This window comes from Patagioenas fasciata, chromosome Z (assembly GCF_037038585.1).
Source record: "Patagioenas fasciata isolate bPatFas1 chromosome Z, bPatFas1.hap1, whole genome shotgun sequence".
Classification (NCBI taxonomy): Eukaryota; Metazoa; Chordata; class Aves; order Columbiformes; family Columbidae; genus Patagioenas; species Patagioenas fasciata.
In genome coordinates, this window is record NC_092560.1 from 34,517,420 (window position 1) to 34,661,598 (window position 144,179).

A 144,179-nucleotide genomic window follows, 5' to 3' on the forward strand; every position below is an offset into this window, starting at 1 on the left:
TCATTCAGCAAATTCTATGCGGAACAAACCCTATGCCACTCATAAAGTTTAGGATTCTCTAAAAGCTACAAGTACAGTAAAAGTGGTGGTGGTAGTTTTGCTAATATGCGCTGCTTCATGCATCTTGGAAAACTGAAATCAGACTTGCATGCTCTGCTTCCTCAGACTCTAGTATCACCTTCTCCCTGTAAAATAGCACTGTAAAGGAATATAAAGGGAAATAACAAAAACTTTATTGTATTAAAGTACTTTTGTCATTAAACCTTTGTAGTAGGTTAAGTTTTAAGAAATCCGTCACTTCTTTTTGTCATTGTTTTCTTTTTCTCTCTGTTCATTCCTTGGGTTGCTTAAGGGCTGTGGAGATTCTCCGTATACTCTCTGCCTGGGGTGGACTTTTATCTACACACTTTTTTTAAGGCAGGGATATTTGTGTTCTGACATTTCTTGGAAACCACTCAAATACAACCATGAGACTGTTGATTTCCAGAGTTACAGTTGTGTGAGGTGAAGAAAAACCCCTGTCATTTTCAATATTACAGCTGTGCCAACTTACTACTATTTTGTTTCACACAAGGAGAATATCAATCTCTCAGGTCTTCTTTGTAACAAACGTCTACGTGAAATGGCAATAAAATTTCAGCTGTCCCTAATCAGACAGGACTTCCTTCATTCTTGAACCAAATTTCCTAGACCCACAAAACTACTATTTTCCTCTGTTGTTGCAAGTAAAAAGAAAAAAAAAAAAAAAAACCAAAAAAAAAAACAAAACAAAACAAAAAAAAACCCAAACATTTGAGTGTCAATTTTGAATCCCTAAAAAGTAATGTCTGCATTGTGAATCATGGAAGAACATCTCTTACTGCATAGAATAAAACCTTTTCATTGAAGACTTACCCCTCACAGAATGACTGCCTGAACTCTCGACTGGAGACCTAGCTAATATTAGACAAAAGCAGAAAAAGGCACCAATTAGTGTGGGTGGGGGCAATCAGTGCCTGAGCTTGCTTTCAGGAAAACTGTCCAAAGACAAGTTTCTTGGATCAAGCAAATAATACTGGTTCACATAAAATTACAGCCCCTAATCCTGCAAATGCCATATCATCAATAGTCCTGTTGATAGCAGAATATACACATAAAATTACTTATAAGTCTATTTTCAGAATAGAGGTAATTTGGCCAGCTGGGTTGAAATGGCTGGTAGAGTAACAGTGCAAAAGAAAGATGCATCCTCATGTTTCACAACTCACACATACCATGCTGAGGCAAGTTCTCAGCTTCTCAGACGACAGCAGGTTTGCAAGGCAGGGATACATCCCTCCACTGTTACTCAGGAAGCATGCTGTACAAGCCATACTGTCTGAAGAAATGTAAATATTCAGTTAGTGAGATTAAACTGAAGTAAAAGAATATCTCTGTTGAAATATTAGCTGTCAAAATAGGAAAATCATGCTATATACTCCTGCCATGCTAGGCAGTTCTTATCTTTCCAGGGCTCTCTCTTACCTTTGACATTTCTAGGTTCTATTTTAATAGTCATGTGTAAAACACATTACTATGTATCATCTTTAGAAATATATAGTAGCTTATATTCTTAGTGCCACTTTTAACCGTGATATCACTTAAATAGATTGATCATATGTGTCATTCCATCTGTGACTCAAAAGAAGACTGAAGATTTCAATAGGTACTCAGATGTCCATCATTTTCTTTACTGTTCATTCCAGGCCTCCACCATCATTTTTTTTGCCTTCCTCCTTCCTCTAACACCATCATATCTACTTTGTAATATTCAGTGATTCTGAACTGTTTTTCTTGCACTGTCACAAACTTGCTTTCTACAACACTTTAACTACTTAATAGTGTGATCTTAGTTTAACTATGTCAGCTGTATTACATATTTTAACTCCTGGATACCCTGGATGTATAAACAAAAAGGTGAAACATGCAGACTTTCAGGCTCTTTGCTTAATAAGACTTTTCAAACATGGTGATGAGTAGACTGGAAGTCTATTGCACCCACTTTTTGTTTCCAATCAATAAATTCCCTGTTAAAACTCGTCATGCATCTCCTAACACACTTTACATTGGCTGGTTCTTGGTTTTATATTAATCTTCTTATTGTAATAATACTGCAAACAAAATAGCTCTTTTTTTGCTTTACCTTCTGAATCACTTTCAGTAGTATTCCTGGTTATCAAGGTAGCAAACCCATGTGAATACCCATTTATTAATGAAAATGGTCTGCTAATTACTATTCTTCCAAAGGTGCTTCTATTATTGTGATCTTCAACTCACCTTCTTTATACAGAAAAGTCTATAATTTTCAAGGTAGACATAAATATAAATAGCTTCTGTTTATTAACACCTGGCCTAATTTCCTCATAACACTATCCAAGTTACACGAAACAGCATATGGGGGTGGAGTGGGTGTACAATAAAATAGTAGAGCCATAGTAATTTTGTATTATATCTATCAACAATATCTTATTTAAGCACACAAGTCATTTGCTGAGTTGTTTCCACCTCTTTTTTGTTGTTGTTGGGTTTTTTGTTTGTTTGTTTTGTTTGTTTGTTTTTGTTTGGTTTTTTTTTTTTTTCACTCATCCCATTTAATCAGCAATACAGTTACAGATTCAAGCAGGTCAGATCCTTGATTACTGTTGATAGAAAGCTCTAAAAAAATCACATAATCATGTAAAACAAGGGCATGTCTTACCCTGCAAATATCAAAGTCATGGTAATGTAGATGCAAAATTCAGCCAAGAAAGACTGTATAAACAAAGAGTTTTCATCTGGTTTCATCTATACTGAAAACCTTCAAGCCGTGCTATATTTAAACCAATAGTCAGTCAACTCAGTAATTTGAAACCCGAACTTTTTAAATATCCAATAATACCTAATTATAAAGGTGAGGTCCTTTGCTGTTTTTGCTGTTGATAAGAGAGGAAAAGAGAGAGACCCACAGCTCTCCATCTAAGAACCATTAGGGACACAGTGAGTTACCACTCCTACTAATGCAGACTCATGAAATTGGTTCTCTGTACACAGAACATGAGAAGGTAGATGAGAAGTGGCTGTAGCCTCTTTTGGCCCTGCCTTCAGGCTGCCAGGCATTTCACAGACAAAATCAGCAATTCTGAACACCAAGATATGGAAGAATGCAGTGACAACCACTTCTCTGAAGTTGTTTTTTCATTAAAGATCCCTGGAGCAGGGCATGAGTACTTACTTCCTAGGCAAGTCACTTGAGAAGATTGAAAAGGCATTGCGCATGGCCTCCGTAAATTTGTTCCCAGTGATTAAATACACAGCAGACGCACTTTGTAGGCCATTCTACAGTTCTGGTTCACTTGCTGTCCAGACCACTGGAGATAGAAAAACGTAGCCGGCTTCCTCCTGCCCAACTACACAGATTTCACACTGCAAAAGAATCCAGGGTACACAGCAGGTCTCATTTAGTTGTGATGTAGTCTGGACCCAATGACATGCTGTTAAGGTTTACCCATCCTGATGTACTCAGTGGCCTTCAAATCTAGTAAGTCAAGTCACTTAAGCAGTACCCTTACCCAAAATCAGTCACACCTTTTTATGCATTAACCCTGCATGTGTGTGTGTTGTGTATGTATTTTTGTATGTATCTTTTCAGGTTGATATTCAAGAGATGTTACAATTGTTTTACTACCAGCATATGTCCTTCTCTTTTTTGTAAGATAATAGCTATATCATGTTATATTGAGCATAACAAAGAAGTTTTAAAATGAGACAAGTGGTCTCCATTCTGTCCTTTAAATAACGTTTCATCCCTTTCTTCCATCCCATGCTCACTATTGAGCCACATTAATCAAACAATTAAAAATTACTGAAATACAGAACTAAGCACCAATTAACCAGCTGTTTTATGCTCCTGTCAGTTTAGAGATGTGTGGCCAATTCACGATTCTTTCACTGAATCTTAAGCAACACAGCAGCACCATATTTCATGTACTACTGGGAACATATATTTAATGAAAATCTGAACTGATTCAGGCCTGTGTGAGCATTGTTTGAATGTATTTACTAAACCTTGTTTATCACAGGATTATGATGATTTTGAAGTCAATGATTTAGGGAGAATGTAATTCCTCATATGTCATTGTTAATAACCGATTCTGGATGAAATTCACAACTAATTGCAAACTCTTACTATTTAGATACTGCATCTTCAAAAGCTTGTACTGTGCCTTTGAAATGATATGCTACCAGTAACAAAATAATTACTAACAAATGCATATTAACTGTATTAACACTGTATCTTTTAAAATGCCTGTATAATTAATTGCACTGGTTCTTATTTTTCTCTGTATCTCATGCTACGTTACCAGTTGAGGTGAATCCAAGCCCTTACTTTTATGCAGCTCAGTGCAGAGGAAGGTGCTGGTTCCCACAGTCATGTTGAAAAGGGGTAGTACATAAGGGAAGACTTACCTTTTCTCATCAACTAACATTGTTGCCTATAGTGGGATGCTTACTTCTGCTTGCTCCTAGAGCCTGCTGGAGCAAACACATTCCTAGAAAGATGAAGAAAGGAATAGCTGTCCACAGAAACAAATGCATGTTACATCTTGATTGTATTCATGGGAGAGTCCAGTTTAATCCTCTAAAATATTCCTAGACAAGATATTTGGTACACCTAAACTAACTACAGTGTAGATAAGAGCTTTCCTGTCTTTTTACACTTTTTATTTTTTTAAATATTAGCAGTGTTTTGACTTTACTAGAAAATTGTAGGGTGACCTTTCTCTTACAACTCTTGATTTATAAGGAAATTATGTTTCTGTATCATATGCTTATATGAGCAGTTTTCAAAAGTTGTTTGGGAAAGCTCAGAATTGCCTCCACAGAGAAAGATCCTCAGCCCTGAGGGAGAATGAAGACACTAACAAACTAGAATTTTCTTTACAAGATCATAGAAAAAAATAGGTTGGAAGGAACCTCTGAAGGTCACATAGACCAATTATCAGCTCAAAGCAGAGCTAACTTCAGAGTTAGATGGGGTTGCTCAGGGACTTGTCCAGCTGAGTTTCAAGAACACTGAAGATGGAAATTCCACACTGTCTCCGGGCAGCTCACTCCAGGACCTGACTCCTTGCAACACAGGATGTGTTCTTTATAACCAGCCAGAATTTTCACTGATGTAATTTATGACTGCTGTCTCCTGTCCTTTTGCTATGCACCTCTGAGAAGTGTTTGGCTTGTTAGAGCTAGAGCATGCCCATCCACCTTGAAGAAACCTGCTTACTGGGGTGTAAATCACAAGCTTAGATATCACTAATTAAAACAATGCATATATACATGGCAAAAAGATACCACACTTGTGAAGGAAAAGAGTAAGTGCCCTGTAAATTATGTTGAATTTACCTCACCTTCCAAAAGTTACTCTTCATAATATAGTTGTTCTCACACATTTTGCATTTCCATTATGATCAGCTAAAGTGAAATTTCAAGAAACTGGTTACACTGCAATAGGCATACACTGGTATAAAGAATCTGACAATTTATCACAGGTCTTGTCTAAAGTACATAGATATCTTGTGGCTAGATTATGTGACCTGCCATCCCCTCTGTGCTCAGTCAGCACCCCCTTTTTAACACTGTTGCTAGTTAGAAAAGTTGCATTAATTATCATGCTAGAACATGCATTTGTGTTTCAACAGCACTTTCACAGCAATTCTGACTTAATAGAGGACCCTTAAGAGAGCTGTGTTCCATCGAGCAAAGTTAACAGACATCCTTATAAAAGAAGGCTTGCTGTCTCTTACGTTCTTTCAAATTCCCTTTGCAACATACATCTTTATATAGGAAGTAATATTGCAACAACAGCAGCAAAGCTCAAAATGACACCTTGTAAGAAGGACAGGTGGTTTAATTTTACAGTAAAATTTATTTCACTCACACAGTCATATCCACATACATGCACCAACGAGTGCGTGTCCAAGAGGTTTGTCAAGCATCAGGTGACACTGAGTGTGCAGGCAGCTGTCTATCCAGCATTCAGGCTTCCTTGATGCAGATGACCGGGCATGCAGACTATCAATCTTCAACACTTCTCCTAGGTCCCTTTTTAGGTTACTGGTGGAATGGTGATTTTGGATGTGCCTCTTTTTCCCTCTCAGGAGGCGTAAGTCCCTTCATCCTGTCCCAGCTATCTCAGTCACCAAGATTTATCAATTTCCTTTGACTCCCAATCTGGGTGTTGTGCACATAGACTTCATGCACATATTCATTCACCTGAATACTCAAGCTTGATGATTTCCTAATCTAGCTGTCATCAACACATTTCATGTCTGCATCTCCTCTGCTACTGTTTGTTGCCCTGGTGCTTCCACACCCAGACACTCCCACAAATAACAACCTAAACTTTTCTATTACATTTCTAGCTAAACAAAGATTCATTTGTCAAGGCTTTTCAGCAGTGGTGCAAGTTCACACAGCTGCTGGCATTAAACTTTTCCAGTATGTATGTAGGTATGCATGCATGTCTGTGTGTCACCTGCAGTGGTCTGGATGCTATTCACAAACCACTGTGCAAGTACTGTGAGAACAACTTGCAAAGAGGGAGGTAGAAACACCTTAAGCCCCATTACTGACAAACATGTAGCTGCAACCTAAATCCTCACTTGGCATTCCCTCCTCCCACTCAGGGTGCATGCTGATGTTGCCGCTTGGCCAGTCCACGTTACTTGTCTCCTCTGATTCATTAGCTGTTCACAAGAAAGAGGATTTATTTTCTACCTACCTGATGGAAAAGATACCTTTGGATTCTCTGGAATCACAGGCAGAAAACTTCAAGGATCATCTTCCTCACTCCTGCTACGGCATACAACAACTACGTCTTAAAACCCAAGATACTCAGACACGTTGCAAAGACTGATGATTTCAGCAAGCAGCTAAGAGTTCATTGCACGGTAAGCTTTTTTGCATGTTAATTCTAAACATCTAACAGCAAGAACTTATAATTTATTTTGCTTTCCTAATGAAAACAAATCCACTCCATATCAAAAATTAATAGGAACAATTTGCCTCCATACTTTTCACAGAATTTTCTTTCTACAGTATCTTTGGTGGGAAGATGGTTAGCTTATTTGATTAATTTGATTTATTAAGAAGCAAAGCCAGAACTGTTTGAGGCAACTTCCATATGTTTTTCAATATGGTTTTAGTTTCCATGGGATATTATTTATTTTTCCTAATGATCACCTTATTTCAGATTATATAATTTTTTAATCACTGTAGAGGAGAGTAAAAATAAAACTTTCACAAAAAAATTCAAGTGAAATTCCAGTTCTGCTTAGACAGGAATATGTTTTCCTCAATTAAACATCTGAATGAAAATATTTCAGTTTTTTTAAAACACTAGATTGTTTCATAACCATCTGTATTATGGGGTCTGCAGTATGTATAAAATAGTATAAAAGAGTAAACTAATCAACTGTGTGATGTATGCCCAAATTACAAATTCATATGTTAGATCTGAAACGGCACACTGAAGTCTCATCAATCATTGCTAAGTACAGGCCAAAAAAAAAACATGTTCATTGCGGACTGTGAGAAAACGTATTTCAGAGCCATCCAATTGCCTGTGAGCTGTTAATGTGAATTTTAAAGTATACAGTATATGGAAACATTCAAGATGATTAAAAGGCAAAGGTAACTCACATAAAAGAGAAGAAGAAATCATCAATCTGCAATGATAATGACCGCTAAATACTATCACTTGGAGGTTGGGATGAACATTAATAATCTGCTTCCTTGAACTGAAACCTGAATACTCGATATGTTCCTCCTTCAAGTTAGGAAATAAGGAGAAGGTTTAACATACAGATGCTGAGAATTTCTGTAAGTTAATGAGCTCTCTTAATTTGGATCAAGATTTACAATGTGATCTCTTTACTGCATGTTAACTGTATGTATATTAGAAATACATGTTGTCTGGCTGCTATGTGTTGGCTCCAGACTATGAAAGAGTACTCAGGCTGACTACTCCAGTAGTGTTACTAAATATAAACAGACCAAAAAGACTTATTTTTAGACTGTAGATTACAGAATGTCATCATATGTGACATTATGTGTAGTAGTCTAGTTAAGTCTCGCACAAGAAGCATGGGAAAGCTTTAACAGACTTCATCTAGGCACTCAAGCCCACAAGAATGTTCAGTCACAGTACTGCAAACAGGTATTTATATAAGAAGTAACTTCTCTGATTCCATCTACCAGCATACCAGTGAATGGGAGGAGAAAACAAACCAGATGAACTTCAAGTTATTCTAAGAAATCGAACAGAAATTGTACATGCCAAGCTAAGAACATTTACTCTAAATTTAACTGAATTGTATTGACCAGCATAAAAAGCTAGAGAAAAAACAGTGCTCTGCATGAAGGGTCTGGCAAACACTTGCAAGGGATAGAGTGGAAGCGAATGGCAGTGAATATCAGTAGAGAAATTTTAGATCATATGTATAGACAGAAACATGTCAAAATCCAGTGGTTTTATTAAATCTAGTTTGGGATTTTTAGTTCTGTTGTGTGAATGTTTGCTCCCGTGTTTGTTTTTGAAGATATTTTTTTAATCTCCCCAGATGAAAAAGACAGAGGCACAAAGGATAGTGATTTTGTGAAAAATATACTATTAAATAGGTGTACTATTAAATAGGTGTCTCCATCCTTCATTGACCGGTTCCATACTGATGAGCAGTTTGTTCAGTTCAATCCACACTGTTTCAATGAAGACATACGATGGACAAAATGGAGTATATCGCATTCTGCTAAGTGCCTATATAGAATTCCTATATTTTGATGGTTCATGTGTGGAAGGCACCTGTTGAAATGCTTATGAAGATCTGCAGGTAAGTCTTTTATCCATTGTTCTGGTGCAATCCATTGATGGGCTTCAGGAAGCCTGGCCATGATGACCCTCATTGGGCTCTGGGGAAACCGAGTTTATGCAACATGTAAACCTTCTTTAAATATATTTAAAGATTCTCACAGAATTTTGAAAACAGAGTAATATAAAATAATTGTATGAGTTATCACTTCATATTGTATTAATTCTATATAGTTGTTTTTGTGGGTTTGTTTGGGGTTTTTTTCCCTTTTTCTTACAGCGCTGAGCCTCTTGAACAATATTTTCCTTGTGTTGTCCTAACTTTGAATTCCTTTTAAGGTTGTGCTGCAAGAGTAGGTGCGTATAAAGTAATTGAGGCTTCTACGCAAGCATCTGTTTTAGATGGTTGCTGGTTTATGAAGGTGGATATGTTAATGTGTGAGTTTAAGAGCACCTAGTAGCCTGCAGGTTGCTACTTCTTTTTATGTTAATCATTCCACTAGAAGTTGTTTACTGGATAAATATCACTATCAAAGCAGCCTAATTTGTATCATTAGACCATCACAGCCAAGGCCACTATAATACAGTAACTCATTCTACCACATGACGTACGTATTCCATCTTCAGTACCAACACAGAACATGGTAAAACTTAATTCTTTTTACATAACCGATGCATTAAGAACTAGCAAATGCATCTTAACTGGAAGTGATATGACTGTAATTTAAAAAAGAAAGTAATGAAGATACACATAAAAAGTGAATGAACAATAAATAATAAAGCAAAAGTTATACAAATAGTACTGAAAATTGAAACAGAATGAGGCATTATGCTCATTATGTAACTTTCAAATAGTATGTAATGTTTGCTAATTAATCCAATATTACCGGAAGCAACATCATACAATATTACCTACATCGTATTTTCCATCTTGTATGAAAATAAACTTGGCTTCTTTAAAAAAATCACTATTCCATATTTCTTTTTTTCTTCTTTTCTCAGTACTAAATCTTTGCAAGAAGAGAGCTTTCCTATCTTCTTCAAAAGCTGTCCATAAATTAGGATGCCACACCTTTTTTTCCCAAAATTTCTCACAGTGTGGGGTTTTTTTCCTCGTGTGTAGTTTTTTTATATTATTCTTTTGTTCCCCTGGAAAGTTTTCAAGCACATTACACAGACAGCACGTGTCTCATATGCTTCTGTACCTCCTTTAAAGCAGAATTCTCAGGATGGACATTAATGTCACATATTTGCAAATTATCTGTTCATCAAGCTTCTCATGCTTTCAAGTCCATATTAAGGAAATAATAAAGAAAAGGTGTATTTTGGAGTATAGGAAGCTTCCTTATCTCTCATAGAGGCAAAAAAATCAAGGCAAAAAAATGCTATTCTTAGTCTACCTAAAGGCTGAGGACTACTGCTTTTGCATGTGTGTGTGTGAAAAAGAGGAGGGAAGATAGACGAGCGGGATGAGAAGGGTTTAAATTTCTGCAATACTAGCACGATTCATTTGGTATTCTCTCTTGCTGTGACCAAAGCAAGTCTGTAAAGAAGGGTTTCATCTTACATGACAGAATGTTGTATCTGTTTTAAAGGAATGTTGGGTTAATATCTGTGACTCTTCTCTCCAAACACACTTGTTAGACTGTTTTTGTCCTTATTAGTAGAAGAAAAATCTAATCATGAATTGAGACTGAGCTATGAAAAAAAGATAATTAATATTGCCACAAAAACTTCCCGATTGAATCTGCAAAACCTCGGGTTTTGGGTCTTCCCCTAACTGAAGTACAGATTTTATTTATTTTAAATGCAGGATTTTTTAAATTTACTTTTTACATACGTTTCCATTCTAAGCAGATTCATTGTAAGCCTGCTCCTAGAAGTTAAATACATTGATCAGAAGTCTCTCTGTGAGCAATATCTGATAGATCTTGAGTTTTAGTTCAGTTGTAGTTGGAGCATTTCCCTTAAAAGCTGAGCTTTCTCCATCACTTCCTGATATAAGAAAGGATTAACTTTTAAAAAGGGCAAATTTTAATGTACATCACCTAAATTTGACCCTTATTGCTCTTTTACTGAAATTCTTAAGAAAACAGATGTTTGGTTCCTGTAGGCATGACATTTCCTAAATGTTACAACCATACCATTCAGCAAACACATTGGAAGAGACCTCTATTTCTCTTAATTTTAAAGAATTTCTGTATCAGCTTTATAGCAACTTGCCTGGAAAAGACAAACTGGCCAGGGAGCCAATTAAAGTTACTCTTTCAATAAAGCAGTAAAGTCCTCTTAATTATTTCCTTGAAGTAAAGTCAGAGTAGAACTGGTTGCTTGATCCCAACATTTAAAGAAGTTGGTTGAAAATCAGGCTCAGAGACAAGATGACATTCCTTCTTCAAATTAAGATCAAGCAAATATCTTCCCACTTGGATTCTGAGGGCTCTTGATTCTCCCATCAAGTCAAGAGGGCTCTGATTCTTCAGTAGTTAAGACTAATTGTTCTTAGGTTGGGAAGATGTCAGAAAAGTTTTTTTTAACTGGATGCAACATGGTTCCCAGCCAAAGCATCCCAATAGCCTTCAAAGATTCTTAAGAGTCCTGCCGCTCTGCTCCTAGATAAACTAGATAGCATTTGAAACATTCCAGAATTCTAGGATGTACAGCACTCCATTTTTTGGTAAAAAATTGGTAAGTTAAAAGACAGCTTGCAGGATCTTATAAATTAGGTCAAGTTGCATTTTTATTTCCGAATATGATGGTGTCCCATCAACCTCTTATTGAATCTTAAAGAACAGGAAGCCCACTGAAGAGCATTTCATGGCTGTCTTCATGTATTAAAGTTTGTCTTAGGATGCCATAGCAGAAAAAGCCCATTTCATGTCATGTTATACTTGCAAAGCTCTAATGGAAGGCTTGCCAGTCTAATGGAAGCTAAAAACTAGAAGCACTGAAAACAGTCCACCAAGTTAATCAAGACTGTGTAAAGAACTTGCAACCAATGCTTTTGTTCAGCTGGGATTTTTGAAATGTTCCCCAACCCTCTTTTTAGTTTTCCTGTTCCATAGATGACAAGGACACAATTTCATACGAATTCTTTTGAAGGAACTACTCCTCCTCCACCCCAAGAAATAGTGCAGGCTCTCTTCCATAAAGACAATTTAGCACAGAATGCAGTCTTTTGTTTTGCTTTTGTCAACATCTGATGGCCTTTATTACGTACAAACACTTTGCCTAGTCACGTGAATTGCTAGGTGGCTGTCAGGTAGCTGCACACCCTTGGGCTCCCCTGTACAAACAACCACCTACATTTCCTCAGATAATCTGAATGACCATCATTTGGGGGCAGTGTAATGCAGAACTCCAAGCTTGTGCTCAGGCAATGCACTGACTCACATAGGGTGGCTGAAGCAGAAGGTCAGATCCAAAGCTGCAAGGCTTCAACAGTTGTGTTTGCCCTGCCATGCCCAACGGCAAGTCAGGCAGGAACTGTTAGCCATTCAGAAGAAAAAACAAATGGACTTGCCAGGCAGCCAATCTCAAAGGCTTCTCTAATCACGTGGGCACTTTCCCATGCCAGCTCAGGGATCACCACACCTGTGATGGGCATGGGATGTGAATTCATCATCATGCAATTCTCCTTCCAGGCATGAAAATGCAGTATCCTGCTGTGGACAATTCCTAGTAACCACAGAGAACTATGAAGAGTAGGTAGCTCTTTCAAGAGTTGTTAACACTTGATGATCTTGTTCTGGGAGAGTTTTCCAAAGTAATGGCTCTCTAGAACTTCCCTTTTGCTCTTTAGAGAAGATGACATCTACAACTCCTCTAATTCAGCCCAGGATTAACAGTAGTCTTTTATTCTCTGCTGGTACTGCCACAAACAGAGCTTTTAAGGGCCCATTTTTGTTAATATATGTAAATCTTAAAGGACTTCATAAGAGTCAATGCAAGTTTTTAAAATAATGATGGAGTCTGCATATAACAGGAGAAAGAAAAAAAATATGAACGTGAGAAGGGTCAACTAACTACAAAATATAAAAGGCAGGTACAATGCTCCTCACCTTATCCCTTTGATAAATCAAAACTTCCATTTTCAAGCTTTCTCACTCTCTTTCCCTCTCTTTTCCTAATGCTCTGAAGCTTCTCTCTTTAGTTAGCCACCTCTGTTTTAAATTTATTTAAACTGTAAATGCATAATCTCTCAGATTCTGGAGGATTCCTTTGTCAGTGGAATTACTGGGGATATAGTAATGAAATCTGATGAAATTTAGAGTTGTGAAATTCACTAAGTGCTAACTAAAGATACAATCCTGTATTCTCCTGTTCTGCCAGTAACAGTTTTAGGCAAAATATCTATGTCTGTACATTTATGCTCCTGTATTGCATCTTCTCTCTAAGACTCTGAATTTAAGAACTATATGATCCATGAGGGTGAACTGGGAATTTGGATCCTAACCTGTGTATTTGATACTGTCAAACTAAGAAATCCCAGATGTGTACTTAACCTTTAAATCCTATTATCCTTTCCCCAAATCAGTTTCAATTCTTGCACTTCAAGTGTACATGAGGCTCTTAGCCACACGCAAAAGCCCTGGACATAGCAATCCTTTAGGGCTCCCTTGATGAATGAAGTTAGTCTTACAATGTTCCAACAGAAAAAGTCATATCATGTCATAACACACTTCCCAAGCTCTACTTCAAAAAAAGCATCCATTTGATTTGTGAAGGCAAACTGGGCCCCAAGCTCTTCACCTCTTTTCATTGATGAATGAATGACTTGTCAGAGAAGAACATCATCTTACTTACTGATGCTTCCCATTTTGTTGTCAGTCTGAAGCTACAAATGGCTCTTGAAAGTCTATTCTTGAACGATGTACCAAACTGATAGACTAGGCTTTGATGACACTATATCATGTTTTCATCAGAACGTCTACTGATGATCTTACTTTTTTTCTCTCCTATGATTAAGGATTTACACAGAGCTTCATCTGAAAATTTGTTACATCTTACTGAATTTCCTCGTGTTCAAATCCATCTAATCATCCACATTTCATTAATTAGAAAATGCTCTCCATGAGCTAAGCAGCTTGCTGCTTCTCTTCTAGATGCCTCAGTACTGAACACTAATTATTCAGTAGATGACACTGTGGTCTAGCTATTGCTGAACAACAGTCTTAACTACTTGAAGGCTCTCCATCAAGGGCCCTCTCAAGCATTCAGTCCACTGACAAAACCCGGGAACACCCAGGACAGTCCATCAAGATGATGTAAAGAACTTGTAACCATTGTAACTTGTAACTTATATTCAGCTGGGACTTCCGGACTGTTCCCCCATGCCCTTTCTTGTTTCATAGATGACATGTTTTTAAAGGAATTCTCCAAGTTTTGAAGGAGCTACTCCTTCTCCACCCCAGTAACAGTGCCTCTCTTGAGCCAAGAAGACAACTGAGTGCAAAATGCAGTCTTCTGTTTTTCTTTCAGAGATCATGCTATACACAGCACACCTAAGAGCCTCTATTACTTATGAACACTTTGCCTAGCCAATCAGCCTTTAGGTACCTGAACACTTTCGGGCTGCTCTGTGCAAACACAATCACCAGCACTTCCTCAGACCACACGAGCACTGAGGGCTGGAAAATGACCAGGGATACGGCAAAAACACGCTGGAAAACGCTGGGGATCCTGAAACCCGTGGGACTGTCAGCCATAGCCCTGGGCGCCAGGTAGGCCGCGGCCTCCAGGGCTGCCTGGGGAGGAGCCGCTGCTGGTGAGCGGTTCCGCCGCCACGGGCCGCTGCGGCCCGCCCGTGAGGCGGCGCTGGGCGCTGCGGAGAGCGGGCGGGCGGGGGGGGCGTGGCGAGGGCCGCCCGCCACCCCGGGGCCGGGTAGGCCGTGTTCGGAGACAGCCCGACAGCCGGCCGCCCGCCGGAGGGCTCCGGGCACGGCCCGCAGCTCCGCCGTTACGGTGGGTAGCGGGCAGGGCGAAACCGCTGCGGGGCGACGGCGGGTAGCGGCCTCAGGCGCGCAGGCGCGCTGGGGTCGGTGACGGCGGGCGGGGCGGGGGAGCGCGTCCTCCGCTCCTGTCGCAGTTTGGGAGCTGCAGTGCGCCTGCGCGGCGGGAGGCGGGGGGGGGGGGGGGGGGTAGGTAGGACGGGGGAGGAGGGCGGGGCCCGACCCTGTGTTTTGAACGGCTCGATGCGGGTGGTTCACTATTTGGCAGGAAGGTGAGGAGGCCTCTATCCTGGCGGCGAAGCTCGCGTAGGGAGAGGGGGCTCCAAATGTGGCAGAGGCGAGCAGGAGGCAGTGGTGGCGGCGGCGGCGGCGGAGGGGGGCAAACGAGACAAGGGGAGCGGCCGTCCCCGCTGCCGCCGCGGAGGAGCTGAGCGGCCTGGCAAGGCAGGGGGCTGCGGCAGTGGCTGCAGCGCTGGCACCCCCGGGCCGCCCGCCTGGCACCCCCGGGCACCCGTCCCGCCGGCAGGTGAGCGAGCGGGGAAGGCGGGGGAGGGGAAGCGGAGGGGGGGCTGGGGAGGGAGAGCGCAGCCTGTCGCGCCGCCCTTGGCCTGGCCCGGCCCAGTACCGGGCAGAGCCGAAGGGAGTCGCTGTGGGGGGAGCCGGAGCCACCACTCCCTGCCCAGCCTTGCCTTCCTTCCCCTCCCCCGGGCCTGACATTATGTAGTCACCCGTGGCGTCCAGATCCTGCGCCCCCTCCTCCGCCGTGGTCCGCGCCCGTCCCGCCCCCGCCTCAGCGGCGCGCCCGGAAGCTGCGGGAGGCGGGCGGCAGCGGGGCCCCCCGGGCTCGTGTTGCCGTCTGTGCTCTCCCCCGCAACGCCCCGGCTGCTTGGCAACCCCACCCCGTCTGGGCTCCGCGGGGGCTGCCGCCCTCTCCTGGCACAGGCCCCGCTCAGCAACCACCCTCCGTTCCCTGCCGGAGGGGAGGCGTTGGGGCCACGGCGATCCCCCCCACTTCCCCTCTGCGGAGCTATTGTACATGGACTGGGGCCCGGCGAGGGGCTGCCGGCAGATAAACCTCCCTCTCGGCAGCGTACGGGGGAGGCGGGGGAAGCGTGCCCCGGCCCTCCCTCCCTCCCTCCCCACCCCGCTGCCGCCGCGAGAAAGCGGGCCGAAGGGGGCGTGAGTGCGGCGGCGGGTCCGGGCCGCGCCGCGGCAGCCGGAGCGGGAGCCGCCGCCCCGGGCTGGCGTAGCGGGGCTGCGGGCAGCGCTGCCGCGGTGTGAGGCGCCGCGCGTGTGCGTGTGTGCGCGCTGCGCTCGGGCTGCGCTGGATCCTTTGTCTGCCGCTTGCCGCTCCTCCCTCCCTTCCCTCTGTGTGCCTGCCTCTCCTCCCTCCTCGCCTTTCTCTCTCCCTCCCTTCCTTCCCCTCTCTCCCAGACTCCAAGCGCTGCTGCAGTTGCAGGTTTGTAAATACTGGACCAACACACACACAACATGGCTGACGCTCGCCCTGCTCCTTCACCAGGGTCTCCGCCTTCTCCCTCAGTCTCCGCCGCTTAGCCTCTCTTCCTTTTAGGCTTTTGTCTCTTCCTCCTCCCCCCTCATCTCCCATCCAAAAAAAAGAGGAAAAATAATTCACCCTCCTTATTGCGCGCATGGCGGGATTTCAAGGGTAAGGATCCTCGCTTTGGAAGCTTTCTCCTTTCGTTTTGCTGTTAACAACAAAATGAAACCTAAAATCAAAGGGGACTTGGGAACGTGACAAGGCCTGGGGCGAGGGAGGAAGAAAGGGAAGGAGGGGGGAACTGGGTGAGACCAGCCGAGAGAGGCTTGATTGGAATGTGCGTATCTTTTTCCCTTTTTGGGTGGGGGGAGGTTGATGCACCAAAGTGCTGGCAGAGACGAAATACTGTATTACACTTGCGGAATGATCTAGGTCCATTTCATTTCAGGATGTAGTTTGGTGTAAGGTATTAACTCAGCACAGTCACATTAAAAATACCTGAAGTAGTTATGTCAGAATAGGCGTTTTGTAGATAAAAACTGTAGTATAGGCTTTTGTGATTTCTCTGCATTCCATGTGTCTCCTTCTCAGTATCCTAAACCAGCTCACAAATCATGGGATACAAAACTAGAATTCACACTTGCCAGGTCTTTGTGTTGCTAGTTTTCTCTTGCAGATTAATTTGCCCTTGTGATGGCAATAGCACAAACCAAAGCATTTCCTTTTTGCTGCAAGGAACGCTCCTGCTTTTCAGATTTTTTTTTTTTTTTTTTGTGATAAAGGCATGGCATTGTGAACTTAAGTGAGCTCCCAAACTGAAACAAGACAGCATGCTTCTGACCTCTCCTAACACAAGGCAAATGCTCAGTTCAGTGCCCCCCACCTGAGTTATTCAGAGCACCCCCTTCTGGCTTCCATGGATATGGTTTGGTTTTTTTGCTTCCTTATGACATAAAACCAAAATAATGTTTGAAGGTAGTTTGTGTAGCATATCTAAAGCAAACTGCCATGGGACGGATTTATATTTATCTTGTAACTTAGGGTTGAATGCTGAACGTGCTAAGACATGATGCTTTACATTGCTTTCTAGGCATGTTACTGTAATTCATAGTAAATGTTTCATTTTTCAAATATTTAAAGACATGGTTTTTATTCAGTCTTATACCCATGGATAGCTATGGCTTCTGTTAATATCTGAGCACTGCCCTAAAATAACGGATGTTCTAGCTCTGTCGTCTTTGTCTGCTTTGCTTTGGAAGCTTCTAGTGGAGAAGCACTGGTATGGCATAATGTAACAGCTTTTACTGAGCTAGAAATAAGTATGCCACTTCAATGCTACAATTAAGTATTGTATATTAATACTTATGATCTGCTGTTTCTTCCATCCCCACTAGCAACTGTTGAATAGCTGGTGAGGAGAAAATAATTTGTAATAATGAGTTTACAACAACATAAAACTTGAGTGGAGTCATCCAGGTTACAAGATGGTTTTGGAATGTGTATGTGCGTCATGGCTCCTGAACCAACTGTACTACTTCTAGATGGAAAAGTCCAAGCTAAAGTCTGTAACTTGATCTATCAGTACATTCCTGAAGCAGTGACTTTTTTTTTTTTAACATTTAACAACCTGAAGGCAATGGTGGTAAAGCCACTAGAATAGTTTACCAGTTGTAGCTAATTAGTCATTCATTATGATAGCCATTGAATTGGAATTGTTGCTTTCTTACTAGAAGTTTGAAATGTGCTGAGCTGTGCAGCTCCTCCCTCGGAATAGGCTTTTGGATACTTAAGCTGATTCTTAGACTGAAGAGCTAAATTAGAAGAAAAAAGGCTATCCACAACACGCCTATTTAAATAATGGGTCACTTTAAAAATGGTCATGTTTCCTAACTCTTTTACTCTGTACTTTCATTGCTATAAGTGAATATTATTCTGTAAAATTCAGCTCTGCTTTCTTAGCTTTGTGAAGCTTCTTGTTTATAGTATCTTTGCTATAGCTTGCAATTTTGTTCTTTTCTCTGACACCTAGCAGATTTTTCTTTCTGTCTTGGTTGTGTTGATGAGTTGGTCAAAAATCAATGTTGTATCTCTTAATATATCGTAAGGGGTTGATCTAGTTGAAGAACTTGCCAAATCTGTTTGTATTTGGTACCACTAAGTGAAGACCCACCAGTATTTTTGTCATTGTGGGCAATGCTAGGCTGTGTTTAACCAAATTAAAACCCAAATACCAGCAATATCTTGTTTTCCAAAACTTTTTATTTTTTCATATTGTGAAGTGAGGCTGAGGAAAAAGACTGCAACAAAGGCAGTCTCAGTGAGCAGCTTGCTGCAAGGTGTTACAAATTAACCAATTTCTTTTAAGAAGCAATACTTTTCAATGAACTTTGAAGTAAATCATGACTCAGGATAGTTCTAGGTATTTATGAAATTGCCAATTAAAATATAAAGTTCTAAATGTAGTAAATACTACTAATTCGCTTTATGCTTAAATACTTTTTGTATGTCTTTTCTCTATCCATCGGCTTCTTAGCTTTTATCTTTCCTTGCTATCTGTTGCCAAGCTGCACTCTTTGACATGTTCTGATCTGTAAACATCTATCTGATGCAATACCTGTTTTAAAGTGGTGTGGGATCTTTTTTTAATGTAACGCATGGTTTGCTTAATGTTTGACAAATGAAAGATTTTTCAGTAAGATTCTGTTTTCTTTTTAGAATTAAGCCTGTAGCTGTAGACTTTTCATGTTTTTCTTTGGTTTTCCTTGCCTTTCCCTAAGTATTAGAAAGATCAAACTTGACTTGGTGAAATGCCATGAGAATGTTGAATCAGTTTTCATCATCTACAGAAGCAAAGTGTTTTAAAAACTATCTTTCGAAAGTTATTCACTGAAGCTGAGCCAAGAGAGAATCGCCATTATGAAAAGTTGTTTCCTGTTGTGTGATTAAATAGCTGGTTTCTCATACGAGGTGAGAGAGAGTCTTTTCGTTTGTTGTTTTTCTCGTTTTCCGTCTCTTACTTTTCAGAGTTCTGTGGTTTTGTGATTGGAAGGCAAATGCTGATCTTTCTTTACACTGGTTTTCTTAGTGACTAGTTTCTGCATATCAAGATGCATCTCACTTGCTCTCTAGATAATACTAAGATGTCAGCATACCAGGTGCCTCAACGAAATGGAGAATGTGACCTTCCTTGTATAAATATGCAGAGTGCTTCCCTCTGCATCTGTGATGTGGATAAGTGTAGTTCCTTGAAACAGTGTAGTTAATTCATTTTTATTTACAAACAGTTGATTCTAGTGACAAAGAGGCCTAATCACCAATACATTTCAAACAATGGTGAAATAATTCAAACTTGTGCTTTCACTATGTGGTGGTTGCAGTTAACTTTCTGTTGTAGTGGAAAATGTGAAGTTGCTGATGGCATGAGGAATTCAGGAGGTAAATTAATTTTACTACCAGATTATGGAGAATGGTTCTAAAAATCCAGACTACCTTTTTGTGTTTTTTTCCTCTAATGTTTCTTGTGTGTTACATGAGGTCTTGTTTGACTTGCTTACTTGGAAACTTTATTGAAATGGTTCCACAAAGTGCTGAAATGTATAGAAATTTTTCTGAAATACATACAAATTGTTATTGCCTGTGTTAACTACTAGCTGTAACTATTACCTACTCATATTCTAATCTTTGCTGCTATTGCATGGTGGTTGAGATGTTGAAATATTTTCTGGTTTTTTTTTTTTTTTGAGATCTGCTTGCAATATATTGTACGCTGTAAGTGCTTACAAGTAGGTTTTCGTAGTCTTTTTGATAAGACTTTAAAGCTTACAGACTTTGAAGAGCTGATTAGCTCTTGGTTTGTTTTGTTTGCTTGATTTTATTTTTTTTAAATCTTGTGAAATTTTCAAATGGTATTTGAGGTCTGCACCTACAAGTACTGGTACCGTGGATACTTACTTTGAGAGTAGTACTGTGGTTTTCAGTGTTTTATTGAATAATTATACAGAATGACTGATGAACTTTAGACCTTCAGTTCCATATAGTAGTTTGAACAAAATGAAATTGTGTCAGTTTCTTCTTTGTGTTTTCCAGTTTTTCTCACATTGCTGAGTTATGGTGGCCTTGCGCAGGGAGAACGCTTTATCATGGTGACCAGCTGTTGAGTCCACTTGCCGTCTTTGAAGTGATCTCTTCAATTCTCTTCTGGCCCAGCTGTAGGCAGATCAAATTCTTTGTGTCGTAGCTGCTGGTCCCCTTCTAACAGTGCCAGCTGCCTCAGCTGAAGGGTCCTGGCTTCGGTCACTACAGCTGTCTGTCTTGAGTGGTGTGTGGTAACCTAACTATTTATTCTTAATGCTGGTTTCCATGGTGGTTGGGTTTACTGTCAGTGTTGGAGAGCCTGTCTGAAGTTGAAGACTTTTATCTGCAAGTTTGCAAGTGCTCTAGAATTGAAGTGCTCTAATAAAATGTGTTGCTTTCTTTAAGGTTACTGGTGGATCTTCATCCTTTTGTTGGACAGCTTCATGATGGTTCAGAGGTAGTCTTCAATCCTGAGATCCCAATCTTGGCAAAGTAACTGTGACTTTGGGAGTAGCCAATGAAGATGATGGTTCCCTCTGAATGTGTACCTCAGAGGCTTTTCTTGTACCCTGTCCATTGTTGCTTTGTTTTTTCTTCTAGATTCCTGTTAGAGCAGAACAGTTAATTAATACAGGTAGTGTTTGTAAGTCTATTCTGTTTTAAAGATTACTGTGCTAACTAGATTGCCAAGCAATGTTATACTTAATGTCTACCACTGATACTACTTCTTAGAACTCTACCCAGATGTGGCTAGTCATGTATATCTGGAAACAGTCAAGTCTATTACTTTTTCATTTTATGTTTGCGTAGTAAGTTGTTCTAGCTGGTCTATGCCATCATGCTGAGGTCTGTAAGATTTCACCTGTGTAGGCTTTAATTTTTTTTTTCTTCTTAACTTGTATTAATCCAATTTAAATGTAAAAATGAACTTTACTAGATTGTAATCTCTACCCTAAGTGGGTAAGAACTGTAAGATTTATTAGATGTCAGACTTCTGGTCTGGTACTTATTAAAATAAAATATTTCGGTTGCAAAACTCATTTTCCTAATGTAGTATTTATGTTCCTTGCATAGAGTTCTTCCCTAGTATGCTGAGCAAAGGTAGCTGCAGTCCAATGTATAATCTTACGTTTGCTGTTGAGATTTTTAAATATGGAAGTACCCAGCTTTCTGGATTTAGTGTCAGTTTTGTGAGCTGAATAGCACAGGAGAAGGCATGCTCTAGAATAGTTCCCTGGTGACATTTCTGTTAAGTTTTCTTAGTAACCTTCTCCAAATGCTTGACAAACAATGTCTGCTAAAATTCAGTACAGTGCTTGGGCTGCTAGTATGCAAAGGTAAGTACCTGTTGTATACTAGCAAGTGTTGTGTCTGTTCTTCTGCATGTCTGGAACTTACCTCTCATCTTCAACTTGAACTGTGAATGTTTGCAAGTTAGACTGTCTTTATTCAATTTTCTAGGAATGATAAAAATAAAAGTGATGCTTGGAGATTGTAGGTTAACTTGTGTAATTATACTTGGAAGACAGTTGGCTGTGTCTGTATGATTCTGGTCAGTTGCTTGCCTGTTCTGTTATGTAACTGTGTGTGTTTTCCATAATGATCTGAACACCTAAAGTGACATCAGAATGGGAGCAAATATGTTTAATTTATTACTTCCTTCTGAAAACTTCGCAGTTGCAGAGAGCTTTATTAAATGGACAATGACTTTTTTGTTCATTAATCCCCTTCAGAAGATATTTTTCTTAATGGTGGAAGACGACACACAAATTCATTAATGATGGTTTTGCCATTGGTGGAACTACAGTTTTGTGAGATATGGTTGGTCAAAATCCATGCTCTGACAAAGAGTATATTAAAAAAGAAAGCGCTTAACAGTAAATTCTGCCTTTCATGTGACTTCACAGAAATGTGACTTTTAAGTGCTTTTGGAGTTACGGAATATTCAAGTGTTTGATATACTTGGAAACAAGATTGTTGGAGACTTGTTGACACAATGTTGGTAGGCAGGGATAGTGTTCACAGTGATGGTCCTCAGGGTCGTCTCTACTTCTAAAGGGTGGAAGAAAAGGCTTCTCTAGGAGTGAATAGGGATAGAACTACTTTGTAATCTTGATAGTGCAGGAGTGCACCTTGGGTGAATTACATCTCTTCATCTTCTGCACCTCTATTTTGTCGATAAAAGCATACTTTATTGTTAGGTGCCAGCTGTAAGGCAGAGAGGGCAAGCAGACTGTCTTCTGGTTCACATGTTTTCCCTAAGTGTTCAAACTGGGCGGGGGAAGGTTTTCTCCCACCCTCAATTACACCTGTATGTATCCCTGTGGCTTGTATGGAAGCACATGAGAGAAATTTGTTATTTCATGTCATGAGGAACATGTGGCTCTATTAATAATGGATGAAAAGTACATTTTTAGAAGGTTATATATTGCTGTGACCTTGGTGGGGAGCCACGGTGAAGGAAGCATTGCATTACAGATAGTTTTAGGCTAGATATTTCAATAATGGAATTTATATGGATTCATTTGAGATGGATTTTTTGTTTTGTTTTTCCCCGTATGTATAATATTAATTGAAGGAGGAAAAGTGTGGAAGGGTGAAGTATTGCTGTGAATAAACATCATCATTTTTCAGTCATACTTAGCCCTCTAACCATGTGTCTAGGAGACTGTGTTTGGGCAAGGGTGGCATAAGGTTAAATATAAAGCAAAGAACAGCCTGAAAGGCACGGGCGTGGTTGTTTGTTCTTGTGCGTGTGATCTGTAGGACAGACTTCTAGAAAGCCTCACCTGCTTTTATGAGGAAGGATATCTTACCTCTTGAGAACCTGTTTTCACTGGAAGATACCTTTTTGCCTTTTTGAATTTCTTTCTCCCCTTCTCTGTTCCTCAGTTGGGTAGACTCAATGTTTTTTAAAGAACTATGGGACAATTTAGTCCTCTCTGCAAATAAGTATATGCATTTCAAAACGGAAAAAGGAATGTGTTGCGGGGGGGGTGGGGTGGTGGTGGTTATCACCAATACCTAGATTGATGTAAAATCTCAGGAAATAAAGTCAAACATTTACATTGGTGAATCTAGTTCAGGTCAGATAAAAAGCTGCTACGTTAGTTGATGGGGTCAACAGAAAAGACACAGATGCCAACAAAAGGGTGCAATTTACTGTCTATTTCAAGGCATTACAGGGAAAAAAATTGCATTTAGTTAAAACAATAAGCTTATTACACTCTACTTTTGAGCAGTGAAGACAATAAGCATGGTAATGCACGTAATAATTACTATGTAAGGTTAACTAAGAAGATACCTCACCAGTTGCTCTAATAGTTTACCATCATCCAGATCCACAGCTGCAGCCCTGGCTGCAGCAAGGGTTTGGAGGACCTGACCTAGCTATTGGGAGGTCCTGTGTGGTGTGTCCACTCGTAGGTGAGGTCTCCAAAATTGCTGCAAGAGGGTCCAGCTTCTATACAGTTCAATAAACATATTTCAAAACTTGAAGTGCAGAAACATGTGGTGCCACCTGCCCACCCCCCCCCCCGTTGGATTCTATCCAAAGCCTGGCCAGGGCTCAAGGAGCAATACATGGGAGTTTCTCTCTTTTGGTTTTAACCACATATTTCTTAAAAAGGCCAGACATCTAGTTTTGCAGCCTTACAACATGCCTCTAAATGAAGAAGGGTTGATCTGCTGGTTATCATTACACAATAAGTGTTACAGCAGAGGTTTTATAGATTGGCATCAATATATATATTCATACTAAATTAGATCTGTAATATGTGGCATATGCAATTCTGTGTATACTATATATATTGTTGGATTGTGGGGTTCTTCTAGAGGTCTACTTTAGTTCAAGGCCTGCTGTTCAGGCCTCAGTACTTAAAAAGCTTTCTGGAGAGAAAATTAGATTATGAAGCTAAAAAGAGAAAAGTCTACCTGTTGCTGCTGCAAGTTCTCACTCTGAAGTTCTGTCTTGATTAATTAACTTACTTTATTCACTTCCATTCCTGATCCATACACAGTAAACTAATTTCAAAGCAGGGTTTTGATCAGAACTTATGAAAGGCTAAGGAAAGCATGTTTGCTGTGGGACAAGCAAGGTATGGTAGGGAACAAGTGTCTTCAAGGTGGTTATAATTCTTAAAGTCTTGGCTTCCTCCTTGCCATCATTTTGTCACCTTTCTGCTACTTCAGAGCAAAAGGAATTTGATGTTTATGCAGATTTTTTTGAGCAAAAATTTTCATAAATTCCTGCAGGTGTTCCCTTAAAGTACATTTTTTTCATGGTCCAGTAAATTAACTTTTCAGAGTATTTGAAATATGTGCCAAGATCTTCTGATTAGTTGCATGAGTATGCAGATACCATACCAGTTTCATAAGTAATACTTTGTGCATTTTTCTTCCATGTTTGAAAAGCACCAACAGTATGAGGATTGTTTTGTTCTGATGTCTCTACCACTTTTAAGGCAAGTTATTGGTTTCACAGCTTGATTTTTCTCTCCCTGTTGTCCCACCCCTTCTGCCTCCTCTAGACTTTACATATGCAGGAAGTGTGGTGTTTTCCACCAAAAATCTGAGAAACCTGGCTGTAAGCAGAGAGAATACCATGTAATGTTACAATGCTGATGATTCTTATCATTTGTAGAAAGAGTATGATCAGCAGTTTAATAAGTTACCATTGTCCTTGCTGATGAATCCAGTATTGACTACAGTATTTAAATTATTACTATTACAAATCTAATACATTTTATTTACAGCTATACTACTCTTCTATAAGTAGCAATTTTTGTTTTGAAGTACTGTTCTTCCACTAACCCTCCAAATTTATCAAAACCCACATATTTAGCTGTAGCTAGAGTTCATAACAAAATGCTGAATTTTGTTTTCCATGTCTTGATGTTACTACATATTACAACTTTGACATCCGTTGCAGCTCTTCACCAGTTAAAGCTGATAATCTGTTTAGGTTGAGATTTCTCTTAACATTGTAGACAGTGAATATTCTGCAGTTGGTCTGTAAAACTGAAGATCACATCATTGGGTAGTAGTCATAGCAAGAGACCTGCCATTCCAAAAGCTTTCACTTAAGTGACTCATGTTTCCAGTATAAACAGGTATTTAAATGTGTTTGTATGAGAACTGCTTTAATCTAGGCTATAATGGCTGAAAGTAAAGAAAATAGGTAAGACAAATGCAGTTCGTCGCTGGTTGCTCAGCTTTTTCAAGATGCAGATTGAAGACAAGGAATCGTTTTTCCTGAGTCACCTTTTTATGTGTGTGTTTTGTGTGGTTTGTTGGGGTTTTTTTTGTTGTTTTGGTTATTTTTCCTCTGATCATTGCAAAGATAGGATGAAAATTACTAGTGATTTACTTTGTCTATTGTGTGCTGGTTTGACTGAAAGTGAGTTTATTTTCTTCATGCAGTTAGAAACTATTATTTTTCATAGGTAGCACTTTTTCATGTTTGCCTTTAGTTTGAGAACAAGAAGGTAACACCCTGGCACAGAGTTAATGTTTTTCTTCAAGTAGTTTTGAGTTGGAACAGGGAGAGTGTAAGAACTTGAATGTCGTCTCAGTTGTTGGCTGGGAACCAAGGACTTTCGTGAGTGCTCTGCCCACAGGTATGAGGCAGCTAGGAAGGGCAGCATGGATGGGATAGACTTTGACTGACATACAGGCTGATCCATAAGAATATTCCATACCATTAGCATCATGCTTGCTATTTAAAAAAGGTTAGGTTTTCCAGTTGAGGAGGTGGAGACCCATCTAGTTCTGCTCTATTTCGTTGGAGTTCCATTTGGGAATTTGTTTAGTTTGGCCTTTTGGATTCTACCATTTTTGCAGTAGTCTCTGGGCCTTGCTGCCTTGTTCTGTCTCTCTGGGATCAGCTGTTCAGGGGCACAGTGCTCTTTTTCTTCCTGGCACTGGCTACTCGGTACAGATGGAATTCATGGGAATTGCACTGAGTATTTTTATATTCTATTTTCCATTATGTGTATATATATATGTGTGTGTATATATATAGTAGTAGTAGTAGTATATTAGTAGTATTTTGTGATTTTTTTGTTAAACTGTGTTTGTCTCAATCCTTTTTTATTCTTTCTCTCCCATTTTTATTCTTTCACCTGTTTGATGGTGGAAGGTGAGGGAGTAAGCAAGCAAGTATTGTGGTTAGATTGCTAGCTCAGGTTAAACCACAGGATCATGCCTATAAACTTTTCTTAAAATCAGATCTATAGGGAGAAATCTTTCTATGCTTTGAGTATGGTCTTAGGGTTTTTATATCAGTGTGATGGTATGTTTTTGTTTGCAAGATGTTACTGTTTACTCTTTCATTGCAGTAATTCCTAGGAAAGCTATTTGTCCATTTTCTTGTGACAAGAGAAGGCCTTGATTTAGCCAGTAACTTCAATATAATTCCTCCCTGTACTCCCAGCTGATTTAAGAAAGAGAACTATGTTTTTATTAGAGACAGGCAGCATTTGTGTCTAACAGTTAATGCCTCTGATTTATTCAACACTGTCTTGTTATGATTGTAGTTACTGTGGTGTTGATAATGGGAGAAGTTTAGATGCATTTGTCTCAAATCCATGAATGAACTGGCTTGTATTACAGCTTGTCATAGATTTGGTTGTATACAGAGCTAATGTGGGTAACTGCATTTTCTAACTTGGTCCCTCTAAGTGTTTTGTAGCCCTGCTTTTTCATCATGTTTGTTTGTTTGCTTTTCTTTTAAGTGCTGAATTACTACTTATTTGTCAATATCCTTAGTGTTTACTTGAGATTAATAACAGTTATGTTTTGACTTTGTAATAATTGCTGTGAATAATAGCTTATCTGACTAAGAATTTTAAATGCTTCTGTGTTTTGTCTGTCTTTAAAACTGGTAGATACTTGCTATAGAACAAGTCTTAAGAATTGATGTATCATTTTCTTACTTTCCCCTGCACTGTTTTTGGTGTTTTCTGGCCATTTCCCCCAAATTGGTGGCCTGCCATTGCTCATCTTGAAGACAAATAGTGACTATATCATCAATAAGTTATAAAAGAGTTGCAGAAATTTGATGTAAACTGTTATCTCTGAATACAGGAAACAAAATACATTCTTTACTGTGGGCCTTTGTGAATAAAGTTGTAGAAGCCTGCTGCATTAGAAGAAAAATGTTTCAAATATGTCCACAAAAATATTTGCTCTTGTATAATTGTTATCATAAATTCTTAAGCTGGTCTTAGGAAAATATTTTCATTATCCTTATTGTCAATTTATTGTTACCGTGGTGTCTTCTCAGTGTACTAGGCTCTAAGGTCTCAGAAGACATGTCCATGATCTACATGCAACTGGTGAGCTAAAAAGCTTGAAAGGTCTGTCAAATGGTAGATTGCACTCTCCTCCTTCCCCCCACCCCGCCCCTCTTTAAAATGTGATGTGAAACTTACATTCCCTCAATGTTGGCAGGTGTGTGTAGCAGTGTTAGTAGCCTGTATTGCTGGGAACTGGCTGTTGTCACTAAAAGATTAGCCAGCCTCCTAAAGAGTTGTGAACCCAAGAGTTTAATTTGCCATGATGAATCAAGCTAACAGACTTGGGTAAGTGCAGTAACTTTGTGCTCCACTACCTTCTAACAGCAGCATTAGGTATGTTAGCCCTGGGCTTGCTCTTCCAGAATGTTCAGGTGATCTGTTTGACTTTGGAACAATGTTTCTCAGACTAATACAACAGCAATTAAACCTTGTCTTCAGACAAAGGCTGGTGGCCCAAGTAGCCCCTGTGAGGAGACATAAGCAGAGAACAGAGAAATGTCTTTTTCAAATAAACATCCCCCTGTCTAGTTTCTAGAGACCTGTCTTTCTAACTTTTACAAAACCAAACTGAGTAAACTTGCTACCGTTGTAATAAACTGTTTGGGTCAACTCCATCCGTAAAACCATAAGGACAAAATACTTGCATTACAACATTTAAAAGTTCACTTGCAGTTATCATAAAATGGTAGTAAGTATATGACTTGTGTAAGATGCTGCTGTTGTATCATGGGCAGAGTTAATTTTTGTGCATATGTTTGTGTGTGTTTGCTTGTTTTTTTTTTTTTACTCAGGGAAAGAGGAGGATATGAATAAGGAGAAGCTAAGCTGCCTTATATTTACTATGATGTGAAAGTGTACAACTTAAAGAAATTACACTGGCTTGTGACAACTTGTTACCCTTATGTCTGTGCATTTTTTTGCCATATGGTTAACTGCAAGGTACTTTGCAGTGGACTGAACAATTAGGAGCGAGTTAAAATTTACCTGTGGATAAAGAGATGCAGGGAAGGTTCTTCTGGCTTTAAATTTAGTACTAGATCAGTTCTTCAAATTTTTTATGAAAGCATTATATTGTAAGATTTCTTGAAGCCTGGATGGCTGTGTGTTTATTAAATGATCAGTCAACAAGTTGGAACATACAAGGTTTAGTCAGTAAGTAGTTTAGTATTGCCTGTAAAAAGAATTATGTAGATGCTTGAAACAGTCATTGTGCTTCAGAGTCCTGGTATATTGTGTGAAGTCACATGAAGAATTGTAGCAATGGGGTGAAAAGAAGTGAAATCATATCTTAATGTTATTAAGTAAGATAAACTTTACTGTTGTTTTTAAAGCTGTTTGGCTAAACTCTCGTGATGGTTCCACAGTAGGAGGACGGAAGAATACTGGAATTGAACGAGGGGGTTTTTGCATAACATATTTAATGGTGTGGCGTTGTATGGGGCATGTTTTCTGCCATTGAGGGGAAACTGTTGTTCTTCTAATATTTAAAAAAAAAAACCAGAATGATGCTTTACTTAAATCATATGAAGAGAATTGTATGGTGTGATAAGTTCATTTTTCTTTTAGGGCCAGGATTATCATTCTTGTAGATGACTGGACTATCTACATGTAATAGAATTAAGTGTTAAGGCTTGTAATAAAAGAAATAAAATTCACCAACTTAACAGAGAAGTTCCAATGTATTTGCCGGTATCTCGGGAATTAAGGGAAGAGAAAGCAGAGGGGCTTCTTTTCAAACAAATGTGACTCATAGAGCAGAGACATCAGTTCAGTCTCCAACTCTACCAATACAGAGAAACATCCTTTCGTAATACTTTTTATATGAACAAGATCTCATTAGATCACACTCTTGCCTTTTCCTGTTTTAAGTATTACACTGGATTAGTAGGAGACCTCAACATAGGAATTTTATTGTAGCCAGCTTCACAGGCAGACAGATGCTAAATGTAATGTAAATTGATAGTTTTAAAGTATATAATTGTGCAAGCTGGGTGCTAAAACAGGTGGTCTGGAGAAACTCTCATTGACATCTAAACCTGGGAAAGTTAGCTTTTGTTTTAGAGGACTATCAAGACCCAGTCTCATGTATTACTGTTTTGTAAGGAGGTGAAACTCACATGCCTAAGGCTGAATTACAGTAATTTTTCATTTAAAAAATGCAATACATTGCTAGTGGAACTAGCTACCATGAGCAATATTTGTGCTTCCAGTGTATGGAACATGCCCACCTAATGTGTTATTCTATTTCCCTAGAGACCCATTATAACATTTGTGAAATGAATATTCTCCCCAGGTTTTTATCATCTTCTGTAAATTTGTCCAGGTGAATTCCTAATGAAGATTTTTAAGGTCAATAAGTGGTTTTCTTGGCATGTACAAGAAAGCTAAGACACCAAAAGTATCCCTGTCAGAGTTGTAGATCTGCACCTTCTCAAATCAGCAACCCACTAGACTGATAAAAGATTTCTGAACTGTTCAGAGGCTGATGATTATCTTAAAGTGACTGCCTGAGCTACTTCCTTGTTTCTGATTTTAATTTAGCAGAAACATAAAATTCTGTACACTGAGAGAGCATGTCTGAGGCTCTTGACATAGACATCTTTATCTCCCTCAGTTTTGGAGTTACTCATTTCCTACTCAGAATTAAAAGCCCACCTTCCACAAGGGCTTCTGATGGCCCTCTAGAAAGAGTTGGATTTGTGGAGAAGCTCAAGATGGATTTTGCAGTACTTAGATCCTACAATAGCATGAGAGGGAGATGCTGAGTTGCGGAAAAATTAATCCAAGTGGTCAGTGCATTGTTCACAGCTGGAATATTTGGCCTCTAAAAGGATATTGACAATTCCTGAAGCATTTCTAATGCCAGTAGGTTTTGTTGTCACAGGTTGCATGCTATGTAGGGTAGATGAAGTCATGTCGTAATTGTGATCAAAGATACTATTGAAATAAGCAAACTATAAATGACAAGTGTTCCTGCTCTGAAAACTTCTTTAGCTGCAGAAAACAAGGAAGAAGCTCCTGTGTAGTTAGCAGTCATATACTTACATATCGCCAGAGCAATGAATAATAGCACAATATTATGTGATTGTCTCCTTTAGAAGGGAAACTGTGTCCCCTGTGTGCATAGAACAGTTGTAGGTCTACAACTGATAGTCTTAGTTATTTTGCAATAACTTTAACAATAAAATGGGAAATTTTTTTCTGTTTCTTTAGGAATGTTGCTGTATACCTCAAGACTGTCATTTATTTAATGTATGCAAAGTGCTTATCTGTCATACGTTATAGTAGTGTTTTGTGTTCAGCTGTATGTTGTGGGTGGATGTTTTACACAGGTTTGATGTAACAGCAATTTGAAATTTATTGAGGTACATCACAAGTTTAATAGATGATTTGTAACAAAACTTAGTGTTGACAATTAGTAGTGATTTAAAACAGTTCAGTGGGATTTGCTATAACCAATACAGCTACTTGATTACAGATTCAAGAATGACAAGGGTCACACTAAATTTACAGAGATAAATCAGGTCACATACACATGAACACAGATATATGGGTAAAAACACGTACATGCAGATCTGTAACATACACACAGGTGTGTGCATTAATCCATTGATACTTCAACATATGTGGAGGTATAAGTGATGCCCAAAATTTCCCTTTTGAGATTAGTGAAGTACTCGCTTATAATGTGTCAGCATTTTCAACGTGTGACCATTGAGTCTCAAGAAACCGATCTTTGCCCAGGGCTTCGTGGTGTCGACTCCTGAGGTGACTGGGGCAGTCTCACCTCAGGGGATGTGGAGCAGCAGCCACTGCCCCCCACAGAGCTCAACAGGCCCCTCACAGGGTTGCGAGATCACTGACTTTGGTAGGTATTTTACCACTCCAGACACACTTAATATGAGGTAATACTCTGGTGCTTTCCACCATGTCTATGTCATAAACTTTCAGATTGTACAGGTATCAAGGGAGGTGCAGGTACGTGGGGCTGTCAGGAGTGATGGGTGGAATGGGGGTCTCTCCCCACATGGCAGGAGCTCCAGGAGCACAGAGGGGGGTGCCTCAGGGTTCCCACTTGCTGCACTTGCACAATGGGATTTCTTCTCCCCAACATGCCTGACTGGCCCTGGTAGCCAGATGGCCATGGGACAACTGCAACCACCACACTGGTAATGTTCTTTCTGGGTTTAGAGCTGTTCCACCTTTTAAGCCCAGAAGGCGAAGATGTCACTTGAATTAACTAGTGTAGTTCTTTCTCTTGCTGTACGTAGTTGTGTATGCACGAATACACATGCTTGAAATCCAGTGCTTGTTTTCATTAGCTGTCTTCCTAAGTGTTTGCTGCTGAACAGTGAGGGAAATTAACTATTTTGCATTGCATATTCGCTAATCAAGGGAGAAAGGCTGGTGAAGTTAGAGCTAGTAAGGTGTTTGACAGGCAGGACTTCGCTTCTTATTGTTATTAACTAATTTAGGTTGATTTGCAGAATTTGATAAAATTAACTTACTTTGAATTGGGAGGAAATTTGAAGAACACTTCAAAATCCTGTGCCACCTCTTTTGTTCATAAAGTTGTGGCTAGTAATATAAGATGAACTGTATGAGCTGTTGAGTTTTATGTGTCGTAATGAAAAATACTGCTCTCATTTGAAGTACAAAGGCAGTAGTTTGAATAGTTTAACTGATATTTTAAATAATATTTTAAAAATGTTTTATCTTTTAAACTGAGAAACTGCAGTCTTCTTGCTTTCATGTGCCCTGTGTTTTAGTGTTGGCTGGTTAAAGCTATTGAATACTTAACTGAAAATTAATTATGACTTGTCAAATATCCATTAAAATACATTGGTGTAAGATTAGGGATTTGTTAGGGAATCTGTTCCCTAAGAAATTAAAAATGGGTTCATTTTTTGCATTTGGGACTGTGGAATGATAGTGTGGTTGGGGAATGCTTCTGAAGAAGGCATGTAAGGATCCTGTGGTATGGGGGGGACTGTGGTGCTGTGAGTCTGCCCATGGTTCTGTTTGTGCTGATATCTACTTAATGTTCCAATTTGGAAAGCCTTGTTTGCAATTGCTTTTGGCTGCCCAAGACTGGCGGTTAACACTTGCACCTCTTATTCTGGATGTGTGATTTAAGTTCTTTAAAGTGAACTTTTATTGAAACTTCAATCAAAATTCCTTAATTGTCTTCATGATGATGTACCTAGGAAAAAAGCTTTTTTTTTCCACAGAAAGAAACTGTAACCTTCTTGATGCAATACTTTAACCTTCAGATCAGAGAGGTGAAACTAAGGAGGAAGGACATAGTGTCTTTTTACTAATAGTAGCTAGTGAACTGCTAATGAAAAACTTCAACTCTGAAGAAATAAGCACTGGGCAATTCCTGTTCATGCATACTTAGCAGAGGCCCAATGGCATTTGGCAGCAGAGCTCTTTAAGTTCCCGAATAAGTTTTCTTACTGCCCAGCATTGTGTGGGCTGGATAGGATTGCAACCATAATTCAGTAGTGTGCAATTTGTTGTCCTGCTGAAGGCAACCAGTGAGACTTATGTTTTATTGTGTTGTCCTCTGTGTTTTTTGTAATGGTTTTGTTACTGACTGAAATGCAGAATTTTTCAGAGGTGATGGCTAAAAGTTATTTGTGACAAGTAGCCCTCAATGAAAAAACAGAAACCACATAGAAGCAGGTACTGCAGCTTGTCTTGCAAACAGACTAAGACAGAAAAAATGCTGCAGCGATCCCAAGAGAGTATTGGTATGAGGAGCTACGTATAAAAAGTTGGGCAGCTGATTGAAGTGGTCCGTGTCAGATGACTGTAGGATATTTTTTTCTAAAGCCAGGGTAAAATTTAAAATTACTTATGTAAATGTGAGGAAGACTGGAAGCTGAAGTCAGGAAAGGATGATGCAGTTTAGAAAGAAGTGAAAGACTTCTTGGTTGGATTGAATTCAATATTCCGGAGTGGCATATAGCTTTAGAAACTATCAATGACAGGTGGATTTCACAGGTAAAGTCAACTAACCAGTCTGGAGAGGTAACTGATGTGCAGTGTGTGTGGGCAGAGCCAGAGGTGCTGACCCTGGCGCAGACTTCTTAACCTGATACCCTCAATAGAGGTGCTTGAACATAGACAGCATCAATAGTCACTTGTGTTGTGTACTCCCTAAGGCTCAACTCTAAACCAGTTATTATTCATGTACTTAAAATGTTGAGAAATGTGAGAAGAGCAGAGCTCTTAAGAACGTGGAAAGAATTAATTGTATTTTTATGAAGAAAGTCGTATGTGGTTAGAGTGAATCGAATGTAATGGGTGCATGAGTTTAATATTTGCGTAGCTCTTATCAAATAGGAATGTGTTGTGGCAAGTTGCAAGGGTCCTACTAGAAAAAAAATATGAATAATGGCTTACATGCTTTAAAGAGCAAATTTTCTTAGAGTTGTGTAGAATAAAAGTGTTTTTTAAAAAAAAAGGTTAAAATTATTTAGGACTTTTTTTTTTTTTTTTTTGAACTTACCAAGCAGTGTCTACATGCAAAAAAAAAAAAAAAACTTTAACGTTTTTATTTCCAGGGTTTGATTTCTGAATTTGAGTTCTCTTAAACGTAATTTTTAGATAAGGTTCAAATGTTTTAGGTAGTTTTAAGAATGCACTGTATTGAATGCTGCTTCTTAACTTTGTGGTTAGTTTGCAGATTTTTAAAGTTTTTTTAACTACTCAAATATGAAATCTAATAAAAATATTACATTGTTATCTTGGAGCTTCAACAGCTTGGCTTACAACAGTTCATATTGCAGTCTGTAGTTTGATCACGGGCTGTGTTTTACAGTGATCTTAGTAGCCCAGAACCTGGTGAAGTAAGATCAAAGGAAAACTGTCTTATAGTTTCAACATGTTGTGAAGCAAGCTTCTCCATCAGATTTTATTGATGAAAAATATATGTATTTGGATTCTTGCGGCCGCTTTCCCTTTTGCTTAACAGCTCTTAGTCTCTTAAAAGAATTGGACGTCATAGTTTTTGGCAATTTTGAATGTATAAAGTGATTCCAGTATGACACAAGTGATGAAGTTTAGTTACAAAACATACGGAATTACACAGAATCACAGAATGTTAGGGATTGGAAGGGACCTCATAAGATTCTCTAATTCAATCCCCTTGCCGGAGCAGGAACACCTAGATGTGTCCAGGCGGGTTTTGAATGTCTCCAGAGTAGGAGACTCCACAACCTCCCTGGGCAGCCTGTTCCAGTGTTCTGGCACCCTCACTGAGAAGACGTTTCTTCTCATATTTAAACATAACATCCTGTGTTGCAGTTTATACCCATTACCCCTTGTCTTACCATTGGGTTTCACCGAGAAGAGCCTGGCTCCATCCTTGTGACACTCACTCTTTACATATTTATGAATATTAATGAGGTGGCCACTCAGTCTCCAAGCTAAAGAGATCCAGCTCCCTCAACCTTTCCTCATAAGAGACATACTTCACTCCCTTAATGGTCTTCATTGCTCTGCACTCTCTCCGGCAGTTCCCTGTCCTCCTTGAACTGAGGGGCCCAGAACTGGAAACAATATTCCAGGTGTGGTCTCACCAGGGCAGAGTAGAGGGGAAGGAGAACCTCTCTCGACCTACTAACCACCCCCCCTCTAATACACCCCAGGATGCCATTGGCCTTCCTGGCCACAAGGGCACAGTGCTGGCTCATGGTCATCCTGCTGTCCCTTTTCCCTACACTGCTGCCCAACAGGTCATTCCCCAACTTATACTGGAACCTGGGGTTGTTCCTGCCCAGATACAAGACTCTACACTTTCCCTTGTTATATTTCATTAAATTTTTCCCCGCCCAACCCTCCAGCCTGTCCAGGTCCCACTGGATGGCAGCACAGCCTTCTGGTGTGTCAGCCACTCCTTCCAGCTTGGTGTTGTCAGCAAACTTGCTGACAGTGCACTCTATTCCCTCATCCAAGTCAGTGATGAATATATTGAATAGTACTGGTCCCAGTACTAACCCTTGAGGGACTCCACTAGATACAGGCCTCCAACTGCACTCTGCCACGCTGACCACAACTCTCTGGCTTCTTCCCTTCAGCCCGTTCACAGAGTCCGCCTCACTATCCAGTCTTCCAGACCGCACTCCCTCAGTTTAATAGCAAGGATGCTGTGGGAGACTGTGTCAGATGCTTTACTGAAGTCAAGGTAGACCACATCCACTGCTGTGCCATCATCTATCCACCTGGTTATGTCCTCATAAAAGTCTATGAGGTTGGTAAAGCATGACTTCCCCTCGGTGAAGCCATGCTGGCTGCCCCTAATGACCCTCTTATCCTTGATATGCTTTGAGATGGCACCAAGGATAAATTGTTCCATCACTTTCCCAGGGATGGAGGTGATGCTGACTGGTCTATAGTTACCCTTCTTGCCCTTTTTGAAGACTGGAGAGACATTTGCTTTTCTCCAATCCTCGGGCACCTCTGTTGTTTCCCAAGACGTACCAACAGTGATGGAGAGTGGCCTATCAATGACCTCAACCAGCTCCCTCAGCACCTGTGGGTGCATCCCATCTGGACCCATGGCTTTATATATGTCCAGATTGCCTGATTGCTCCTTAACCCAGTCCTCATCAACTGAGGCAAACTCCTCCATTTTCTTGACTTCCTCTGGGACCTCAGGAGTATGGGGCTCCCCAGGACAGCCTCCAGCAGTGTAGACAGAAACAAAAGGCGGCATTCAGTAACTTTGCCTTCTCTGTATCTTCTGTCACCATGGCACCCACCTCCTTCATCTGTGGGCCTCCATTGCCTCTAGTGTTAGTTTTATCTGCCATGTATTTGAAGAAGCTCTTTCGCTTGTCCTTGACCTGTCTTGCAAGGTATAATTCTAAGAAGACCTTAGCTTTTTTAGTTGCTTCCATACATCCTCTGACAACAATTAATTACAAACCAGTTTTGATCTGTGTTAAAATTGTCACTCTTAATTATTTGGCAATTATATTTTGCTGCTGCATGAAGTGTTGATAACACAGGCATGATATCCAGCCTCTGAAAAGGTTTATGGATTTTACTGTGTTAAGTGGCAGAGATGTTCAATTTCATAACTGCTGGGTGTCATCCTGCTAATTCTATGTAGGACTTCCTTCTTAACATCTAGTTATGGTGCTTTCTAGAAGTAGTCCTCTGACCACTTGTGAAGTCAACAAGAACATAGATGTGGCTTGCTTTAGCTGTTAATGAGTTAAGTATTTTTAAACTTCAGATCAATTCTATCTTTAGTCCTTTATTGTATGATCTTAATTTCATGCTTGAAAAGAAAACTCTGCTTGGGAAGACTTATTATGCATTGGTCCCAGCTCAGTAGACTTCTAGAGTAGGGTTTCATTACCATTAAAGCTTTCTACACAGTGACTTCTTGCACTACTTGGACATGTATAGGAGACTGCATGAGGTTCAACAAGGCCAAGTGCCAGATTTTGCACCTGGGACATGGCAACTCTAACTGTACATACATACTGGGGGATGAGATGCTGGAGAGCAGCTCCATGGAGAGGGATCTGAGGGTTCTGGTAGAGGGCAAGTTGCACATAAAGCAACAGTGTGCCCTGGCAGCCAAGAGGACAACCATGTCCTGGGTGCATCAAGCACAGCATTGCCAGCCGGGCAAGGGGAGTGATTGTCCCACTCTGCTCTGCACTGCTGTGGCCTCACCTGGAGCACTGTGTGCAGTTCTGGACAACACAGTATAAAAAGGACATAAAGCTACTGGAGAGTGTCCAGAAGAGGGCTACAAAGTTGGTGAAGGGCTTAAAGGGAAAGCCATATGAGGAGTGACTAAAGTCATGTGGTTTGTTCAGCCTGGAGGAGACTGAGGGGAAACCTCGTGGTGGCTACGGCTTCCTCACAATGGGAGGAGAAGGAGCAGGCCCTGATCTCTTCTCTTTAGTGACCAGTGACAGAACCCAAGGCAATGTCAGGAAGATGTGCCAGGGGAAGTTTAGGTTGGACATTAGGAAAAGGTTCTTCACCCAGAGGGTGGTGGAGCACTGGAACAGGCTCCCAGGGAGGTGTCACGGCCCCAAGCCTGATAGTGTTCAAGAAGAGAGTGGACAACACCCTCAGACACATGGTGTGAACTGTGGGGTTGTCATGTGCAGGGACAGGAGTTGAACTCGATGATCCTTGTGGATCCCTCCCAACTCAGGACATTTCTATGATTCTATGAGTTAATAATGGGACTTCTTACAGGTTATGTTGAGATTCCTACTGAACTTTTATAAGAGACTGTAGAAGATTCTTTCAGGTCTCTGATGGATCACCTCCCTTATGAAGAAAGGCTGAGGGAGCTGGGGCTCTTTAGTTTGGAGAAGAGGAGACTGAGGGGTGACCTTATTAATGTTTATAAATATATAAAGGGTGAGTGCCACGAGGACAGAGTCAGGCTCTTCTCAGTGGCAAACAATGATAGGACAAGGGGCAATGAGATCAAGGTGGAACATAAGAGGTTCCACTTAAATTTGAGAAAGAACTTCTTCTCAGTGAGGGTGACAGAGCACTGGAACAGGCTGCCCAGGGAGGTTGTGGAGTCTCCTTCCCTGGAGACATTCAAAGCCCGCCTGGACACATTCCTGTGTGACCTCACCTAGGCGTTCCTGCTCCAGCAGGGGGATTGGACTAGATGATCTTTTGAGGTCCCTTCCAATCCCAAACATACTGTGATACTGTGATCAGGTTTCAACTTCTGCTTTCATTTGCTAAGAGTCTTTGGACAGCTTACTCTAAGAGCTTTTTTCCTGCCCCACTGAAGCATAAATAGAAAAACTAGACTACTGCAACCTGAGGCTTCATAACCCAGAAGGTAAATAACATTTCTACTGTGGTGTGTATTAGTTCACACTTACAATATTGAGTCTTGTGTTCAAATGCACTGAAAATACTATTATCCACATGAAAGGTTCAACAAATAAGAAAGCTGTCCAGGATGGTAGTGTCAAATGTGATTCCTCTGTGTTGTGTTGTGTTGTGTTTTGTTTTGTTTTGTTTGTTTGTTTGTTTGTTTGTGTGGTGGTTTTGGTTTTGGTTTCGTTTTTTTTTTTTTGTGTGTGTGTGTGTATGTTGTTGGTTTGGTTTTGCTGGGTTTTTTGTTTGGTGTTTTTCTGTAGAAAGCGTGTGTGTGTGTGTGTATTCATGTTCCAGGCTGTTGATGGACGGGTCCTGTAATGCAGACAAGAACACAATTGTATACCTTACATCTTCCACAGTAACTGTTTATGTAAGCTTAAGGGTAATGCAAACAAGACTAAAAATTATGAAGTTTTGAAGGAAGTAACATTTTTAGCATTTAACCTGTGAAGTTTTTTTAAAATCAGAAATAGGTGCATCCTGACATGGGGACTGAGAATCCTGCGCTCTCCTGCTGCCTTTGCTGTTGCATTTACTACAATTTAGAACTGCGGAGTGGGAGTTCTGAAAATTAGTCAGGCAAGATGGTGTTCTGATGCTGGGAGGGTGGTCATTAAGTCCCTGAGAGTAAAAAAAGATAAGTTTGTTTAAAATACTGTTTTACAGTAGTGATGAATTCTTAGTGCTGCCTTTAGAAAGTGACTGAATTTCACACTACCAGAGTTTATTTGCAAAATAATGAGTTCTTAAGTGCTAAATCAAATTAAGTGAGATAGACTGCCTTAATGATGTATGTCATGAGAAAAATACAGTGGAAATAGAGAACAAACTGCATTGTTGTCTCAGTGACAGCTACATTTTGTCAATTCAAGAGAGAAAAAAACGAGCACGGATAGAAAACATTGGAAGCTAATACTTTCAGGGTTTCTCTCTTGCTGTTGTTCCTTCTTTTTAGTGTGTAAAAATTTTGAATGGAGTCTTTGAGAGATACCATTTGCAGTTTTTTTTGTAAAACTATACTAATGCTTCAAGTTAAAAAAGTTAATTAACCCCCCACCTATTTCATCTGAAATACTGTTTCTAAATTTAGCAGTGCTGTGGTAGAGCATGTGCTCAAAGATGGTTTAGATAAAACATGTTCAAACTATTGCCTGAGATAAGACATCTGAAAGATGAGTCTACGTTGTAAAGCTACCTAATTCTGAACGATTGAGATAATTCTTCAAAGTAATATTACTATTGATAGTTGTTCTTCTAGTATAGTGTTCTCAGGTTTTTTTAGGATTCGTAAGTTATGTTAGCCTCCCTGGCATTATGTTATAATATGAAGTTCTTATCAGCAAACCTTTTTTGTTTCTCTATGTTAATGGTAAATAGTCTTTCTATTTGTTTATGCTAAAATGTTTTAATAAATAATTATAAATGAAAGCTGCAGTGTGCTGTCTCTTGCATTATATGTTGTTAACACAGTTAAAATAAAGGAGTATCCTGAAAGGCTAAAATATTTATTTTTATCTGGTTCCAGAATAATCGTAAGTATCATAGTCTGATCCCTGGAATTCGTTGTGTACACATACGCTGTGTCCTCTTTAGCAGAAACTTTAGAGTATTTGTTGTCTCATTTTCAATGAAAGACACTTGAGTAGACACTTTTAAGAAGAGGTGGTTTGTACAAATTTCAGATTCTTTTAATCTTCTGCTGAATAGTCTGCATTTGTATCACTATAGCATTATAGTGTGAAGGTAGCTTAATTTTATTTGTGATTTTTGTTTGGTTTTATATATATATTGTAGAATCAGAGTGGTTTTGTTGAAAGGGACCTTTAAAGATAATCTACTCCAACCCACCACCCCGTCACAGGTAGGGACATCTTTCACTACATCAGGTAGCTTGAAGCCTCACCAAACCAAATAGATGTGTATTTGTGTGTGTTTGCATGTATGTATATGTGTATATATCTATATATACACACACAGTTTTATGCCAGTGCTGATTGTTTCTGTACGATTGCAGACAAATAACACATCTATAGGTAGTAGAAAAACTGCAGAGGTTGTCATAGGGAAGGAATAGTAATACTTGATCTGGTGTCTTTCAGCTCATAAATCCATAGTTGAAATGAATTGCTCTTCATGGTTGTTAGCTGTAAATAATTTGTGTTCAGAGTTTATGTAACGATATTTCTTCTCAGACATCAGATGTTACTACCCACACAAAATCCTAGGGATAAGTTCTCCGTAACCAGTATGCTGGGTGAACCTGTAGGATACTTCAGAACCAATTTGGAACTTGAATGGCTGAGTTCTAACACCACAGAAAAGTTTTTTCTTATGGAAGAATAAAAAAAAGTAACACAAACTAAAAGCAGCTGTGTATTTTTATTCACCCTGTTCTGTGGGAGGTATTTTAACATTGAGACTTTCCTTTTGGGGAGGAAGGTTCAGAGGACTTGTGTAAGATGATCCTTTCTATTTGTATGGTAAGACTTAGAGACACACATTTCATCCAGCTTAGTACTGAAACCATGGTACTACTTCAACTCATACATGTACCAGCAGTTATGTACTGTGTTATAGAAGTCAGAATAACACTTGCAAAGGAGTCTCTTCAGCTGATGCATTTAATTTCTAAGTGATTCCTTCCACAAAACAGTCTTGCAGCTTGCGACAGTCTGGTCCTCCACTGAACCAGCGAAGACTTAGAGTGGAGGAGTTTCGCACAACAGAAATGTTTTGGCTATTGAAGTGGAAATGTTGGAGTCCGGCAGGTGGTGCCAGAAGGCTGTCTGATGGGTAGCTCTGGCAACACAAAAACGACTCCTGAGAAGGCACGAGCCTGTCGTTAACATCAGGAGGCGTATGATCTGAAATTGTGGTCTGCTATTTAAGAGCAACATATGCTATTACCTTCCCTCTCCTTCCAGGCTTTTACTCCAGAAACAGTGCATCAGCAAGTGTTCTGATTTCTCTCTGTTCATGATGGTAAAATGTAGACATGCTATTTAGGAGTGAAGCACTTAACTTTGTGGGTTTGGTGCCATTAGCTTTAATTATCACTTCTGTGTTTTTGCACTACTAACATCCCTCTTCCATGGATAGTAAAGTGGTGAAACTTTAACTAGGGTGCAGCAAACAGGGTGCTGTGTGTTGCAGTGAAATCCATATGATTTGGTGGAAAAACAAGAATAATAGTTAACTGAAAGTCAAGCTACAGATTTGTTTGAGATGGTTGTGTTTATTTTCATGAATTTAAAAGCTCGTCTGAAAGCATTTTAATGTTTCTAAACATCCAAGTTTATAGAGGGGGTTAAGCTCATTTACAGAGAAAACTAGTCTGTATGCATGCTGTTTTTTCCTCCTTTTGCCTTTATACTGTAAAAAACTTTTAACACTGCCTTGTCTTCCTCTTTACTCTGATAGTATGATCATATTATTGTTGTTGAACCTGATATTATTGGCTTGCATTTTTAGTCTAACGCTTGACCTTCTGTGAAACACTCCACAATAATTAGAACACTGTCAGACAAAGTAATCATGCAGTTTCAAGTTTGGTTTGGTTAGGGATTTTTTTGTTGTTTTTGTTTTGGTAAGTGTGCCTTGATCTAGTAAGGTTTGGGGAAAAAAAATTAGCTGATAAGTCAGAACGCCTGTCTTTTAAGTGAAACCTGCAACTGCACTGCTGGGACCTGTGCTGTCATGTGTTGGAGGCATTGGTGCCTGACTGGTGGGCAGTGGTGCTTCTGTTCTGAAAGTTAGTGGTAGTCTTTGAAGACTAGGATAAGTTGTTTTGGATGTGTCAGTTTGGATCCAAAAAAGCTGCTTGTGTTGTTTTTACCGTATCTGCTGCTGTCAACAGAATTACCCTGAAGATTTGGTTGGTTTGTATGTCATCTTACATGCACGCAAACAAGGAGTTTCTGCTCTTCCTTAGCAGTAAAGCTTGTTGCTACTGAGTACATCAAGCATGCTGAAAACTTCTTTTCTGCTTTTGTGTGGAACATGACATTCTTCAAGACTTGTAACAAAATTTTGTAACAGAAGTTTTTGCATTTTGTGAGTTAGCTTTTTTCTTGATGATTTTCCATATTAAGAATTTAAGATGGTTCCATGATGGCATTAGACATGGTGTTTTGACATTCATCGTATTTAAGAATCCTAAATTTTATGGGCTTTTGTTTATTTGTAATCAAGTAAGTGAGGTTTAGTTACATATACTTTAGAAATCAAGATGTTCTTGGAGCATCAGTTTATTTTCAAAAAATCAGGTTGCGTACCTCATTAGTATCTCCAGAACTGTCAGTGTGAAACTGAAATGTAAACTAAGTTCAGAATACTAGTTTTAGGAAAACAATTTTCATTTGCTTTCAGTGAATATCTTCAGTGAGGGTTTGAATTAGTGGCAGTAACTACTTTAGTTGCTATAAAATTACTTTGAACTGCTGAGTCAGGTTTTGACTTCAATAGACTTGTGTCCTTAGGTTCAGAGAGCACAGTGAAACACTTCATTAAGTACTAGCAAATGAATTGTGACTTTAAAAGGATTAGGAAGCGATTTTCATTTTTGGAGGTATGACTTCAGATTCATGGCACAGTAATAACTGGGGACATACCATAAAGAAAATAACATTTTGCTGGTAGAAAAACTCAACTTTTGTCGTGTTCTAGTTATTGTTATGAAAATAACTACTTAACCAGTGAAATTAAAATATCTGTATAGTACTTTGTTTTCATCATGGGCCAGGGGGAAACTGTATAATACATACAGGTGTTAAGAAATATTTACAGTTTCTTGAATTACAGGTCAATGGCTGACTACAAAGTATATGTTAGTTTCTAAATCTGGAGGTTTTTCAAAGTTTGTGGTTTTGTGACAGTGGGGTTGTCTGGTTTATGGGATTTGGGGAGGGTTGTTGGTAGTGGCTTTTTCAGTAGAAAAATATAATACTGTACTGCAGTTGATTCACTACTAATATCTCCCATGGAGGAAAAAAATTGATCTCTTGTAAGCTAATGGAATGCCTGTGAGACCCAATACAGTCACAGGAGTGCTTTGAATTCAGAGTTTGGTTTTGCAATCAGTGGTCCTTCTGTGCTAATGTATGTTAATCTGTAGTAAAATATTTTTTAGTTTAGTAGAAAAAACAATCCTTATGCTGTGTTCTCTAGTAAGGTAGTTAAAAAAGCTAATTGTTTCCTATTGCATTGTAAAGTGCTTTTGAAAATTTGACTGTTGTTGCCCTGGTATCATTCAGTATAGATTTCTGGTAGAGATTGAAGAGATGAAATGTAGAAAAACTAAGTTCCTGTAAACAAATTTTTAACTAATTTCACACATTCTTACAAATTCCTAACTGTGGTTATCAAAGTTGACTCTTCCAAACATAGTATGGATCTTTCTAAAAACTGCAAATTACTGAATATCTCCCTATTACTGTTTTTTCCTAGAAGTATTCATTTGTGTTGCTCTAATGTTCCTAGAAGTCAATGGCTGTAATTGCATAGAATTGGCAAGTGTTAGATGTAAATGCATTTTTCTGTGTAACAGTTTTACCAAACATCAAGGCATGTATATTCCCTTATTCAGTGAGCCAGAAACATAAGGGATGCTCTTTTTTTCCTCAGCTGGGTCACTAGTTAGGGGCATTTCTGTTTTTAACCCTGTAAGAAAATTGGCAGCAGGTTCCAAAACTGAAGTAAAAGAGGATAGACCAGCACTTATTAACAGATTACAGAAAACATTATTACAGCAATGACATTTCTTTATGGAAATGATATTAAATGGTTCATCTGACCTCACTTATTTTAGCTGTGTGCAGTGCTAATTAATGGGTTAATCCAGATGTTTCCTGCCCGAAAATGTTAGTCAGAAATAAATTCACCTGTAATTCTTCAAATTTTTGGGTGATCACAAGTTTCTGTAATTAAATCCTAAAAAGAACTTCAAGAAGTTGTTGTCACTTACCTCCCTCATCTAGGGGAATGTGATGACTGAATGTTTTAGGAATCTGATGAGTTTAGCTATAGGGAATCACCAAAAACTTCTGCAGATCTTCTATGAACCATTGACTTACTGAGCAAATCGGTGGCTTGAGTAGTCATTGCAGGAGAATCAGTGTTTTGCTACATTTTACTTGTTGGATTTATTCAACAAACTTCTTTTTTTAAACCTCCATGAAGCAAAGTTATTTTACTATCATTCTTCCCTGTGCTATTCAATGGTTTTTAAGAAGCTTTCTTTTCTCTGTTTTGTTGTATTTGATGTGATACAGAACATGTCTCTGAATATGAGGGAGAAGTAGCAGCTCTAGTATTTGTTTTGCTGTACTCTTATATGCCCTCTGTGCACTGTGTGTTTTCAAAGTAATGGAATACAAAGCAACTTCTTGTTGAGTATGAAAACAAGCATTAAAATGAAACAAAATATTTTTATCTTAACCAAGTCTCAAATCAAACTATTTATACTTGACGTATTTTGTTTTTCAGAGTACTGTAATTGAAAGTGCATCTTGTACATTTGAGGAAGGACAAATTCATGATTGAATGGTGGATTAATAAGTGGCTGTCTTATTCCAAGAGTAAGAAGATATCCTGGGAGTTGGGAAGAACTGGATTTTCACCCTAGTCCAGCAGCTTTGCTGCTCACTTAAACACAGATGAATGAAGACCCCATTTGGAAAATCACCAGGTCAACGGTCCAGAGCTGATGCAGGTGAAGTGGGTTTTTTTGGGTGATTTTGTTTGGTTTTAGTGGGTAAACAGTGTTCTGACTGTAGATTTTATCTATTTTTTCTATGTATGTTAATGTTTTTATAACGATGTTACCATTTCTTTCTTAAAAGAACATTTACTTATGGTATAGGAGCTAATAAACTGAAAGGACCAGCATTTTGGGGGTGAAAAGGTAACAGATGTATGTTTTTCATTCTTCTGTTCAATTATTTGCTTCTTAGTTAAACTTAATTAAATGTAAATTGTTTTGTATATTTAGTCTTTTTTTCTGTTATGAATTTAGTTCATGTTTTTCAGTGGAGGGTAAGTGCCCTTCTATTTCATGATGCAGCAAAGCTCATTAGTCAGTGACCTCTGGGAGGAAGGACTTTGTAGACACGTGATGCAGCATATTTTCTGTCACTGACCTTTGCAGATTGATGCTTTTCTGAAAAAATCTTAAAACTGTCATGTGTATGTGAGTAAGCTCAGTTAACTTTTAAAATAACCAAGCAATAGTCCATTATGGTCCTTTCAAATACTCATCCAATTCACTGAGATCTGAAGCAACTGATACTGGAAAATTTCTCTAAAACCCTTTGGAAACTTTTGAAACTCTGTTTGCCTGTTATTAGGTTACATTAATGTTAATTTACTCTCTCTCATTTGAAATGTCTCCTGATTTCTGAGGTAACTTAGGTAAATATTTTTCATAAATGGTTTCCAAGGAGAGACCTGGTACAAAGTCTTAAACACTTGCTTCAGTGAGTTTTATTCTGTCAACTGAATCATCCTTCCTCTTGGGTCTAGCAGAATGTGTGTGGGAGTAAAATTTTAAGAGGAGATCAGGCTTTGACCTGGTACTTAACTTCAGCCTTGCTGACTTCTAAGCATTAGCTGGGCACTGTGCCCAGGTTCAAAGAATTCAGATGCTAGGTTTTTAAGGCAACTCTTAGAATAATATTACCAAATGACTTCAATGTGACATGTGCTGACAGTGAAAGTACAGCACTTATTTGAAGTGTCATGGTGTGAAGCTTAAAAGGGTGATTGTGTGGATGAATTCTTGTTTGTTTGGGTGTTTTTTTTTTAATGAAAACCAGAAAAGTTAAGCTAGGACACCTTACTTAAATACATTGAAAAGAAAATTTTGCTTCCTATTTGTTCTTTTGACTCTTTTTTTAAAAAAAAGAGAATTCATAGACTTTTCTTGAAGAATCACATTTTCAATTATTTATAGTTTGTCCTATAACTGACACCATTCAAAATAATTGTTAAAATTGACATAGTTTAGATGCCATTTTTGCTTTTTTAGTATCCCTCTACAACAGTTACAATTTTGTCTTTTTTTTCTCTGAGGTTTCTTAATCTTAGCAGAGAACTCCTTAACTTGTATTCATTTGGTTAATGTACTATCACTGTCATTTAAATACAACCCATAATTCATACATTTGGTCTTCCTCAGCTCTTGCCATAATTGTAGCCTTGGCTTGGGTGTTGCTGGCTTTCATCCTCCAGCTATGATATTCTTGAGGAAAGCAGCTGCTGACCTCCTTGCTGTCATTGTTCTTCCTCCTAATGATATTTGATGGGCTGAGGCTAGATAACTTTCACTAGTTTGGGGAGGGAGTGGGGGGAAGGGGAGGATATGGAATTACATGCTGCTGGCTTCTTGATTATGCATACACACTAGGAAAGAGTGCAGCAAGCAGCTGCCATTAGAAGACTGCATAGCCCACTCTACAATGAAGATTGGAAGATCAGACGTAGGACTTTTAAATGCAACTACTGAGCAAGAAAGACAGAAGGTTTATCACAGCAGTAGTTTCACTGATAGTGGTCAAATTCTTCCTTTGAAGAAAACAGCAAGTGCAGTAATTGAGTTCATCAGAGTTTATAAAATGAATGGTTGGAAGAGAGGCCTTGAAGAATATAGCAAGTTAGTTGTTTGGTTGTTTTTGTTTAAGTATCTCTAGGAGAGAAAGCTATCAAAAGTTCAGCCAGGTAAAGTGACAGTGTGGTTTAGGTGACAACTCTACCCCTTCTCTTTAGAAGGTGAAGAGATATTCTTCCTTAGTTATATGTTAAAAGTTAATTTCCTAGAGGGTGGAATTACTTAGTCCTGCAGTTGTGGCAATCTTCTGTGTGTTTGGATTAATTATATGTCATCAGTCCTTGTGACCATTTATAGACTTTTTAAAGTGGCCATGGTGATCTTACGAGTTAGGTTTGTGGTTGTTGGGGTTTTTTTCCCCTATTTGGGAATGTTAAGGATTTACCCTAGTTAAGTGATGACTGAACTTGGCAATTACTTTATTTGAAATATTTAGTAATGAAAATAACAAGGTGAGTATGACATTTGTTACCTACCGAACTGTAGAGATATGGGTTTGATAGATTGACTGTTACATGGATAAGAATTGGCTGGATGGCTTCATCTGAAGAGTTAGTCAATAGTTGAGTCTCCAACTGAAAAACAGTGACAAATGGTGTCCCTCAGCAATCTGTACTGGAGCCAGTACTATTTAGTATCTTCCTCAGTAACATAAATAGTGGGATTGAGTGCACCTTCAACAGGTTTGCTGATGATACCAAGCTGAAAGGTGCAGTTGATTCACAGGAGGGAAGGGATACCATCCAGAGAGACCTTGGCAGGCTTAAAGGGTGGACCTGCATGGAAATTTAACAAGACCAAGTGCAAGGTCCTTCACCTGTGTTAGGGCAGTCCCCAATATCAATACAGACTGGGGAGTACTGGTGAATGAAAAATCAGACAAGAGCCAGCAATGTGCTCTTGCAGTCCGGAAAGCCAACTGTATCCTGGGCTGCATCAAAAGTGGCATGACCAGCTGGTCAAGGGAGGTGATTCTCCCGTTCTACTTTGCTCTCACCTGGAGTACTGCATTCAGCTTTGGGGTCCCCACCATACGAGGGACATGGACATGTTGGAGCGAGCCCAGAGGAAGGCCACAAAAATGGTCAGAGGGCTGGAACACCTCTCCTATGAAGAAAGGCCAAGAGAGTTGTGATGTTCAGCCCAGAGAAGGCTCTGGGGGCACCTTATTACGGTCTTCAATTTATAAGGGGGGGGTTATAAGAAAGATGGATAGACACTTTTTACCAAAATCCGTAGTGACAAGGCAAGGGGTTTCAAGCAGAACGAGGGCAGATTTAGATCACATATAAATGTAAAAAAAAATATTGTGATGAGGCATTGGAAGAGGTTACCCAAAGAAGCTGTGGCTGCCCCGTCACTGAAGTGTTCAAGGTCAGGCTTGATGGGACTTCACGCAACCTAATCCAGTGAAAAGTGCCTCGCCATAGCAATGAGGTTGAGTTAGGTGATCTTTAGAGATCCATTCTGTGATTCACTAGAACAGCTGTAAAAGAAAGTCTTGTACACTAACAAGTAACTTTTAAACAGGATTTACTGTGCTTTACAGCATCACTGATCAGCTGGGAGTAGATAATACAGCATTGGTATGTTCTGTTCTTTTTCCTCCTTATTAAAAGATGGTAAAAGCACAGAAATAATTTGTGAACTTTATATTTGATCTGTTAATTGTAAAATCGTGAGATTCTAGGAGACTCTTGAATCATGTGCAGGTTACAAAAAACAATCTGGAAATATAGATAAATCTTGAGAAATAAGGGGAGATGGAGAAAAGAAGGAAAGCTAGACTTATTTCTTCACAACAGTAGAGTACGTGGCTACAGCCTCTGTGAGTTTGTGCAAAGTATAGAGTTGCTTTCTAGGATACAGTTTCAGTAGATCAGCCAGCTATTCCTGTGCATGGCAGTGTGCCTATCTTTTTAATTGATGTAGACCTGTCTCTGATATAAGGGAATGTGGCTTTTTTTTTTTTTTTTAATTAACGTTGTGCAGTATTATTGATTGTGAAATAAATTGTGATTACCTGTGTGTTTACACTTATATTTGACCTTTTTGAGTTTAGTGATCACCTGTTTAATGCTGTAATTATAGACCAGTCAGCCTCACCTCAATCCCTGGGAAAGTAATGGAACGACGTATCCTTGGTGCCATCTCAAGGCATATCAAGGATAAGAGGGTCATTAGGGGCAATCAGCATGGCTTCACCAAGGGGAAATCGTGCTTGACCAACCTCATAGCCTTTTATGAAGATGTAACGAGGTGGATGGATGATGGCAGGGCGGTGGATGTGGTCTACCTTGACTTCAGTAAAGCATTTGACACAGTCTCTCACAGCATTCTCATAGCTAAACTGAGGAAGTGTGGTCTGGACGATTGGGTAGTGAGGTGGACTGCGAACTGGCTGAAGGGAAGAAGCCAGAGAATTGTGGTCGACATGGCAGAGTCCAGTTGGAGGCCTGTATCTAGTGGAGTCCCTCAGGGGTCAGTACTGGGGCCGGTATTATTCGATGTACTATCAGCAAATTTGATCCTGACACCAAGCTGGGAGGAGTGGCTGACACGCCAGAAGGCTGTGCTGCCATCCAGCAAGACCTGGACAGGCTGGAGAGCTGGGCGGGGAAGAATTTAATGAAATATAACAAGGGCAAATGTAGACTCTTGCATCTGGGTAGGTACAACCCCAGGTTCCAGTATAAGTTGGGCAACGATCCGTTAGAGAGCAGTGTACGGGAGAGGGACCTGGGAGTCCTGGTGGACAGCAGGGTGACCATGAGCCAGCACCGTGCCCTTGTGGCCAAGAGGGCCAGTGGCATCCTGGGGTGTATTAGAAGGTTAGTAGGTCGAGAGAGGTTCTCCTTCCTCTCTACTCTGCCCTGGTGAGACCACACCTGGAATATTGTGTCCTGTTCTGGGCCCCTCAGTTCAAGAAGGACAGGGAACTGCTGGAGAGAGTCCAGCATAGGGCAACCAAGATAATGAAGGGAGTGGAGCATCTCCCTTATGAGGAAAGACTGAGGGAGCTGGGTCTCTTTAGTTTGGAGGAGACTGAGGGGTGACCTTATTAATGTTTACAAATATATGAAGGGTGAGTGTCATGAGGATGGAGCCAGGCTTTTCTTGGTGACAGACAATGATAGGACAAGGGCTAATGGGTTTAAGCTGGAACACAAGAGGTTCCACTTAAACTTAAGAAGAAACTTCTTCTCAGTGAGGGTGCTAGAACACTGGAACAGGCTGCCCAGGGAGGTTGTGGAGTCTCCTACTCTGGAGACATTCAAAACCTGCCTGGACACATTCCTGTGTAACCTCATCTGGGTGTTCCTACTCCGGCAGGTGGATTGGACTAGGTGATCTTTTGAAGTCCCTTCCAATCCCTAGCATTCTATGATTCTATGAATTTACATTGGGTAATACTAGGTGTGAATAAGCATGTTGACATATTTCTTACATTGCTGAAAGTAAATCTGAAATAGCCACCAGACATAGCAAAGTTCCTGTGGGATTACTGCTGTTCCCTCAGAAGATTCTGAAATATAGCTTAAAAGAATCCAGCTTTTGCGTATTGTTGTAAACACAGGAGATATTCAGAGAAATAAGATATCATGGTGTGTTTTGAAGAGTCTAATTTTCCTGGGGTGAATGGAAGGCACTGTCTGATGTGACAATAATAAACACATTGCCAGTGGCTTTCTCACATCCTTCTTTGTATTTTTTTCTCCTAAACCTCCCAGCTGAAATGGCATGCATGCTTCCCTTGGAGTCAACATCCTGAAAAAGTGTTTGTTTTAGTGTGTTTTGTCTAATCCTTTTTCTGTCTTTGTCGTAAAGTATAAGTATTCAGAAACATGGTTTCTAGTTTTGCTGTTGAATCTTAAGGATCTCTTATCAGCGGAATTAATCAAGCCTCAAAAAACATGTAGACCGTGTGATAATTAAATGCTTAATTGTCTTGCTTTTAACTGGGAGCTGAAGTTTGTGTTCACATTCTGTTACAAAAAATGTGTTTCTGTGCTCCTTTGTAAGTGACTGGAACACAAATATTTTCTCCTTCCTTAGACCCATCAAAATCTGAGTCTTCACTGCTTATTACAAAGAAGATTAATACTGATCTGTTTCTTTTTATTTTTGTTCAGTATTTTTTTCTGGTTTTTTGTTCAGAGCAATTTAGTTCTACAGAGCATACTGAATGTTATCTAAAGTACAGAATTTAATGGAGTGTTCTAGTTAGAACTTGTTTTTCCATAGTTAAAAGTAGGTAAAGAACATTAATTTAAACCCGTTCAGTCAATGGCATTCATGCTGTATAAAATGAAATAACTCTTCTTTATGGTTCTCTGATTAGGGTCACATTGCTGCTTGTGACCAAACTGTGCTTGACCCCAAAAGGCTTTGTACACAGATGTTTTTTTCTCTTTAAAGATTTGCATGAGGATAAGTGCCCTTAAATTGCTTGGGATTTTTTAAATGCCTTTCTACTTTGAACTAAGCACTTGACAGAGAATCACTAGTGTTAATTAGACTGTTTAGATAGTACTGAAGATTTCAGGAGAATTTAAGCCACATTACTGGTGTTAGATTCCATAATGATTATGTGAAGTTCAGCAATATATATGTATGTTTAAAAAGTGAATAAAAATGTTATTTTTCTCTCAAAAATGTTTTAATTAATTAAGAGTCTTCTCCAGAGCTGATTTCTTGCCACATAAACAACTTTTATGTCTGTTTTATTTTGTGGTAGGTTTAATTCTTTTAATCTCTCAAAAAAAAGCAAAATACACAGGACTTAAGAGATCCTCACACATGAGAAGAATTTTAGTATTTCCAATTAATTTCTTAATTCCTGTAGGGAAAATGAAAACAAAAACACTTCTAAATATTTTTATTGTGAATTGGTTGTGATTGGCTTCACCACTTCAAAGGAATAATGTTGGAGCCGTTCAAAGACTGTCTTGCATTAGCTGCTTGAAATAAATGTTTTATTTTGGCATGGGTCAGATGGTATTTTGCAAGCAAGAGATAATTAAAGAGGTGCTTTGGAGTCAATAGCTATTCATCTGTGTGACAGGGTCTGTTCAGCATACATTTTATAGTTTTATTACTGGTGCTTTTTTCTTATTGGAACGTACTATCTTCTTGTGCCATCACTGGACTTTAGTGTAAGCTCCTATTAGGGAGATGGTGTTTCACGTGTTGCTGTGAATAGATAGAAGTGTGTGCATCATATTGATGTGATTTGGAGGGTTGCAGCGTTATGTAATAGATGGGAAACTGGTTCCACGCTTGAATACCAGTGTATAAAACATGTATTTGCTTGATTTTTTTTTTTAATTGTTTTTTATAAATAGTATCTGTAATTGTTTTAGCAGTTACTTCTAAAGTGTTTGTTTTACATGTTATTGGTAACAAGTGGGAGAAGAAGCAATTAGAAGCAGTTCTGGTGTGTTACTGCCGTTTGACTGGACATAATTCTTGTTTTTCGGTGACTGAAGGGCATCAGGCATTGAAATTTGGGAGTATGTTTGGGAGGGTGCATGTGTTTAACAATGCAGCTACTACATCAAACTGTCTTACTGTTAAATGTGCCTGAACTGCTTAAGTTGGCTTCTTTAATTCTTCTGATTTCAAAATCTTCACTGAAGATTGTGAGGATTATAGGTGTACTGTTTGAGTGTATCTTGTTAGCAATAAGGAACATGCTGTCCTGAGTGATAAATAATAAAGTGGTACTGTTGATGTCTTGAACACTTCCCTTTCTCTGTGCCATTCTTCTCCTCCCTGAAGTTTAGTGTGCTGGTTTGACTGAAAGCAAGTTAATTTTCTTCATGCAGCTAGAAACCTTCCTTCTTCATAGCTAGAACGGTTGTTGATTTGGTTTAGTTTGAGAACAAGAAGATACCCTGGGATAGAGTTAATGTTTTTCTACAAGTAACTTTCCAATATTTTTGAGTTGGAACAAAGAAAATGTAAGAGCTTATTACTGTTATCTTAGTTGCTATCTGGGAGCCAAGGTCTTTCTGGCCTCTCTGTCTGCGGGTGCGAGGTAGATAAGAAGGAAGGCGTGGATGGGGTAGAGCTTGGCTGACATCCAGGCTGATCAGTAAGAGTATTCCACACCATTAGTGTCACCTTTCATGTTAAAGGAGAGCTGGGTTTTCCAGTTTGGGAGATGGAGACCTGTTCCAGTTCTACTTCATTTCATTTGAGTTCCATTCAGGGGTTCCTTTAGTTTGACCCTTTGCCATTTTGCAGTGGCCTCTGGGCCTTTCTACCCTTTTACCTCCTCCCAAGGATCAGTTGTTTGGGACTGATATGTTCTCTCTCATCCTGGGACTGGCTGCTTGATGCAGGTGGAGTTTGTGAGGAATTGATTTAAGTATCTTTTGGTTTATATTCTATTTCTATGTTGTGCATAGTAATAGTGGTGGTATATTAGTATTTTGTTAAACTGTGTTTTTCCCTTCTCATTCTCTCACCTATTTGGAGGTGGAGGATTGGAGTGAGTAAGCAGCTGTCGTGGTTAGATCACTAGCTTTGGTTAAACTGTGACATTTAGATACAGCTCAAGACTCTGGATGTTATTGAACTTTGTGCCTGTGAGTAGCTTATGGAGCTCTTGCAGCTTTCCAGTAGCAGTGGAAAAACTTGCTGAAGGAGTTCTCCTGGTTGAAGAAGGATTCAGGCAGGCAGATTTTCAGATCATTCTGATTTTGACTTTGTTATTAGAATATGCTAAATGTAAGGATTCTGTGCTGTTCCATCACCCTATTCGGAGCTGCTTTAGGGGCCAGAAATGTTAATAATTCAGTGAACTGTTGCCACAATTTCTGCAACTGTCTAGCCAAGTGAAGTGCTACATGATTCAATAATGTCGCCTGAGATGTCTTTAAAACGAGTTTGCATCTCCTTGACTTACCTCCTGCTACCCTTTCTCCTTTAGATTGGAAGGATGATAGGGAAGATAAGAGAAGGAGGAGAGACTTAGACGTCAAGTTGGAAGGTTTTAAAGAGTTTCACTAATGCTACTAATAAATAGAGAATATATACAACATATACAAAACCAATCTTGATGTGGAGTTGGTGTCACTTCAGCAGTGGTGGAGCTGGGTGTGTGGAGCTGGCGTGGTCCTCTAGATCCTGGTCACGGTTGGAGAGTGACCCTCGTGATCACCCTCTTACATAGAGGGTATGACAATTATGGGTTGAAGTACTTAATTGATCCTCAATTCTAGTCACCTGTTCCATCCACCCCTCCTCAAACATGCCCCTCTCATGACAGAACGTGAGAAAAAAAAATGCAGGCAAAAACTCAAAAGTACAGCCACCTAGAAGAACTTGGCTGAAAGAAAAATCACAAAAATGTCTTGTTTTTTAATGAAACGAGGACATTCCACCCCTTATTCCCTACCATTTGAGTCATACCCAAATCACTACTGCTTTCTGCCTGTCTTCAAATGTACATACACACACCAAAAAAAATACATATCTCACTAGTTCACGAGTGCAAGTCTCTCTAGGCAGGAGAGATGATGTGCAATCTGGTGCAGTTTGTGCCTGTGGATTGTCAGAGATGTCAGTCTCAGGAGAGTTACTGGGCACCACTTGATGAAGTCAGCTCATGGTTCATCACCACCACTGCATCAACCTGAAAGACACTTATGGAACACTGTTAGTGTCATGCAGCAATTACCCTCATACAGTCTGAAATTGAGTGTTCTCACCCAGAATCAAATCTCCTTGAGGTACACATCGGACTTCACCATCCTTCAGCATCACCCGCCAAGTACATCCAGGCCCTTGGGCAAAAACAATCCCATGAATGGGTTTGCCTTTGCCCAAAGCAGGAACAATCCAGGCAGCTTTTCCTAACATGTTCCTTCCATGCACCACAGGGACTTTATCCCCTTCTACTGTATGTAAAAACTCTGACTGAGCAGGGTCAGCTTGATTGATTGATCCCCTGGTGTTAACTAACCAGGTGGCTTGTGCCAAATTCTTATCCCAATTTTAAAAGTTCTGCCTCCTGTTGCCTTCAGAGCAGTTTTAACAAACCATTATATCACTCAGTCTTCCCAGAGGCTGGTGCATGATAGGGGATATGATATATCCATTCAATACCATGTTCTTTGACCCAGTTGGTTATGAGACCATTTTTAAAATGAGTCCCATTGTCTGACTCATTTCTTTCTGGAGTACCATGTAGCTACAGGACTTGCTTTTCAAGGCCCAGAATAGTGTTCCAGGCAGTGGCATGAGACACAGGATACGGTTCCAGCCATCCCATGGTTGCTTCCACCATTGTAAGCACATAGCACTTGCCTTGACGTGTTCTAGGGAGTATAATATAGTCAATCTGCCAAGCCTCCACATGTTTATATTTCAACCACCACCCCCCATACCACACAGGCTATAACCTTTTGGCCTGTTTGATTGCAGCACGTGTTTCACAATTATGGATAACCTGCAAAATAATGTCCATGGTTAAGTCCACCCCTCAGTCCTGAGCTCATTTATATGTTGCATCCCATCCTTGAGGCCCTGAAGCATCACGGGCCCACTGAGCCAGAAGAAGTTCACCTTTATGTTGCTAGTCCAAATCCACCTCAGCTACTTTAATCTTAGCAGCCTGATCTGCTTGCTGGTTGTTTTGATGTTTCCCAGTGGCTCAACTTTTAGGCAGATGGGCATCCACATGCGGTACTTTTACAGTCAGATTCTCTAGTAGAACAGCAATGTCCTGCCACAATGGGGCAGCCCAAATAGGCTTGCCTCTGCGCTGCCAGTTATTTTACTTCCACTGCTTTAGCCACCCCAACAAGGCATTTGCCACCATCCATGAGTCAATATAGAGATAAAGTACTGGCCACTTTTCTCTCTCAGCAATGTTCAATGCCAACTGTATGGCTTTTACCTCTGCAAACTGGCTTGATTCACCTCGTCCCTCATCAGTCGCTGTGATTTGTCGTGTAGGACTCCACACAGCAGATTTCCACTTTCGATGTTTTCCTAGAAGACAACAGGATCCATCAGTGAACAAGGCATACTGCTTTTCAGTCTGTGGCAGGGCGGGGCTTCCTCAGCATACATCACCTCCTCTTCTTCAGGGGATACTCCAGAATCTTTGCCTTCTGACCAGTCTGTGATCCTTTCTAAGATCCCTGGGAGATGAGGTTTCCCTGTTCGAGCCCGCTGTGTGATTAATGCAATCCACTTACTCAATGTAGCTTCAGTTGCATGCTGCGTGGAAGAAACCTTACTCTTGGACATCTAGTCTAGTACTGGTAATAGGGATGCCAGGAGGACCTGCGCTTCAGTACTAATCACTTCTGAAGCAGGTCAGACTTTTTCATATGCTGCCAGTATCTCTTTCTCTGTTGGAGTATAACTGGCCTCTGAGCCTTTATATCCTCTATTCCAAAATCCTAGAGGTCGACCTTGAGTCTTACCTGCTGCCTTTTGCCAAAGGCTCTAGGTAGGACTATTGTCCCCAGCTGCAGTATAGAGCACATTCTTAATACCTCATCCTGTCCAGACCGGTCCAAGAGCTACTGCATGTACAATCTCTTGTTTAGTTTGTTCAAAGGCTTGTTGTTGCTCAGGGCCCCATTGAAAATCACATTTCTTTTGAGTCACTTGGTAAAAGGGGGTGCACAATCTGACTGTAATCTGGAATATGCATTTTCCAGAAGACCCCAACACCTAAAAAGGCTTGTGTTTCCTTTTGGCTAGTTGACAGGGACATAGCTGTTGTTTTGTTAATCACTTCTGCTGGTATCTGGTGATGCCCATCTTGCCATTTAATTCCCAGAAACTGAATCTCTTGGACAGGTCCCTTGACCTTACCTCTCTCTATGGCAAAACCAGCTTTCAAAAGAATTTGAATTATTCTCTCACCTTTCTTGAAGACTTCTGGTGCTGTATCACCCCACATGATGATGTCATCAATGTATTGCAGGTGTTGTGGAGCTTTACCTTGCTCCAGTACAGTCTTAATCAGTCCATGGCAGATAGTAGGGCTGTGTTTGCACCCCTGGGACAGTCAATTCTAGGTGTACTGGATACCCCTCCAGGTAAAGGCACACTGTGACCTGCATTCTGCTGCTAAAGTAAGAGAGGAAAATGCATTAGCAATGTCATTTGTGGCATACCATTTAGCTGGCTTTGACTCCAGTTCATATTGCAGTTCTAACATGTCCCGCACAGCAACACTTAATGGTGGCATAACTTCATTTAGGCCACGATAATCTACAGTCTCCATTCTCCATTAGGCTTTGGCACAGGCCATATAGGACTATTGAAAGGTGAGTGAGTCTTACTGACCACTCCTTGACTCTCTAGCTGTTGGATCAGTTTATGAATGGGAATCAGGGAATCTCGGTTGGTGCGATATTGTCATCTGTGCACTGTTGTGGTAGCACTTGGCCCCTGTTGCTCTTTGACCTTACACAGTCCTACAATGGAAGGATCATCAGAAAGACCAGGCAAAATAGGCAGCTGTTTAATGTTCTCACTCTCTACAGCTGCTATACCAAAGGCCCATCAATACCCTTTTGGGTCTTTAAAATACCCACTCCTTAGGTAGTCTATACTAAGGATGCACGGAGCATCTGGACCAGTCAAAACAGGGTGCTTTTCCCACTCCTTTCCAATTAGGCTCACTTCAGCCTCTAATACAGTCAGTTCCCTAGATCCCCCAGTCACTCCTTCAATGCTGGCAGATACTGACCCTTTATGATTTGATGGCATCATTGTACGCTGTACACCTGTGTCTGCAAGGGCTTTATACTCATGTGGTTCTGACGTACCAGGCCGCCAAATCCACACAGTCCAATAAACTCTGTTGTCATTGTCCCTCTCCTCCACCTGGTTGGAGGCAGGGCACCACTAATTTGTGCTTTGCACAGTTTCTGGTAGGGAGACACAAGAATGCCTTCTCCTCTGGCTGGAAAGCCTCCCACCAGAAACGGAAGCAGCTTTTCTCTTGTGAGCTTTCTTTTTCAACTCACATGCCCGTTCTTCTCCCTGCTCCTCTTCTTCATCTTCCTTCACAGTGGATTCCAATTGTGCTTTCTTTGGCTTCTTCTTTGTTGGGGCAACTAATACTGCTGAAGTCTGAATGGCCGCATTACATATTGTGTGGGTTTGAGTGGATGCAGAAACTGATGTTGCAGTTGTAGTGGCTGCTGTATCCAGGTCAGGAACTGGACCTGCTCCAGAATCTGTTGAGGGGGGTGCAGTAGCAGTCACAGGTGTTTCAGTGACTGCAGTACAATCCTCCTAAACAGTTCTATCACCAACAAAGACTGACACACACTTCAGAGACCCAATAATACCAACAAGCTTCACTCACAAGTCCAGAGATATTCAGAATTCCCAAAAGCATATGTAATTTGCTGTAATGACACAGACAGAGAATAGTTAAATAGCTCTCCTAAAATCTCTCTCCTGAAACTGAGAAAACGAAAGGCACAGGTCTTTAATTTCTTTTGCTTCTACCGGAGAATTCCAGAAATGCATACTCCTGAAGTATGATAACAATGAGTAGAAATACATCATTGACTTAACTGAAATCACATAAATCAGTGAAACACAACCCAGAATCAAAGCTATTGTAACAAGATTATTTCTACTTCCAAAAGTAATGTGCTACACAAAAACAATAACAAGAAGAATTAACCCCACAAAAGGCATTATTAAATCCAAATAGATTTGCAACAGCATCCTCTAAAATTAAAAACAAACTCAAACCACAGTATGCTTTGTGACCCGTAAAGCACACAGATCTATCATTTCCCAAAATTTCCTCCCACCAGAGGATTCAAACACAGACTGTGCACATCAAAGTCTCTCTCACACTACCCAGTAAGCTGTTTACAGTAATTGTCAGATACTGCTCTCAGCCCGTCTCAGTCAAAATGCCAACCCTGCTCTGGCGCAATAAAATCTGTCATGATTTCTCATGCAAATCCGAGTCACAACACCAGTAGAACCTGTCACGATTTCTCTTATCTCACCCCTGTAGGCGCGCTCTCTCTGTACGGTCCTGTTTCCTGTACCGTCGTGTTTCCCTGTACGGGCCACCAATTAAATCTGTTACGATTTAAGGCAAGGTGGCAATAAACTGTGGCAGATGATCCCTGTTACCCTCTTACTTCCCGCCACCCCTTTTCCTTTAGATCAGAAAGATGATAGGGAAGATAGAAGGAAGAGAGACTTAGACTTCAAGTTGTTTTTAAAGAGTTTTACTAATGCTACTAAAAAGTAGAGAACACATACAAAATATACAAAACCAATCTTGAATGCTCGATGTGGAGTTGGTGTCACTCCAGCAGTGGTGGAGCTGGGTGTGTAGAGCTGGCGTGTCTCCAGCAGCAGGAGCTGGGTTGGCGGAGCTGGTGGCTCCAGCAGCTGCAGCTCAGGCCCCGAGAAGTCATGGGCAGGACTTCACAGCAAACTGGAACCTGGTTGCAGGGATGCAGGGCCTGAGGCCTGTAGATCACAGGCAGACAGACAGGGTCCTCTCTAGATGCCGGCCGTGGTCAAAGAGAGAGTGACCCTCGTGATTACCCTCTTATATAGGGGGTATGACGGTTATGGGGTGGAATACTTAATTGATCCTCAGTTGGTCAGTTCTAGTCACCTGTTCCATCCACCCCTCCTCAAACACGCCCCTCTCACAATGGAACATGGGAAAACTTATCAGTCTTTCTTGGCTACCATAATAATAAGTCTAAACACGAACATTCCGTTGGTCTCTTATCAGCACCAAGTACAGCATCTGAGGAAAAAAATATGCAGGCAAAAACTCAAAAGTACAGCTACCTAGAAGAACTTAGCTGAAAGAAAAATCACTAAAAGAGAGCTGGTCTTATTTTTAACAGAACTAGGACACTACTTTATATGGACAGATTGAAGTGTTTTATGCTTAATAAAACACCACCACATTTTTAATAAAACATGTTTTATTGTATTACAGATCAGTAAAACACAACCATCTGATGACAATATGATCAGAAAGCTTGTTTAATAGTTGTAATCTAGTCCCAGAGTCTTCTGGGTTTCTAATCAAGTTTTTTCTGATATTGTTTTTTAATTTTCAGTTAATTGTTCTTATAAACATGCAGTTTATAACAGTCAAAAATTGCAAATAATATCTTCACAGTAGTAATTGGTGTGTAAGGCTTGATTTTTGAAACCCAAGCATTTAACTTATCATTACATCTGGAAATATAGGGTCCTGCGGATTTGATACAAGCTTGAGTGTTGTAACATAAGATGTAGTATTATTTTAATTGTCATTTCTGTAACTTTGTACACATTCTCTTTAATTTTTCACATGAAAATGTAAATAATAAAATACTTATTAACACTTTGAAGGTTAATGGTGCTTGCCTGTCTTTTATGATGCCACTATTGTCATTAAAGGTTTTGACATGTATATTCCAAAGCTATGCTTGGAACCTGCACACAGTGTTAAGTTTTGAGGAGCTGGTTTGTTAGACCTATGGAGAAACTCAGGTATTCCTTTGTAGGTGTTAATTTAAGCATCCATAGTTGAAATTCTGGGCATGTTCCTACATACATAAGACACTAGAGTTACATGTGTTAGTCTAGCACTCTGATCAGGTTCTTTCAGATATTGCAGACAAGGAAGGTTTAAGATCTTAATACTAGCTGAAGTGATTTGAGACTACATAGCATTCTGATTTAGCAGAGCAATATACAGAAATCGCAACACAATTGCAATACAGCAGTTGGTATTGGGACAGTGGCCTCTTGGTGGTGTGAATCACCTCACAACCTTTTGTCCTGAGCCCTCTGAAAACCTGCATGGCTGGCCCATGGCTGACCAAGCTTTTCTGCACAGTAGCTCCGTGGCGGTGGCAGATTTCAGCATGGCAATCTGCAGCTCTTGAGTATATCCCATCTCCATTGCCCCATCCCTCCCTGGTGGCTGTCAGGGAGCTGCCTGGCCGTGGAGACAGCACAGCCCCGCAGCAAGTCTGCCTGTTGCAGTGCAGGGCTTGTAGAATAATCCTGAGGCCTTAGTACTAAACCTTGAGTCTCCTCCATGGTGAGAGTAACCTGATTTGCTCCTTTTCCCCATAAACAGGTCCTTTGTTCTAGGTCCCTATCTCCTGGTTTAGCTAAAATTTTAGTTTGGAGATAAATTAACTAATTCTGAGAAGGTAAAACCTCCCACAAAAGGATTCCTATGGTATTCATGCTAATTTTTATAATGGAGAAACTGCTCTAAAGTTACATTGTTTAACACTAGCTGGCCACTAAGTACCACACAGCCACTTGCTCACTGCCTCCCTTGCCTCCACCCCCCTGAGGTAGGAATGGGATCAGAATCGAAAGACAAACCTAAGGAAACCTTATTCGTTCAGATAAAACCAGTTTAATAATTAAAAAGGTGTAATAATAAATTGCAAAGAAAAGAGGGAAGAAAAGAAGAAAAGAAAAATAAACCCCAGAAAGATAAGTGATACAAGTGAGAAGAATTGCTCACCACTACCTGACTGATGCCCAGCCAGTCCCCCAGCACCAGCCCCCTTGCCAGCCTCTCCCCAGTTTTGTTGCTGTGCCTGACATCATATGGTATGGAATACCCCTTTGGTCAGTTGGGGTCAGCTGTCCCGGCTTTGTCCCTTTCATACTTGCACACCCTTGGGCTCCTTGCTGGTAGGGCAGTCTGAGGAGCAGAAGAGACCTTGATACTCTGTAAGCCGTGCTCAGCAGTACACGAAAACGTTGCTTTGTTATGCCGTTTTCAGCACAAATCCAAAATATAGCCACATACAAACTACTGTGAAGGAATTAAACTTTATACTAGCCAAAACCAGTACCGTTTGAGGAGTAGGAGAATTAGGATCAAGGCAGACGTGCTCTGACCATTGACCATCCCCAGCACACATAGCAGCCATCACTTTAACAGGATCTGTTTGAGTCGACCTTGATAAATGACCGCTGCACATGTGGACATTGGATATGATCTGGGGCTGCAGTTTACATTCTGAGAAGTTATTTAGATTATTCTAGCTGTGTACATCATATGACCTTTGTAAGTTTTTTCTGTGACCTTGTTCTTGCGTATCTCCTCTGTTGACTTCTTCACTACTGTTCACGACTAGCTTTTTAACAACCAGCACAAACCTGCTTTCCCCTTTCCTCTCTCCAACTTACTAGAAGTTTTCCGTTTTTCATATTCATGCCAAAATATCACTGGGATCAGTGCAATGTTCTTCCCTCTATTAAAAATCTCACTTAGGATGTTCCCATTCCTCTTTTTCAAATTTATCACCTATTTTTTTTCCACCCTTTATTTGTGCTCACAACAGTGACTCTGAACAGTCTTTTCACTACCCTTCCTTACAGTGCAAGTCACCTCAAGCTATTATTTTTGGCTAAAGTGCTAAATCAGAATTCCTGGTATGATTGAATTATTAGTAAATAACACTCACTCTGTCATGTCACAGATTATCATGGCCATGATGCCAGTTAGTGTTAAGAGTCCACCGCTTTTGTGGCCAGGTTCTCTTACGTGTTGCCTTTAGGGAGGGTTTAATGTTTTAATACCTTTTTTTAAAAGTTTTTTTGACATTTTACTAGTTTTTGATTTAGCAGAATTTTGCGAGCGTAAAAGCATCAGTACTTAACAGAATACAATAATTGCAATATGTAATTGCATCTCCATACAAATGTGATTCTTTTTACTGGTCTTTATAATGTGCTTGCCATCACAAAGTGTCCCCGGTTACTGGGAGGGAATACATGCGTTGAAGCCAGCTCAAACCTGTTGCTCTTCTGTTCATTGTTTGGTTTTTATGTGCTCTGTTTGGCTGAGATATGTGTATACTTCCCCAGTGATGGTCTGGCTAACTCAGGAAGACATGTATTTTCAACCTTCTGATTAATTCAAGGATGAATAGTACACAGCCAGTTGATTCAGTTAGCTTTTGCAGCTGATTGATCATCTCAACTGTTATGCCGTTTTCCTAGAACAGAGACCACACAGGTCCCTGTTAAGTTCAACTTTCTTTTTAATAGTTAAGGTTGGTTGCTCCTTCTGTTTATCCCCGAGCTTCTGGAGCCTGTAGCCTGTGCCAGTCTCTGCAGAGCCTTCTGCCACTGTAGCAGTTCATTGATCAGACATAACACAAAGTTTTTGGATTCTTTAGATTTTAACATTCAGAAGGAAGACTTGTATAAGATGGCTTTTTGGCATTGTATACATGCTTTATTTTTCAATAATGTCATATATCATTTCTGTTGTAGGTCATGCAGGAGTGTCTGCCAGCATGATGAAGAAAAGAACTTCCCACAAGTAAGTCATGAATATTTTTACTAAAGCATAGGTCTCTGTAAATGGAAGTACTGTTATAGAAGCTTATTTGTATTATTCCACTCACTTTGTTCTTGGAAATTATGTGGAATAATATTCAGTCTGTATATGTGTGTAGAGTCAGGCATTTATTTCTTTCAGGAGGGTGGTAGGAAAGAGTCCCCCACAAACAGAGTTTTAAACATTGTTTTGACTGTTAATGTGAAATTATCCTTGAATACAATTTTGAAATTCTTTTTGAAATTCAAACAGAAACAGTTGAGAGCCAGAAATTAGCTGTGTGTACTGTAAGACCTCTGTTCTCTGGCACAGAGTTCATGCGTTGTCACCAGGCCAACAAAAAGATGGAAAGCATGCTTACTGATCAGTTAGCCTGGAAATATTATTTTATATAGTATCTTATATGCCTGATCTTGCATTCCTTGCAACTGTAGTTTTGAAAAGGATTTTTTACCTTTCTAAAACAAAGAATATTCTGAAATACTTGTGTAAGAAGGCTGCTATTTGTTTGTGAAGGATACCTGCTTATCCTACAAATTCATGGCATGTATTTTTCCCTCTACAACATTTTTAAATAGTAGCAGCTGAGCATTGGTGAGTAGTTGTGTGAAAATAGAGGTAATGTTCCAGGCAAAAGTGGGCTTAGTGTCAAACAGTGAGATCTCATATCTGGCTACATCTCTGATGGGAGAAATCTAAGCTGGGTAAGTGGGCAACTCACTAAAATGTTCCGGTTGTATTTTAAGTGTAAAGTCATATGAAGGTGCATCAATTGAAAGCAATTTGTTTGGCAGGCTTATTTTCTACAATTAACATAGTTAACCATTGCTAACCGTGTTAACTGTTTCCCAGAGACAACACCTGATGTAAAACTGCTCTAATTCCTTCCACCAGCTCATCATTATCCATTCTTGTCTATCTTCATAGAGGGCAAAGAAAAACATTTTTTTGTCTAGGGACAGGTAGAGTTGGTTAAAACTTAATTTCTCTTGTTCTCTTTCAACCGCTCAGAGAAAGGAGTGTATGATGGGAAGACTATCAGAGGTGGGTTGCCTTTTGTACTTGAGGGTGGCTAGATTTGTCTTTATTGTTGTGGTGATATACACTTATTTAAATATCTAAATAGGCTGTAAATTTGCTAGCATAAAGGCTTTTATGGCTCATAAGAAGTTTTGATCCTAAGTGACGTGATTTTGAGGCATTTAACTCAAGCATCCAGCTTAGTTTTGTGTTCATTTAGCCCACGTCAATTATTTATTTAGCAGAGGGGTTTTTTGTACCAAACCAAGATTATTTTTGTCCTGTTTACTGACTTGTGTGAGAATGAGACAGAGAAGTAGAGCATAGTAGTTTACCAGAAACAAGCAGGTTATGAATGACAATGTAAAATACACGCTGATACTATTCTGAGATGTTGCCATAGACTATCAGTTACTAATGCATACTTTGTCACTGATTTAGTTATTTAGTTACTCATTTAAAGAAAAGGAGAAATCAGCCTGCTGGCACTCAGAGGCGGTCCAGGAGATTTTGAACTGTTACATCTTCAGAGGGTGTATGGCAGAGTAAGGAGCCAAGAGGATGGAACAGGACAGTTCTTCAGTAGTTGAGGGTGTGATAGAATTAGCAGTACGGATGAGTTTTCTGAGCTCTTCTTTACTAACTAGCAGTGAACTGCTGAGACTTTTGGAAATGGTTCTCATGGTTACAAGGCAATTCTTCTAAGTGCTCTGTCAGTGAGTTCTGGTGATCTCTGCCAATATGAAGCTGACCTCACTGGCATCAGATCAGACAGTAATCTCCCAAATCTCATTCTTTCCACCCATGGTGCATAAAAAAAGAGTACAAGAAAATAGTGTAAGCATAAAACAATGCTTTCTTCACATGCCCTCTAGATTTGTTTTAGCTGGCAATTCAAGGACTTTTAGGTGCAGGTTATACCTACAGTTCAGTTACAAGTGAACTTAACCATTTTGAATTTCTGATCCAACCTTAAGCTAACGTGGAATCTTGGTTCCTGCAGCATCTGAAGATGAAATTCACAACTGATGTTTTGAGGGACTGCAGAAAGTATTTTTAAAAACTTTTAGTTCAACTAGTGTGCATCATAACCTGAATGTTGTGAAAAATAGTTAATAACAATTCTTTCATCACTATTCTGCTAATAATGATAATCTATAATAAGATCAGAATTGTAATAGGTTTTGAGTCCTATTTTCAATAACTTTTATTTTTGGCACCGTGAAAGACTTGAAATTGTCCTGATCATTGCTGCTGTACTGCATTTATACTCTTCTATAGTTTTTCTTCCTATTTTCACAGTTAGGCCTTTTTTGCACGTGTGAGGGGTATGGTTTTCTTTTACCCTTCTGGTTTTTTTTGGTTTGGTTTGGGTTGGGTTTTGTTTTATTTTGGTTTGGTTTGATTTTTCATAGTTCTACCCTGTGGTGTTTTTCTGAGATCGGTAGGGGGGATAAAAAAAAAATTAAGTGAACCACACACTTTATTCAATAGGCTATTTTTTTTTTTTTAGTAAGTGATAGTTTGTCTTTTAAGCACAGCCATGAAGTAGCGGTTGATTTTTCCGCTACCAGTCTGGTGCAGTTCTACACTAGATTGGTTTCCATGGTAGCAGCTGCCAAACAAAGGTTTGTGTGAGGACTATATAAATACAACTTTAAAATCTAGGAAGTTTTCCTTCTGCCTGTATAATTTCTAGAAAGTTTCTGAAGTATCTTGTTGTGATAGTGCAACCTTTTCACATAACCAGGTTTTAGTTACCAGCCTCTGCCTTCAAGACGAGGAAGGAAATCTGAAACTTTGGGGGACTGAAAGGCATTTATTAACTATGAGGATGTGTCTGATGTGTCAAGCTATTTCCAGCACTTGCCATTTTCTGGTGTTCCTGGCTCCAGGTTTTACATGTCTAGGAAAATTATTATCCAGTTTTCAAGAGCAAATCTTTGTGGAGTTTTAAAAATAGTTCTAATGAAACAGAAGGAAGAAATTGTGTTGGGCCATCTGAATACAGGATTGTAGAAGCTAATGTGCATTACTTGATCTGTCGTGGAAATGGCACACTGTTGAGGAGACAAGGGGTTTGATTTGTTTACTTGGTTGTCTTACATGAAAGTATATTCATAACTATTATTTACTGATCTGTGAGGTGTGTGCTTGCTTTCTTACTGTATGTTCAGATGCAAGAAGAATTAGGTTTCCCTTGGTAATTTACTGGTTTTAAAATCTCATTTTTTACAGTGTGAATCACTGCAAATGAGAGTGAAAGGCTGTTCAGTAGTACAACCTTCAAACAAAAATTTGAACTGCAAGTACACCTGGCTGGTACTTGACTTGTAATGAAATTTGTAATGCTTTTTACTCTCTGAGTCATTTTAGGGGTAGTTACCAGTTTGAACTGAGTTTTTTAGTCTTTTTCCGTCACAGTTTTTGAAATGTGTGAAACTTTTCACTTAATTATTCCTATTTAAACACTAAAGTAGATTATGCTTCATAGGCAGAAAGTAGAATTAACTGTGAGGTTGAACGTGAACAGTGTTATTTTTACTTTTTTCAATGATGAGATCATCAGAAGCATAGACAAACTGTTTAAAACTGACACTGTTTTATCTGTTTTAACTTTTTTATCTTCAGTTTGCTTTATTCTACTTTAGAATGGAACTATGATCCATTAGAACTGAATAAACTAATTGCATGCAAAATAAACTTATTGTGCCAAGAACCAGATCTCTGATGTCATTTTTTAGTAGTAACCTATTACTGAGACTATTGTAATTAAATATATATAAATATATACACTTCAGCAAGAACTAGAATTTGGAAGGGTGTTCTAGTTGCTGCATAAAATTATGCAAAACCAACTTTGTAGCAGAATGGCTCTTAACCAGAAGAGATTGGAGTTCCTTCAATAACCTGTGCTATCAAAGTTAGGAATATAATAATTGTAGTTTGATCTTGCTGAAAAGGTCAAATGATAACAGAAGTGAAATTTAACCAAACCCCCTGCTGAGATCTTTATGGTGAATGAAAGTCTGTGGGTGGGACAGGCTGCTGAAGGAATCATACATCTTGTTTTTAATAGTTATTAAAACATCTCCAGCATTACACATTCCACTGTCATGTAGTTAGTACATTATCTGCAAGACTGCTTCCAGGATTTCAGTGTGATGATTGTTATTAGTCTATTTTGGATCATATAGAGACTTGTCTCAGAGCATTCATCATTCTTAGAGGTATTTCTCTAAGGTCACTGTCTCTAAGGAAGAAATTATTTTCTACCACTGATTTTCTCTTTTCGATGTTACTTTTAAGTATCCTAGTGGTGTGCATATTTTATTGCCATTTAAATGAAGTGTGCTACAAGTAGTAACCCAAAAATTTCTTTTACAACTAGTTGACATTCATGAGAATTTTAATCAGATGCCCCTCTCAATAATCTTTTCAGGAATGAGTAAGTGCATTGTAACATGCTACAATAGATACAATATGCATTTCTTATCACCAGTACACTGTTATGATATTGTTGATTTCTTCCATTTGTACTCAAAATTGTCAATTAGCGTTTTTATGAACTGGTTAGAACAAACTTGTTTCAGTGATTTGAAACCGTCAAATAGCTTACATGGCGGTTGATCCAAACAACTGTTATTCGCCAGAGGGAATTTCCATACAACATCCATGAAAATAGAGGAGGGACAAGAAAGTGTATGTAGTTTATTTTCCCCGTTAAGGAGTATGCCTTCTAGTACCATTACATATAATTTTTCTTTTACTATATTAAAAAAGAATGCTAGAGAAGTGTTGTTGCCACCATGTGTCTTCAAAAATACTTGGAGTCAAAAATATATTTAAATGCAGAAGGAAGCTAAATTTTCTTCAGGTGAAAAACATAGGTTAGGGAAAACAAATACCTTGGAAGATTTTTAATCAGGCACTGTTTCCACTGACTTCCTCCTCCGGGACAGGATTTTACTTATTCTGCAGAGAGCAACAAGGTAGTAAAGTTAATACTGCTAGGTAACCTTGTGCTCTGGGACCTGATCAGGTGAGTTTTACTTTTGGCATTCAGGGTAGCAAGGGCTAAAATAGTTCTTTTGGCTTAAACAAGCTAGTTTTAGAAATGACTACTAAGAAAACTAACCTTACAAAGCAAATGAAAAATGTTCACCACTCTTCAGTGTGTTTTTCGTTTTTCCAGTACAGTGTAATGTGCTTTATACCCTGATTTGAATAAGGTGCACTAAGCTATAAAATGTTGCCATCCTGAAACATTCAGTTCTTGTCTCGAGTAGAGTTTTGAATATATATATATATATATATATACTTGTTTAATATTATGTTTGTATCTGTGTGCAGAAAGCATAGAAACAATGTGGGACCAAGCAAACCTATTTCTCAGCCACGAAGAAATATTGTAGGCTGCAGAATACAGCATGGATGGAAAGAAGGGAGTGGACCTGTAACACAATGGAAGGGCACAGTTCTTGATCAAGTTCCTGTAAATCCCTCTCTCTATCTTATAAAGTATGATGGATTTGACTGTGTGTATGGACTAGAACTACACAAAGATGAAAGAGTTTCAGCACTTGAAGTTCTTCCAGACAGAGTTGGTAAGTGTTTGGGGCTTTTTCTGCTAACTTCACATACATATAAGTTGGCATATACTATTAAATGTTCTCCAGTAATCTCTCCAGACTTCCCCCAAGATTACATCTAAACACTTAAATGTTATTAGCCATATTCATTTTTGTCACATGGCAGGTAATCAAAATGCTCTATTTAAGTTTTCTTGATTCCACAAAGATTAGATGATACCAGCACATGCAATGCTGTCTTCTGTCTTTAAGTAGTATGCAGTAAGTTTGGTAGTTCTTGTTTATAGTCTTGTCCCAGAGAACGCGTGTGATGTTAACATTGATACTTCTGTCAAAATTTAAACTGTAAGCCATCTTGGCTGTGTTGTTCTGCTGTGTGTGTCTGTTAGTAATAATGGTACATTTTTCCTCATGTACTTCGCCTAAGTGCTGTTAATAATGGGGGCAAAGTACATCTTCTAAGTGAAATACCTTGTTTAGTAACAAGGATTTTTGATTTTTCAGAATTAGCACTGGGTTGTTAAGCTGCGGGTTTTTCAAACCCTAAAGTTCAATATTTACCCAAGTAATTACTTGTTTATCAACAGAATAAGCTGTTGCTTCTTCAAAGTTCTGCCATTTTTCAGTAGTGGACTCTGGAATGGAGAGTGTTTGTTTCGTATATGAATTCACAAACATCCAATCAAATTTGTCTATGAATTGGGGTATAGATTACTTTTCACTGAGACATGTGTCTGTGCTTTTGAATTAACCTATGAAATGCTGTCATTTCAGCTTCATCTCGGATTAGTGATGCCCACCTGGCAGACACAATGATTGGTAAAGCTGTGGAACACATGTTTGAGACAGAAGATGGCTCAAAAGATGAGTGGAGGGGGATGGTTTTGGCTCGAGCTCCTATTATGAACACATGGTTTTATATTACCTATGAGAAAGACCCCGTCTTGTACATGTACCAACTCTTAGACGATTATAAAGAAGGTGACCTTCGCATTATGCCTGATTCGAGTAAGTAGGCAAAGATCTTGTTTGTTACTTCCTTGGGGTTTTTTTTATGTATCACAACTAACAAAGGTTATAGCACAACAAAAAACATCTGTGTGAAGTGCTGAAGTATTTTGCAGTAAAACTGTTTTCCATAATTATTCGCAACTCTGCTGAAAAATATGTATGTACTACTGTGTAAGAGTTTATGCTTGGATTTTTTTAATGGAAGCTGACAATCCAGAAGTTTTCCAGTGTTGTTTTCGTATAGAAGTAGTACAGCTCATTGAGATGGCTCATAATTTGTGTTTCTGAAGCAGTATTGTGGGAATAATATTTTGGGGCTTACTAATCTAGTCAGATTAATTTTGTTGGGGTACATGTCTTCAGTGTGAAAAATTGTTGAGTAGATTCTTGCAGGAAAGAAATCCTAATCTTTTGAAAATCCATTTTCTCTCATATATTTCAACACACTAGCCAAGAAAATGTTTTAGTAGATTAGGAGGGATAATTTTTTCCTCCCTTCTGGAAGTAAAAGTCATTGGGGCTTCTCCTATTAATGTAGAAGGATTTTCACTGAATCAATATTGGTCAAGAGATTTGGATAGCCAGTACAAAAGAAGGAAAAAAAGCCTGTAAAGAATACTTTGTTTTTATTTCTCCTGTGTACCGTAAACACATTTCTCTGACAGAGGCAATCAGGACTTTAAAGAAAATGAGTCATTAGGTAACTGTAGTGGTTGGCTACATCATGCCTTACATAAGTATTAGTTACAACTAATTTGTTGAGTTTGAGACTGTGTTCCTTCAGATATAGCACTGGTAACAGGCTGCTGGCTAAATAAACAAGTGGAACTTATTTGCATAATGTCTTTAGTAATAATCTGTGATTTATTTCCCCCTTCCTCACAAGTGTAACAAAAAGCTGCTGCTTGTAAAGAGTGAGCCACAAATGTTAATGGAAAAAAGTGACCTTCCTCTTCCTGAGGAAATAAAGCAAGCTCTTTCAGATTTGAACCTTCAGATAATGTGTTCATTGTCCTAACTATTGGAATGTATTATAAGTCTGCTTTGCTTTCTTCCACCTTGGGAGTGGGAATAGGGAAAGAGCTTATATCCTTTCCATTTAAGAATTAATTTGTTTTAATGCACTTTTTTTCCTCAGTGCTCACCATGAGACTATCTTACTGCTTACGTCTTTTCAAAGCACTTTGATTTGCTACTTTCCCTGAATCTGAATGCTTTCCAGACCTTTTAAATTATGTCCTTAAGTCAATTATTGAATGTTAGAAGTAGTATTTTACGAAACAGATTTTGGGATACCTGGAAGTATGTCTGCAAATTTGGTGGAACTTGCCATGGCATTATAAGTAAAATTTCTAGGGAACTCCCTTTTTTCAAAGACAGGTTTCACATATGTGAGGAAACCCAATTTAGATCATTTCTTTTTGGTGAGGGGAACGTGTATTGCTGGATCTGATACTAAAACTTTGTTAACACTACGTAATTTGCATATTTGCCAAGGAAGACTCTTCAGATAGCTGATATTAGAGGATAATAGCTATGCATGACAAGGTGTTTATAGAGGAACTGAAACAAAAATTGAAAGCGAAATGTTTTAGGCTTGTGGAAAAAATGTTAAGTGAAAGTATAAGCCAATCTATTAATTCCCTGTTGGATTTTTTTCTCCTTTGGCAGTTTTTTCACAACTTCCAGAACTGAAAATGGATGAAATGTGTAAGGGATTCTTAACGCAAACTTGAAACAAAGACATGAATTTGAAAGCTTAGCCTCTCTAGAATAAAAGCCACATCAGATGTGACCATTACAAAGGAAATTCCGTGCTAGAATATGAAACAAAATTTATCTAAAACTAGCTTAAAAGCAGACAAGCTGAGAAAGGTGTGGTTAGCTTCCAGTGCTCCAGTACAGTGCTTTTATACTCTATCACATTTGTTCTGTGATTGGCTTGTAACCAACCCCTTGGCAATTGGCATGTTACGAATCACACCTTTTTATATTGGAAATTATCATAGGCATCATCTGAAATATGAAGATGTTTCTGGCTAGGTTTTGGTAGATAAGCAAATAATATGGTTAGACTTTAGCAACACCACAATTCCGATGTGGAGCCAAACCCCCATTTTTAGTAGTAGTTTATACTACTGTCATCTTAGAAGAGATGGCTTTTTTGCAGTGGCATGCATGCACTGAAATTTTGAGTAATATGCATAGAAGAGGGAGGTTTAGTTTGCTGCCTTTTTGCTGAGGAAACCTATTGCCTTTTTCTGCTGGTGACTTAAATTCAATTATCCACAGAAATTTTCTGTAAAATTTCTTACCAATCAAAGTACTGTTTTTGTGTTAATAAAACTGAATACAGTATAACTTAACGTTTTCTGGAAGTGTTGGGTGTTTGTTTGAACAAAACTAGTTTTCTACATACTTTGTATTTTTTCGTTTGAGTTTTAAAGAAGACTCTGCAGTTGTCTTCCATATTGAAAAATTCTGTTAATGTCTACCAAAGTACATTGTTTCTGTGTTACAGATGATTCACCTCCTGCAGAACGGGAACCAGGTGAAGTTGTGGACAGCCTGGTAGGCAAACAAGTGGAATATGCCAAAGAAGATGGCTCAAAAAGGACTGGCATGGTCATTCATCAAGTTGAAGCCAAACCATCTGTCTATTTCATCAAGTTTGATGATGATTTCCATATTTATGTCTACGATTTGGTGAAGACATCCTAGACATCATTGTGAACTTTTGCCAAATTTGTGGAACTATGAAATGTAAAATTTGTAGACACAAAGACTTGACTGCTTTCCAGTTAAATGAAAGCTTAAATGTCCCTGCGAACCCACAATCTCTGCCAGCAAAACTGTTTTGTTCCAAATAATATAAACAAATGTGACACATTTTGTGTAAGAGAACTCCTTTTCTTGAAGGAAGTCAATATATTTGGGCAGGAGGGAGTTAAAAGCAAAGAACAGCTGCAAATTCAAGCTGTGTAAAGTTGATCTAGTATTGTAATCATTAATCTAAATTTTTTCATAGATTTTAACTTTTTCTTCAACCTTGCACTCACCTGTTCAACTGCCACATGCAAGTGTAGTTTGATATTTTGATATGCCTTCTTTTGTAACATTAAATTTAATTTCTTGGCTACTGGCAGTCCTTGTTTTCAGGGTTGGGACAGAAGTGACATTTCTGAAAGGTTTAAACAGTTTGTGCAGCAAATGAGGAGTGCCTAACCCAAGTAACATCAATCTGCTGTGTTTCTACACTTCATTTCAAATTTAGCTTTTTAAGAACTTGCAGTACCTGGAAACGCTTGTGCATTTTTAGTAGTCACAGGGCAGTAGGATATCAAGTGTTTGATTTACACACCTTTCAGTGAAAAGGTTTTAAGCTATAAAAGTATATTTAATCTGTATAACCATTTAATTAGAAAATGCAAGTTAATGGCCCATATTCACAAGTTGTAGGAACCAGTAAAATACATGCAACAAGGCTGCCTTCAATCCTAAATGTACTTCTTTCTTTGTTTTTTGTTATTCACACTTCTTAGCAAAACCCAAGTGCTTGGTGCCACAACTTCTAACAGTGTATATGCTACTTCAGAAGACTTCAGACTACGCATTGGCAATCAGTAGTCTCTCGTTTAATATCAAAACCTAGTGACCTGAATGTTCGTGTATGGACTTAGAAGCCTAACAGTAGTTAATATTTTACATGATAAATACAATATCATACCAGGGGGGTGGGAGTTGGGGATCCTTTTACATGGAAGAGTTACTTTAGAGAAGGAGGAGCATTTGTTGCCTTCTGCTCAGTCTATTGCATTTATTTCTTTGTATGTTTGTTTTTAACCATTTTGGTTCAAGAAGGCATTCTTCCCACTTCCTCTTTTTTCTGGCTTTTCCACATAAGGAGTGTCTGGACAAATCTACAGCTTAAACCTGTTGTTGCCTTTTGTGGTGTACATTGTACTTGCTTTGAGGTATGCTGTTAACGTGAATTTCATTATATGAACACTAGAGTTCTGCATGCCAGTGATGTACTATCTAATGGAAGCTATAGGCAGTCTCAGTGGTTCAGTCATCTGCATTAGATTGTGGATGTAAATATCAGCCCACAACAGCAAAATTATTTCACAGTTTTAATCTTGCAAGATAGCTGTAAATGAAGATTAGGATTTTTTAAGTGTGGCAGCTTTAAGAAGTATCAGAATTGCAACAACAATCAGCACAGCAACAAAATTGTTATGTTACATGAAGGCAGAGCTCTGCAAGTGTCAAAGAACTGCCTCACAGAAACACAGGATGTGAAGACAGTCAACACTGTTGATGGAAGGAACAAATACTCTGATATCCAGCCGTATGCCATTAGTGGAAGGATGCAGGAGAGGTGCTGTTAATCAGAGATCAGGATGACCTCTATTGTGGGTATTCTTGATATTGAAGACTCAGTGGTTTAAGCCCCTTTTTGTCCATTTTTTTTGCCTGATTTCATATTTTAGCCTTAAGGCTTGTGCCTCGTTATGCTGTTGAATGGTAATAAATACTCTCCATATAAATATGATACCTTAATTCTTTGTCCTTTGCTACTATATCGCATTATGTCCGGTATTTCATCTTGGGCAACCAAAGGCAGGCTATTGTCTTTCAGTGAATAGCTTCTCAATGCAGTCCTTAAGCACTAAGTACCCCAGTCGTAAATGTTCCTTGTGTTTTGAACAAAGTGAGCAGATTTGCAACACAGTGTTTTCATCCTGCAGATCTGTTATGTGTTTTCTATTGACTCTTAAGAGTCCTGCATGTAAATCTCAAAGCTGAGCCTGGCTCCGTGAGCCCAAGTTGATATTTGTGGCACAAGAATGAGTGAGTGTATTGATTATACACAAGATACGTGGATAACCTAGTACACTGAACTTTGGGCTATATATCTGAGGAATACAGCATTTGTTTTGAAATATCTGAGGTTTAGGTCTACTGGAACATTTTTAGCATTAGGCTTGCATTTGTGGGTTTTCTGCAAGCCTCTTGAATACACCACATATTCTGCCAATTAGAGTATAATCTATAAACTGTAAATTTTATGGTTGTTTTTAGATGTCCCCATTGTCTGTTGTGTGGATATTTCTTTCATATTTTCTTCCTCTTTCCTTTTATTTTTTTTTTAATAGCTTAAACCACCTTTTTGAGGCTTGAGACTAATTCCACTCCCTGCCCATCTGCTTTGGGCTTTGTTTTAGGCTCATGTTTCAGATCTGCATGCAGTGCTTGCGTTACCCTGGTAACTAAATGTTGGTTCCTTGTTATAGGGGTTCAACATTACTTTCCAAAATCACATAGGACTTGTGATGGCACAAGCCATGGATCTTTGTATAAAAGTTACTCGCCTTTCACATTTACCTGCTGTAGTGTTGTTGTATATTGTGTGTGTGCGTGTGTGTGACGTCAGGCTGCCATGTAAAACTTGAAAAGGAAAAAAAAAACCCTTAAATGCAGACCATCCTTTTTTGCATGCTTAGAGAGTTAGAACGTTCAATGTAACAAACTAAAGTTGCATGTTAAAATGTTTAGGTTTTTGTTTTGTTCTGGTTTTATTTTGTGTTCAGTTTTTTGTGGATTTGCTTATTGTGCTGTTTTAATGGTTGTTAGTAGGATTAAATGCACCGGTGAGACGAGCTTAGTGCCAACGGAAGGTAATTTTCCAGTTGTATGTGTCATACAGCATTTGAAGGGACCATGTGTTCTGTTAAATAAAAAAAAAATAAAAACCACAGTTGATTAGCAAAACACTACCTTTTTCTTCCTTCTTTTTGAGTGCCAAACCCTAAACCATGTTGGCAAAGACTATGGGGAAAGCTTTTTTTTTTTTCTTTTTTTACTGCAACAGGTAGAAGCCTTTAAATGAATTATTTAAAAACGGAGGCTTTATCTTCAGATAGAATTGACGTTGCTTCAGGGAAAAGAATTATGGTAAAAACAGTTTCTGGTTCCTTGAAAATGCTGTGCTTTTGTATTTTACATCATTAGTGCAATTTGGATGGTTCTTGGTATGTGTATAGTTCAAAGGTCTTCGTGTTCACATTTTAAAATTAGGTAATGACTTCATCTTTAGAGCTTGGTTTCGTTATTTTTATTTTATTTTGAACAATGTAGACAGTTCCCTGTTCTCTGCATTTAGAAGTATACACACTTTAAATCTGTTACTTAATTCTGTAAGTAATTTTTATAATTATGATGTAACTCTATCCTTAAAACATTTAAAATAAACCCTTTATGTGCAACTTATGACTGTAAACTTTGTTCTCATGAGCAATATCTGGAGATGTGATTTCAGATTGTGAAGAAGCAGTTTCTTCGGTTTCAGCAGTGGGTAATAGTAGAAGCATTTGGCAGTGTTTACGTGATAACATTTGTCTGCTTTGAATTAATAGAACTCAAAATTCAATCAAGCACATTTTACTGATGATAAAAAGCAAAGCTGATCCACATGCGAGATGATGAGCAGAGAAGACAACACCACCAGGCTGCAGAGCTTTTTAAGTTATCTAAGTTGTTCCAATTAATGCATGAAGGTTTAATTATTTTATGTTGTTCAATAACTGTGGCAGACTTTCAATATCGACCAGATTTTTATTCCTACCTCTTTTCTCATAATAAAAGGGAAAGAATTATATGGATACCCCAAAACACGTTTTTTGGCACCAAGCTCGTTAGATGTATACTGAAGATCTTGGAGCATGCCAGCATGCAGTTGGGATGAATACCCAAGCCTCTTCAGTTCCCTTAGTTCAGTGCCCTGCTGATTGTATCTGGTTGCCTGAGAGACTGGTCCCAGTGAAGATTTATCTCATGTACATCTGCTGATTAGGGAAAAGTCTAAGACTGTGCTTTAGCAAGAGCATCACATCTGAAGAGCGGACATTAATCTGTATGAGCTGGCTTCATTGAATTATAGTCAAAAATAGATAACACTGACATTTTATGACTAATGCCCAAACCTATTCTGTATTACAGCTGATAAACCAACCTCAGTTTTGTAGTATCTCTTTTCATAGAGGAAGGAGCCTTATAAAAGCAAAGATATTTTTCTTTATTACTGCAGTAATGGAACTGCCCCTGGAAGCTGCTTACTTAGGAGCTCATTTACAAGCAGCTCAAATGTCCATGCTTTGAAGACAATAATGTCCTACAAATCTAGGAGGGTGGGGGTAGGAAGCCTACCCAGAGCTACAGCTTTAATACTACTGTACTCTGATTTCACATCTGTCAGGTTCCTTAATAGGCTCGTTCTCTCTGTGAGTTTTTTATTTCAAAATATTCATGATGTAAGCAGTTGAGCTGCTGATGATTTCTGTTTTTCAGGAAGGGTAAGCTTCAGTAAAGGTATTGCAGAGGAGGTTGAGCTGCTGCAATTTGACATCATTAAGGACAAAGAAACAAGTATGTTCTTGGTGTGGTACACCACTTAACTCTTTACCAGTATTAATACCTTACTGCTTTAATTCATTTCCGCATTGACAGCCTGGCAAAGTTATGAGGCTACTAAGCTTTTCTTTTTTTTTTTCTTTTTTTTTTTTTTTTCCCAGGCTTCGCTCTTCCTCTTTTAATAGATTACTGCCCTGTGAATTGCTTCATTCCTTTTCAGAATTCAGAGTGCCAAGCTGCATATGCACAATAAATCTGTGTATGCACAATGGAAAGCAGTGGGGGGTCTCAGCAGTGTAAATAGGGTGGTGTCTACTTAACACTAACCTGTTCTGCTTAGATGTTAATTACAGATTTCTGCACATGATTTTTCTGAAATCGTTTATTTGCATAACTTGTGCACAATTTGTGTAAATGATGTTGCCTGACAGTTAAAAAACCTCCATGCTTTGGCACTGGTTCCACCCACCCCACCTCTTTGCAATTTATCCTTGAATTTACTTGTGTTTAATGGAATCTGACTTTTACAAGTCATTCTTGAAAATTTTGATGCATTTTGGTGCCGTGGTGTTCCTCAGGTCTCTGCACTAGACTGGCCTGTTCAAAGCTAACTTTTGGTAATGAACCTGGACATCTGCACATTTACTTCAATTTGCACAAACTTCTTTTGTTAATGCTTAAGAATGTTCCATGCAGACCTGACATTTGAGTGGTGTAATTTTGTTAATATCTTAAAATAACCAACAGAGCTTTATACCACTTTAAATGCACATTCAAGTTAAATTGAAGTGATTTCATGTAAACAGCCACTATTTTGAGAGGGCGGAGGGCTGGGTTGTTGGGTTTTTCTTACGTTTGTATGGAAGATTGCTCAGTGACAGGGCAGCCAGTATTTTAAATATGAGAAAGGAAAGATCATTTCACATTTCACTCAACTGGATTTTGGTCTGATGATTTTTAGTCCGGCTGCACTAACTTGGCTACAGATGGTATATACTCACCTTTGAACTGGGCTGTGGGAAGACTTCTTCACAAAGACTTGTACCACTGGAGTCATGCACTGGGAACAGTGGTTGTTGCACTTCCCATAAAATTCTAATTAATTTGAAGTTACAACACTGTCTACTAACCCCTAGCCATTTTTAACTTACAGAAGTAGGTGTCTAACTTAAACTCTCATCAGTTTAATGGATTAAAAAACAAAGTAACCTTTTAGGCTGTAAGAACAAAATGAACGGTAGTAACAGAAGCATTAGAGAAGAAATGTATACTGATTCAAAAGTTGTGCTCAAAAGTGTCAAAGATCTTTGCTATATAATTGCACATTTCATTATCTAAAGTTGAAACTGTCTTCCTGGGAATCCTCATTAATCTTGGGCTTTGTTAATTTATTCTTAGTTCTCTGCCTTAAAAGGATATTCATTCCGCCTGACACAAAATTACCTTCTATTGTTAGTGAGTCTCAGTGTATTGTCTACTGAGAAGCTGGCAGAGAAAGATTAAAATGAAAAAGTGGAATCATGCACAGTTTTCTGAAAACAAAAATCTTGAGGTGGAAAAGCTTAACTACTTTGATTCAGGTTTTATGGTGGCAGGGAAGAAAGAAAATTGACTCGGTATCTTCTGATCATGAACTGAGAAAAAGAGTTCATTCCAAATTAATGAAAGCAAGACTAACCAAAAGGATATTCATAATATATAGTAAACACAATGTATTAGGTTTTACTAAGGAGAAAAGAAAATTCAGATTAATTATTGTTTGGGATGAGCACACAGGAGAATATTCATAGCATTTTGGCTTCCACAAAATTAGTTTAAGACATGGAAATTCTCATATTTAAAAAATAATCAAGTTACGCAGGCAAATGGCCCAAATTAACATTCATATGTGCTCTGAATTCTGAATTCTTAGTTCAACAAATAATGCTCTTGCAGATTACAAAATTACAACTATCTAAAATTGTTCCTAATTGTTACTAACCAGTCACACTCCTACAGATCATCTGAAAGTGTGAAAAGAAAGATCTGAATTGCCTGAGACTACAGTCATGTGGAAAGAAGGAAAACGCTTGAAGAGTGCTAAAAATCTCACTACAGAAAAACCTGTGATGCATGCAGTCGTATCCCTGAAAACCATATTTTACTTTGTGCTGAGGGGTTCCTCTTTGGAGTAAAAACCCTTTTTTGCACTCAACATAGGTTCTAAATTGCAAAGATAAGTGATGCTGATGACTTTGCCCACGTGAGTCAATAAAGAACAAAGTAGGCACTGTGCTGCTGAAGGCAGCAATTTGAATTCCATAGATATCTCTGCTTTTCTGTGAGCTATCTGTTTATGTCACTGGCAAACATCTTTGAAATAACTAATGCAATTTCAAGGTTAGATTTGGTTTGGTTTGTGTTGTTTTGCTCTGTTTTCCTTACCAGGATTAGTATGAATGGCTACTTGGCAGGGTAAAGGTGCAGAATAACCACCGGAGAAAAGGGTGCAGTGGAGTGAAGAGGAGGTCACCTGGCCAACCAACCAAATCCTGAACTGCCACTTGGGACGACAGTGAGACAGCAGGCACCAGCAAGGTACAGCAGCAACCAAACCTGCTTTTTGCTAGGCTCTCTACCATAACTATAAGAACATAAATGCTTTGTTCTGAAGCAGTAATCCTTTAATCACTGGGCCAGATTAAGGTTGGTCCTGTGCCAAGCTGTAGTGTTCTCTTTGCAAAGTGATTAACTACCAGTAAGGAAGGTTCTGTCTCGCTGCTTTGATACTGGGGGAGCCTCATCCCATTTTAGGTCTGTTAGTTTTTTCCAAGGTCCAAGTCCACCTCACAAGAAGGACTTGTACCACAGCCAATTGGAGATGCATAATGTGATGTGGTTTCACCATGATCATTGAAGACTTAAGCTTTGGGGCTTCTTTAAAACTTAATGCCTTGTCTATGCAGACAAAAGATCTGCCCTTCTAGTGGCAAATGACCTGTAGATCTTCCAGGTCCCTGTAACCTGGGTCTAACTTTCTGTCTCTTGACTGCGTTGCATTTGCAGTGACTTGTTTTGTGGTTTAGCTCCAGAACCATTCCTGAAGCAAGCTGGTTTTCAGAGTTAACAGGCTTCTGATTTCTTGAATATGAAGAGAAATGTAATTGAGCTCAAATAACTCCTCTGAATTCTTTCAGCCAGAGAACAAGTTTTGGGATGAAGTTATTCTTGGGATGCAAGAGTTTAAAATAGCTGTATTGGATGTATATGGCAAGGTGCTGGCAACAAGGAGGCTGTAGAGCAGCCTCCTCAGAAGAGGCCAGTGGCTGCCCCTGTGTTGAACACACCAAGGCCCAATGAGCCCCCTGCAGGACATGGCTGAGCCCATCAGCCAAGCTGGTAGCACATCTGGAAAGCATGTTAGAGAAAGGGTACAAAATGCTGCACAGCAGCTGTGAGAGAGCAGTGAGAAAAGCATGAGCAAAACAGCCCTTCAGACACAAACTTCACTGGAGAGGAGGGGAAGGAGATGCTTGAGGTGAGGGAGCAGAGTGTCCCCTGCAGCTCTTGGAGAAGACCATGGTGGAGCACGTTGTCCCCCTGCAGCCCATGGAGAGACTACACCGGAGCCAGGTTGTGGCAAGAACTGCAGCCTGTGGAGAGGAACCCATGCAGGAGTAGGTTTTCTATCAGGGCTGGTGACCCCATGGGGGACCCACACTGGAGCAGTCTGTACCTGAATGACTGCACCCCATGGAACGGACCCACACTGGAGCAGTTCATGAAGAACTGCAGCCCATGCTGGAGCAGGAGAAAAGTATGCAGGGCAAGGAGCAGCAGAGATGTTATTGTTAGAGAATAGACGGCCTTAGCTTATTGATTTATTTGTGTACAGTTTTTTGTAGAACTTGTTTAGAAACAGCTAACATACAACGTGCTTAGCATGAGTAAGTTTGCCTAGCCTAATTTTGGCAAGCCATGAACCTTTGGAACATTGAACTTTGTAAAGTGAAAAAAGGCCTGAGAATCTTCAAGCTACAAGATAAGGGGAGCTGTGTCCCTGGAGATAAGTAAAGGAGCAGAACTGCACCTAACAGAAGACAAAATGGAAGAATCTTCTGGCTATTGTCAAGAGCTTACCTTCCTCAGCCACAGGTGCAAAATAGCAGCTGAAGGTCAGAGCTTTAATTGACAGCCCACCTGACAAAAATGAGGAGATCCAATGAAGAACAGAGACACCCCAGACTCTAATTTTGCAATTAGCCCAGAGTGATGCACAGACTGGGGGGGGGCGGGGGAGGGTTGATTGTGGGGGTATGATTGTTTTAAGTTTTTTCCTGCTGAGTGTCCCTCTTTGGGAGGCACCCAGCTCAAGAAGCTCTACACTGTAGCTTGTGAATAAATTACTTATTTTAAAAGAATTTCTGGAATCCATGCCTGAGTCTCTGCTATGGGAAACCTAGGGAGAAGAAACTTCTCTAAATTATGAACTGACTACAGCCTGCATTCCCCTGCTCCCTGCACCGCTCAGGGGAGGGGGTGGAGGATGTAGGCAATTCAGGAGTGAAGTTAAGCCTGGGAAAAAGAGTGGGGCAAGAAGAAGAGGTTTTTGGATTTGTCTTTGTTTGTCACCATCCTCCTCTGTTTTTAATTGGCAAGAAATAATTCTTCCTCCCTACCTTTATATCAGCTGATGCACTTTCTCATAGTACTTCTTTACCCTTTTCTGTTGAGGAGGGGAACTGGGAGAGCAGCTGGGTAGGCATCTGACAGCCAGGTGAGGTTAACCCACTACAACAGCATAAGGATTTATTCTACTCAGCAACCCTGTGTATGATTTTTTTTCCCCCTTGGCTAGGATAATTTTGTATGTAATTGAAAATGATGCGATTGTATGAAAATCAAAGTTCATGACACAGAGACCAGCAGGTGATTGACAGCTTTCACTCTCCCAAGTCAGATGTCACTTTAGAGCTCTAAAGCACTGTTGCTGATTTCTTAACCCATGTTGTACCAAAGGAACAGGTCTTCTTTTTCTAGGCTCTTTCTTTTTGTAGTGGAGCTTTCAACCTATGCCAATTTTCTGGTGATATTTGTTTCTCAGTGCAAAAAACATGCCATGTTTTGACTTAGCTCCTGATTATTTCTCCATTTCTAATGATTTTAAAATCAGAAAGCATGAGACTAAAGGCTAGGGGATGTAATGAATTCTGGGTAGGTCTGTGTAAGGGAAGGTCTTCGTGATTTTCTAGTGGTTAGATAAAGCATGTACAATATAAATGACAGCTCCGGTTGTCTACAGAGTCTGATCCAGGACTTTGGGTGCTGGCTCTGCAGTTACTGAGACTTTCAAGATCGGTTTTGTGTATTTTGTATTATTTTCTCTATTCTTATTAGTAGCATTAGTAAAACATCTTTAACTTTTCCAACTCTCTTCTCTCTGTCCTTCTTTCCCTCCTGATCGCCTGTCCTGAGTGGGAAGGGGGGAGAGGGAGGGGCAAAAGGGGAAAGTGGGGAGGGGAGAGGAGGTTAACAATACATCTGCCAGGGTTTGATTGTCACCCAGCAATCTTAACCCTCGACAAGGACTAAGCTCGAATTCCACAGCAAGTCTCATGCAACCTCACACCTAGCACACAGAAAGGCATGGTCTAATGTTGGATGATTCTGACTCTGAATGAGATGGACCTAGTCAGAGGTCTTATCACAAAAGAAATGTATACTTGATTACACTAAACTGCCAAAATGCTAAAGAGTGAAGAGGAGAGAGTGTCTGAACAGAAATCAACTTGAGCAGAATTTTATTACAGTGTTTTTCCACTGCTGCAGACACAAATGTTGTTCCTTGTTGCCCTGTTGTTGCTGTATTAGATGAGCCTGAATTGCTCCCCTGTTGTACCTGTTTGGAAATCAGAAATGCTGCAGCACTGATATTTAGACTATTTAAAGCCATTTGGCAATTTGATACACACTACCCAGGATAAAGTTAGATTCAGAGGGTGGTTGAATCAGGCTTTTCAAACTGCAAGGAGAAATTAATGTACCCTCATTATTTTCCCGATGTTCAATACCACTTGAATTTCAAACTTGGGGAACAACGCGAAGAATAACATCTTAGTTCTTTCACTCCTTGTAAGAGATTTGTTGCTTAGTTAGAATCTATTAATGTTTTAGTATGTCCCAATTAAAAGAAAAAATAGTCCTGGCAGTCTCCCAAATCCAGCTGTGAGTCTTTGTAATGGCAGTTTTTGCCATGCTGTATGTCCTGTTGTTTATGTCAAGAATGCACTTTAAGCTGGGACTCAGGAGTATGTTCTAAATATTAATATAACAATTGCTATCTATAATAATTGTTACCTGCTATTTGTAACTACCCATTATTTAAAAAAAAAAAAGGCATCTATTACAGCTTTTATTCAGTCTTAACTTGATTGCTGGATGTCTTTGTGGTCAGAATGATAAGTTACGTCCCAGTATCTCTCTTATTCAGGGAATGCAAGATTCTCTTACGGCTAGCCTTTGATGTCTGTAGTATGTCATTAGGCACCAGACAGTTTGAATAACAGTGATAAAATTGTAATTTAAAGAACGTACACCCTACTTCTTTCATTAATTTTCCTACTTGGGAAAAAAAAAAAAAAAAAATATATATATATGTACATATATATATAGCTATTTCTTTTGTGTTTGCAGGTTACACGGGGAAAGTAGATCCAAGAACAGTCATGAAGTACTTCTACTACTGCTGACTATATGATACTGAGCCATGTGTTTGCCTCTCCTCATCCCAGCTGAGGAAGCAACTACAAATATCAAATAACTGTTTTAATTGGCAGATTGTATATGGTAAAATTGATTTTTTTTTAATTTTTTTTTCGCTCAGTGGCAGAAATACTCTTTGTGCACTGGTATCTTTTCACAGCTCACTGGTTAATGTATTGCATAGAGACTAAGAAGCTTTTTTCTCTTTTGTAAGTCACTGTGTACACTGTGGAAAATAGTTTTACCTGTTTTCTCACTGGTAACTCTAATTATAATAACTGTCTCCTGTAAAGCATATTGATATGTACTGTGGAACTGAATTATAAAACCAACTGTTTCAGCTATTTGTATCAATGATTGCTACATGTTTAACTCTTTAATCCACCAGTAGGTTTCCTTTATTCTGTGTGTTCCTTCCCTTGATGTCTCCTTTGTGGTCTGTTTTTCTGACTGGCTAGTATTCACACACAATTGGATTCTCCCAGGTGAGTTTCCAATCTGACTTCTTCAGGGACTGCATTCCATATAGTTTTGCCCAACCAAAGTCTGTATTGATTAGGTTTGTCACTTCTATTTTTGAATTAGAGGGTAATTAAGTACATGGTGTGCTAATGTTTAAATTGAACATAGGTCCAAACAACCCCTCATCCAGATAACACCTCCTTTGAGTGAATTTAGTCAATTCTTGCCTTATGGGCTCACTGTACATATATATGACTTCTCAATGTCAATTGTGTTATATAGGTATGCATTTCCTACTGGCAGCTTAAGAATTATAAGCAGATTGAAACCTTGTGTTTAATACTTTTTCACTCAAAAATACATCATCACACACATGCCAGAAGTAATAATTGTACTCATAAGACATGGATTATTGCAAATGTGTATTGGATTAAGTCCTTCACTACTCAGAACAGCACCAGCTATGGAAAAGGTGCACAAAGGAGGTAGTGAAGGGTATGTTCGTTAAAGAGTGGGACAGGCGCTCATAACCTTCTCCTAGTTTAACCTGTACATAGCGTGTAGAGACATTAGCTCTGCCACCAGAAGTGTATGGAATTACACTGCCTTGAGAGTATATTATATAGGAGTTGGCAAGTTTGGACATTTTATGCTTCCATTTCGTTTCTCTGTGTCTCTTTCCCAGCATTCTGCCCTATATTATTGAAAACATGAGTTTATTGATGCAAAGTCTTAATATATTTTGTTAAATTCTCATTTGCTTCTCAAAACCTGGATATGTAATTAACTTCAATCTTAATTGAAGCAAAATACACAAGGGAAGTAGGATCATCTTTGCAATATTAGTACAAATTACCTGAAAGTCTTGCTTTCAGATTAAATATCAGAACTAAGTATTAGTGCATTAAAATAATGCAGTAAATTCAATAATAAAAAACCTGTTTTCAGAAATTCAATATTTTGCAGTGTGAAATTTTTATCTCAATTATTTTACTCTGGAATTCCCCAGAGACTTCCACTGGATGAGTATTTTTTGCAAGCTTTCTGGTAGTGTCATCTCAGAGCTAATACACTTCCTTGAGAAAGGACCACAGGTTCTGTGTAAAAATCTCCATTTTTTGCAGTCCAAGTGGAGATTAGGGAAGGGAATAAATCATGATATTGTTAACACCTCCAATGAGAACGGACCTAGAAAACATTTGTAGCTGAAACAGGCTCTGGCATCCCTGGTGTAAATCATGAAGTGAAACTTTTCATATTGGTCCATGCTAGTGTCATACAGAACTGTCTTTGTAGTCAAGTTAAAGGCAGGTGCAAGACAAGGCTTTCTGTGATAAGCAGCATTTTCAGTGAATCTGTGACATTTTGACAGAGTTGATCACCTTCAGCTTCCTGAGGAAGGTGCCTCATGCTTAGTAGCTATTCTTTAAACACTTTCAAGATCTTTAGTATCACTGTTATTGGGACTTACAATCTGGAAGACATCAGTCAATAATCTATAATTTTGTTTATAAAATAGTATGTGTGCGTATGTCTGCCTTCTGTATAGACAGAGTGTGGCTCAAGCCACATGGTCTTCTCCACACATTTTAAACTTTTATCTTGCCTTCCATTGTTTGCATGCTTAGTAAAGGGGGAAGCATACACAAACTAAAACAATTTACATGATGTAGCACAGTTATCCTCTCATATACAAGATTTTTTTTTTTCCCCAGCTATAGGAATTAGCAGAGGTAAAACAAATGGCAGTTCCTTTGCATGCAGAGAGGCTTTCAGGAAGTTACACATAGAGGAAACAGCAAAGCACTGTGCTGGTTGCAGCTGTGCTCCCTGTCAGCTCAGACTCTCTTCTTTACTTGTCACATTTGTCAACAAGCTTAATACAGACAACCTGTAAGCTCAAACCTTGTGCAGCTTGTGCATCCAGCTCTGTGGAGCTGCAGGTAGCTGGGAACTTCTCCTTGTGGCCCAGAGGCCTTGAAGACAATCTCGTTATATCCTTTTCTCATGGAACAGGACTGGATAACCAGTATCTACCTTGCTAACCAGCTCTCTCACCTGTAGAGGCTGGATGTTTGCAAGTTCCTTGGGTCATTGCTTCAGTTTGTAATATCTGAGAAAGTATGCTTTCACCAGTTGAAGGAGAAAGTGGTGTAGCCTGAACTTAAATGGAAAGTCTTTTCTTTTTTTTTTTTCATTTTCCCTCTACAGGCTCCAAAGACTCTGACTCCATCCTCTTTCACAAGTGGTCTCACAGAGGCAGACCACGGCAAATCAAAGGTTCAGGTGAGATGAACTTCCCTTCTGTGCTATTTTAAGAAAAGGTTATCGTTCACAATTCCTTGCGTTTCCTACTTCTGACAGCAGGTGGAAGTCCGAAGGGCAGAGCAGTACAAAACAGCATTCAAAACCTGGAGAAAGGATCGATGCAAGATGTGAGAATTATGTTGTTTTAAATGTCACTCTTGTATTATTTGGCTTTGAAAACAAAGTAGCTCAACAGTCCACAAAAATGGAGAAACATTGCATTTAAATAAAAAATATTTTTCAGACATCTAAGCAATTCCTTTTTCTTCCAGAATAGTAATTACAAATTACACTAGAACATAAATAAAAAGACCTGATCTGTAAAGATTAATTTGCATATAAACAAATGTCTTAGAAAATAATAATAATGCCTAACTCTCATGCATTTTTAAAGAAATGTGAACTTTAGCAAAGAAGCAAGCAGTCTTTTAATTAGCAATGTATCTTCATAATAAAAGGAAAAGGGGGTAAGAGAAAGAGCAGGTGAATGCATCTCCCAAATCAAACTGGTCCTACAACCCCATGATTAAATGTGATTAAGCCTACAAAAAGAACCCCAAAACACAAACTACTACTACTACTACTACTAATAATAATAATAATAATAAACAAAACCAAAACCAAACAAAATCAAACAAAAACCAAAACCAACAACAACAAAAAAACAAACCAAACCAACAAAATCCCCAAACCAAACAAAAAACCCAAACATCTGACAATGCTGTGCTCCTTCTGCAGTGCTACTTCAGGATTTTCTTCCCATGGTCAAATTTTTTAAATGATACTTTTTTTCTTTCAAGGACAGAAAGTGGCAGTAGATAACAAAAAAAATTTCAGTCAGTGGAACAAAAACAGCTCAGAAAGATCTCAAGAGCAGAGGTGTGTGTGTGGGAGGAGACCTGTCCTCAGTTTATTTTTACAAAAAAATAAGTTTGAATTTTTGACTTCAAGTGCTGGAGTTCTCACAGTGCATGTTATATGGTCAGTAGGCGGTCAGATGTAGAAATTAGAGTTCATTTCACCATGAACTTAGTTGCAATTTACCCAGCCAAGCACTCATCATGATTAACATCAGTTCTGTTCTGGTGTTCAGTATTTGAATCACAATATACAACTGTCACAACTCTGTCTTTTCTGAAAGTAAAGTTGACAGTTTATTGAGGAGCTGCAGCTTAAAAAAAAGAAAAGGGACCAGTCAAAGAGTAGAAGTCTGAAATACAGTTGCATAAACAGTCTCAATATGAAATATTTTCTATGGTAGCTCAATGAATAGACACTTGAAGTACCCATTATAAGTACTAGAATTTGTTTTGGGGAATATTGGTAATTTTTTGTTTTAGATAAATTATCTTTTAATTGTGTATTGTGCAATTAATGACAATGAGACAAGGTACCAGGTGTGGTTATCATCCTATCATGACCCTCTCATTAAACTGTAATTTAAGACTTCTACAGCTGAATTATATTTCATTTCCTTTCTGCATTTTGCTTTATGCAGAAAAGAGATTGCATACTTGTAATGTAATGCTGGTTTTATTAATTTCTAACTTGGTGTCAGCTGAAGAAAAACAAAAAATCGTTTTTCACCCCAAACATACAATTAATGCACTGGAATAAAAGGATAATTCCTCCTCTGCTTGGACAGAGAGTAGAAAGACCCTTTTATAGCCAGGATTCAGCTGTTTTTCTGTGCGACAAAAAGAATCAGTGCCACATCTCCAACAAAATTAGAGAAGTTCAGTGCCAAGGCTGATCAAGCCTTCAGATGAGATCTTTGGGAGAGGTGAAATCCATGGCAAGCTGAAGTCTGACATGGATGTAAGGGTGATTACTGCTTAAACTTATTAGAAGTTCAGTATCTTCAGTAAGCTTAGGAAGTCTTGAAATGTATCTGCTCTCTCAAAAGGCGATTTGGCACTTGGCGGAACACGAGAAAAAAACATCTCCGGATCAAACCTCTTGTGCTGCACAGTAGCCTAGTAAGGTAAAAGCGTAGGTCAGGCTGAGAAACGAAGAGCGGGGCCTTTTCCTTCTTGAGAAAAGCCGCGTTTCCCTCCACGGACACCTCCTCACTGCAAACCCCGCGGCAATCCCCACAGCTGGACCGCCCTGGACCCGCCGGCCGCGGTCCTCGTCGTCGTCGTCCGGCAAGGCTGAGAGGGTTAAGACCGACGGGCGCGACTGGTATGTCTCGAAACTATTAAAAAAACAAAAAGAAAAAAAAAAAAGAAAAAAAAAAAAAACACAAAAAAAGAACACAATTTAAAAAGCGCTTTCGCGGAGTGCCCGATGGGGAATCGCACTGCCTCGCGTTACTCCGCACGGCTGACAGCTCCACTTTCGCTGCCAACCTTACCGCCCCCCAGCCGAGGGCAGCGTGGGGTCGGGGCGGGGGTGCCCGCCTGGCTCCCGCGGGCAGGCCCACGCCCTCCCGAGGCGGCCTTTGGCGAGTGCCGCTGTCAGTCAGCGGCGGGCGGACCCGGGCGGTAGTGGTTTATAAAGGTGACGGCAGCGGTCCGCAGCACAGCCGGAGAGTTGTTCCTCGATGGCTGTCTAGTTCGGGGAGGAAGGTTTCCAGAGTGGGGGCGCTGCGGACCCGTGCCCGGGGGTCACCTGGGCTTGCAGCCCCCGGTGCTACCTTTCGTTGCGCTGCGTCCCGCAGGTCTGGCCGGTGGCAGCATGGTGGATGTGTTCAGCGGGCGGCTCCTGGTCAACAAGGACGGTCGCAGCGTGGACCCCGAGGAGGCCCTGCAGAATAAGGTCGTGGGCTTGTACTTCTCCGCCGGCTGGTGCTCGCCATGCCGTGATTTCACCCCGGTCCTCTGCGACTTCTACACGGAGCTGCTGGAGGAGACACAGCCTCCCGCCCCCTTCGAAGTCGTCTTCATTTCGTCCGACCACAGCGCCGAGGACATGGCGGGCTACATGCACGCCATGCACGGGGACTGGCTGGCCCTGCCCTTCCACGACCCCTACAAGCAGTGAGTACCGGTGGCGGCGACCCCCGGCCCCTCATGGGGCTGTCCCACCTGGGGTGCTCGGGCTGGGGGCGGCGGCGGCGGTGATGGGGCACGGCGGGCTGCCGCTTCGACAGGGTCTCCGCACGCACCCCCCTTCCAAAGCACGGGAGAAGGCAGGAGGCGCGGGTGCTGAACAGCAGCGGAATCTAACAGCGAAGTCTCTGATACAAAAGCTCCCTGCGACTGCCACCTGCTCTCTTGATCCGCGCCGTCCCTCCCCATGGGACGCTCTGAAACCCGGCTTACGGTGCCTTCAGTCGTATGCGCGCCCAGTTCAGCACTCTGTCAGTCCAGCACTACCGTAGTCCTGTCCTTCGGGCAGCGGCCGATACTAGTTGGCTCTCCGTCCACTGCCACAGAGGTGTACCACAAACTAGCACCAAACTAGCAGCTTACTTTCTTCAGAGAAGTAGCTTGGTTTTAGACCGTTACATCTCTAAGGAATTAAGTGAAGGAAAACTGCTTTTGTGTGTTCATTTTAGGTTTTAAAAGATCTTTGAGGAAGGCTTAATAAAGACCCCAAACATTAATAAGATGATATGAACAGTGAGTCAAAGCCAAGCTAATGGCAAACAGTGATCGAGAGTTTGTTTTTCAGTACAGCAGTAGTTGTTATTAAGGTTGTTCTGGATTGTCTGACTTACTAATGCTCTCGATAAAAGGCAAAGGGAAGAGCAGCAAAAACTTATAGCTGAACAACTTAAAGGAGAGGAGAGCAAACTATGAAGAATTTCAGACATGTATGGGTAAACTAGGTGAAAAAAGGTAATAACAGCTGGAGTTTAGCTGTGGTAGATGCACATGGTAACTGGAATGTAAAACTCTTGTACTGATAGGTTTCCAAAGGGGCACTCCTGTAGGCAACTTGCGCAGTAAAAAAAAAAAAAAAAAAAAAAAAAAAAGGACATGACCATGTATAAGTCAAGGGTGCCGACTCTTTTGGACAACAGTCAAAAATCTGACTTAGTTTATATCGAGAAGTATAGATTTGGATTACAGGAGCACAGATAAGATATTTAGGACTACTGAAATGCCTAGAACTGGAGACTTAAAATATGTGTAATTACTAGTAAAGGGATTTTGCTCCCCCTTGATATGTAGCTAGATTGTGGAAAATATTGTTGCAGATGTCATCAAAATAAAGGGATTAGTGTGACTCAACATAGACTGGATAATTAAACTCAAAACAAGATTTGTTCTTCTGAAAAAGAACTCTGTTCTTATTACTTCTAGTAACTTCTAGTGTTCATTTAACCTTAGATCCATCCCTGTATGCTACCTAGGATAGAGCTGTGCAATTTACTAGTTAGTCACACTATGTGGAGCAGATTTACTAATCTTGTTTGGTCAGTGCACTTTGAAAGCCTTCTGAGCAAACAAGCTGAAGTCGGAAACTATTCCTTCCTTGTCTCTTTTCTGGATGTCAGCAGACAGTTAATGTTATGATTTTTGAATGACAGTTTCCATTGACTTAAAAATAAATTGAAATAGCAATGCTGTTTTCCATAATTCTCTAAAAGCTCCCCAGGCAGTAATTTTATTTGGTAACTACTAATCCTAATAGAATTCAGGCACATTTATGGACTGAAATGTAGCACTTGAAGTTCCTGCATCCAGCAAGCTGTTTGGCATAGACCATGGGAATGTGCTTACAGGAGCTTCAGCCTCTGTGGATTAGGGGTCTATTTCTGACTCTGCTCTTGTCCAAGTCATGTGGAAAGGAGGTACAGAGGTAGTTTAATAGGCTCTTCTGTGGCAGTCTATAATGCTCTTCAGAATCCTGTAGAGAAACGCTGTCCTGTCATGTTTAGCTGCAAGATTATAGCATTTGAGGTGGCTTACTGCAGAACAAAGTGCAGAGGGATGTGAAAGCACAATGAGTTTGAAATTGTGTTTCTTGCATATAACAATAAAGGGCAGTGTAGAGATGTTCAGGGTGCTTAGGTTGAATTAACTGGTATTTTGTCTTCAGAGATACTGGTGAATCATTGTAGACTTTGAGCAGACAAGTGTTTATTTGCTAAATGAAACTGTAACTCTGGGTAGATACTAGTGCTAAGTAAAACTAGAATTTTAACATTGACTAACATAAATTAATAATTTGATTATTAATATCATCATTCACATATGTGAAAACAATGAATGCTACATTTTAACATAGAAAATATTAAATAATTCAAGTTGATTGTTCTTTAGTGGACTACGTAAAGCAGGCATTTCAGTACCTTCAGTAAAGTTAAAATATGCTAGCTGGTAGCTTCAGTGTTTAAGACACATAATTGCAGCACAGACTGAAGTAGCTTCTACCACCAAAGAAGCCAGTTTCAAATTTACCATCTAAAACACCTTTCATAAATGGAAGCACAGAGTTTCTTTGGGATAGAAATACCTTCTTTTCTTGGGGTGCATTAATATTTGTAGCGTATGGAATGTGATGCCTTGCATGCACATACCTAGAGAAGAGCAAAATTCTGATTTCAGAGCAAGATCTCAAGACTCCCCGACTCCTGACTACTTCCCCGAGGTAGGACTGCACCTTTACTACTTCATGTAGTCTGTGGCATGACTAATAGGAAATATTGGCCCTGGTGTCTTGACTTTAACTTTTGACAGCTTTAATGTTGATTTTTGCTGCTTGAGGCACAGGCGTTTGATCCTTGCGGGGCTGTATGAAGACAATCTAGTAGGAAGTGGAGCATTATGAGGAGAAAAGGAATACAAGAGAGGAAAAGCAGGAGTAGGACAGAACATGTCAACCATAAATGCTTGTAAATGGGGACTGATGTATTACTTATGATACACAAAGACAAATTGCTGCTTTTATACTAAGCCCTACAGTGCAAGGTGTCACTTTTTGTGTGGGTGCTCAGCACATGCTAGTAGTTCTTGCAGACTCTCAGACAGGAATTTACTGAGTCCATGTCGTGTACACCTCAGTGAAAATTAGAATCCCAAAGAATTCCCAAAAAAGGAAAATAAAAAGGTTATGCTCATGTTTTATATCAGGAAATTTTAGGTACAGGGATGAATTGGCACGTACAGGGGTGTATGGGTGGGAGTCAGCAAAGAAGGAAGACGGAGAGGAGTGAAAGTATTTGAGCAGTTAAGAACTATTGCCTGTTCTTAGTCTTTAGGTTATCTCAAAATCTCAACAGACACTTTCAAGCTGAATCCCATCCCTATGATGTGCTCATCTATGTGACTAACACTCAGCAATACAGAAAGTTCACAGCTAAAACAAAATAGACATACAGCTGTGTATTACAGGGTGTACTGCTAGAAGCAGATTAGCAAGGTGTCTGTCACTTTCAAAGGAAAGCTGTTCAAATGTTGTCAGATACTGCATTATACAAGTGTATAAAATGCATCATTTATGTTCCCAATATGAATTTTGCCCTGTGTTGTCTATATCTCCAAAACCCCTTTGTGTGAAAATACTCCCCTGCGTTGTGAGCTAGTTCTGGTGCAGCCGAGCACCACCCAGCTCCTGGGTCCCTCCCTGCCCCAGTGAGATGGAGGAGAGAATCTGAAGGGTGAAAATAGGTATACTGGTGGGCAGAGATAAAGGCAGTTTAATGGATAAAGCGAAGGTGAACGCACAAGCCAAACAAGATAAAGAACTCACTCACTACTTCCCATTGGCAGGCATATGTTTAGCAATTTCCAGGATAGCAAAGCTTCATCATGTGTAGTGGTTGACTGGGGAGACCAATGCCCTGACTACCAACATTCATCCCTTCCTTCTTTTTTCAGCTTTTATTGCAGAGCACAGTGTCATGTGGTGTGGGATATCCCTTTGGTCACTTGGGCCAGCTGTCCCAGCTGTGTCTCCTCCCAGTTTCTTGTGAACCCTGAGCTCACTCACTGGCAGGGCAGTGTGATAAAGGCCTGGGTTCTGTGTGAGCACTGTTCAGGAGTAGCTAAAACATTGTTGTGTTATCAATGCCTTTTTGATAACAAATCTAAAAACACAGCACCATGCAATCTGCTATGGAGGAAATAAACTCCATCCCACCCAATGCCAGTAGGACCTAGTAATATAAAATCTGTGCTGTCAGGAACTTTCATCCAGCCTTTTCACAACAATCAAAAGACCTAACAATTGCAATGACTTCCAGTTTCCCTCAATCTTAATTTCATCATTTTGGTATTTCATGTGCAAATGAAGGCAGTGCTTTCATGTTCTAACTGGCATGGCCAAGGTCTAATACCTCAAAGGATTTGACTCTAAGATTCCCTGTGTCTGTATGAAAGTTATTTATTCAGTTTTCTGTAATATTAGAGCCTCCTCTTCTGCTTCATCTGCTTGGGTCTTAGTTTTTTTGGGGGGTTTTGGTTTGGTTTGGTTTTTTTAATCATTAAGACATTGTATGTACCTTTACACTTACCTGCGAATAGCTAGGCAACTGGTTTTTAGGAAAGTCATTAGTTACTTCACTGCATTTTACTGTAAGAGAATTGACATTTTAGCACATGATGTTTCTGTTTATAGTTACTGATTTCATAAATTGTCATTGCAGTTTGTCCCATGGCACATATGTAGTTTGTGCAGGTGAGTCACAGGATTTGAGATCCCTATAGGAGAGGATGATCTTAACAGGTTTAAAAAGTGTGTTTTGTAAGCACTTGCACACACGTACATGGTGATTAAGAAGCATTATCTGCAGAACTGTTGCTGAGCCTTCTTTCGGTGTATTCATTTTACAGGTGGTGCACAAATGTAAGCAAAATCTGTGCATGCTTCAGTCTGGTTTGATGCAAGGAATCTTCAGCTGAGAAGCTGTGTAAACAAGATGCTGTGGTGGAGTGGATAAGCCATATATGTGTTCCCTTAGGACAGCAAAGTGTTAGTTTCCAGTCTCCATAGCAAATTACTTTCAGTTTACTACTGTTCTGTCTCTGATTGTTACAGTTGTGTTGTACATCTCAAGCTATCTTACTGTCCACTGAATCAGTAAAGTACATGTTCCAACCATCTTGTTTGTCACACAAGTGAGATGAGGTGGTAGTCTTTTATGTGGTTTCCACATGAGCTTTCTTTGGAAAGTTTTTTTCTCCCATTTTAGCTGACTTTGGAAAGGTCTATGTGGATTCTTAGTTGCTTGCTTTATTTCAGAATTCACCGAGAAAGCAAACCTGTTGCTGGACTGTATAATTGCTGATCCTGTAATATTTCCTGCATTAATGCTCAGCCAACTTAGTCAATGGCAGAGCAGTATCCTTCACCTGTTGATTTTGCTTCTCATAAGGAAAAATACAGAAGGAAAGATGTGTTTCAGGAATGCCTTGTCTGGGCCAGTATTTCACTTAAGTAATATTTTCTGTATTTTTAGGATTCTTTTCCAGGAAATAGTAGAGAATGTCTATATATTAATGTCTTGTATTTTTTAACAATGTCTACAATCAAATTCTTTGGCACTTGAGCCTCACACAGCAGATGTTGTTCTTTGTAGTGAGAGTGCTCAGTTACTATATTTCCATTTAGTGTTTACATTTTGTTTTGAGAATTATGTTATTCATATTTCGGAAGATGACTATTCCCTTATTGTTTGTGGTTCTCTGTCCTCTGATTCTTCTACATGTGCTTAATTTCTGCTCACTTTCATAGAAAGGAATGCAGGGAGGTAGTTTTCCACACAACAGATTATATTTGTTTCGGGAAGGTTGTTACTTTTAGCTGAACTATTGCAGTTCACTTAACCTGTTTCTTGTAGCCCTTCTGAAACACGTGACCTCTTCCTCAAAACCAGTTACATTTTTCTGTAATTTCTTTTGGACTGCAGAACTTGCATCTTAAGTGGAGATTTTATGTTCCTCGTTTTTCCTTTTAGATACCAGCATGTCTGTCACCATAGCTTGCATTCGTACCACTAAAATGGTGGAATTTTTGGAGGATGGTGTGCTAGAAGATGTTTTCTTTAACTTTTGCCTTCCAAGATGAACATTGAGTTCATTAGCATCTATACTGTTTCATTCATGGGTCTCTAATGTAAACATCTGGTTCAATTAATAGGTGTGCTGAGGGTGACACATGGAAAATGTGACATGGCAGGAGGTAGGTTATAGTTTTCCTACCTTGAGGCTTAGTTTGAAAAGGATGAGGAAACACCCTGGTGTGGTTCTGACTTCATGACCATCAGTCTAAACACATTTGTCTGCGTATTTGTATTCAACAAATGGTTTTCTTTCTTCTTTGGACATTTAGTGTTAATGAAAGTAGTGGGTTTTTTGCTATTGTCCTGTATTAGGAAAGAAGTTTTTGCAGTTTCCCAATCAACATAGCAGGAAACTTCAGACATTCTTTATGTGCTTTTCTTTCTGAGTTACAGCTGGGCCAGTGAAGTGATTCTGGAGCTCCTGGAAACACTCGAAACTCCTACTGTTGAGTAGTTCTCTCAACAACTAACTGATTTTTGTTGGATGTCTGTTGAGATGTCTAATGAGCTCAGAGCTCATTGACTGTCTTTCAATTACCTCTGCTGTGAATTAATAAAAAAGTTGTCAGTGCTAGTGATTAAGTCCTAGTCTCAAAATTGGCTATTCTGGCTTATTTGTGTCCTGAAATTTACTTTATCATTTGCACTAGAAACATCACCTTTCTAATTGAGGTGAATTTAGAATATAATATCTTTCTATAAAGATAGATCCATGTGCCTTGCTCTTTTCCCCTCCTTTATCCTGTAACAAACCAACCATGTCATAGCTGTAAACTGTTTTCCCTGGAAATGTTTTTCATCTTGGAATTTCTGTTGCCTGTGTCACGCCCATCTAACGTGGATTACTATGTGGTGGTTTGTGGTTTGTAATGAGTAGGCATGCCTTCTTATTTGTTGTGTGCCAGGGTCAGCAAGTATTTTAGTTTCTCCTTGGATGTTGTGTGTCCTCTAGGTTTTCCCCTCCCAAATGTTATTTTTATTTCCAGCATTAATAATATATGTATTAATTTTCCATATATCTTGACTTTGATCCCTTTAAGCTTCCATCTTTCAGAGTGTTTTCTTAGTAATTTTTGCTGGGTTACCTACTCATCAATTGTTTGAATAGATCCTGGTTTTGTACATGGAACATCACTGTTTGTATGGCTTTAAAATTTAACTGTATTTTAACTGTTTTGTTATAAAATAGCAGGCTATTTAACACTGAGTTAGTTATTTGTAACCTACATGGATTTTTCCATCTTCTAACATAGAGAAATGGTGACTATTGTCTGTGTGATGGACAGAGGAGAAGTTGAAATCTTATTCTTGGACAGGTTAGATGGGTGGCCCTTATTCTCAATATTTCGATTCTTTACATTTCTGGATGTAGGTGGCCTGTTTCACTGAGGTAGTTTAAGGCATTTCTGCAATCTTTTCTGTTTACACTAAAGGACTGTACGTCGTTCTTTAGTGTAGATTAGAGGAAGTTGCTCTGTGGGATGGGCTCTTTGTACAAGAGCAAAAGTCTGATGCTAGTTTAAGTGAGATCCTCCTCCTATCCAATAAAAAGGGACCAGGAGACATTAGTTTCTGGCTAGTGAAAACAAGGTGGAGGGGAGACCAGGGCAGTTACAGCCAAGGTACTGCAGCGCTCCCCAAGCTGAGCTGCACCATGTGAACTCCCAGCTGCAGCCTTGTTCATCTCCCTGTTCCACCCTGTGTTCTGCCTAGGCACTCGTCGCTTCTGCTTGCTCATGCATCCCGACCAGAGTACCCTTCCTAAGAGCCTAGGGATTATTCTTAAAATTCCCCCTAATGGTGTGTTTTATTTTTAATTTTTTTTCTCCTCAGTGATCTGAAGAAGAAATACAACATAACAGCAATTCCTAAACTGGTGATTGTGAAACAAACTGGAGAAGTCATTACTGACAAGGGAAGAAAACAGATCAGAGACAAAGGGCTATCCTGTTTTCGGAACTGGCTTGAGGGTGCAGATATCTTTCAGAATTTTTCTAGCTAAAAAGCTGGCAGATGAAAGCAAGGCAAGGCATAATGGAAAACTCTATATTTTGCCTTGTCCAGAACAAGAACAGTAAGGCTTATTTATCTTTACTTGTAAACAAATTTTGTTTTCAACTTGAATATTAGCTGTTTCAGTAGGTCATAAACTGCAATTATTGTTTTATTTGTATTGCTCTACCTACTATATTCAGTATGAACCAAATCATTCCTCATGATACTGAAGAACTTCAGGAGGATAGACTGTTTTAAACTTTAATAACGGAGAACTGTGAAATCTATGCAAACACTTACTTTGCAAAATCTGTACAGTAAAAAACATCTATATGAACAAACCTATTTTTCTTGAAGACATTTTTTTGTGATTAGCACATATTTTATTAAGAAAGGAAAATTATTTGCTTTAATAAATATTTATGAAGTATATGTGTCTAATGTGTCTTCATTATCTATCTTTGCAAGCTAATCAGAAAAAGTTATGACTGTTAAATAGAACACATTTGTTTGTCAGTATTGAATAAATACTTTTATTTGTTTTTACTTTATGTGGCATTTATGTAAGTTGTGCTGAGTTTTCCTTACCCCTGGATTTTTAGACTTGGCACTGTACACTAAGTTGTTATCTTTGAGTTAATGTCAGGTCAACTCTAAGAATAACACATTTTCCATCTCCTCCTTTTGCCCAAGTGTGTAGAAGCAAATATCAAAAATGGTACCATCTTTCCACAATGAATGTTCATGTTGCATTTGAAGTACAGCCTGGTTTGCCTGTATTCTCCATCAGTTGTTGTGTTGAGATTTGACAGCCAGTCTTTGTGACTGGGGTCCCAGGCCAAACATACATGCAATTGGTGACTAAAGAAACACATCCTATGCAAGTCAAGGGTCTGTTGATTAGAATTTTAAAACTTCAAACCAACGGAGTTAATATTAGTCCACTTACGAGTGCTTACATTTTTAACACTCTGAGTCAAGGTTACTCAATTATTAGAAGTTATTCTCAATAAGGTACAATTAAAACTGATACATATTTTCAGTTCTCTTACTATGTTCACCCTTTCATTTTAATGTTGATAGTGTTTTCCTGAAGATGACAACTTGCCTCCAACTGGACCGTGCTGCTGCTGATCTCAACCCTCAGGAACATCTCACAATGGACTTGACCTTGCAATGTCATCACCCAGTTCCTTCAGTGCTTGGGCACCCCAAAACAGCAGAACATGACCATTCTGCAGGCACTTCCTTGCATGTCTGTACTCAAAGGGATTCCACTTCAGCCTTGCTCATTGCAATGTTCCTTCTGAAGCCATTGGCTCAATGACCCCATCTGCAACATTCTCACTTGTTTGTTGAGGAACCTTTGCCTGACCATGAGAAAAATCAATAAGGCACACCTGAAATTAGCATGTGTGGATACTTTTATTATTTAATAACACAGCTGTGTCATTTGCTTGTAATAGAGGAGAATGTTTTTTCCCTCAAAAGTGTGTGCATGTGTGAGAGAATATATATAAAAGAAGTCATGTATTCTTCACAATACATCAAAAGCAAGTACTCCAGAGAAAACAAATTTAAAATTAAAAATAGTAGATTTAGGAAGTGTTCAGCACAGTTGTAAGTCAGAGCATCTTATAGCTGTTCTTAAAATGACATCTGGAGATACTGCAGACAATTTCCAATTTTTTGCCATCTAACCATATAAATATTGCTCAGGTTCTTTTCTAATGACTTCCAAGCTCTCTAGGGAGTTTTTTGTGGAAGTGATTTGTAGGTACTGCCTGCTGTTCTGGGACCAGCTAATGGCAAATGTATTTTAAACATGAGAAAAGAGTAAAAAAAGTGCTTTCAAAAGTTTTTACAGAAAATGTTGCATGAATATGGAATAAATTATATAGCAAGAGAGCCAGATATCAGGCATCACTTAGGTCAAGATAGCTTGATTCATTGTTTGTTTATATGTATGTGTATGGAAGAACTCAGTATTTTAAGACTGAGATACAGTTAAGTCCTTTGCATAATTGACACACTGACTCAGTAACACAGATTAAATTTGAAATTCAGCTAGGAAGTTCATAATGATGAAGCAAAGATATTTACTCTACAAACCTTGGAAAATTTGTTTTCCCTGTCAGTGCTAAAATAATGGATGTTTAACAGGCTAAATACAGGGTAGTGGAAAAATAATTTTTAAAATCTGTGTTTACTTTTTCATAATATTGGAATTTTTGGGGTGAGAATTAAGAGGCAGGCTGGCAGGGGTGGTACTGTTGTGGGTGTCTATTACAGGCCACCAGATCAGGATGAGGAAATTGATGAGGCCTTCTACAGGCAGCTGAGAGCAGCCTCACAGTCACAGGCCCTGGTTGTTGTGGGGGATTTTAACTTCCCTGATGTTGCTGGAAGGACTACTCAGCCAGCCAGCCACAGTCCAGGAGGTTCCTCCAGTGCCTTGACAATAACTTTCTGATGCAAATGGTGGAGGATCCAACTAGGAGAGGTGCACTGCTGGACCTCATCCTCACTAACAAGGAGGGTCTGGTTGAAGCAGTGAAGGTTGAGGGCTGCCTTGGTTGCAGTGACCATGAAATGGTGGAGTTCAGGATCTCCTGTGGCAGGAACAGAATAGCAAGCAGAATTGCAACCCTGGACTTCAGCAGGGCGAAATTTGGCCTTTTCAAGCAATTGCTAGGGGAAATCCCATGGCCAAGACTGCTTGAAGGTAAAGGGGCCCAAGATATTTGGTTAGCATTCAGGGACTGCTTCTACCAGGCTCAAGATCAGAGCATCCCAACACGTAGGAAGTCAAGGAAGGGAGCCAGGAGGCCTGTGTGGTTAAACAAGGAACTGCTGGGTAAGCTCAAGTGTAAGAGGAGAGTTTACAGATCATGGAAGGAGGGGCTGGCCACTTGGGAAGAATATAAGGCTGTTTTCAGAGAGTGTAGTGAGGCAACTCGGAAAGCTAAGGCTTCCTTAGAATTAAACCTTCCAAGAGGGGTCAAGGACAACAGAAAGAGCTTTTTCAAATATGTGGCAGACAAAACTAACACCAGAGGCAATGTAGGCCCACTGATGAACGAGGTTGGTGTGCTGGTGACAGAAGATACAGAGAAGGCAGAGTTACTGAATGCCTTCTTTGTCTATGTCTACACTGCCGGAGGCTGTCCTGAGGAGTCCTGTACCCCTGAGGCCACAGAGGAAGTCAGGAAAATGGAGGAATTTGCCTCTGTTGATGAGGACTGGGTTAAGGAGCAGTTAGGCAATCTAGACATCCATAAATCCATGGTTCCAGATGGGATGCACCCGTGGGTGCTGAGGGAGCTAGCTGAAGTAATTGCTGGACCACTCTCCATCATCTTTGCCAAGTCTTGGGAAACAGGATAGGTGCCCGAGGACTGGAGGAAAGCAAATGTCTCTCCAGTCTTCAAAAAGTGCAAGGAGGAGGACTCGGGTAACTATAAACCGGTTAGCCTCACCTCCATCCCTGGGAAACTGATGGAACAACTTATTCTTGGTGCCATCTCAAGGCATATCAAGGATAAGAGGGTCATTAGGGGAAGTCAACATGGCTTCACCAAGGGGAAGTCATGCTTTACCAACCTCATAGCCTTTCATGAGGACATAACCAAGTGGATAGATGATGGCAGAGTGGTGGATGTGGTCTACCTTGACTTCAGTAAAGCATTTGACACAGTCTCCCACAGCATTCTTAGAGCTAAACTGAGGGAGTGCGGTCTGGACAATTGGATAGTGAGGTGGACTCTGTGAACGGGCTGAAGGGAAGAAGCCAGAGAGTCGTGGTCAATGTGACAGAGTCCAGTTGGAGGCCTGTATCTAGTGAAGTGCTGCAGCCGTCAGCACTGGGGCCAGTATTATTCAATACAGTTGTCAGTGATTTGGATGAGGGAATAGAGTGCACTGTCAGCAAGTTTGCTGATGACACCAAGCTGGGAGGAGTGGCTGACACACCAGAAGGCTGTGCTGCCATCCAGCGGGACCTGGACAGGCTGGAGAGTTGGGCGGGGAAAAATTTAATGAAATATAACAAGGGAAAGTGTAGAGTCTTGCATCTGGGTAGGAACAACCCCAGGTTCCAGTATAAACTGGGGAATGACCTATTAGAGAGCAGCATAGGGGAAAGGGACCTGGGGGTCCCGGTGGACATCAGGATGATCATGAGCCAGCACTGTGCCCTTGTGGCCAGGAAGGCCAATGACATCCTGGGGTGTATCAGAAGGGGGGTGGCTAGTAGGTCAGAGAGGTTCTCCTTCCCCTCTACTCTGCCCTGGTGAGACCACATCTGGAATATTGTGTCCAGTTCTGGGCCCCTCAATTCAAGAAGGACAGGGAACTGCTGGAGAGAGTCCAGTGCAGAGCAATGAAGATGGTGGAGTGGAGCATCTCCCTTATGAGGAAAGGCTCAGGGAGCTGGGGCTCTTTAGCTTAGAGGAGACTGAAGGGTGACCTTATTAGTGTTTACAAATATATGAAGGGTGATTGTCATAAGGATGGAGCCAGGCTCTTCTCGGTGACAACCAACGGTAGGACAAGGCGTTCAAATTGGAACACAAGAGGTTCCACTTAAATTTGACAAGAAACTTCTTCTCAGTGAGGGTATCAGAGCACTGGAACAGGCTGCCAAGTGGGATTGTGGAGTCTCCTACTCTGCAGACATTCAAAACCTGCCTGGACACATTCTTGTGTAGTCTCATCTAGGTGTTCCTGCTCCGGCAGGGGGATTGGACTAGGTGATCTTTCGAGGTCCCTTCCAATCCCTAACATTCTGTGATTCTGTGACTTGCAGTGAAAGGAGTTTTCAGGCACACGTTTTGGCTTCTGGGTCTCTTATCTAGAAGATTCCTTTGAGAGCTCTAGGAAGAAAACTGCAAGACCTTATGCCAGAATGTGATGAAACCATCATAAATATGCAGAAAATAGTTACATTTATCTCAAAACTCCTACATTTTCTCTGGGAATAGAAATATGGAAATTAATGAAGTTTTTGTCACACTTAAGCTGTACAATTTTGACATTTGGGCTGAAGAATACAGATCTAAAATGGATACTTGGAAATTTCTTCAAATGCTGTAATTATTCCTTGAATATCCATTTTTATTATAAACATACAAAATGAAACATCACTAGCTCTTTTTGCAGTAAGAGGGAAGAGTAGACTGCAAACAGGTATTCTTCAGAAAACAAGTAACAGTCGATACATACATGACAGCTCTTTGCATTTCATACCATTTCCATCCTGTGCACAACCTGATTTTGCTTTTTGTACAGCTTAATTATTTGTTAAGACCAGGCACTGATAAGAGTCAGCTCTAGCTGTTATGTGTTCTCTGTGTAGACAATATCAATACATGGGCAACCCTAAATTTTCTTCTATCAGTTTTGATGAAGATGGGCATACAGATGAGCAAATTCAGAGGTGGATTTAAGCCTTCTACCTCCTCAATTTAATTTAGTTTTCCCTAGATCAAGTTCAATACAATTCATGACTCTCCAATGTTAAGAAATGCTGCCAGTATCAACTAAAGAAGTTATTATGGAACAACTATATTCTATACAAAAAACTGAACTTAAGCACAGTGGTGCAGTATTTCAAATGCAAGTTGAAATAATTTAGCACAGGAGCATTCTCAGATTCCTGTCTGAGTAGGAACTGAGGTGTGAGCTCTGATGATCCAAACAGATAAACAAAACTGTGCAAGCAGGTTGTGAACAGATACAAATACTGTCATGGAAATGTTTGTATCATGCTGATCCAGTAACTGTGCCTACTTAGATTTTTAAGATGTTGATAAATAAATAGGTCCTTGGAACAATAAACAGCAATTTTGTAGAGTCAGTAGCTAAGCCTCCCCAACCTTTCTCAAACTAATAACCCTAAGTGCACACAGAGCATCATAGAAAATATTTTTCAGAGATTAGTATTTTCCTGAGTGTAACATGAGGTCACAGTTCCAGTGCAAAAATAAAATTCACCAGCATTACTATGCTTGGATCAAAATGGTTTTCAGAGGAAATGATTGCACTGGAGTGAGTGGCACTTTGTTCCTAAATGAGCCTGTTTACTGTGATTATGTGCTTTGGTTATAGTTCTAGCTTGGTTTCAAAATGTACCCAGGTTTCTAGGAAGACTGTCTGAAACCCAAGCCTTCCTTAACAGAAAGCCTGTCTGCTTAAACACAGAAGATAGTATTTTTAGTCGTGTTTCATTTATGGAGTGATCTACTGGTTACGTTTACCTCTTACTCTGATATTAAAAACAATATTCTGAGCCTCAAGTGTTACCTTGGGGCTCCTAATCTCTGTTTCATTTGAAAGTAACTAAGCCTCTCTGCTCCTAGTTTCTCCCAGCACAACAAAAAATTATAGAATTCATACCGTATCTGAAGATTGAGGTGTTAGAGATGTGCTATTGAGCTCCAGGTAAGATGATGCGAAGCCAATGCGTACACATTTTGTGACCTGGAAGTGTCTATATGCATTGGAGGTGGGCAGCTGTATCTTGTTGACATTTCCAAAGCAAAATTCCATCATCTAAGTCTAGGTATCTTCTTTCTACAACTTCCTAAAGCTGCTATCACATTTAGTCTCATGTGGTGACTAGAGCAAAGACTGGAAGAGCAGGCAATGAGACAATCTTTATTGTATTCTGGTGTCCCAGTCCTCACTTGCTTATCAACACTGAGATACACATGCTCTGTTCCTTGGTTCCATATTCAGCACTGCAGCTAGTCTGTGGTTATGAAGAGCGCTGCTTTTACTAAGACCGTTAATTAACACCTATCACCAGCATAGTATTCACATTAACTGTATTTCAATTTATATTTGTGGTTCACACATTGTCACACTCCTTCAAAATAATAGATGGTTACTTTCTAAATGGGATCTGTTTTGAAATTTAAACAATTGCATGTCTAAGGTCATACAAGAATTTCAGTATATGAAGGATTTTACTATACATAGTGCAGAACAAGACATCGCACTCAGAGACCGAGGCAGAAGTATTGCACATGTGGAAAGACAGAACTGAATTCATTGGTGTAGAAGTAACTGTAACTGCCATAAAAGAAACTTACAGGGAAAGTTGTTGGGACTCTCTGCTGAAACAGGTGTGGGATTGTGGAAATAAAATCCTACTGCATTCATTTGAGTCATACTACATTCAAAATAGTGGGACTTTCTTAGAAAATGAACAAGATTGGCCAAAACATGCCCCCCCCCCATCTTTTAATTAGATGGTGGTAAATTAGAAAACGTCAAACCTTTGGCTTTCTGCTCACGTTGAGGGAGTAAACACCAGTTTTAAATCTTCTAGCAGATGTCCAAAACCAAGCAACTTTCTGGCAGGCAGGTGAAAGCAGGCCTTGCTGTGCTTAGAAGTGGCTCATGGACACAGCAGCATCGCAAGTGAGAGATGGAGGAATGGACAAAGGTATGTGAAGTTTAGCCGGCTGCAGTTTCTGAGTTACCAGGAAGAAGTGGGTACATCTGCTGGAACACAGTTCCCCTCGTTGCAGGTGCTGCCTTGCCATTATCAAGCACCTTCACAAAGCAGTTGTATTTAAGTGCGAGTTCATACTGATAGAGGGCTGAACTTCTGTCTCTGCCTTCTCTCCTATAGCTGCAGAAATATCCTTCTGCTTGACCTGAATCTGCAATGTAGACTGTGTGTTTACACTGCAACAGGTATTTTGTGTAGCAATGCACAAAAGTATAATAGCTCAGACAATTTTGTAGCAATTTATGTTCTGTTGTACTTCAAGCCCGGAAATTTCTGATTGGCTGAACTTGACTCTCTAAATCTGGGCAGAATGTTCCTTGCTCTCCAATCAAGACATAGTTTGTAATCTTCTTACCAGATTTGTTTTAAAAGGAGTTGACACATTTGTCCTCTGAAGGAAAACTGTTATGTTGAGGTATTTATTTTCAATCTCATCTTAGAACATTCTTATCTAATGGTCAGATGACAAAACACAATATGCAATATAAAATCTGAGGGCACTAGCAGCTACGTTAGATGTATTTAATCTGTTAGATCTTAAAGGAAAAAACTTGATGAGACCATCAAGTGCAGTCTGGATATGCCACAGAGTATTGCCAACTGTATTTGTTGACAAACTGTACTTGTTGACAAATAATTTCCTGCTACACCCCAACTGCACTTAGCATGTAGATAATCTTTTAGTGCAGGGCTTCCAGAAGGATTCCTGTGGCTTTCAGAAGGGTGGTGTAATTATCACGCTGGATAGAGCCAGAGTGATTATTGAAATGGGACGTGGGAGAGTCTCTTCTACTTAAAATAGTCAGGAAGTGGGTGTTCAAAAGTTAAGCAAACTAGCAAGAGACACAGCCAGCTGCAGCAAAGGAGGAAAAGGGGAAAGGGGAACATGTATTACCTTGGGGCTGCTATTAGCCTCGCCAGTAGCTTTCAGACTGTTATCTGCTGGTCCAAGGCCAAGGGTAGCTCAGAGTAAGTGGGGAGAGGGAAGAGACAAAGGGCCAGTCCTCCCTCTCTGTGTTGCCTGTGCTTTCTGTATGGAACAGCAAATACAAGATCCAGCAGCAAAGCCAAACCTGAATCCCCATCCAAGGGTAACAAAGAGAAAGGCCTGGTCCTTTGGTAAGCAAGGTGAAGGAGAAAAGAGACAGCAATCTGTTTTTATTACATCCCTCTTTCTCTGCCCAGTGCTACATCCGTATTACGAAATCCTGCCTGAAGATGCTCAGATTCCTTCTGAATCCTTAGATGTTTTATCTAAGGAATAGAGTCACAGTTCCCGAGGACTCATGAGAAAGTCTGTTTTAATCTCACCAGCTGCTGCACTCCACTAAACACAGGGCCAGTTAATGCAGGGGTTTGCCCTGGAGCAGCAGTCCCCTGCTGGTTTTCAGCATATAAACTTTACTTTGCCATGTGTTTCTCCAGTTTTTGTCATCCATATTCATCACTCTTCTACTTACCATTTGGACTGAAGTACACTAGCTCCTAAATTTTCATGCATCAGTAAGATAAAATCTTCTAGCTGACTTATTTTGTTTGTATTAGGTGTAATTTACAATGCATCTAAGAAGTAAAATGGATTTTTTTTTTTTTTTTTTTTTTTTAACGAATGTGCAAAGTTAAACCAGCGAGTTACAGTCTGGAAGTTAAGAAGGAAAATTAAGTTTAAAATTTAAGGTCTGTGTACCCACGTCTGATTTAAATATGCAGAACTGTGATTTATATCACCTGATATCAAGTGATCTCCCCAGAAATAACTCATCTTAAAGCACACAAAACCAAACATATCCAACAGTATATTACTGCATGAAGATAATTCCTTGTTTTATTTTTTGTAATGCTTCAGAAAATTTAAGACTAAAATTGCTGTTACAGGACCTTGAAAATAAACACAAAATAAATGATGATTGACCACAGATAACTAAGAACCCTAAGAAAGCAAAGAAATCTCTTGATCAGACAGGAGAGCATTTCTAGTTCTTACAAATTACCCAGGATGGGACGGTAGGTAGCAAATATACAATTACAATTTAAATAGCATATATACAATTACAATTTAAATTTAACAATTTAACAAAAACCAACCACTCATGCTGATTTAGTGGTGCAATTGTGACTCCATGTTTATTAGGTTTTATCAGCAAAGTACCGCTCTTACTGATTTTATTCCTGATACACACTAAGAATCCCTCCATATTCTAGATTATTTTGAAAAATAAAACTGTTACTTAAGAATCTATTTTATTGTAAAGAATTTACGGACTGACAAAGCTTTCACCTCATTATGGCCTTGTGAGATTTTTAAAAGGCATGAAAACTCTGCCACTATATTTGTAACAGCCTTGAAACGCAAAACCTTTTTTTACCACAAGTGATTACCCAGGATGAAATACCACTTCTTTAAAGAGATGTTTTACATTATTCCATGAAAGGTTGCATTAAGATCCACATTTAATGCCAAATTGCTGCAAGAAAGTCTTTCATTTCACTGGATGATAGCTGCTTAGGGTATTTCACACTGACCTCATGCCCTACAAGGTAACTGTCTGATCCTGGTGTGAATACTTCAAGTGGTTTCTTAGCCCTATATTTTATCATAACAGGAAATCTGTTGTTGTGCGTAAAATAAAAGCAACTATAAAACAGTGCTGCTACTTGAAATTAATTTATCGTTTTTTTTTTTTTTTTTTTTTTTTTTTATTCCCTCCCCTCTCTTCTTTCTAGTTTGAAGGGTAAGATAGCAGACTATTAGTTACAGGCATGTCTGGAACTGCTGACAGTGTTCAGGAAGTTAGTTCATCACCATTCTCTCTCAGACAGGTGAAAGTCTCCAGAGAAAAACTGAACCACATTCATAAACCATCATCTAGGTGTTCCTGCTCTGGCAGGGGGATTGGACTAGATGATCTTTTGAGGTCCCTTCCAATCCCTAACATTCTGTGATTCTGCGACTTGCAATGAAAGGAGTTTTCAGGCACACATGTTTTGGCTTTTGGGTCTGTTACCTAGAAGATTCCTTTGAGAGCTCTAGGAAGAAAACTGCAAGGCCATAGGAGACTGGACAGATTCTTGAAGATAAATTCTCCCCTATGCTAGACCAGGGTCCGTTACCCATTTAAATTAAATTCTGAAAAGAGGACTTCAGTGGGATTTAAGTAATTCAAGGATGATTTTCACTGCAGGAATAAAATGTGTGCAACTGATCTCACCACAACTGTGGCATTGATCTCTACAGACACCGTTTTCTTGTTTTACTCCATTTACTACATAATTCACATGACCAATAGGTATAATTGTAGAGGGAAATGCAATGCAAAGTAGCTCCCGTTATGTACTAAACCAGTGGTTACTCTCCATGCAGAAGGTACGAGTTAAAGCATTTTTATCAGCATGCAGAGAAATAACAATTCTTATCATTCAGTGCGGATCAGTGGTATTCTTTCATTTTTTGCACTAGGTGGAAATCTTCGGCTGGGCTGCAGTAATATAGTAACAGCAAAAGCAAGTTGATGGAAGTAGCAATGATGAAAAGCAGAATGTTGTGGGTTTGTTGTTTTGGTTTTTTTTGTTTTTTTTTTTTTTTCTCCTAGGACTCATAACTGCAAAAATGAACAGAAGAGCATTGTTCCTACTATGAAACTGATTCCAGTAGATTCCATGGCAGATTTTTAAGGCTGATTTCATAGCCTTCAGTTGAACAACATGATTTGTCCACTAGCAAAAAGTTCTGCTATGATAAATAATGCAGCAATCCTTTTCTAAATTTAGTTTTGTAGAAAAGACCTTCCTTCCAAATACTAGAAGCTGCAAAGCTGTAAACCAACCAGAGAAATGACTGCTTAAAAGTTTTTCCAAACAAAATAAAAAACGAACATTACTTAGTGGCTAAAGCATTCTGGTTTTTAAAACATTGTGACAAACAATGCCATTACCCAGCTTCAGAGGAAGTAAAGCAGTAGCTAAAGGCAGAATTATTTTCTTTTGAATGGCTGTTTGTTTTGACTTTCTTCTCTTGTGGATGAATCTGCCTGTTTTCTGTGACTGTCTAGCCAAGTAATTTTTTTTTTTTCAAACACTTAATTTAACAAAAGATGATGAGCATTCTTTGTTGTTTAGTCCTTGGCTACTTTTAAAATCTCCTAATCTGCTTTCCTAAGTGTCTGCTGAATTCTAACTCTAAACTGAAGGGTTTATTTGATGGCAAAATATGATAATGACACTTTGTGCCTGTCTAGTCACATCCACCCAGACTTCACCATCATCAAAACACGAGTCATCCCAACAGTCCTGGTAAGCATCTGATATGATGTGTTTTCATTTTACTGATGAGGAAATCAAGACATAATGAAAGTGTCTGGAAAGATTATCTGTGAAATTCGTGGCAGTGCCGAGACTTGGACACAAATTGTGGTGTCAGATGTGATCTGGTTCCTAAGCCAGTGGTCACCAAATGATGGCGATGGACTTACTGCAAAATTACAGTAAATAATCTACAGGTGATTCACAAAACCATACCACCTTTATAATGTTTTAAGTTGGAAAAGGTGATTGCAAGGGAGTGTGAAAAGTTTTGCTCTCTTGGGCTCAAATAGTTGGAAAACACCACCTTTTGTTGTGAGTATGAAACATAATGAAGCCAAAAGGCCCATAGCTGTAGTTGCTAAATGAGTTTGTGCCTTTATGCATCCACGTTTTTCTTTTCAGAGATTTACAAATTAAAAACACCATGACAGCAAGATATGTTAATTACATACTCACCCACAGCACCAAATGTATGTATATCCTAAAAAAGAAAAGGAGAAAATATTTACTCTAATAAAAATTACATGGTTCCAGTATATGAAAGGAATATTTACTCCAAGAAAAGTGATGACATTCCAACACACTTGTTACACTAGACGTAAGATAGGACATGGGAAGGGTGCAGAGTAACTGCAGGCACCTTCTAAGCCCATTCTAAAGAAACAGGAACACTGGCCAGTTATCCTAACAACATACTTACTATGCTTGTGCTATGGCTACTGCACACATTTTTACAGGACATGTTCTCCTTTCCTGCTCTCAGAGTCTTACCCAGGCAGATTTTGGTAGAAGCAGCTTGTGCCTATGGTTTTGAATCTCTCTGAAAGCAGGAGCCAGAGTTGTGTGGGAGGGGGAGCAGCAGAAGTTGGGCTGGCAGAGCAGGAGGATCTGAGCTGGAGGCATTTGGCTTCTGTACAAGAGACCTTAGGCTGGAATGAGAAGACAGGGAAAGATTGGCAGCTCAGGGTGAGGAATTTATGGAGACATATAAAAAGAATGCAATAATCCAGCATTGGAGAAAATGAATTTTCTACTTGCAGCTGTTTAATTCTTAGTTGTGTTACATTAGCAGTGTCAGGACAAGCTGGGACCGGAACAAAAGAGACTGGGGACTGTGTGTTGTGTCAGGGTCCAGGAGGGATGGGGTTACACTGGGACACCTCCACCTTTTCCCACTCAGACAAGACATTCCCAGGTTTGTGGACCAGAGCAGATACCCAAAATTTGGTGAAACACCCACTACAGCCAGGAGCCCGGGTGCTACTTTCTCTTCCTTTTTGAGAGTAGAAACTTGTTCTGTCACTAGCAGATGTGGCAGGAAGAAGCCACAAGGCCAGTACAGCACCAGGTAACAGTCACTAAGTTCACAGAAGGGGATTTTCTTGCTATTTGAAGAGTTGTGCAGGAACCCAGAGGACTCCTGCTGCCCAGAAGGGACACTAAGGGCCACTTGAAGGCTTGCAGGCCAGCTCTGCTTTTGCAACTGGGGTCCTGCTTGGTGTACCTGCTCTGCAGCGCCGTGCTGCCATGGTGCATAAGGTGTGCAGCAGACATGGTTGCTGTACTACTTGTTGTTTAGTCCCAGAGTCAGCATGAGATCAAACCAGGCACTGTTCTGCTTACCTCAGCGTGACATGGTTTGCTTAGCTAAGCTCTGACACGTGTCTAAAAGTGGGTCTGAAATAGTTGTGTTTGCTCACAACTTTTAATGTGGCTGGCTTCATCTAGAGATGCACTATTGTTACGATTTGTCTCTCCTTAAATACCTTACACATGCAATATCCAACACAACAAAGGTAGCTATATTTTAAGAGTGCTTGCATGCTTCTCTATTGTGGTATCCCGAAATACAACTGTCAGAATGTGGTGTCTTTTTGTCTGCATTGGTCTGTTAGGCAGTCCTCTTATCTCCCATCTCTCCTTTCCAACAGTCAGCTGAATCTTCAAAGCACTGTTCATTCTCTGAGCAGATATTGCTTGTTCTCTCAGTGTTTTTCCTCCATCACAAATAAATGGAAGTAGAGACAGTTTGAGTGTGGATTTTGACAGATTAAGGTTTTACTTAGTCACTGCAGTTCCTACCAACATTTTCAAATAGACAGATAGATAGACAGACAGATAGATATGATGGAATGGGAGATAAGTAATTTTAAAACCAGAACATTGCTAATTTAACATATTCTTATGTAGATTTGCTGTGTTTTAATAGCTGCTCTTCTCAGTCGATGACAGTAATTGAGGATATTTTTCTGGTGTTAAAAGAATGCTTATTAATGAGTAACATCCCAGCACCCACCCTTCCTGTAACAATCCTGCGTGTGCTGTTGACATTGACCTGCTTGTATAAACAATGTACTTCCTTCATAAAGATATTCTGATATTAGTGATTATGGCTTTTTTGTCATTGCAGCAATGCGGACTTCAGAAAGATTTCTGGGCACAGGAAAAAGCTCTTTTTCTTAAGGCAAAACAATGGCAGGTTGTCTGCAGCCTACCTGTCCTCAGCCTGTCTTCTCCTGCTTGCTTTTGCTCCCTCTCCATCATCTCTAGTTTAACAGCTGAATAGTTCGTCTTCTATAATACAACCAGGTTCTCTGAAAAGATCTAGGCAAAAATCAAAATCAGGTCTCTTTATTGCATGTAACACCTTAGCACAGCCTATTTTTTATGTCCACAACCATTATGACAGACCAGTCATTCACTCTATACCACAGATTTTCAATATCGTCCATAAATAGTTTACATGTCTTCTAAAATGAATCCTGTCTCACCTCTGTCCCACCACTCTGTACTGTATGAACTCCTCTTTTAGGAGACGTGATCTGAACTACTTAAGTTAAACAGCTGGTGATGAACAGAAAAGAAAAGGTATTTTTAAAGCAAAGCAGTCACGGCCAAATTTGATTCTCAGTGGCCTAGGCCTGTGTTTCAGCTATTAGGCTAAAATACTAAAATGTGGTGCTTTTCCCTGTGGTAGTCCTAGCCAACACTCCCAGTTTTCGAACTGAGACTAAGTCCTGGTACTGCAATATGCCACGAGTTCTCAATTCTGAATGACTTGAGCACACAGAATGAATATGTCGAGAGGTTTAAGTGCCTGTTGTAATGAGACTTGCAGGGTTAATAAACCAGGCCTGCAGTAGGACTGGAGTTTGCCATTTTCCATTTCAGCGATTCCCCACGAGAGGGCAATGTCATCCCTACATTCAATCGTTCAGTAGCAAAAAATATCCAGAGTCTTTGACATCCTGCATATTGCCACCTCCACTGACATCTCCAAATTCTGTTTACTGAATAGTTCTTATATAAATAGATCTATCAAACAGCATGGTTATTAATTATCAATAACGGGACTGCCATTTATTAGCAAAGGTACTGAAACATCAGTAACTGGGGGGACATTGACCGGCAAAAGTAATGTAAGCTCAAAAGTTATCTGTCATTATGTGAGCCCCAAACGTGCATGCTCTGCTGAAATCTTGTAATTTACTTTTTGAATTTGTTTAGAAGAGGAATGCAGCTTCAGACCTTGGTGCTGGCCTGCTACCCTTAAGTAACACTATTATCATAGAAGCATAAAATCGTAAAATAGTTTAAGTTGGAAGGGACCCTCAAGATAATTGAGTCCAATTATTAACCTAACACTGGCACTAAACCGTGTACCTAAGAACCTCATCTATACATCTTTTAAACACCTCCAGGACAGTGACTCCACCTCTTCCTGGGCAGCTTGTTCCGATGTCTGACAACCATTTTTGTGAAGAAATTTTTCCTAATGTCCGATCTGAACTTTTCCTGGCACAACTTGAGCCAATTTCCTCTCATTCTATCACTTGCAACTTGGGAGAAGAGACCAACACCCAGCTTGCTACAGCCTCCTTTCAGGTAGTTATAGACAGCGATAAAGTCCCCCCTCAGCCTCCTTTTCTTCAAGCTAAACAGTCCCAAACCCCTCAGCTGCTCCTCATCAGACTTGTACTCCAGGCCCCTCACCAGCTTTGTTGCCCTTCTCTGCACTGTCTCCAGTACCTCGATGTCTTTCCTGTAGTGAGGGACCCAAAACTGAACATAGGATTCAAGGTGGGGCCTCACCAGAGCTGAGTACAGGGTGACAGTCACTTTCCTAGTCCTGCTGACCACACTATTCTTGATGCATACCAGCATGCTGTTGGCATTTTTGGCCACCTGGGCACGCTGCTGGCTCATGTTGAGCCAGCTGCTGACCAGCACCCTCAGGTCATTTTCTGTCAGGCAGATTTCCAGCCACTCTTCCCTGAACCTGTAGTGTTGCATCGGGTTATTACGAGCCAAGTGCAGGACCCCGGCACTTGACCTTGTTAAATCTCATACAACTGATCTCAGCTCATCAATCCAGTCTGTCCAGATCCCCCTGTAGAGCCTTCCTACCCTCCAGCAGATCAACACTCCCAGCCAGCTTTGTGTCATCTGCAAACTTACTGAGAGTGCACTCAATCCCCTCGTCCAGATTATTGATAAAGAGATTAAACACAACTGGCCCCAACTGGCCCTGGAGAACACCACTGGTGATCGGTCACCAACTTGATTTGAACCTGTTCCGCACAATTCTTTGGGCCTGGCCATCCAGCCAGTTCTTTACCCAGCAAAGAGCACACCCATCCAAGACACGAGCTGCCAGTTTCTCCAGGAGAATGCTGTGGAAAACCATGTCAAAGACTTTACTAAAGTCTAAGTACACAACATTCACAGTCTTTCCCTCATCCACTGAGTGGGTCACCTTGTCATTAAAGGAGATCAGGTTGGTCAAGTAGGACCTGCCTTTCGTAAACCCATGCTGACTGGACCTGATCAGTTGGTTGTCCTGTATGTGCTGTGTCACTCAGGACAATTTGTTCCACAACTTTCCTTGGCACCAAGGTCAGACTGACATGCATGTAATTCTCTGAATCCTCCTTCTGGCCTTTCTTGTAGATGGGAGTCACATTTCCGAACTTCCAGTCAATTGGGATCTCCCTGGTTAGCCAGGACTGCTGATTAATAATTGAAAGTGGCTTGGTGATCACCTCCGCCAGCTCCCTCAGTACCATTGAGTGGATCCCATCTGGCCCCATAGACCTCCATGTGTCTAAGTGGTGTAGCAGGTCACTAACCATTTCCCCTTGGATTACTGGGGCTTCATCCCTGTCTTCCAGCTCAGGGGGACTGGGTAGCTGGAGCACAACTGATCTCACTATGAAAGACTGAGGCAAAGAAGGCATTGAGTAACTCAGCCTTTCCTTCATCCTCTGACACTGTGTTTCCTCCTGCATTCACCAGAGGGTGGAGATTCTCCTTAGCCCTCCTTTTGTTGCTGATGTATTTATAGAAGCATTTTTGGTTCTCTTTTACAGCAGTATCCGGGCTAAGCTCTAGTTGAGCTTAGGCCCTTCTAATATTCAACCTGCATAAGTTCACAGCATCCTTGTGGTCCTCCTGATTTGTCTGCCCCTTCTTCCAAAAGTTATAAACTCTCTTTTAATTCCCAAGTTCCAGTCAAAGCTCTCTATTCTGCCAGTCTGGTCTTTTTCCCCATCAGCTTGTCTTTCAGCACATGGCGACAACCTGCTCCTGCACCTCTAAGATTTCCTTCTTGAAGAGCAACCAGCCTTCCTGGATTCCTTTGGCTTTCAGAACTGCTTCCCAAGTGACTCTGCCAACCAGTCTCCTCAACAGGTAAATTCTGCCTCTCAGAAGTCCAAGGTAACAGATTATCAAGCAGATTAAAGGAACATGAACTCAGTGTTTGTTTGTTGCTGGTGGGGAGCTGTTGGAGGAAAAGGTTGAGGGTGATGGGAATTACTGTTCAGTGTCCTGTCAAGTCATCAGTGCATCGGTACACACTTATGTCAATTGCCCTATAAACCAGCCTTGGGTTTTGTTAATCTGCTTTAAGGGTTATTAATACATAAGAGTAAATAATTGTGTTCACCTTTCTGAGCTCAAGGTGGGTCAGTTGTGTCTAGCCCCTCCAGGATGTGTTCCTGCCTCTTTAAAAAGTGCCCTCTTTACAGCTCGTGTTTGGTCTCTTTGCCTTTATACGTAGAGAGTACGAGCTAACAACACCATCCATCCCAGTGCTATCGGTTGTTTTGCCATCTGGCATGTCAGCAGTGCAAGTACAATTTTACAACATCCAACTCCTCCACATCATTCTCTCCTCGCCACAGTGGCAACAAAGATAAATGGTATTCCAGAGGAGACACCTCAACAGAAATTCATGCCAGGGCCACATCTCTGCTTCCCACAGGAGGCACCTAATATCCTTCATGATCTAGCTGACACAAATTACCCAAGTGAGTCTGCGTCATGTCCAGGGCTAGGCATTAAGGCTTCCTGGCTCTAGGCTTTCTGTTTTGACACAGCCTTTCAGAAAGGAAACTGTAGACACATACAGATCATGAGCCTTCAGTATTGAAATGGACGAAGTTCACACAATACTTTGCTTTGCTCAGAACATGCATGTTGTAAGTTTTAAAACTGTAACATCAAGTAAAGAAAAAAATAATAATTAAAAAAACCACAAAAATACCCCAACAAACAAAAAGGGCACTCCAGTTTGAGTTACAGCATTTTAATTATTCTAACTTTTTAAAATAGCTTATAAAGCTCTACAAAACAGAAAAAAAATACTACAATTGGAATAATCTGTTTTTCTTCGAGATTTTTGGGGAATTTCATAATTTGGGGATCAGAAAAGTTCAAATTGCTGACATTTTCTTTTCCAACATTTGGAAATGTTCCCAGCAAATGCCTTTTTTGCATTCCTTGATGCTTCCTGTCATTGTAGATAATGTTCATTCAGTGCAGTCTGGGCTGATGTGATTATTCATGTGCTGCAGTGGTGATGATCTCTGAAGCATTCAATTACAGCTGCAGTGTGTGATGGAAAATAACTCTGTTGCCTGACTACAAACAATACACTGTGGTCCCTTTTGGCTGCTTTGAGGTTTCTACTGCCTGAACATCCATCTATATCTGTCCAAAGCCTCTTCTCCTATCTAAATGGTGTAAAAGGCCATAAACACCCATACAGTTTGTGTTGCAATTGCCATATATCTCCCCTCTCACTTTATCTAGAGATTTGTTATTAGTTTCATTCTTCCGAATGGTAAAAGAGCATGAACACATTTACAGAGTTGGTTTTTAATCTTGTTTGTTTGTTTGTTTTGTTTTGTTTTGTTTGTCTGTTTGCTTGCTTGTTTTGGTTTTTTTTTTTGAGTGTTATCCTTATTTTAAAAAAAAATGCAAAGGTCAATTTGTTGACACTTAAGTGCAGCTCACAGTTGCTTACCAGATATTTTGTCGAGGTACAGTCTGAAAAAAATGGCAGCTAAATGCAGGGTATTGCTCTAACTGAACAAGCTGAATGTGGGGGAGAATACTCCCTCAGCACCTTGTTGTTACCTATGGAGTACAGCCAGACTGGGAGAGGCAGTGATCTGATGTTGAACTGGGCTGGGCTGGGCTGAGCCGGGCTTTGCAGTGGCTAGGTACCTGTAGTACAACTGCCATCCTGTACTCAGTCATCTTCGTTTCTCGCATATGGAGTAAGCTTGATGGGAAAGAAGAAAGACTACATTTCAGAGTTTTCTTTGCCCTACTAAAATAAGTCATGTGTCTTATATGACTGAACTAACTGCCCTTGCAGTCTTGAAGCTTTAAATGTAAGGCACATGTTTCCAGATAGAACAAAGTTGTTTTCCAAGAGCCTGTCCTCTAGTTTTTGGGACCCTGGTTTAGAGATTTGAGATGCTTGAGATGTCAAGAACAGATTTTCTTCTGCTCCTAAGGCATTATGTTTTCAAAAATGCTAGCTTGCATTGCCAGTGGCACAAAACTATAGAGCATGACACATGTGATTATGAGGCTCTCTGCTAGATTTGGCAAGTCACACTACTGTAAAAATATTTAAACAATATCATTGACTAGTCCACACTGTGACACTGTAGTTTTGTTGCATGTTTTTCAAGCCTCTGTCGTTGTTCTGTACTACCTGGATATGCTTTGAAACAGAACCCTTTGAAAAAAAACACTAAATACAGTTCAGAAATTGGTGCGGTTTGAAATAGCATGGGTTTTTTGTTTGCTTGTTTGTTTGTTTTTAATTTGGTTCTATAATCATTGACCTCTCTGTGGCTGGGAAAGAAATCTAGATAATTGTGTTAGTCCCTCTTATTTGCAACCAGCTGATATAAGTTGACATGTTTTCATTTTGTCTTTAATGGATTTTGGCAGAGAAATTCAAATGTGCACTTTGTTCTGTTCTATGAACAGAGTACGGTACTGACCTGGGAAACTGTTAGTTTGAAAACAACTATTTGAAAAGGTAGATATCCATATTTTTTTTAAAAAGATCAAATGATGTCCCATGAAAAAGACAAATGCATCTGACAAAAGGTCTGCAAAGGTAGTACTATTGTTATAGTTCCATATTCCTGAAGTCGTTGAATTTTATTTGTTTCTTGTAACTACATTGATATTTGTCTGAGGGTATGAAACAGAAACCCTGTAGAAAGACAGACATGATAGGAATTTTGTTTCTTTAATGCATTAACAATAAAGAAGACAAAAGGTATGTACGACAGATCATTCAGCCTGCAGTGATAAGCTGTGGGTTGTTAATAGTGCAATGGTCTCTATAAATGCTGTCAAGTGTCATCCTTCAAAGCCAGCATACTAAAGGATTAAAGATTTGTGATAGTGGCATAACTCTATTTTCCTGTCATGACAAGAGACACAAATCTGTTCCTCACCAAATCCCAGTCCTACCTGTGTCCTGATTATTGTACCAGCTGCTAGAGAACCATTGACAGTCTCTTTCCATTTTTCTTACCCACTACTCATTTGGTCTTCGTCCTGCAAGTGGATATTGCTGCACTAGAGTATATGTTAATGATGCTTTTTGCCAGTGATAACCTAGTAAGGGGTCTTCTTACCTCTGAAGACATAAAGTCATGTCCTCCTGCTTTGCTGGTAGCTGGGACTGCACAAGCCAGAGTATTCCCTTTCTGCTGGGTGTCCGGCACAGAAGAGGTGGATGCTTAACTCCTCAAAATTGTCAGCCATAGCACAACACTGGACAGCTTCGGTTGAGCACAATAGACAATGCCTACAAGCATAAATTACAAAGTGATTTTCAATGTCTTGTTCTATTGACAGGAACAAAGAGATGGTTACTGGTTACCACAGGTATTGTATTTTTCTGCTACTTGCTGCCGGATATTCAATTTTGGTGGCTCAGCCCATATGAGTTTCCTCTGTTTCCTAGAGGCTTGCTTGAATCATGAGGCTATTCCTCTTCTTTTCTGTACCTGGTGAAAGCTCCTTCTGGTGAAACGTTGCAGAACAATTCCCCTACAGAGAGATCAGGACTGGATAAGTGAAGGGTGATAGCAGGCATTAGCCTCCTGGGACAGGGTCCTGGAGAAAAAAACAGAACAGTATCAGTCATATTGAAAGGAACTCTGGGCTTCAGGAGTTCTTTGATGAGGATGTCGACACAGTAGGTTTAGCACACAGGACTGCACTCAAAGGCGCCCCATCCTGCAAAGTCTTGAACAACTCTTGAGAAATGTCGGTCTTGGAACAGGATGCTCTTTTGTTGTATGCTTTGTGAGCCAAGGATCAGTTGTCTGCTTAGAGTTTATAGTGGCTAATCCAATACGATGAGCCATCCTAATTTCCTTGCCAGCCTGTGGATTTTGGAACAGATGGATTACACAACAATTAAAATCAACGGTTGGTTAAGACTGTGAAATCTTAGTGTTACCTAGAGCAGCGTAACAATGTAAGCTGCCTGCAAGATGAAGCCTCACCATTGTCATGCAGATTTGTTATTTTTGTGATCTGGGCTGTGTGAGTTTTCTAAAAACATAGTGTGAATATAAGAAAGCAGTATTATGACATATTTATAGCAATAGAGTGTCGTACTTCTTTCTCAGAGAGATTTTATAGCAAGCAATGAGTTCAGCCCATTGTATGCTCTGCAAACTGTGCAGTGCTCACAGGTAAGCTGTCTTAGAAAGCATAGGTGCAGGTTTAAAAGCTACAGCTTAAGTGGAATGCAGGCAGAAGAGCCTTTCCACCTCCCATTAGATGCTGAGCCTGTGCTATGACGACAGTCAGTGTGTCCCAAGGCAAGTTGAACTTAAGCCAACAGTGTGCCCTGGTGGCCAAGAGGGCCACTCATGTCCTGGGTGCATCAAGCACAGCATTGCCAGCCAGGCAAGGGGGGTGATTGTCCCGCTCTGCTCTGCACTGGTGCGGCCTCACCTGGAGCACTGTGTGCAGTTCTGAGCAACACAGGATAAAAAGGATATTAAGCTTCTGGAGAGTGTCCAGAAGAGGGCTATGAAGTTGGTGAACGGTTTGGAAGGGAAGCCGTATGAGGAGCAGCTAAAGTCACGTGGTTTGTTCAGCGTGGAGGAGACTGAGGGAAGACTTCATGACAGCTCCAGCTTCCTCACAAGGGGAGGAGTAGGGGCAGGTGCTGATCTCTTCTCTCTGGTCACCAGTGACAGAGCCCAAGGCAATGGCAGTAAGATGTGCCAGGGGAGGTTTAGGTTGGGCATTAGGAAAGGGTTCTTTACCCAGAGGGTGGTGGAGCACTGGAACAGGCTCCCAGGGAGGTGTCACGGCCCCAACCCTGATAGTGCTCAAGAAGAGACTGGACAACGCCTTCAGACACATGGTGTGAACTGTGGGGTTGTCCTGTGCAGGGACAGGAGTTGGACTTGGTGACCCTTGTGGGTCCCTTCCAACATGGAATGTTCTTTGATTCCTTGATTCTAAGGGAAAGCTGCATGAACCAGTGATCAGCAGAAGATACTCAAAATCATACTGACTTATCTTCTTTCCAGTTTCTGAAATTCACTTGCTGTGTGAACTTGAACAGATCTTTTGGTTGCTGTTTCCCATGAATTCAGTGTGGATGATGTGGATGTTTTTTTCACCTTGAAAAAAAAGGTTTGAAATCAGGGGACACTAAAAAATATGGAATCTATCTTAGAAATCAAAAGCGACCTGTTACATCCAGGAAGGGTACAGTAGAAGTAGGCCTTAATTTTTCCCTTAGTATAGCTTTCGTAGTGGTTTATAATAGGGTTCTGAGGACTTCGCTTCTTCTGGTTTCCCAGATTTTAACCCCTTTTATTCCTCTCACTCTCCCAGACCTAGTTTTGAAGCTTCTGACATAGAAGTGGCATAACATTACAGTTTAAAATCAAAACAAGAAAGCTACAAAAACCCCTGGTGTCACCATTTTCCAAATGCACATGGTAATGCTTGTACTCCATTGCCTTTTCTCCAGCATGAAATAAAAGAGGATGAGTCTGGGCAGTAAGTTTTTAGCACTGGGTTTTTGCTGCTTTATGAGTGAGGAAACATTACTGCAGCCTTCCCAGTCTCCATCTGGGGTATCTGCAAGCTGAGTAGTGCCTAAATATTACCCTGCTCTTTGTAAAACAACAGTGATTTCTTCCACTAGTTCTTGGGACTCTCATGGTGCTCTATGGGTAGGAAAGAATTGCAGTGGAGCAAGGCTGAGGTGGGGGACAGGGCTGAACCCCAAACCCAGCTCTGAGGCATATCGCCAGGCTACAGCCAGACGCTGTAGCAGAGCAGTAACATTAGCCTCCCTGATAACAGGAGGAAACACTCTCTGTTGGCTGCAAGCAGAAAACTACCCTGTGGCCATATTATCCATGGGGTCTTGGGCGTGCTGCAACTTTTTTGCTCAGAGAAGGATTCCCTAGTTAGTCAAAGCAACTCCGTGTGGTCCCAACACTTGTAAAATTGAATTTTCTTTTGCAATGTGGAAAGATAGTTTTACGCTCTTCTCCTGCTCCTTGGTTCCTGCAGGAGGTGCAAACTGCCTCATGGCAAAAGGTGCTGGAGGTTGCTTATAGCAGAAGTGACCCTAACACCTCTCCTCCCTTTCTGGTCTCATCGATACAGATGACCAGGTGCAGATGGCTGCCCCTTTGACTGCCATCCACAGCAAAAACTGGGCTTGTGGTTCCTCCACTCAATGATTTATCTGCTCCACAGAGAGGTGGTGAGGGTCTGGGCTTCTCCTGCTGCTGATCTGAAAATTCACCAGATCCTGATAAAGATGTCTGTTTTCACACATAGAAAACATTCCCAGTGGATCTAATGGTATCTTAGGATCTGTCAGATCTTACATGCCCAGAATCAGTAGAGATAAGTAAACTGAATTCCTCCATACTTTGCAAGCAGCCTGAGGTATCCATTGGGCAGCTGTAATGAAGCTTGCATTGCTCTTGCCCAAACTACCTATATTGTGAGTGGAAAGTTCAGTTGCTCAGCCATCATAGGGAGACAGGCCATGTTAAACCACATCAGACCTGATTCCTATCTAGTTTACATGGTTGCTGCTGTGCTGATTCCAGGAATCACAAGAACCCCACAAGAGGTAGCTGTGGGACCACCTGTCTTACAGAAATGCCACCTGGCTCAGAGGAAGATGGGCCCAGGGTCTCAGCATACTGTCAATTAGTGAGGATACTATTTGACATTTTTTATATCTGCACCAGTGTGTTACAGGACAAAAGTAAACACACATTTCAATTTAAAAAACGCATAACAAAGAAGTTTTTTCCCTTTGCACAGCAGTGAGATTGTCAGTGCAATAAATTTTTTTCAACTCTGTTAAAATAATGATTTTTTCATTTCCCCATAGTTGTTGTTGATGTGACCTTTGGGATGGATGGATTATCTGTAAAGAAGTGTAAAATCCATAAAGAATAGGCCTGCAAGGACATAATTTCACAATGGAGAACTCATGGCTGTTATATCTTTTGGTATTCCTGTTGTCTTTCTGTTTCCTGCCTTTTCTAAAACTGAGCACAGTATTTTTCTTTTCCTCCTCTGCTTCCCACTCCTTTTCCACACTGTCTCCCCACTCCCACAAAGGTGCTCAGAGTCATTCAGTTACCTTTTTCACAAAGGATGCTAACATCAGTGCCTTTTCAGGAAAAAAACAAGACAAGACAGAACAAACAAACAAACAAACAACAATGACAACACCCCTCCCCAAACAAATAAAAACAAACAAAAACCAACACAAAACTCCCACAACAAGTAATTCTCCAAAAGACCTATGACACGTAACTTCAGTGAGCACTAAATACATGAACTCATGGTTAGCTCTTTAGAGGCTTCAAGGTAATGTGGGATGAACAGTGTCAAGAAATCCATTCTGTTCATGTTGAAGGGCTAAATGGACACTAACAGGGAGGAGCCTGATGTCTCTGGGTAATAAACGATTATACAGACCTCAGTCATGCTCATGACCCCAGTGGCTTGTTTCTGTTCACTGGATCAGCAGCACTCCCTGTGCGCTTACAGCACTGACCTTTCAACTGCCGTTTTCCCGACTTTTGTTTGCTTGTTTTTTTCTGAATCCCAACAAAGGCAAGAGAGCACACAATTAACTCTCCAAAAGATAAATCTGTGGCTCAAATCAAGTGCAGGGTTGCATGTTAGCTTTTTTTTTTCTCCTCTCCACTTGACCAGAGGGTGCAGAGCTCTCTTTCTTTGTTGCGAAGTTTGTTTGAGCAACTATTACTCTCCATGGTTGTCATCTCCTCTTTCGCTATGCCTGCTCCAGTTTTCTATAGCCAGTCCCTCCCTGGCAAGGGCAACCTGTTCAGTGCTGTGGGAGATGGTGTGGAGCTGCACACACACACAGACAGTCTGTCTCTGGAAATCCCAATAGAACTGAAAAGGCAGCATTCTCACTGGGATATGTGACTTCAGCCTGTCTCCATACCTCCACTGGAGCCCAAGTGCTGTTGACATGACAAAAGCTGACAAAGGGAACCTTCTTCCTTGCTCCAGGCTGGACAATCCATGGTACTGCTTTAGAAGAAAAAAGTGGGTAAGATGTTACTTTTGGCTGTTCTTTAAGGAAGAGTGAAGTAATTATTTCAATTGTGATGCTTAATATTGCAACCATTCTTTTCTTGTCAGTACATTTTCATCATATGCTAATATAATCCGTGGCACCTTCTTCTTTCTGCAGTTAGATGGCAAGATGTGGACCATGCTTACACAGAATTTACTTTGACTAGAAGAAGTGTGGTGTATGTGTCAAGCCACAGCATGTGGCAATGGTCTAGGCAGAATCAGAGTCAGGAGACTTAGTGGCAGCCTTTCCGTTTTGAATGTGTATTACATCAACATCCATTTAAGGATAATACAGAAAGAGCTATTACAAAGAACACAGCAGTTCATGTAGTAAATTGTTCCCTTGTGTTCTGGGTGTGAAACAGCATACAAAATGGCAGCTGTTATTTGCAAGAGTCTGAGGGATTCCTAGATAATTAATATCTCTGTGACACTGGCTCTACCATACAGAGCACGATTCAATCATCTTCTTCATACTGTGGTTCGTAAGACAGACAGCCCTCAGAAATGACAGAAAGGCAAGAGCTACTGGGCTGGATGCACCTTTGCTGAATAGCCAAGTGAGGGGGCTCTCAAAGTGTCCTTGGGCTTTAGACTTTTATTCTTCAGATCTGAGGAAAAGAGCTTAAGTTGAGATCACCTGGCTGAAAGTCACAGTCCTTGCCAATTCAGGGAACTCTGAGAAAAATAAGAGTCACAATCAAACCCATGCGAGCCGTATTTCCTAAAAGAATTGTTGGGAGCCCTAAGTATGAGGTTTACATACTAATAGCTCAGTTCATGTTTTGGAGGACTCACGATAGAGAAATCATCTTATTTCCAATATCTTTGTGTTGTTTTTAGCATCGTACGATATGTTCCATGCTTAGAAAATTCTTCTGAAATCAGACAAAAATGTAACAAGAAAATCACATTTCAAGTAGTATATTTGGCTCTCAGAGTACTCTTATTTAAAAAAATAATAGTCAGTAAGGCAATAGAGACTAAGGGCTTTGTGCTGGTCATACAGTGAATCAGTGATTCAGCTAAGATAAAATGACTGACTCTTGTTCTTGCCTTTTTTAGCTCAACCATTAGGTCCTCCTGCCTGTACAAACAGTCTTCATAAATTGTTAAGAAAGTTTAAAAGTCAGGTGAAGTTCATTTTAAATTGCTTAAACCACTTGTGGAATGTAAACTCTATGATCAAGTTTGTATTTAACCACGAATCTTCAAACAGTTCAGTGGTGGGAGAAAAAATGATTGCACAGGAAGCTATGGCTGCATAATAGGTACAGACCAGCAGTGTAGGTGGATCTTCTAATCTTTTGCTGGAGCCTCTAAAGTGATTTACTCTCTCCATGTAATAGATGTGCTCCATTCTCATTAGAAAAGTTAAATCCAAGTGTCTGCATCAGAATTAGCTAACAGACAGCCCTGCTAAACAGGGTTTGTTGGAGTATGTAGAATAAAACTACTTAATGAGCTATTAAGAATTATGAGGAAACACTTGTGATGTTTCTGTAATTTAGCATAATAATGAAGCAATAGTCTGGAAGGAAAATAAAGGGATATAGGGCATGCCCCGCTCTGAGTGGGAGGAATAGTTGCACCATGTGCAAGCATGTTGAATCAATCTAGTTTGCCTTCAGAGCAGTGAAGGCAGGATGGTATTGTCTTTAATGCTAGCTCCTTCAGGCATAATCCAGCTCTGGATAAGCTTGTTGCAAAATAAGAACTAAATAACTTAATATCTACCCCTATTATTTACATCGTACTTTCTTTCAGCTAGAAAGCATGGAAAATCGTAGTAAGGACTAGTCTCTGTTACCAAATTCCCAATATGAGAGACCAAGACAGGTAAACAGCTAAGGAATAGTTTTTGGTTCTGTATTACTTCTGACGACTGAAGGCACGAAGATTGTCAGTGCTGTCTTGTTACTTAAGGATCAAGCCTGCATTCATGTTCCAAGCCCTGTCTATCCTCACTAACTATGCACTAGTTTCCTAGGGTGAAGCTCAGAGCAGGAGAGATACGGAAAAAGGCAAGTCTGGTTTAGAGTGGGGTCTCTGGTCATACAAAGTGTGGGTGCAGCAAACTCAAATCCTTTGATCACAGTCACGGAAAGCTGCCTAGCCAGTTGAAAGCTGTTAAACCAGCAAAGGCAATTAACTTTGGCACCTGGGTTTACTTGGCCAAATCCAGCATTTGGAGCTGAGTCACCCCTGTTTGCCACCTGCTCACTCCTCAAGATGTCTGCAGTCCTACAGCAGCTAAGTATCAGAAAAAGGCATCCCTCAGATGCTTATGCATCTTTAGAGGCACCTCTAGAGCTTCCCATGCCTGCAGGGAGCTGAGCAGCTGGGCAGCCACCTCAACCTACAAACCTGACCACGGACCATGCTGCTCTCCTCTGCAGGGACTTTGCTTGATGCTTCTCCCACCACCCTTCTCCAGGCCACCACAGAGAGGAGGAGAGTGGCATGACAGCCTGAATGGGGCTTGGGGTTACCCCTCTGTGTCTGGATGAGTGGAAGGCAGAGACAGGCACACAGGCATGTGTTGTAAAACACCGTGGGTGTCTACTGCTGTTGCAAGGAACACAAAAGAGACAATGCTTGAGTGTTTGTTTTATACTAAACTGCTTTTTTCTGTAAAGCATTAAGCATAAGGACAAGAACCCAGGTTCTGTTGCTCAGTAAGAGATCTAAGGGCAAACATAGCTCTCTGCTTTTTTTTTTTTTCCCTTCAAAAGAGCTTCCACATGAGACATTAAAGCTCTCTTACCTGGCCGCCTTTTCTGTCCTCAAGTAAGCTAGCCTAGCCTGAGTTTTCATCTTGGCTACCTTTCTTACACGCACAGAGCAATCTTACAACCCCATCACTACCTCAGCCTTTTGGATTTAGAAAGCAGGAAGGCAAAAACTCCAAGCAGCTCTTAAAATGGCAGTGAACAGGAAGAATCCAATAACATTTCAGTGTAAGCAAAATGAAGCCAAATTGATATGTAAACCAGCAGCTTACACTCCCACCCTTACTCTCCCTTCACTCTCTGCACACCCCAGGAGAGGGGAAGCTATTCTTTTTCTTTTCTGTCCTTGCCCTTCCACTGCACAGACAGATTATTTTCTATTGTAAACCTAGAATGATAACCCTCTTCCCTCTGTTGTTTTTTCTTTCTCCCTCAGGTCTGGTCCAAAGTCCACTTCAATTAAGAGAATTAATGGATTCTTTTTTTATCTGACATAGTGAGTCTGAGTCAGCAAAAGTTGGTCTCCAGCAAGAATGGCAAGAGGTGTTGTGACATCAGGATTAAATCACTCCTTGAAACACTCCTGAGAAAAACAGACTACTGATTAAGTTAAGACTTTGATTTTAATGTTCCAAAGTATTTTTTTATTTCTGCAAAAAATTCAGTTGCTTCCAAGCAGCAGGACTGTTGCATGGTTACATCATTAAAAACAATCACAGCATTTAAAGCTGCAGTTATTACCCAGTAAAACATGATAAACTAATGAGGAGATTGGAATTTTCAACCATTGCAAACATCACAGCACTTTTCTGTCAGACAGCTTTTTTTACATCCAGAATCTAACCCAAACATTACCAAAAAAGGACACTGAGTGAACAGAGTGGTATTAGGCATCAGAGAGCACTCCTGCCACTGTGAGCATTGTTCCTTTAATTTTTCTACCAATACAGGAAATAGCCAGAATTACAGAGTACCATGCAGCAACTGAGGAAGAGAGACTGAATTTTCTAGTAATTCAAGAAGGTAATAACCTGCAATGAGTCATTTGTACTAGATGTTAAAAAGATTGTTGTGGCATGAGAAATACATAAACTTGCCTCACTGTGTTGCTGTAGTGCTCACACTACTTGAAATTATTTATTTTAACCTTGATGTAATCAAGAATTATTCAAGAAGAAATCTTGGTAGAGTTACATCAGAACAACACTGTGTGAAGAGAGGAGGGAAAAGAAGAGGAGGAAAGAAGGAAAAGAACAGAAAAGAAAAGAAAAGAAAAGAAAAGAAAAGAAAAGAAAAGAAAAGAAAAGAAAAGAAAAGAAAAGAAAAGAAAAGAAAAGAAAAGAAAAGAAAAGAAAAGAAAAGAAAAGAAAAGAAAAGAAGAAAAAGGGGAGTTTTGTTTGTTTGTTTTCTTTTTCAGAAAAAACACCCTAGCTTTTCATAAAGCCTGAGGTAAAACAGAAAGGATAAACTAAGGCTGAGTACACAGAGCAAAAGGCAGACTTGATAATTCTATGGGTAGAGCAGATTTATTCAGCTGTATTTGAGAGCAGGACCTGTTCATCCACAAGCTGCAAAATGCTGCTTATGAGGATGGGGCAAGACTGCACAGGAAGCAATGCAGCTTAACATGCTGGGACTTACAGGTGCTAAATTAACTCAGGCAGCAGTTGTCCAAGCAGATGTAAAAGAACCAGGAGTTTACCCCTTCCAGCATCTATCAGTGCAGATCTCAGCTTTACGTGGTGATAGAAAATAGCCAGGGACAGAAAAACAGATCTAAAATAGGCCAGTAATTTGTATGCTTGCTTGGGAGTTAGTCATTGCAAGCTATCTCTGGGCAAGCCACATCTGCCTGTGCCTCAGAGGATAATATTTTCTCATCTCACCTCAGTTCTTTAAGACTAATATATGTAATGTGCAGTAGCCAAAGCAAGAGGGGTTACCCAAATACCAAGAATTCGCTGCCAGAAAATGCTAAAATAACTGGAAAAAAAGTGTCTAAATAAAGTTCAAGCTATCCTGTGAATGATTTTGTATCTCATGGAAAGCCCCAAGTCTGGTATGCTTTACTGCACCAGAAACATTCCTTTGGTAAGCTGTATGCACCTTAAAAAAGCCAAAAGCCTTCAGACGTCATTATCCTAAAGCACTTGCAGGTGCTTTGCCCAGGATGTAAATACAAATAAAACAAAAGATAGCACGACTCTTTCTCCTGTCCCTCAAACAAGCTCTCTTCACTTTTCTGCTACAATTTCTGACTTCTCAATGCTGCACATCTCTGGCACTTCCACATCTGCCCAAATCATGACCACTGGCACTTACAATTACCTTGCACATGTTGCTTGACTCTGTGTGTCTCTACTTTTCCTATATGGCCTGAACTGCCTGAACTCCCATGGTGGGAGACCATCTGTGCCGCTGTCAAACTACTTCTTCCCTCTGAGGGCAAGCATTTAATTAGATGACTACTGCATTTTTTCCCTGTGCAGTTCTTACCCTCAGTGACATGATGTTCAAAGTGTTGTCTAAAAACCTCTGTTGCGGCATTTCCTAATGACATGTTTTTGCTTGCTACATTAGGCCTATTGACAGTAGACCAACAAGAACATAAACATTGCAGCTTCTACTTATTTAATTTTCTTAAGTGCAAAATTATAGCTGAAAGCAAAAAACTTCTATTTAGCAAGCCAGGCTATTACAGTGGACAATTACAAAAATACATTCTGGAAAGAGACCGGGAAAGAACAACATGAGCAATAACACAGGAATATGTTCGGCATTTAACTCTGTCACTGCCTCAAAGTCGGTGGTACAGAGTGATGGAGGAGGCAGCCAGGCAACCTGAGGGTGAGTTCTACAGCCCCTGGGAATGGGGAGGGGGAGCCAGCAGCGAGCCTTTGCAGGTCTGTGATAGGAGAGGGAGGCAGCGCTACGAAAACATTCCTTGCTTTGCCTTTTGTTTTCATTCCTTCCTCTCTGAGATGCCAATAAAGGAACTAGAATGTGGAGGAACTTCTACGCTTGCAAGGGAGCTACAGCTCCTCTAGTCTGTTATGTCCTGCAAAGTGCGGGGTTCCCAGGGATGATTAAGCTGATGTTTTTGAGAAAGCAAAGAAATGAAATGGATGTAAACTCATAGTGACCAGCTAAAGCATGGGAGAATACCAGTGTGACTGTACGCTGGGGTCTACAGAGACCAGTATATGTGCTCCAGACGAGCACCATTTTTCTAAGATGTCATATGTTTTTAGGAAGCAATGACGACCAAAGAATTAGTATATCCATTTCAAAGCTGGAAGGCAGAGTTCGTCATTTGCTAAGGGGATTCTTCAGCGGAAAATGACAGGTAACTTAATGGCTCACTGACTCCCAACATGCTGGGGAAACGAAGAGAGAAAAGGGGGAGAATAATAGGGGTGGGAGCATAAACCAGTATGCTGTGAATTGATGCAGCTGGGTGAATATGTCAGGTTTATGAAAATGATAGACTTTAAACACTGGCTTTTTGTGTCACAGTAAAAATGAATTTGAGGATGGTGCTGAGACTTTCAGTGTTATGAACAGTTTCTGATTTACCCTTAATGAAGATATGAATAGGTTTGATTAATCCTTCAGTTACATGCTTTCAGGTGAGGAGAATCCTGCTGAATTCAAGACCTTAGTCAAGTTCAATTGGAAGCTGAGACCTGAATCATATTCACTGTACTTACAAAATGTAGTATTAACCTGGACACTAAGATTTCTCTCTGTTTTCAACAACAAGCAATTTTTGTCTACATTTCTGAATCATGTAAAGGTGGCATTAAAAACAAAACAAAATAAACAAAACACCAAACAAATAAACAAAGCAAAAATGACAAAACCCCCTAGCTTTGTTCACAAAGAAAGAAAGGGTTTTTTCTGTTTTGCATTACCACTATGGCATGTTCCTTATCATTGCTGACTGTAGTACATACTAAGCAGAACAATCATCAATTAAATTCTTAGAAGATGCTTTTTACATTGCAAGAGTATTTTTAACACACCCCTATTCAGAGGGAGGAAGAAGATGTTAACCTTGTCCATTCACAGTACTAAGAAATGCAAGGGAGAAAAATAATCAATGTATACATGGATCTGGACCAACTTGAAAGTAGTACTTTTTCCTGATACAGTCACGGGCAGCTGCTCACGTGTTGTATAGCGTGTGATCATCTAACTGATGAACTGACAACATCATCTTGGGAGTTTTGATGAAGGATATCCAGAAGTCTCTGTCGTTAAAACAGAAATTATAGTTCCAGTGGTTCATTGTGTTTGTGTGTGTGTGATATGCATTAAAAACAAAGACAGATTCTCATTTTATGTTAGAGGGAGATTTATTTTAGCAGAATGATGTTAGCTGAAGTCAAAACAAAGTATTTCATTTGAATCTGGATTGAATGTTTTGCTGCATGAGACAATTATTTATTTCATCCTTTTGTATCAATTTGGATCATGCATTATACTTTTACTACTGTTTTTCGCAGAACACACAAATTTCAATTTTGATCAAATGAGTGGCTTAAATTTGCCAGAAATTACCAGGATCGATACAAATTGGTATTTTTATTAGTATTTTGCAAAAGCCTACTAATGAAAACCAACACTAATTGGAAAACAAACAAACAAACAAAAAAAAAGGCGAATATTATATTTTTAACCTGGTATACCAAAAGATAAACCAGCAGTAGATAAATATACAATTTAGTACTTTGACAAGAGTTTGCATCTGTTTCCCATTAACTTTGCTTGAGACAGGCAAGGAATCAAGGTTTCCCGTGATTTAATTTGAAGAGCAATTTGGATTTCCTGTGCCTCAGCTGGAGGCATTATTGGTATGAGACCAGAAAGGCTCTAACTGTCCTAGGAGGTTCATGTTTCACAAAGAATAATACCTACAGAAATTCAAACAGGATGTCAAGAAGTGTTACATGAGGGCTCTCAGAGCTCTCTAGTCTTTCTAATATAAATTCACAAGGCAAACCAATATTAAATGGTAAGTTTCATTCCCTCTTCTTGCCACACATAAAGTGACCAACTTGGAAAAGATAATAAGCTAGTGAATACTGCTAGGCACATCCGCCCAGTGAATTTCTGCCTTGTGGAGAAGCTAAAATTCCCCATCAGATTCCCTGAAGATTACATTACTGACCTGAGTAGCTGAGACAGTTCTTCACAGAAAGTCTGCACAGACAGCTGCCAATCTCTGGTAAGGCATGTTTATCAGAAAGGGCTGAACACATTACCTGTGACAGTGAGGCCCTCTGATTTTTCTCAGGCTGTGTACACAGAAGTGGAGACACTCCAGACTCTTACTTGATGGTTTAAACCATGGTTTTGGTTCCTGTGATGTATACTGTATGCTGATGGCATACTTGCATGAATAATTAAACATTATTAGGGAGCTAATGCCCATATGTTACCACCTTTTAGTGGATTTTTTACAAAGCATGTTTCACTGTCTTTTACTTTTAAACGAGGAAGGGAATTATTCTGAGCCATTCAAATTGTCAGGAGGCTAATATGTCAGAATCAGTCTGTCTCCTTCCTTCAGAAAAAATCCCAGTCATAGAATTGTTCAGCTTGGAAGGGACCTTAAAGATCATCTAGTTCCACCATGGGCAGGGACACCTTCCACTAAATCAGGTTGCTCCTGCCTCATCCAGCCTGGCCTTGAACATTGTCAGGGTTGGGGCATCTACAGCTTCTCTGGGCAGCCTGTTCCAGTGTCTCACCACCCTCATGGTGAAGAATTTCTCTCTTATACCTAATCTAAATCTAGTCTATTTCAGTTTAAAGCCATTACCCCTTCTATAACTATATTCCCTTGTAAAAAGTCGCTCTCCAGCTTTCTTGTATGTTTCCTTTAGGCACTGGGAGGTTGCTATGAGGTCTCCCTGGAGCCTTCTCCAGGATGAACAAACCCAGCTCTCTCAACCTGTATTCATAGGAGAGGTGCTCCAGCCCTCAGGTCATCTTTGTGGCCCTCGTCTGGACTCGTTCCAACAGGTCCATGTCCTTTTTATGTTGGGGGCTCCAGAGCTGGACACAGTACTCCAGGTGGAGTCTCACCAGAACAGAGGGGCAGAGTCACCTCCCTCGACCTGCTGTCCACGGTTCTTTTGATGCAGCCCAGGTCACATTTGGCTTTCTGAGCTGCAAGTACACATTGCTAGCTCATGTTGAGTTTCTTATCAACCAACATCCTCAAGTCCTTTTCCTCAGGGCTGCTCTCAATCCATTCTCCCCTCAGCCTGTATTTGTGCTTGGGATTGCCCTGACCCATGTGCAGGACCTTGCACTTGGTCTTGCTGAACTTCATGAGCCTCTCATGTGCCCACATCTCACCTGTCAAGGTCCTCCTGGATGGCATCCCTTCCCTCCAGCATGTCAACTGCACCACACAGCTTGGTGTCCCACCAGAGTCAGCTCTGGATTTTGCCATCAGTCTCAATACAACTGACATTTTTACCTCTGGGGCTGCCTGATATCTGAGAGACATCTGGACAGGCAAGTGGAGAAACTGTGATTTTTAACATCTTCTGTGCTCAGGTAAATATGATTTTGAGCATTCTTGCACACAGACAGAATTGTGCCTAAAATACTCATTGTTTATTTTTCCATCTATTCAGAATAATCCACAAGACATTGAATTTTAACTCATATGCCTCAGTCAAAAGAGGCAAATCTGGTTATTATTTGCAGTTTACTTCCTTTCAGCTTGTGTTATTCTTGAGAACTGTATTAAAATTCAGTCACTATCAGGCTTGTGGAAAAATTTGCACCTTTTCTTCGACTGTGTAAATTTCTTTATTGCTGTTTCTTCTAGTTATTTGGCATTTGTAAGATCATACCATTACTGAATACTTAAGGAAGCTTCAAATCATTCTGGTTTTTTATGGTTCAGAAAAATAAATTAACCTGGAAAAAAAATGAAAAACTGTTTCCCTAATTGTGATGGCTGTACTTAGTTCTCCATAATGAGTAGAAAACATAAAAGGGCTTAATTTAGGCTATGATGATGCAAAAGTTAAGATTTTTTTGAAAAGTCACATAATTTTTTCTGGGTTTTGTTTGTTTATTTGTTTGTTTAAATGCTGACTTTGTATCTAGAAGTCTAAATGTTTTAGGTGAAAGTCAAAGATTTTCAATACAGAGACTTATGTCACACCTCATGTTTTAGGGGCCCTTTATATCTCAACTCCCCCCCCCCCAAAAAAAAAAACCAACAACCAAGGCCAAAACCAAACCAAACCAAACAAACCAACCAACCAATCAAAAAAACCCCAACCCAAAATGGAAAAACAAACAAGAAAGCAAACAAAGCATGCTACTCTGACATATTAAACTTGGTTTTGCTTGGAAGCTACACATGTACGCTAACCAATGAAAGGCTACTCCTGGAAAGTACATTTTCTAGTGCTTTTTATCTACTATCAGCTTTTTTTGAAGCATGAGATTTTCATTTTTCACATTAAGATTCTACAGTGTTGCTGATCCCACAGCTAAGACATCTTATGATTTATTAGTCTATATTTGTAGCTGATATATACTGTGTTTGTCATAGCATTCCACAGAAAAATTCTCTCAACACTGCAGCAACATTATCTAATAAAAACATGTTTCATTATGAACAGAACTTCTATGCAGCCTCCATAATTTTTTACTAAAATTGGACCACATGCTTAAAAATTCCTAGTCACACAGATGAAAATTTGACCTTTGCCATTCAGTAATAAGTGATAATGATTCATATAGAGACAGAGTTTCATTGTTACATATTGGGTGTAGCAATCTTCAAACAAAATTGATGAGTTTTATCATCAGGTATGGAAAATTGCATAAAGGGGTTTATTTACGGTTAATAGCTATTGTATCACATATGATCTTCAATTAGCAAGGCAAAACAGGTTTTCTCCCAGAAGACATTGTATCTCATTGTAAAGACCTTAGGGAAATCTTACAAGCAGTATTAGTCCAATGTCATCCCTGACTGCAGCACAAAACAATCCTGTAGGTAACAAGAGAAGATCCTCTTTAATGATATAACCTCCAGATTCCAGAAGGATGTAGCAGTGTCAAGATGGAACATAACTTTATTTCTACATAAACAACCTTCTCTCATTTCTTGAAATCCTGATTGAGATGCTTTGGTAATTAAACACTGAAACAGCAGCTAGAGGCATGATCTGGCCTACTTTGATCAGTTTCCCCAACAATCTGGTAGTCTGCAATATTTTTCACAGTTGGTATAACACTCTACAGTTGACATGTGTGGAAATCCTCAGTAACTCACTTTGTGGCAATAACAGTTGACCATCCAAAATATGGGCTCTTTTGGGACAGAAGAAGGTTGTTTTGTTTGGTTGATTGGTTGTTTTTTTGTGTGTGTGTTGTTTATTTTTTTGTGTATTGTTGTTGTTGGGTTTGTTGTTGTTGTTGTTGTTTGGGTGTAGGTTTTTTGGCTGTTATTAACATGTGTTTTTTTCGATCTCTCCATAAAGTCCTGGCCATGCCAGGTTCTGAAGACTGTCTTGGGACTGTCCATGGAAACCTTGACCTTGTGTTCCGTGTGTGACCGAAGAGCCATAAGGATAATGTTTACACAAAGTCATTCGTGACACTACCGATAACACAAGTGAGTGCTGCTTTTTCACATGGGTTGGTACATATATTCTCAGAACCTGGGATGGCACATCCCTGCTCAGTCGATACTTTGGAGAGGTAGTCTGTACAGACCTTATTTCAGTCAAACCTTTAATTTTCCTGGAATTTTTCCAAGGTTTCTAACAGTGTTTCCCCTTACTAAATTAAAAAAAAAAAAGAAAAGAAAAGAAAAAAAAATAAGAAAAAAAATAATTTATTTGATTTTCTCTTACTAAATTAAGGGTTGAAAGGAAAATGGCCAATGCCCAAATGTACATCCAATGACTAACGTGAGAAGATGGTGGTGTTGTTTTGTTGGTTTGTGTTTTTTTTTGCATCCCTAATGTATTCCCACAGCTGAGCCACAATTCTGAGAAAGTTCTGGCAGCTGACCTCAAGAAATCCAACACTTCTTCTTTACTACGTTATAAATTTAATTAAGAAAGGAATGGTCTCCGACTCAAAGACATCAACAAACAGCCTCTCACAGACTTTGATGGACTGTGGATCAATCTCATGGGATTTATCTGGAGACACAGGTGTTAGATTTTGTCTCAGCTAATTTTAAATGCTTTTATTGTAGACATTTATGAAGCCACAACAGTCAGGGGAAAACAGAGCATGACTATCAGTACTGATTTAGTGTCAGCTTGAAGATGAGAGCAGTCATGACCAAAGAGGCCCTATATTCCTCTATACAAAGCGGAACTCTGATCTCTACAACTCTGATCTACAACTCTGAAGTTGTAGACATCTTCAATGCTGACATTTCCATCTAGTCAGTCAAATGCTATCAGAAAGATAAATTCTTCCCTGTGAGTCCCCTACAAGTTCCCTTTGTCTTTGTGTTGGTCAAAGGTGAAACATTTCTCAAAATTGTCTATGTTACAGAAGTCAAGAGCGTAAGCATGATGGTTATTCTGATGCATGCTGGTGATATCCACAACATGATGGTAGGCACCAACACCATAGCTCAGTGTAGAGTAAATCACAGGAGGGGGCTGTAACTCTGCTCACTGGTTCCTCATGGTGTAGGAGTGGTAGAAGACTGTTTGGCCCCACTGCTCTAAACTCTGTCACACACAGTGTAGACCATCCAGTTTTTGTATGATGCCATTCAGAAATGTGCCTGGCAAATGCTGGGTGCTTTGAGAATCAGAAAATAGAATTGTAAACTGTAGAAGCAACTAAGAATACTTGCTCCTCCATTTTTTACATTGAGATTGCTCAGTGGGTATTTTTTTTTCCTATTTCAACAGCAAAAAAACACTAAACTTTTCAATTAACACTTCAATTTGCACATCTGAAAGAGGAAAAGCTGTTATGATAGTAAAGTTGTTATGCTGTGGTATCAGCTGTTTGCAAAAATTGGCTAATTAGGTCCTTTTCTTGTACATTTAACTATTTCCCATGGTCCTGCCTTGTATTTAGAATCTGTCCTTAAGAACAAAATAGACCAGTCTAATGAGGATACAAACCTGCTTTGCTATATGTAACCCACATGATATTACTTATGCCAAAAAAAGGCAAAATCGTATCAGTATTTAAGAAAAGCAATGTTTTAACACCACAGCTTTAGAGGGAGAAAAGGTCAGCAGTCTTGAAATTCACAAGCAGATAACAATTTTAAAAACCTGTGTTACCTGTGCATATTTTGGAGATTATGACAAACTTGAATATCTTCCACCAGAAATTAAAATACATATCTTTAAAAAGGAGGTTACTCACAAGGTTAATTATTATTAATAATTTATTACAAATCTGCCAGAAGTCTGGAAGAAATGAAATGCAGTATATAGAAAGGCACCTTGTGGGCATTGAATGGGCCTTGAAACGGAGTTTGCAACTTTTACCTCTCATTCACTCAGATAGTGGCAGGAACACTCATCCAGCCGCAAGAAAGCTGGACTGCAAACTCTCCTCAGCCACAGGGATTTACATTAATCCTTTTCAGCTCCTAAGAAAATGAGTGCTATAATTAGTGGACTGTACACCATTCGAGCCTATGGTTGATGTTGGAGCATTGTACTGCCAAGAGCACAAATCCTGGAACCAAAAAGCAATCATGACTTTGCAGCATATTATTGCACTTAGCTAGAGGGGGACAAAATTACATGCATGTTTCTGTGAACCATCAGATGTAGGACACACAAGTTATTTTGTTCCTTGCTCTTTATTTCTGAAAATACATAAAATCTCACACTCCGAAATTCATTAAAATTCCATATTCTTCACATCTATTTATGTGCTTTAACAACATCCAGACTTCTATTTCAGGAAAAGAGAAAGCTGAGAGCAAAGATTCTGGGAATCCAAGAGAGTTCCAGCAATTAAAATAAATGTTTCAAGCATCCTGAAAGCATGTTTAGAGTGGAGGGGCAAAAAAGGTTTGTATAATATATGGTCTCTGCTACCTTTCTTGGCATAAGCCAAAATGTCCTCGTACCATAACCATGACAGTTAAAAAATGTCAGGTCATGTTACAGATGACTTTAGATTTGTTTCATTAAACCAATGTGGTGGTAGTTAGAGGAAAAATCAAAGTGTGTGAAAAAAATGGTTTTCTTTTCCACAGGTATTTAAAAAAGGTAACAGATACGGTTATTATGAACTAAAAGTAATTGCAGGCAATTAAAATCGGTTTTTAATTGCTTTCAGACTATTTCATAAACCAATGTGAACTCCTGCAAATAAAATCCACATCACAGGTGACATTTATCCTATGAGTATTAGTGGTCTAAAAGTTAGGTGTCAAACTTTCCCTCTGTAGTGACTGAAAGTGTTAGTCATCCTGGAAACACACTACATCTTATTCAAAAATACAGGTCTAGGATAGACAAGTAACTGTCCTCTGATGGCTCTTGTCACTCTCCATTGACCACAACATGTTACCCAACTGTTGAAACATAAAATCAAGTGAGAAACTCTATTTTTGTCTTAGATTTTTTTCCAAACAGATGACTATGGTGATGCCATGGAGATTTATTTCTTTGGAGTTAAAGGCAAAGCCAGTAGACAAGTTGATTTGGAAAGCATAGAAATAAATTCACTAGATATTTAAAAAATATAACCAGTTCTTTTTAAAGTAATTGAGGCAGCTAATAGTTATTGAGGTATAAAACTATCTGAAACTGGGAGCACAAATATTTTTGTGATGCTTGATTTTGGCATATTTTTAATTAATAATTACTTCCATTATTTCTAACCTAGAATATGATTCACCAGCCTCAAATTATTATAAGCTTTGCAAGCGCTATTAGACACTTGAACTCACTGACAAGCAACAAACAGTAATGATAATTGATACAGTTCTGATTTATATGAAGGAAGTGTGAGAAATATGAAAAAATAAAGAAGTAAGAATGTGGTAACAGTGGAATTGGACAGCAGTGGGAGTATTCTCTGAGATACTTTCCAAAAAATTAGACATCTGTGACTTGTCAACACTAGGAGGATAATCCACAATCACAGAAGAAATATCAGCTTCTGTGACTGGTTTTGGTTGATGTCATTGCGTTTAACAAGACATCTACATTGGAGTATTCTTTATATGCTTGGATTCCCTGTCAAGAGACCTAGCAGTGTTGGACTTTGAGGCCTAGAAAATCAAACCTCAAGTATTAAAAAAATGCCATCAGATGCTTGACCATGTCCAGGCCTTCCAATTTGTCTACCTCCCTCTGCAGGGCCTCTTTGTCCTTGAGAGTGTCAACATCTCTTCCCAGTTTTGTGTCATCTGCGAATTTTCTTAGTATTACATCAAGTCCTGCATCCAAGTTACTTATGAAGACATTAAAGAGCACTAGGCCTAGGATGGATCCTTGTGCAACCCCACTAGTGACAAGTGGCCAGGCCAATGTGACCACATTTACTAGAACCCTTTTGAGCCTGACCCATCAACCAATTACTTACCCAATGCATTATGTTTATCCAGCTGTATGCTGGAGATTCTGTCCAGGAGGATACTATGAGAGACACTATCAAAGGCTTTACTGAAACCCCAAAAGATCACATCAACTGGATTCCCTTGGTCAACTAGGTGAGTAACTTTGTCATAGAAAGAGATTGAGCTCATTAAGCAGGACTTTCCTCTCATGAACCCATGCTGGCTGGGACCAATGGCTGCATTGTCTTTCAGGTGTTTTTCAGTAAGTCCCAGAATAATCTTCTCTGTAATTTTGCCAGGCACAGAAGTGAGACTGACAGGCCTGTAGTTGCTGAGGTCACCCCTGTCGTCTTTCTCAAGGACTGGGATGTTTGCCAGCTTTCAGTCAACTGGGATCTCTCCAGGTTCCCAAGAGCACTGAAAAATCATGGAGAGAGGTCTCGCTATGACATAAGTCAGCTCTTTCAGCATCCTGGGAGGAATCCCAGTAGGTCCCATCGACTTACAGGAATCTATCTGGAGTAACAAATCCTGCACAAGTTTGGGGTTGGCTGAGAGTTAATAATTCTCACAGCCATGATTCTCTAGCCCATCCTCAGCATTGAAGACTGAGGAGAAGGCAGCTTTTTGCCTCACCTGCTCAACTTTTGGTATTTTTGAATTGCCTGCTCCTCTGCTTTTAGGAGGTGTAACTTAAAAGACGACCCGCACTGATGGACCCCAGCACCTTCAAAAGCTTTTTCCCAGTGGAATTTACTTAGTAGTTCTCTGAGCAACCTGAAGTCTGCTCTCCTCATATCTGGAGTTGAGATCTTGGTGGCAGTTTTCCTCCTGTTAGCATATACTTTAAACCTGACTGCTTCATGGTCACTGTGGCCAAGACAACCACCAATCATGAGGGTCTCACTCTCTTCGACCATGGCCAGCATCTGAAGAGAAGCCTGCCATCCATGCCTGTGATCCAAGGCCTGGTTCCAGTGCATCCTGAATTCAGTTCTGGTTTGCTTCAGAGTCCAGCCCTGAACTTCTGTATGCCTGCTGGATCAGTGCAGAGCCGGGAAATTCAAGATTGGTTTTGTATATCTTGTATTATTTTCTCTATTTTATTAGTAGCATTAGTAAAACATCTTTAACTTTTTCCACCTTGCAACTCCTTCTCTCTTCTTCCTATTGCCTTTCCTTGGTGGGGAGGGCTGGGGGGGCAACAGGGAGCATCTGCCACAGTTCATTGTCCCCCTGCAATTAAACGGTGACAGATATGATTTGATTTGATTCACCCACAAGACCCTCTCTGTTAGTGAACAGCAAATCTAGGAAGGCACCTTTCCTGGTCAGTTCCCTTAATACCTGCACCAGGAAGTTATTGTCCAGCTTGTTTAGGAATCTTCTGGATCTGTTTGTACCAGCTGTATGATATTCACAGTGGACATCTGGCAAGTTGAAGCCTCCCATAAGGACAAAGGCAGATGACTTAGAAGCTTCCCTTAGTTCTTTAATGAATAAGTCATCAGTGTCATTATCTTTGCTGGGTGGCCTGTAGTAGATACCCACAATGATCACTTGCTGATCCTTACCTAGGGCAACATGACAAGGAATTCTGTATTTAGAATAGATACTTATGAAAAACTCCAGAAATGTCAGAAATACAATTAAATTTACTGGAGCAATGAAAAATATTTTGTAGCTGATGGAGTTGTTATTTAGCAGAACCTGGTTAAATATGCCATTTTATTCTTCATTTTTTTCCAGACTGATTTGTCTTTGCCTACAGATACAATACCTGTTCGGAAATTAGGAATAACTGGTGTTTCACATTTCAGTAGGTACTTTGCAGAAGAACACAGTGAAATCATATTAATTAATACCTGTAACTCCCAGATCTCTTTCAGGTATAGAGCACAGCAGCATGGTCAATTTCCCACCAGCTGGAATGACCACTGTGCGTTTTATGGCAAAACAGCCCTTCAACATATTTTAAGTGATCTTTTTCTACAGTGACAGTAAGAAGATTTTGTCAAGAAATTTGTTATTTGGGATTAAGATCAGCTATAATATATTGTTCTTGCTAGTTTTAGGAATGTTATTCTTCAATGTAGTTCATCTCAACCAATGACTTCAATAGAGTAAAGGAAAATAGTGTATTCTGAGACAGCAGGAGCTATGAGTTGTTCCTTTACACTAACACAAACCTACTGGAATCCACCAATATAAATCCACCACAGAGAGGACAACTCCCAGCAAAATAATGACAAGGAACTGTGCTTATTGTAGGTTTATCACTTATCTATTTCAGGGTTAATTTTCATGGTTCAGTAAAACATACGTTCACGACGATATAAATGTTCCTTGAAACAGACATGAACAATGAAAAGCCACCTGGCATGATACCTAAAAATGTACATGAGTAAGGCTGTAATGTATTGCTCAGCCTTGGTGAGACTGGTCAGTGTTAAAATAGTATTATTTTTTTTTAATTTGAAATACTTAATTTACAAGCCACATATTCATATATTGAGTAAAAGAGAAAGTCATAACACACTGGTACTGGTGATTACAAAACATACAGGTGCTTTTTTTATCAGTAGAATTGTCTTTAAGGTCATATACACTTACTTTTTTTGTGGCAAGGATAAAGCATCACATTAGCATTAATGTGGGGTTTTTTAGTAGAGAATGTTTGTGATATGTTGGTGTTAAAGTTAGTGATGACCACATTGTGTTTACCTGCTTGCTGTCCCATTTCATCTGTTTGCTGATCAGCCCATTTGTTTTTTCTCCTGACACTTTTAAATTTCTCTCTATAATAGTTCTGCCACCTGACCAGTATCATCTTCTTTACCAAATATGAAGTACTTGTCTAGGTATGTATCGAACAATTTGTGGCTGTTTGAGCTGAGAAAGCAGGTACCTGTAAGGAAAATGTGGTTGGTGTGAATATTACCATTGACAGCACCTGCCTTGTCAAACATCAGAGTAGATAATATGAAAAACAAGTTTTGGGAATAAACTCAGAGTATTGGTTTTTAGATTATTGGGTAAAGTTTGTCACTTTGTGTTACTAAAGAGATCAGAACAAATATTTGGTATCGTATCCTCTCAATTTAAAACCTGACTCCTACTAGTTGCTCATGAATGGCATTGCATGGATAACTAAAGTTACTGAGAAAATTGACACTAAAATGACACTAATATCTGGTTTTACCTGGCTTTGGCAGTGTAGTTGAAAAGGAAAGAATTAGCATGCCCATATTTTGGAAACAGAAAGTCAGTGTTTTGTTTGGCAGCAGAGACCCCCTGCTGACAGCAGAAGCAGCAGCACAAAATGCTCCCTCTCCTATTTTCTAGTTTGCTGTTCCCAGAAATCTGTCACTATCCCCAAACATTTAATCATTCTGTCGCCTGTGAAGCATACCAGTATGTTTCTGGATGGCATAACTAAAACATTTGCCTATGTATTTTTAGCACAAAGACGAGAGAGAATGGAGAAATCAAAGCATCCTTCTGTAGATCCAAGGGATCGTATCTGGGACTCAGTCTGCACTTGTGCTGAAGGCTATTCCAAGAAATACAGATGTGTGTGGTATTTGGTTATCTAAAAGGGGAAAGACAGCTAGGAAACGATGCTAGTTGTATTGCCTGCTTGTGTGATGCTGACTACACCCAGAAGCAGAGTTAGACTCAAAGGTTATCTTTGCTTTCTTACTTAGCACATGGACCTTTGCCTTTGATTTCTCTATCTGCAGTTACTGATCTTCTTTTGTTCTGCAATATGAAAAGAACAAATGCAATTTAATCTTTGAGAGTACCAGAGAAACTGGGGAATTTAGAGAGAGTTTGTTAAGCAGTGAGAAGAGCTCCTACAGACTCTCCTGAGCGTCAGTTCCTTCATGAGAGATTTTTCTTAGGATTAGTAGCATCACAAGGAAAACTTGTATTTTATTTCCTGCATAAAAAGAAAAACGCCAAATAGTATAATTCTCAGTATGAAGTCCAGCAATCTGGGTACAACAGAAGTAAAGATAAGGCCACACAGTAAGTACTGCTACTGAGAACATGTTAGAGTATACAAAGCAATTAAAAGCCTTACTAGGCCAAATGATTTCTAATGTCAAGATGAACAAATTCAGACTGCAGCTGAAAAATGGACAAAATGAGTCAAAGGTAAGAAATGGGAGAGCTCATTTAAGAATACATCCCTGCTTGTGCAACAACAGACCCATTAATACAATGCAAAATTAAAGCTGTGGGAGATTTACAGCTCTCTGTGTACTGGTGTCTAAATTAAGTGCTTCGAATCAGGACATAGAGGCATGCATCTCCCCACTAACTGCACTGGACAGTTACGGAGCTTAATCTCTGAACATTTTCATCTGTTAAAGCAGCTGGTGTGAATATCTATCACTCACTAGCTTCAACGTACTCACAATCTCTGTTTTCTTAGGCTGTTATTTCACTTGTATGTCACTGTATTCCCTAATTTTTTAGAAGATCTTTTAATATACTTGAATGATAGATGATACAAAGATGCAATGGGTATTATTTATTTAATTACAGCAATTAAAAAGTGGTGATTCAGGTTTACTTCGTGATTCAGGTAGCACTTGAAACTCAGAAACATGGTAATACAGCTGAAGTTTACGTTAAGTATCAGCCCTGAAGTTCAACACTTGTCTTTCGGCCAGTGACAATAAACAACTAGTTCAGATGAAAGGAGGGCTGTTATATACATCTGTTAATTAGGAAACTAAGAATTTTCTCGCCTTATTATTCCTAGATTATGTTACATTAGTCAGATTTCTCTACATCAGTGAATACCCAAAAAGGGGCTCTGGCCCTAGCATTCAGTTTGATATTTCAGACACTCACTTATTCCCTGGAAGGGGAGCCACAATACCACAAAATTCAAGTGTTGGTATAATTGCAAATGCGCTAAAGAAGTTACTCTCAAAAGTATGAAAATGCTTACCCTGGACTTAGTGAATGATTAATGATTAATAAACCTTAAGAATTAAAAATTTTCCATTTTCAACATTTCTGAAAACATATTTGATTCACTTCAACAAGTACCTATGAAGACTCAATTTTCTTTAAGAGAAGCTGTACATATA

The 144,179-nt window shown here is 39.8% G+C and overlaps 2 protein-coding genes across 5 annotated transcripts; both read left to right on the plus strand.

The window, feature by feature from the left end:
* Positions 1 to 14,708: 14,708 nt before the first annotated feature.
* SPIN1 (spindlin 1) lies at positions 14,709 to 76,417 on the plus strand. 4 transcript variants are annotated; one of them, XM_065860286.2, is made up of 6 exons: positions 14,709 to 14,824; positions 45,058 to 45,283; positions 63,455 to 63,503; positions 68,895 to 69,148; positions 69,908 to 70,141; positions 72,666 to 76,417. In XM_065860286.2, exons 2-6 carry the CDS (start codon positions 45,232 to 45,234, stop codon positions 72,863 to 72,865), a joined length of 789 nt encoding a protein of 262 aa, XP_065716358.1. In that variant the 5' UTR covers positions 14,709 to 14,824; positions 45,058 to 45,231; the 3' UTR covers positions 72,866 to 76,417. The 4 variants fall into 4 exon arrangements, with proteins under 4 accessions (XP_065716358.1, XP_065716357.1, XP_065716355.1 ...); XM_065860285.2 differs by lacking the exon at positions 14,709 to 14,824 and adding an exon at positions 15,018 to 15,083; XM_065860283.2 differs by lacking the exon at positions 14,709 to 14,824 and adding an exon at positions 15,031 to 15,337.
* Positions 76,418 to 89,530: 13,113 nt separating this feature from the next.
* Positions 89,531 to 98,407, plus strand: NXNL2 (nucleoredoxin like 2). The gene is made up of 2 exons (XM_065861612.2): positions 89,531 to 90,048; positions 97,857 to 98,407. Exons 1-2 carry the CDS (start codon positions 89,747 to 89,749, stop codon positions 98,023 to 98,025), a joined length of 471 nt encoding a protein of 156 aa, XP_065717684.1. The 5' UTR covers positions 89,531 to 89,746; the 3' UTR covers positions 98,026 to 98,407.
* The last annotated feature ends 45,772 nt before the right edge of the window (positions 98,408 to 144,179 follow it).

What these genes read in the sequence shown, in the direction of transcription:
- SPIN1 (XM_065860286.2), top strand. Translation starts at nt 45,232, where the DNA reads ATGAAGACCCCATTTGGAAAATCACCAGGTCAACGGTCCAGAGCTGAT. An exon ending in ACGGTCCAGAGCTGATGCAG is followed by an intron (nt 45,284 to 63,454) that starts GTGAAGTGGGTT and finishes TTTCTGTTGTAG; the next exon opens with GTCATGCAGGAGTGTCTGCC. An exon ending in AGTTCTTCCAGACAGAGTTG is followed by an intron (nt 69,149 to 69,907) that starts GTAAGTGTTTGG and finishes CTGTCATTTCAG; the next exon opens with CTTCATCTCGGATTAGTGAT.
- NXNL2 (XM_065861612.2), top strand. Translation starts at nt 89,747, where the DNA reads ATGGTGGATGTGTTCAGCGGGCGGCTCCTGGTCAACAAGGACGGTCGC. An exon ending in TTCCACGACCCCTACAAGCA is followed by an intron (nt 90,049 to 97,856) that starts GTGAGTACCGGT and finishes TTTTCTCCTCAG; the next exon opens with TGATCTGAAGAAGAAATACA.